This window comes from Lolium perenne, chromosome 3 (genome assembly GCF_019359855.2).
Source record: "Lolium perenne isolate Kyuss_39 chromosome 3, Kyuss_2.0, whole genome shotgun sequence".
NCBI lineage: Eukaryota > Viridiplantae > Streptophyta > Magnoliopsida > Poales > Poaceae > Lolium > Lolium perenne.
In genome coordinates this window covers 207,137,005-207,281,183 of record NC_067246.2, presented here as the reverse complement: position 1 = coordinate 207,281,183, position 144,179 = coordinate 207,137,005, and the positions used below count along the sequence as shown (strand labels likewise).

The window sequence follows — 144,179 nt, the reverse complement described above, 5'->3', positions numbered from 1 at the left end:
ATGCTATATGTTGTGTTTGTTGGGATCCGATGGATAGAGAATACTATGTTATGTTGATTATCAATCTATCTATGTGTTGTTTATGATCTTGCATGCTCTCTGTTATTAGTAGAGGCTCTGGCCAAGTTTTTACTCTTAACTCCAAGAGGGAGTATTTATGCTCGATAGTGGGTTCATGCCTCCATTAAATCTGGGACAGTGACAGAAAGTTCTAAGGTTGTGGATGTGCTGTTGCCACTAGGGATAAAACATTGATGCTATGTCCGAGGATGTAGTTATTGATTACATTACGCACCATACTTAATGCAATTGTCTATTGTTTGCAACTTAATACTGGAAGGGGTTCGGATGATAACCTGAAGGTGGACTTTTTAGGCATAGATGCATGCTGGATAGCGGTCTATGTACTTTGTCGTAATGCCCAATTAAATCTCACAATACTCATCATATCATGTATGTGCATTGTCATGCCCTCTCTATTTGTCAATTGCCCAACTGTAATTTGTTCACCCAACATGCTATTTATCTTATGGGAGAGACACCTCTAGTGAACTGTGGACCCCGGTCCTATTCCTTTACATCGAATACAATCTACTGCAATACTTGTTCTACTGTTCTCTGCAAACAATCATCATCCACACTATACATCTAATCCTTTGTTACAGCAAGCCGGTGAGATTGACAACCTCACTGTTTCGTTGGGGCAAAGTACTTTGGTTGTGTTGTGCAGGTTCCACGTTGGCGCCGGAATCCCTGGTGTTGCGCCACACTACATCTCGCCGCCATCAACCTTCAACGTGCTTCTTTACTCCTACTGGTTCGATAAACCTTGGTTTCTTACTGAGGGAAAACTTGCCGCTGTACGCATCACACCTTCCTCTTGGGGTTCCCAACGGACGCGTGCTGTACGCGTATCAGTGTCGAAATTGTGCGCTTCAAATCCTCGAAAGCTCTATCGGCCTCTTCGTTCCACTGGAATTTCTCCCCTTGCTTGCTTAAAGCATAGAACGGTAACGCTTTCTCTCCCAGCCTGGCGACAAATCTGCTTAAAGCTGCAACTCGCCCAGTTAACTGATGTATTTCCTTTAACTTTGTTGGCTTCCTCATGGTTACGATCGCTTGGATTTTTTCGGGATTTGCCTCAATCCCTCTCGCTGAAACTAGAAAACCAAGAAGTTCTCCTGCAGGGACGCCAAAGGAACACTTCGTCGGGTTCAGCTTGAGGCAGAATTTGTCGAGGTTGTCGAAAGTTTCCTTCAGATCCTCGATTAGCGTCGTCCCCTTCTTTGATGTTATGATGACATCATCGATGTATACTTGTACGTTTTTTTCCAATCTGTGTTGCCAAACACTTTTGCATCATCTTCTGGTATGTTGCTCCCGCGTTTTTCAAACCAAAAGGCATTGTTCTGTAGCAAAACACGCCGTAAGGTGTGATGAACGCTGTTTTGACTTCATCTTCTTCTGTCAATATGATCTGATTATAACCAGAATATGCGTCCAGGAAGGAAAGACGTTCACATCCTGTCGTGGAGTCGATAATTTGATCGATCCTCGGGAGGGGAAAGTGATCCTTTGGACAATGTTTATTGAGACACGTAAAATCGACGCACATGCGAAGGACTTTAGTGTTTTTCTTTGGCACCAACACTAGATTTGCTACCCATGTGGCCTCTGTATGCAGCTCTTTTATAAAACCAGCTTGTCTTAGTCAATCTATTTCTGACAGCATAGCTTTGCGGTTTGGCTCCGAAAAACGCCGCAAAGGTTGTTTGATTGGTCTCGCTAGTGGATCCAAGTTTAGGTGGTGCTCGGCAAGCTCCCTGGGTACTCCTGGCATGTCAGCTGGACACCATGCGAAGATTTTCCAGTTCTCACGAAGGAACTCGACGAGCGCGCTTTCCTACGCGAGGTCCATATCTTTTGCGATGGACGTCGTCTTCTTCGGGTATGTCGGGTGAATCTGCACCTCCTTAGAATTTTTCTCAGTGTTGAAAGTTGATTCTTTGTTTGGCCTTCCTACATCTGGCAGCACATCATAGTCAGTCGTGAGTCTTGACGCCATATATTCTGCTTGCATCCCGAAAGTTTCTGACAGTCGATGAAAATCCTTATCGCACTTATCGGCTAGCGCAAAGCTCCCTTTGACTGTGATTGGTCCCTTAGGCCCAGGCATCCTCCACAGCAAGTACGTGTAATGTGGTACCTCCATAAACCTAGCATATGCTGGTCGTCCCAACAAAGCGTGGTATTGTGATGGGAAATCCACGACTTCGAATTCCAGCCTCTCTATTCTGTAGTTTTCTCGGGTGCCAAACTGAACATCGAGATTAATCTTCCCCAGCGGATAACTTGGCTTCTCTGGTGTAATGCCGTGGAATCGTGTGTCGGTTGGTTTTAGATTTGCTAGGGATATGTTCATCTTCCTTAATGTATCTGCATACATAAGGTTTAAACCGCTGCCGCCGTCTATGAACACTCGAGATACGTCGAATCCTGCAATTACTGCTGGTAAGATGAGTGCTGATTGCCCTGGTCGAGGAACTTGCTGTGGATGATCCGCTATTGTGAAGCCAATATCTTGCCCTGACCAATTAAGATACTCAACCGTTGGTGGAGGCATCTTCTCTGCCATGAACACCTGTCGCTAGATTACTTTCTGAGCTATATTGGATGGCCTGCCTTTCTGAATCATCGAGACCGCTCCATTGGAATTGGGATCAACATAAGGCGGTGGTGCAGGTGCTGCCGCAATTCTGAGCTGGTGTCGATTATCGTCCGTAATTGCGGGAGGGGGTGGTAGGTGAATCTCACTCCTGGGCCCCTGAGGATTTCTGGGTGCTGCCTGAGCATTGGCATGCCCGGCCCACCTTAACATTGCCTGAAAATTTCGGCAATCCTTCTGCAAATGTCCCGATTGTCTTTTCCCATTGTTGTCAAGATAAAAATGCATTTGACACGGCCCGGTCATCATCTCCTCGGGAGACACGAAAGGCCTCTGAAACCTCGACCCGGTGTTTTGTCTGTTGTTTCGAGAGTCATCTCTATTGTCGCCTCGCTGCTCGTTGCTCCTCTGGTAATCATATCTATTGTTTCCTCCGGCGCTTGCTCGGAAGCCAGCCGAAATTTTCCCAGGTGCATCATAACCCGAGTACTGTCGAGGAAATCGTCGCCTATTTTGATAATTTCGGCCGCGGTCCTCCTCTGGTGACCTATGACGTTTGTTGTGAACAGCATCTTCTCCGTCTGCCCATCTGTTTGCTATCTCCATCAATGCTGATACTGTCTTTGGATTGGTTCTCCCCAAATCCTCGATAAAATCTCCTCGCCTGATTCCTGCGACAAACGCATCTATCGCTCTCTCGTCAGATATATTCTCTGCCGAGTTTTTGATGATATTCCACCTCTGGATATATTTTCTCATTGATTCGTCTGGCTTCTGTCGACATGCCCGCAATTCCTCTAGCGATGCGGGTTTTTTTCAGGTGGACCGGAAATTCTTGACGAATATGTCCTCGAAGCTATCCCAGCTGTCGATAGACCCTGGAGGAAGCTTCTTGATCCAAGATCGCGCAGCTCCACTTAGATGCACCTGGATGCTTTGCATAGCTGTTGCTCTGGTCCCTCCAATGAGCTTTACCGTCTCGAGGTAATCAACTAGCCAATCCTCTGGATCTTGCAGGCCGTCGAATTTCTTGAAGTTATCAGGCAATTTAAATCCCGAAGGGACTCGAGTTTTTCGTACTCTCCTTGTGAAGCATGGCAAACCGCACATATCCTCGTCGTTTAGTTCTAGGGAGTGCTGATGTTCCCTTCTGCTTTGCCGTGCTCTGTCCACCCTTGCTTGTGCTGCCGTGTCTCTTGCTCCACTTGTTCCTTCGGGAGTCGCTGATGTTGCTGCCGCAAGTCGTGGACTATTTTGCCTTGCTGTTCCTTCGGGAGGTGTTGATGCAAACGCCGTTCCCATGGCTCCAACTCCTTCCATTGCCATGTTGTACAGTGCCTCCCTTGGATCTCCTGGAGGTGGCCTGGACGCAAGGATAAAGGCTTGTGTCGCCATATACCCAGCTTCTGGTGTCTTGGGGATAATATTCCCTCTTGTGTCTATCGACATAAAAGACATGTCGAGGTTTTGAACCAAGTGCTCTCTTTCTCCTTCGGGTATATGTTGCAACCTTGACCTTGCTCTGTTTCGAGCTTCCCTGTGGCTATCTCCCGAGGTTCCAGATTGTCGACTCAGCTCTGCCCTTCGCCTGCTTGACGCAGAGGCTGCCTCCTTTCTTCTGTTCAGGGAAGCTGTCTGTTTTTCCAATTCCCTCGCAGCCCGTGCGAGCTTATATTGATATGCTTGCAATTCTTCTGGCGTGGCTATTGTAGCCATTGGTTCTGAGCCATCCATAGCTCTTGCGGCTCTGTCCCATGCTGCTTGCGGGAGTTGAACTCTATCACGAGGCTCAGACCCGATATATTTGTTGCCTAGACCTCGTCGTAAATTAGAGGGATCGACATATGGATTTCCCAAATCGTCGAAAGCCTCAGATGTTTCCTCCTGATCGCGGCTTGGCTCTCCGATGGCATAAATCTGATGGTATTTTGTATTCAGATCTGTGCTGGGTTTGGTGACACCATCATAAAGATTGGTGAAGACCTTGCCCACTGTAGTGGATTTGTCGATGAAGTTGAAGCTGTCGACACTGCTCGAGTCATCGCTTATATAGGAGTCCGTAGATGACTCGAAGGACATGTCGCTGAAGATCTTGGCGAGCTTTTCGCTTGCCCTGGTGCTGATGAAGCGTGGCGATGAAGTCTCCTCTTCGCCTGACTCAGTCGACGATGTTGAGTTCGAAAAATCGGAATCGACCGCCGAAAATCCCGACGAGATCGGAACTTCGAGACGATACGTTCCCTCTTTCTCGACGCAAAAGTGGAATCTTCCGAACGTCATCTCCATAGGCTCCTCCAGATATGCATATGCATCCAAACGGGAGGGCGGGTGAGGAACAAAATCGACATGACCAGTTGCGATCTGTTTACCTCGATCCATCGCGTTGCTTGCTGTTGATGAAGTCGACGATCTTGAACGTGCCATCGAGACCAGATCCTTGACGCCTCTAGTTCCCACAGACGGCGCCAATTGACAAGGGATTAACTTGTCAATGCCTACGGGTTGTAGACTAGGGTTTAGTTGGAAGTAGAGGGCAAGTAGATCTCGAAGGTTTCAGCCGAAAAGTACTCGACGATTATGAAAACTAGGGTTTGAGAGACAATGATTCGATGCTTTCTTTGTCCCTCGACTCCCCCTTCTATAGGAGGTGGAGTCGAGGGATTCGTATTGTACAAGTTACAGAGTCAGGAAGGTTTACAACTCATCCCGCAAGATTACAAACATCATCTCTATTACAATTCTAACTTTACTTAATATCAACTTGGACTTCCGAATCTTCATATTCTTCGGGTCGTGGGCCTTCAGTAAACCCAGGGTACTATCTTCGGCAGGCCCATTGGGGATGCCTATGTCACCTGTTTAGTCGGAGCGGATTCCGCTTCGGCTTCCTCTTCACCCTCTAACTCCTTCAGAGCCTTGTTGAATTCCTCCATGTTCATGGTTGAAACATCGTCGGAAGTTGGACTTAGATTGCCCAGGATTGATTCTTCTATATCTCCGTCATCCTCTTGCTGATCCGGGGCTTTGCTGTCTCCGGCAACCTCTTGCTGATCCGGGGCATTGCTGTCTCCGGTAGCTTCAACCTGCATGGGTCCAGCTCCTTCCAGAGGAGGGGCGGTCCCTGCGGTATGTGCGAGGAAGTACACGAAGTGGCACCTTTGCTTCTCTAACACCTGGGAGACCCAGGCGGATCTGCATTGGTCTTCCACCGTAGTTTCCTGCTCAGGGGCGGATTGGGTGGGTTTTGAAATTTCTGGATCTAAGGCGGAGTCTACCTTAGGAAGCTCCTGCAGCTCAGATCGGATCTTCTCGACACCGTCCCGCTCAGCGGCGGCCGCGTCAGCGTTACTTACCAGGGCGTTTCCGTCGGAATCGACGGTCTCGCCGATGAAGACGTGAATGCCGCCAATTGGGACGATGGAGAGCTTGACAGGGTTGGTCCGGGCCGGAATCCAGCACTCGTCCTGTGGGACGATCGGAAAATTCCCGGCGTAAAGAACACGCCCCACAGCGATGGACTCGTCGTAGCTTCCCATGGCGGAACCCTCCCGGTTCCGGCCTCCAGACGTTGCTCGCCCCACGGTGGGCACCAACTGTCGTTGCCTAATCGACGGTACCTCGGAGGAGGGATCCTCACGAGGGGGAGAAGAAGTAGGGGCCATAGGGCGGAGAGTCATTGGGACGGTGGTATGCGATTTACCCAGCTTCGGAACACCTGCTCGATGACATGGCCTACTGCTGCTTGTCTGGAATTATCTGGACGCTTATGCGTTGTTATAATGAGTTGTGGTTGTGCCTCTAGGGCTCTCAGGATCCGGCTTACAAAGGCGCATGGATCTAGGGTTTACAAGGAGAGCCCTAGCCGGAATACAAGTTACCTAACTACGGTACAATATTTTGTCGTGTACGTCAAGGATCCGCCTTCCTCCAAGGTCATACTGGATCCGGATACTTCATGGGCCTTCACGGATCCGGCCTCCTTCATAGGTCGGTTGAGATCCGGCTCCTTGCTCCAGGGCTGGACTTCATCCATCTTGATCTACAGCAACTGGGCCGCCCGATGGGTCACATGCCACATCACCATTCGTGGGCCACCCGGGCTTGCCGGATCAAGGCCATGCCGTTGGTATACCCATAAAGTATACCCACAACAGACGTCGCGCGTCCCCGAAGCCCTGGACGACACCCTCGTTCGGCAGCTCGACCGCCTAGCCGCCGCAACCGTGGCGCTCTTGGCGAGGGGCGCTGCAAGGTGAGGCTCCCCCGATGTGTGGCGCTGGTGCCGTCGCGCGGCTTCCTCCCCGACGGAGCTCCTCATGGTGGCCGACGAGGTGCGGTCGTCGCGGAGCTCGTTTCGGCAGCGGCGAACTCCGGGGGGGATGAAAAAAGGGCTAGCACAGAGGGACAGGGGCCTCCATGCGAGGGAGACGGCGGCAGTGCGTCGGGCAAGCTCTCCCGCCGGTAGCCATGGGAGCCTCCATGGGAAAAAAATCCAGAGAGGGACAGAGGAGAGAGATGATATGCTTTGGCATTGTCTCTCTATCAACTGGGCCATGCGCGGATGTGGAAGGACATAAACGAGCATCCGTATGTGTCCTGGTCTGTCCGTGGCCACGCAAAGTCTCCTCAAATTTGGTCGAGATTTGGGTCATACCGGACCACGCGGGCCGTCTGTTTTGCATTTGGGTCCGCGCTTGGGGCATGTTTTTTATCCAAAAGGACGCACACGGACGTTTCGCGTACCCGCGTTGAAGATGCCCTTAGCGCGCGGGGCCTAGTGCCCGTGTGCGCGAATGGCGGTGAGTAAAGGCGTGGACAGTGGACCCTGAGACCGGAGCAAGTCACGACCAACGTCTAGTATCAGTGAGTGCCCGGTTGTGTCCGCCTATGCTACTACGCCTACGCGCGCGGCCGAGCGCCCGAGCTGTAGGAGTTCGGTCGAGACGTCGAGTGGAGAGGAGCTGGAAAACTCGGGGTGAAATAAAATTCGAAACTCACGAGCTTAATGAGTACTCGAAAACTCGGTTCAACTCGGTTTAAATTCGAACGCTAATGAGTCGAGCTGAGTTTATGTTTTTAGCTTGTTAAGAAAACGAGTTTTTGATCTAGAAAAAAGCAAGTTTAATGAGTTGAGTTGCGAGTACTCGGTAAGCTCGTTAGTATCATTATGTTGCTATGCTAGCGCATATATTAGTCAACACTAAAGGAAAACTAAAAGTAGCAACCAAAAGAAACATGAGCACTTAGGTTACATTTGCCGAAATCTACATGAAGAGGCATAGATGACTAACCATTCTTCTTATATTTTTATACACGATGAATTAGTTACATCGTTCAAATTCTTAATGATTTTATCAAGCTTATTAAGCCAACTCAAGTATTTATCGAATCGAGCCAAACTGAGATTTTGAGCTCGTTATGTTAAAGAGTTAAGTCGACCAAGCTCATTAACTAATGAATATTGGGTACCCATGAATATTTGCAAGTTGAGTCCCGTTCGCCTTCAATCAGTGCTTGGTTAGGGATCACCTATGTGTCGCCTCTAGCGAGTTGCGTACCCACTCGCCCACACGGCTCGAGCTACCCCCGCCAGATGGCTCACGTAGTACCCATCAGCCCATTTTAAAAAGATGCAGTGGTGCGTTGACATGGGAATCTCAAAAGAAAAGCTAGCTGACACGGAAGGACTCACTGTTCATCCATTTTCTTTCTGGTTATAATTCCTCCTGAACAATCAGTTATGTCTTCGTGACCAACAAATTGTAATAGCGAAATTGAACAACGAAAAACTTTTTTTATATGTTATCTTGTTAAAATGGTAATATTTAAACAAGTTCTTGATTTTTAAGAATGTTTACGGGTCTAAAAAAAGGTTCGCGGGTACGAAAAAAGGTTCATTAGTTCAAAAGTTGTTCTCAGATTAAAAATACAGCTATGAAAAAAGGTTCATGGGTACGAAAAAGTAGCGCCGGTCCAAAAATATGTTCACCAGTTCAAAAGTTGTTCCCGGATTAAAAACACAGTTATGCCCAAAAGGTTCGCTGGTACGAAAAAATGGTTCATGGGTACAAAAAAATGGTTCACAGGTCCAAAAAATGTTCATTCAAAAATTGTCGTGCATTCAAAATATCTCCATAGTTCTTCACAGTGATTTAAAAAAGTTTATCGTTCAAAAAATTGTTCAGGAGAAAATTGTTCGCGAGTTTTAAATAGTATTTTAAAAATTGTTTGCTAGTTTAAAAAACTATTCAAAAGGAAATTGTTCGTGAGTTTTAAAAAGTATTTTCAAAACTATTCACGACTTTAAAAGATTGTTCGCCAGGAAATTGTTCGCGAGTTTTAAAAGTATTTTCAAAACTATTCACTAGTTTAAAAAATTGTTCGCGAGGAAATTGTTCGCGAGTTTTAAAAAGTATTTTTAAAATTGTTCATGAGGAAATTGTTCATGATTTCAATGAAAGGTTCAAATTAAAAAAATCACTTGGTAAATATCCTTCAAATTTTAGAAAAATATTTAAGGCTTGTGCTTCCATAGACCCCCAGGCTTACAATGTTGGAGATATGCCCAAGAGGCAATAATAAAGTGGTTATTATATATATTTTTGTTTATAATAAATGTTTGCATACCATGCTATAATTGTACTAACCGAAACATTGATACATGTGTGTTATGTAAACAACAAGGAGTTCCTAGTAAGCCTCTTGTATAACTAGCTTGTTGATTAATAGATGATCATGGTTTCGTGATCATGAACATTGGATGTTATTAATAACAAGGTTATGTCATTGGATAAATGATACAATGGACACATACCCAATTGAGTGTAGCATAAGATCACGTCATTAAGTTCAATTTTCTATTAGCTTCCGATACATAGTTACCTAGTCCTTCGACCATGAGAATATGTAAATCACTTATACCGGAAGGGTACTTTGATTACATCAAACACCACTGCGTAAATGGGTGGTTATAAAGGTGGGATTAAGTATTCGGAAAGTATGAGTTGAGGCATATGGATCAAGAGTGGGATTTGTCCATCCCGATGATGGATAGATATACTCTGGGCCCTCTCGGTGAAATATCGTCTGATTAGCTTGCAAGCATGTGAATATTTCACAAGAGATGATATACCATGGTACGAGTAAACAGTACTTGTCGGTGACGAGGTTGAACAAGGTATGGGGATACCGATGATCAAACCTCGGACAAGTAAAATATCGCGTGACAAAGGGAATCGGTATCGTATGTAAATGGTTCAATCGATCACTAAGTTATCGTTGAATATGTGGGAGCCATTATGGATCTCCAGATCCCGCTATTGGTTATTGTTCGAAGAAGAGTCTCGACCATGTCTACATAGTTCACGAACCGTAGGGTGACACACTTAAAGTTTGATGTCGTTTTAAGTAGATATGGAATATGGAATAGAGTTTGAATTTTGTTCGGAGTCTCTGATGGGATCCAGGACATCACGAGGAGGTCCGGAATGGTCCGGAGAATAAGATTCATATATAGGAAGTCACTTTCCAAGTTTGGAAATGATCCGGTGCATTTATGGAAGGCGCTAGAATGTTCTAGAACTTTCCGGAAGAAATCACCATGGAAGGTGGAGTCCCGGTTGGACTCCACCAACCCTAACTTGCCAACCAAGTGGGAGGGTGGAGTTCTTGGAGGACTCCACCTCCTTGGCCGGCCAAGCAAGGGGGGAAAGGGAGAGTCCCTGTCCCTCTAGGTTTCGTCCATAAGGCAGTTTTTGAATTGTGGTCTTATTCGAAGACTTTGGGCAAACCCTTGGGGTTCCACCTATATAATGAGGAGGAGAGGGAGGGGGCTGCCTCTAGGTTGGCCGCACCACCTAGGGCCCCCTGGCCGGCGCCCTAGTCCCCCTCTCTCCCAAACCCTAGCCTCTCTCCTCCCCCATCTTCTCCCACAGCGCTTAGGCGAAGCCCTGCCGGAGATCTCCACCACCACCGACACCACGCCGTCGTGCTGTCGGGATTTCAAGGAGGATCTACTACATCTGCTGCCCGCTGGAACGGGGAGAAGGACGTCGTCATCAACACCGAACGTGTGACCGAGTACGGAGGTGCTGCCTGATTGTGGCACCGTCAAGATCTTCTACGCGCTTTTGAAAGCGGCAAGTGATCGACTACATCAACAATGAGATCTACTATCGTAGGCTTTGGAAATCTTCGAGGGTTATTCTCATGATCTTCTCGTTGCTACCATCTACTAGATTGGATCTTGGCTTGTTATTCGTTCTTGCGGTAGGAAATTTTTTGTTTTCTATGCTACGAATCCCATCACACAATTACATAAACGTACTGAAGGGGTATCGTGGTCTTCCACCGAAGAGTGCAGTTAGGGTTTGGGTAGCCCGCCGAAACTCATATCCAAACCTATGTATTTCTATAAGGGGTATACTATGTACGTACATATCGGTGTTTGGGACCCACACCTCAGATCTCAATAGGCATTGGCACGTCGCCGATCACCATTGCCATATCCAAACGATCGCAGCTTCGATTAGGGAGGCCATCTCCGGTTGTGCCCAGCTTCGGTGGGTACTTTGCCCTCCCTGCACGCCAATGACCCCTCCCGTCTCTGCCTACCGATCGAAGGGATCCAACATCCCTGTTTCGTACCTAGGGTTTAATCCCTCCATCTCCACCTCTTGATCCAAGGGCAGTTGGCACCGCCATTTTCACGTACCCCCCAATCAAGATCAGCTCCTAGTAGCCGCCGGTTACGGCGGCCATCTCCAATCCCGCCCGGATCCGGTGGATACTTGGTCGTCCCCATACGACAAGGATCTGGCAGCCACTGTTGGAATCCTCCTGCCTCCGCATGGTTATCGAAGGGACTTCATGGCCCCCTTTCAAGCCTAGGGTTTTGATCCCTTCGTCGCCCACACTTGATCCAAGGGCATTCGTGGATGGCCACTGACGCGAGAAGGTGAGCCTGACACTGTCCTTGCCTCTATTATGCCACAACGTTTTTCAGATGTGTTATTGCATGTCTTCTTAGGTGTTTGAATTGGTAGTTCAACTTTTTATCAAGTATTGGGATGTTGTGCTTCATCAGCAATACACAATGAATTCCAAGTTGGGTTTATGTTAAAGCATGAACAGATGGTTGTATACAGTTGTGTTGATTAGGTTAGTTATGTTGCTTTGATTTGTTTGGATAGATGGATGACTCTATGTCTACAGGTATTAGCCGTGACCAAAGCATCTGTGGTCGATTATGAGCTCCTTGGATTGAAGGATGTAGATATGTTGTCCTTAGAATGTGAATTTGGATGTAACTTTTCGCATAGATACATTTTCATATATTGAACTTTTTTTCGAGTTCGTATGCAAAAGATATTCCCGTTTTACCGATACATGACACAATTTTGCAAAAAAAATCAAAATTTCATGTTTGTTAATTTCTCTTGCAACTAGATGACATAACCCATGAACATCTCGAAGGATTTTATTTTTTCAATTTTATTTTTGAATTTCTTTTATTTTTTGGAAAACTAGAAAGGCGATCCACGGGGTGGGTAGAATTTTTGGTACCCCTTAGCAGTGGCGCACCACTGGGAGCATATTTTCATCATTTTAGAAAATTGCCAGATTTACCAGTGGCACACCACTTGCATGGTGCGCCACTGCTATCTCACATAACGGTGGTGCACATTAACCTGAGAAGGGGGTGACATAGGCATCCCCAATGGGCTTGCCGAATAAGGTACACGGGGTTTACTGAAGGCCCATGACTCAAAGATTACGAAGCTCACAAACCCAATAAAGCGTCGATATGGAAGTTGGAGATATATTAGGAATAGAGACTTGTAATTATACGGGGTGAACTTGGAGAGTCTCCCGCTGTTTGTAACTTGTACATCACGAAACACTCAGCTTCGCCTCCTATATAAGGGGGAGTCAAGGGAGAAAGAAAGGATCGATTTCATTGTCAACACAACCCTAGTTTTTAGCAGTCGAGCACCTTTTCGCCTGAAACCTTCGAAATCTACTTGCCCTCTACTTTCCACGAAACTGTAGTCTAAAACTTGTAAGAATTGACAAGTCGATACCTTGTCAATTGGCATCGCCTGTGGGAATTAGAGGCAACAAAGAGCTGATCTCGATGACACATTCAACATCGTTGACATCTTCGGTGGCAAGCAACGCAATGGACGGACGTAAACAGATCAAAACCGGTCTCGTTGATTTTGTTCCTCACCCTCCCGCCCGTGTGGATTCATATGCCTATCTGGAGGAGCCAATGGAGATGACGTTCGGAAGTTTCCACTTCTGTGTCGGAAGAGAAGGATCACATCTCCTAGCGGCACCGATTCGTTTGGGACCGTTAGCGGTTGTTTCTGATTTCTCGGGATCATCATCAACAACCAAGTCAAGCGGTTATGATACTTCATCGGCAAGCTACGTCAAGCCCGCCGCCGGCGGAGGTCTCGCTAATCTGTTCGGTGGGATGTCTTTCGGGTCATTCAAGGACTCCGATTTGGACAACGACTCGGAAAGCGTCGACAGCTTCAACTTCATCGACGGATCCAACTCTATTCGGGAGGTCTTCGCCGATCGTGATGGTGTCACCGACCCCGAAGATGAACATACAATACCAACATACCATCAAGTTTGTGTGATTGGTGAGTCAAGTCGTCAAGAGGATGAAACATCAGAGGCTTTCGATGATTTGGGAAATCCATACATCAATCCCGCTGATCTTACGGGAGGTTTGAGCAGCAAGTATGTCGGGCCCACACCTCGCCAGAGGTTGCAACTTTCGCAAGCAGCTTGGGATAGAGCATCAAGAGCCATGAACGGTACAGATCCAATGACCACCACGGCTACGGTGGAGGAATTGCAAGCATACTGATGTCTACGCACGCTTCTATTCATGTAGATAGTGTTGGGCCTTCAAGAGCAGAGGTTTGTAGAACAGCAGCAAGTTTCCCTTAAGTGAATTACCCAAGGTTTATCGAACTCCAGGAGGTAGAGGTCAAAGATATCCCTCTCAAGCAACCCTGCAATTAAGATACAAGAAGTCTCTTGTGTCCCCAACACACCTAATACACTTGTCAGATGTATAGGTGCACTAGTTCGGTGAAGAGATAGTGAAATACAAATAATATGGATGATTATAAGTAGTAATTGTAATCTGAAATAAAAATGGCAGCAAGCGAACATGTATCAGATCTTGTTGGAAACGGTGTTTCAATGCTTAGAAACAAGGCCTAGGGATCATACTTTCACTAGTGGACACTCTCAACAATGATCACATAATTGAATAAATAAATGCTACTCTCAAACACTCTCTTGTTGGATAACAAACACCATTCATTGTGTAGGGCTGCAAAAGCACACCTCAAGCCAGAGTAAACAAGCTCCACCACGTCATAAAGGAATCACACACGATGCGCACACTGTCACCATCACACCGTGGAGAGTGACTCCGGAATTCATATTAAAGTAACCTCTAGAGTGCATAATAGACAAGAGTAACATCTACATATTCAACTAGATTACAAAGCTCATGATCACATAAAGATCACACCATGGGATAGAGATGAACCACATAGCTACCGGTAGATCCCTCAACCTCGGGGGAGAATGTAACATCCCAAATTTTAAAACAAAGAGAAAATGAATTTCCTTTTTCCCAAAAATGAGAACCAACAAAAACTTTTCTTACATTGGGTGCTATGCATAGTGCTCATACCTAATACTTGTGTTTTGCCATGATTGTTTGTTTATTACTTTGAACACATTTCCAAAACCCTAAACCCTAACCTTCTCAAAACCAAGTGGGTCGATTTTGAGAAACCCAAAATAAAAGAGAAATGACATATGTGGGCATATATCCCTAATATGTAAATCTTGACCCCTACCCTCTCTTACTTTTCTAAATGGTGGTGAACCTTGGTAAACCCCACTAAACCCTAAACATCTTTCCTCTTATCACCAACCTTTGAAAAACAAAATAAAAAGAAATGATCTTAAATAAGAAAAAGGCATATGCAAGCCTATGGATACTTTTTGCAAATGATGAACTTTGCTTTGTCTACCTTGAGTAGATGATTTGAAATACCTCAGCAAACCTGAATTAAGGCTTGCCACTCAAATCTTGGTGAAACCAAAAAGAAAACAAAAATCAAGAAAGCATATGCATAGAGGCATATGTGGCACTTAGCCAAAATATCAAATCTTGACCTAGGCACCCACATTGCCCCAAAATGGTTTGAACCTTTTACCCAACTCAATATAACACCAAATAAACCTCACCCTTGTCAAAGAGAAGCAAAGAAAAAGAAAAGAATAAAAAGTAGAAAATCACAAAACCCTCACATATGGGTTATGCCATTTTTCCAAATCTTTGACCTAGACCAATTTGGCCTTCACCATTAGTTGTATTATGTTACTAAACACTTATTACAACTTTTGGAATCAAAGAAACACAAATCAAATCAAATTCAAACTCAAATTGTGATCACATATGATAATGGTCAAATCTGCCATTTATATTCTGGTCACTACTTTGAGCCCTTGTATTTCAAGTTTTTCAAACTAAACTTTCCCAATTCTTTGCACCTCATCCAAGAGCACATCAAGGTGAACAACTTTGGTAACGACCACCATGTCAAATTCATCTTGGATCAAATTCTATGCTCATGCAAAGTTGGGACTTTTTATCAAATGCAACAATCTCACACATTGCAATTTTTTTGCAATTCTTTTATTTTTAAAATTCCACCACCACTTGTATTTGTCTCTGGTCATTTTCAACTTATCCAAATGCACCATTTTCAAATTTTGGAACCATAGTGCACAAACCAAATTTAGCAAAATTTGCAAATTTCCAAATAGGCATCAATTCAAACACTATTCTAAATAGTGCTCTAACCTACCCTTCACCACCACTTGACCCCTACTTGTTCCCCTGTCCCCTTTCTCCCTACTCTAAGCATAGAAATCCTAAGAGGAGGCCACACCTAGCCATGGACATGGCCATGCCGGCCATGTCACACTTGGCACACTCCCCTCCTCTCCTCACCTCCTCAACCCTGGCCACCATGTCCTGGAGCACCACCTCGCTCCCCTACACCTACCTATGCCCGCCATTGCCAGAGGAGAAGCTCACAGGGCTAGCACGCGTCGCGCCCAGGGCCATGCCGAGGACGTCGTGCACGCGCCCATGGACGTGCGCAGAGCACCTGTCGCCCCGCTGCTCGACGCCACCCCTGGCCCCCCTCTCCACATGCTGGGCTTCGCCGCCGTGACACAAAACCACCAGACACGCCCCCGTGCTCTCGCAAGCGCCGTCACCGTCGACCACCTCGCCGATCTCCCGCAACCTGGCCGCCAGACATCGACGTCGCCCTCGCTCACCAGGCCGTCCCCCACCTAGCTCGCAAGCGCGCTAGCCTCGCATTGCCGCCGCCTACGCAGCCCTGCCGTCGCCTACCCCGATTGCTCGCTGGAGTTGCCGCGCCGCTGTCAACCCCCACGGCACCCTCGCAGCACCTCGAGCATCTATAAATAGAGCCCTCCCCGCGCCTCCTTCTCCACACCAAATCTACTCGCCTCCTTCTCCTCGACCTCCTCGACCCCTGCTCCACCTCGATTAGGCCCTAGATAGCTCCAATTGCTCCGTCGATCGCCGGAACCCGACGCAGAAGTCACCGTCGATTTACGCCTCCCCGAGCGACGCCGCCGGTACCAGTCGACTCCTCGTCCTCGACAACATCGACCTGCACCTCGCCAAACCCTCGCTGGAGTCCCAGCTCGCCGCCGGCCCCCTACCTCCGCCGTGCCCGCGCCTTCCTCGCGTCGACGACGACGCACGGCCGTTCGATTAGCTTCTGATCCTACGACTCCCAGTGACCGATACCGTTTCGGTAAGTTTCAGTCGCTGACGCGCAGGCCCCATTGTCAGTTGGCCGCAACGCTAGCTGGGCCGGCCCACCTCTCTCTTCCCCGTCTCGGCCTGTTAATTTTCCCGCCTAGGCCCATTTTTCAAATTCGGTTAAATCAATTGAGTGTGAATTCAAATACTGATCCTGACTTTGAAATTCAATAGAATCTGTTTGGCTTGGCCAAATTTAACAAACTTTATATTGTTAGAAAGCTATTGAAAAGTTCTAAACAATGTCACTGGTCTCATTGTGAGATCTGTTGTAGAAATAATGTGACAAAAAGAACAAGTCAGGGACTTTTGCATATTCAAATAAATCTTAAAAATCAACCAAAAATGATATTGAGTTGATTTCAACTCTCATATCTCACATTTCACTTACACTAATTGTTTCTGCAAAAATATGGTGTGGTCACTTTGGATGATCATGCCCTAGTTGAAATAAAGGACTATAAGGCTAGTTTAATTAAGTGATATTGTCCAAAACTATTATGCAAATCATATGAAGTGTTTCACTTCATTTAAATCTTGTCCCAAGTACTTTCAAATTAAGTTGGTGTAGGGATTCGTTGCATAGAAAACAAAAATTTTCCTACCGCGAGAACGCAATCCAAGCCAAGATGCAATCTAGAAGACGGGAGCAACGAGGGAATGATCAAGACTAACCCTTGAAGATTTCCAAAGCCTATAAGAGTAGGCTCTTATTGCTGCGGTAGACGATCACTTGCCGCTTGCAAAAGCGCGTAGAAGATCTTGATTACGGTGCCACAATCGGGCAGCACCTCCGTACTCGATCACACGTTCGGTGTTGATGAAGACGACGTCCTTCTCTCCGTTCCAGCGGGCAGCGGAAGTAGTAGCTCCTCCTTGAATCCGGCAGCACGACGGCGTGGTGGCGTTGGCGGTGGAGATCTCCGGCGGAGCTTCGCTAAGCGTGCGGGAGAAGAGGAGGAGAGAGGGGGCGGCTAGGGTTTGGGAGAGGGGGTGGCCGGCCACCTATGGGTGCGGCCAAGCTATGGGCTTGTGGTAGTCAGCCCCCTCTCCTATGCCCCTCATTATATAGGTGGAAGCCCCAAGTGTTGGACTACAAGTCTTCGAATAAGACCCGAACCAAAAACCTTCCATGTGTAGGGAAACCTACCCAAGGTGGGAATCCCACTTGGGGTGGGATTCCCCCCTTCCATGAGGGGGGTTGGCCGGCCACCCTTGGGGAGTCCACCTTGGACTCCTCCCCTTTAGGGTTGGCTGGCCATGCAAGGTGGAGTCCCTCCGGGACTCTACTTTCCATGGTGATTTCTTCCGGACTTTTCTAGAACCTTCTAGAACCTGCCATAAATGCACCGGATCATTTCCAAACTTGGAATATGACTTCCTATATATGAATCTTATTCTCCGGACCATTCCAGAACTCCTCGTGATGTCTGGGATCTCATCCGGGACTCCGAACAAATATTCGAACTCCATTCCATACTCAAGTTCTACCATTTCAACATCAAACCTTAAGTGTGTCACCCTACGGTTCACGAACTATGCGGACATGGTTGAGTACTCACTCCGACCAATAACCAATAGCGGGATCTGGAGATCCATAATGGCTCCCACATATTCAACGATGACTTCAGTGATCGAATGAACCATTCACATACGATACCAATTCCCTTTGTCACGCGATATTTTACTTGTCCGAGGTTTGATCATCGGTATCACTCTATACCTTGTTCAACCTCGTCTCCTGACAAGTACTCTTTACTCGTACCGTGGTATGTGGTCTCTTATGAACTTATTCATATGCTTGCAAGACATTAGATGACATTTCACCGAGAGGGCCCAGAGTATATCTATCCGTCATCGGGATGGACAAATCCCACTGTTGATCCATATGCCTCAACTCATACTTTCCGGATACTTAATCCCACCTTTATAACCACCCATTTACGCAGTGGCATTTGGTGTAATCAAAGTACCTTTCCGGTATAAGTGATTTACATGATCTCATGGTCATAAGGACTAGGTAACTATGTATCGAAAGCTTATAGCAAATAACTCAATGACGTGATCTTATGCTATGCTTAATTGGGTGTGTCCATTACATCATTCATATAATGATATAACCTTGTTATTAATAACATCCAATGTTCATGATTATGAAACTAATCATCCATTAATCAACAAGCTAGTTAAGAGGCATACTAGGGACTCTTTGTTGTCTACATATCACACATGTACTAATGTTTCGGTTAATACAATTATAGCATGATATATAAACATTTATCATAAACATAAAGATATATAATAACCACTTTTATTATTGCCTCTTGGGCATATCTCCTTCAGTCTCCCACTTGCACTAGAGTCAATAATCTAGTTTACATTTGTAAAGATATAACACCTTGGCCTTCTGGTGTTTTATCATGTTTTGCTCACGGGAGAGGTTTTAGTCAACGGATCTGACATGCTCAGAAACGTATGTATTTTGTAATTCATTTGCGTCTCAACGCATCACTCATTTCCAAATGAGTCGGCATTAAATATGTTTGGTCTTCTGGTGGAACCTTAATTCTGCGGTCTTAAATATGTTACTAATATTGTCACACACAATATAGCTTCAAAGTTCTGACTCTGTCGGAACTACACCAAGTTCTCAAAGAACCTCTTGACTTAACATCCTCAGTCATTGTCAAAACAATGACATACTCTGCCTTTCGTTTGTAGAATCCGTCACAATATTTAGAACTCTTCTAAATCTAAGATAGACAACTTCTAGCTCATTGTGCTACCTTTAAAACAACACTAAGTCTAATTTGAGATTGAAATTTTATTTTCATATGTGACAAAACAAATATTGGTGCAACATCTTACAGCGATTTGTTTGTCATTTCCCATACAAAACTATATATATATCCTTAGTTCTTCTAAAGTACTCAAGAATATTCTTACTGTCGTCCAATGATCATCATATGAATCATTCTGGTATATGCTCATAACACTTTATAGCACATGACATCTGATTGTGTACATATTATTCGTGATCTATAATCACTCATGTGTTTTTACTCATTGAGTGTCAGATACACTCAAGTCTTGTTAAAACTTAACATGACAAGAATATTTTCTTAATATTTTTAATATTGAACTATTTCAATATCCATTCTATGTACTTTGACTTGAACATATTATGTGTTTCAATCTATCTTCATAGATCTTGACACAAAATTTGTTTCAGTCTATATCACTTTCATTGAAGTTAATTTTTCAATGAAACCTTTTAATCAAGTATGTAATTACATTATTTATAACCAACTATATGTCTTCTACATAAGTATTATAAATATGTCTCAGCGCTCCCACTTAATTTCTTGCAAATGCAAGCCTCTTCATCATCTCTGATGAAATCAAAAACTCTTTGACTATTTCATCCAGTGAAGATTCAAACTCCGCTATACTTACTTCATCAAATTGAAGTTTGTATACCTATCTAGTATTCCACGGACCAGCAAAACTCTTGGTTGTATCTTGTATACACCTTTTAATACATACTTCTGATAAGCACCTAAACCCTAGTTCATCCCACACCGGCGATCTCAGTGATCTCTGGTGATACACCTCTTCTCTTCCGATCAATCTCTCCGGCGTCTCCTCCTCCACATTTCTATACCCTTTTTCTCCCAACTCCCACGTCGATGGCTGCCCCGGTAGGGCAATGGAAGGTGAAGTACTCCACCGCCAAGGATCTAGATCGAGCTCGACGCAACCTCTACGATGGTAAGGTCACTTTGTTGGCATCTAGGCGTTGGATGGTCCTTGTCAATGCCAAAGGTGACTCTGTGATTGGTAGATATGTACGTGATGAAGATTTTCACATCTGGATCCGTCATTCATTTCCCATCACATGAGGTTTTCATTGGTGAGTGTGTGATCTCACCTAAGGTACGTAACCCCAGCGCAGATCTCCCTCTTGATGATTCAGATAGGGCTGCTTCACATGTTTTGGGCTTAGATCTGGCTTCTGGGCAAAAGTTCAAGGCAGAGGTTAAGAATAAATTTCGATCGACAGTTCATCCTTTAGGGAAATCAAACCACTTCCTCATGGTGGTCTCTTTTGGTCGATCAAAATTCAAACTGGATGTTTTATCAGTTGGTCTTGCTTTGGAATCCTGTTTGGGAGGCTCTCCAGATGATATGCTAGTTGTTCAGTTATCAGACAGGGTTTTTCGTTTCTCAGTGGCATCAAAAGCTGTGGGTTTTCTGGTCAACTCCTTACGAGTTTTCTCTTCTGCTGAATTTAAATGCTTCTTCCATTTATGGGGTAATGGTGGTCCATCTTGGCAAAGAGAGTTCAAATTCTGGCAAAGTGAGTGTCAGCAGGAATGGATTCTGGTTAGTCCAAACAAAAAGAGAACGGATGCTGCGTTGCATGCTCTGTCTAAAAAGCCAACCAATCCATCGATCAAACCTTTGGGCTCAAGGACTCCTGCTCGAAAGAAACTATCTTTTGCAACTTTTCAAGCGTATCCTGCATGTGCTGGCTATGAATTTCCAGCGTCACGTCAACAAGTTCTTGATGCAGTAGAGGCAGGTTATGATTGTCCACAGATCAGGAGGAAAGCGGGGGTTATTTTCTCTCCTGCGATCATACAGACAGATGTCTCCATTCAGTTTGGATCCGCTGAGACTCGGCGAGAAAATGAACTATCCGACGTGTCCCCGATACTAGCTGATTCTGTTTTGGGCCAGGAAATTTCGTCACGAGTTTTTCATTCTGTTACTTCTGAAATTAATGCATTGGTGGATGTTGTGCAACCAGACGAGGATGATCCATTTGGTTTAAATGAATTAATTGATGACATGTCCTACCGTGTCTGGAAGTGTGGCCGATGCCTTTCAATGAGACATTTAACAGCGAATTGCACCAATGATGTCAGGTGTCGTTCTTGTTTCCGATATGGTCATATGAGGAAGGATTGCCTTGGGGAAAAAAACAAAAAGATTTGGGTACCAAAACGGACTTTAATTGTCCAGGATAGTTACGACACTGACGACAACCCTAGCCCTAAAGAGGTGGCCGTTCCAACTTCTGGGCTAGATACCCCTTCCTCTGTTCCTAGCCCGGAGATGCTTCCTTTTCCCTCCGCGCTGCTGCGGCCGTCTGCCATGGCCAACTTCGAGGTTGATCCCACTCCTTGGGTGCCCTTGGGACAGCAGATCATTGACGGAGGACCTACACGTTTGCCTCGCACCTTCTACAACCCATCAGTGCTGCCGTCGCGTCGCAATGACAATGTAATCACTGCAATTCTGATGCCCCCCCTCTGGAGCAGTTAGAGCCGGCGTGGAGAAACCAGGTTCGCCTCTTTATTCAGCAGCACTTGCAGCGTGCAGTGGATGATGTGCAGCCTTGCTTGTTTGGTCTGGGTTTCTTTCGTCTGCGTTCCCCTGCTGCCACTGTAGCTCTGATAGATCATGGCCCGTATGAGCTCAACAACAATGTCTTCGTTAGATTTATCAGGCATGATGATAGAGATAATCATAGGGCAGCTCATGGAGCGAGACAGGGTTGGCTCATGATACTTGCTGTTCCGCTTGATTTCCGTAATGATTATGATATTGCTGGAGCTGTTGCTCCCTTCGCAAAGTTCCATCATTGGCATCAGGATGATGAAGTGTTGGAGCGTACGCTGGTGTATGTCACTTTTACTTCTCCTGCCCTAGTACCTCGAGATATAGTTTTTGGAAATTATGCAAATCTTTGTAATGTGAAGGAGTCATGGACTGCTCCATGCTATATTCTGACGGCTGGGTTTGCTGATATATTCCCTGCTGATGAGGATCAAATGCCGCCAGATGGAAACCCGCATCCGCTTCCAGGGAACATGATCATTAACCATGATAATTTTGTCTTGCCCCAATATCCTGAGCTAGGTTGGGATGATATGCCAATGCATCAACCTCAGGTGCATGAGGATGATTTCTTCCAGCCAGAACAACAGGAGCAACTTGTGGAGCAAGAAGAAGCAGAGGAATTGCAGATTGACAGTTCTATTATAAATGCATCTGCTAACTCTCACTATATGGTTCAGGAAGGTGAGGAAGTGAATCAAAACATTATAATCAACCCTGTCCTCATTCAATGGAATAGTATTGGCACACGTCCAAATTTCTCAGGGTTAGATATAATTGATGCATACCAATCCAAGCTGACAGCAAGGTTTTATGGACCAGTGTTACCACCTCAGATGCAGTGTGAGAAATTTCTTTGTCAGTTTGTACCCAAAATGGCTGCTGCTATGCCTCCCATGAGGTTTTCTACCCTGTCACATTTTCAGTTCATCATGCAAGGTGGCCCCTTTGAGAAGGGTCTCTTATACCCTCAGTCTAGATCAGCCTTGGGTTCAGTATATGATGTTTCTCCTTTTCAGTTGCAGTATAGGCAGGTGACATGTCAGCTTCAGTTTGAAGAGCAAGATAATACTGGTTTTGCTGCTATGCCAGATTTATCTGATAAGAGAAAAAGGGGTGCCAGGAAGAAAGCTGTGCCTTTAGTAGACACTTCAGTTCGGAGGAGCACTCGTAGTTCTGCAAAAAACAATGGGCATAGGCATGTTGTACTGCCTGATCCACGTGGGCAGGCGTCGAAGAAGAGGAAAGTTCAGAGGAAGCTCATACAGGATGAAATCATAGCAGAGAAGGAACAAGAGAAGTCAGAAGAGGGGGATAAAATGGGCACGCAGCAGAAAGAGGATTGCACCATTCCCTCCACACCACTCAAGGTGATGCAGCAGGTGGGCTTGGCATTGGGGATGGATGCAGCTCAGTTGACCAAGGAAAAGCTTATGGCGGCTCCTGACAGTCCCACTACAATCAAGAAGTGATGATGATAGAAGCAACTTACATTATTATGTCATGGGCTACTGTGGGGTCTCTTTTCTTTTTGTTCCTGTCAAACTTGCTGTTACTGTTATTTTTGGACATGTCAGTGCTCTGTTATGCTTTTGCTGTCATTCTCTGTATCAGACTTTTTTTGTTGGCACCATGCCTAGCTGCTGGTGGCTGCTGTTCTACTGCTTTCTATGGTTGTAATGAATAGTAACAGCACAAGAAAATGGTGTGTGTTGGACCTTAATGTTAGAGGTCTTAATTCTGAAGCTAGACAACTTGAAGTCAGACAAAAAATTGAGGAAAGTCAGTGCTCTATCATCTGTCTTCAGGAAACTAAAATGGATTTCTTTGATCATAGAATAGTTAGGAAATTTTGTCCTAAAAGATTTAACAGTTTTGCATACTCACCATCGATTGGGGCCTCTGGTAGACTTATTGTGGTCTGGAATTCAGCTGTGTTTACTGGTGTGCTGCAAGAAATACAGAGATTCTCTATTGTCATTCAATTCACCTCGGCACATAATGCTGATACTTGGACATTAGTTTCGGTTTATGGACCATGCAAGGGTATAGAGAGAGATAATTTCATCGCCTGGTTATATCACTTAACAATTCCTACACATTCTTTATGGCTCCTTCTGGGTGACTTTAATTTTATCAGATCCAGTGAAAATAGGAACAAGCCAGGAGGGGATGTAAATGATATGTTCATTTTTAATGATATTATTGGACATCTGGGGTTGGTGGAACTCCCCTTGAAAGGAAGATTATACACTTGGTCAAACATGCAACAGCAACCATTGCTTGAACAACTTGATTGGTTCTTTACCACATCTGAATGGACTACCAAATTCCCCAATACTCTAGTGCTTCCCATGGCCAAATCTGCCTCTGATCATGTCCCATGTATGGTTACTATTGATATTGTAATTCCAAAGGCAAAGTTATTCAGATTTGAGAGCTATTGGGTGGATAATCCTACATTCCTGAAATGTGTCCAAGATTCCTGGGAGAGACCATCACATAAAACAAATGCTGCTGCTATACTTGCTCATAAGTTCAAGAACTTGAGATATGATCTGAAGAAGTGGCAGACTAGTTTATCCACAATTAAAACTCTGATTGAGAATTGTAATAAGGTGATTCTTTTGCTAGATAATATTGAAGAACAGAGGCCCCTAACCATACCTGAATTTAATTTTAGGAAATTGGTTAAGCTACACTTGGAGAAATTGTTGTCTGCACAGTACAAGTATTGGAAAGATAGATGTTCCATCAGATGGATAAAGGTGGGAGAGGAAAACACAAAAATTTTCCATGCTATGGCCACTCAGAGATATAGAAGAAATGCAATTGCTGGACTAAAATCTGAATCTGGGGAGGTAGTCTCTGATCATGACCATATGGCTGGTATGATCTATAATAAGTACAGGGAGAGAATGGGTGTGTCTAGAGGAATTAATATGACTTTGGACATTGCTGCTTTGCTTACTCCTGTGGAGGGGCTTGAGGTTCTGACTAATCCTTTTGAGAAGGAAGAAATGGATAAAGTTATCAAATATATGCCTGCTGATAAAGCCCCTGGGCCTGATGGTTTCAATGGTTTATTCCTCAAGAGATGTTGGCATATTATTGCAGAAGATTTTTATAAATTAGCCAGAGAGTTTCATGATGGGAAAATTTCTCTTGAGTGTCTCAATTCCTCTTATATCACTTTGGTGCCAAAGAACAATTCCCCTGAAACAGTCAATGATTATAGGCCCATATCTTTGACAAATGTCTGTCTGAAATTTTTGACAAAAATGGCTGCAAATAGGTTTCAGGATCATATTATGAGATGCATTCATAAAAACCAGTATGGTTTCATCAGATCAAGGACAATACAGGATTGCTTGGCTTGGACTTTGGAGTATTTATATCAGTGTCATGTCTCTAGGAATCCCATTATTATATTGAAGCTAGATTTTGAGAAGGCATTTGATTCCTTGGAACATGAAGCTTTGTTCATGATTATGAGGCAAAAAGGCTTTGGTGAGCCATGGATTAGATGGGTTAGAGATTTCTTGTCATCTGGTGTTTCCTCAGTTCTCTTAAATGGGGTTCCAGGAAAGCAGTTCTATTGCAAGAGGGGAGTGAGGCAGGGGGATCCATTGTCCCCTCTTTTATATGTCCTGGGAGGAGATCTATTGCAATCTGCAGTGAATGCCTTGCTTGCTGCTGGGGAGATAAAACTGCCAATTATTACTAATGATCCAGATTTCCCAATTATTCAATATGCAGATGACACTCTTTTGATCATGCAAGCAGATTTGGCACAAGTACTGGCTTTGAAAGATTTACTGAAAAAGTACTCTGAATCCACTGGTTTACATATAAATTATCACAAATCCTCTATGATGGCAATCAATGTGGAGGATAGTGTGCTGCAGCAACTTGCTCAGGGGTTTGGCTGTCAAGTTGGTACTTTGCCTTTCACATATCTTGGGTTGGCTGTGGGTACCACTAAGCCATCTATACAAGAATTATCCCCAATTGTGCACAGACTTGAGAGAAGGCTTACTGCTACATCCTGTTTTCTGTCACAAGGAGCTAGACTGCAGTTGGTGGTCTCAGCTTTTTCCTCTATTCCATTACATATGTTATGCACTATACATATACCACCTGGTATTATAAAGCAGTTGAATAGAATTATTAGACAATGTTTTTGGAGAGACAACCATGAAACACCAAAACAGTCTTTGGCAGCTTGGGACATGATATGCAAACCAAGAATGAAAGGGGGATTGGGTATTATTGATTTTCAGAAAAAGAATGATGCTTTGTTGATCAAGTTTTTGCATAAGTTCTATAACAAAAGGATGGACATTCCTTGGGTTAAATTGATTTGGGACAGCTATTATTCTTTGGATGTGCCACATGCAGCCAAGTTATGTGGGTCTTATTGGTGGAGAGATGTTGCCAAATTAATGGATGATTTTCGTGCTGTTGCCAAGCCTGATGTTCGGAGTGGAGAGACAGTTCTTTTTTGGGCTGATGAATGGGACGTTGGTAATTCAAGAATTCCTTTACAGCAGAGGTTTCCTAGACTATTCTCTTTTGTTAAGGATGCAAAGATTTCGGTCAGGGATATGGTTTTCTTACTGGATCGAACTGAAGAGTTTCACCTGCCTCTATCCAGCCAGGCTTATGATGATTTTTTGATCCTACAAGGCTGGATGGGGGAGATGGATTTGTTGCAGGAAGGGAGCGATGAATGGAAATGTACCTATGGGGACTATAAACCACATAAATATTATCTTTCTCTGTTTGACCATATTCAGGTGCAGTCACAGTATCTCTGGATTTGGAAGAGTAGATGCACAATGAAAATCAAAGTGTTTGCTTGGTTGCTGTTAAGTGATAGATTGAACACCAAGGACATGTTGCAACGCAGGCATTGGCATGTCACAGATAATTATGATTGTGTACTTTGTTCAACTGGGGTTAGAGAGGACAGAGATCATCTCTTTTTTAACTGTAATTTTAGCAGTCGTATATGGAATTATTTGCAAATCAAATGGGGTACAGGTTGCAGTTTGGTTCAGTCTGCGGAGATTGCAAGAAGAAGCTTCAGGCATGTTTTCTTCACTGAAGTGACAGCACTGGCTTGCTGGCATATTTGGAAGAGTCGGAATGCAAAAGTGTTTGATCAAGTACTCCCAAGATTTGCAATCTGGAAGAACAACTTTGTTCATGACATCTCTCTGCTTGCACATAGATTTAAGCCAGAAAGAAAGAAGAAACTTTTAGCTTGGATAGCTTCTCTCCATTAAGCTCCTTGCTTGATGTTGAGTCCTTTGTTTTTTGTTGTTTTTAGTTTTATAGTTTTATTGTTTTGGTTGTACTTCTTTGTTTTTATAATAAAGGTGGGGAGCTGTGGGGCTTTTTTGCCCTACAGTATAAGGTTTCAAAAAAAGTAATGTATTTTGCCATCCTACTAGCATATCTCATAAAAGAAATATGTAGTGATTACTAGAATAATCCACATAGACTATAAGCATTGCTACGGAAGATCTAATCTTATCGTAGTCAACTCTTTGAACTTTGTCGTAAACAATTTTTCGACAAGTCGAGCTTCTTTAAGGATATTCCATCCAAGTCCATCAATTTTATAGATCCATTTACTTTCAAAAAGTATTTATCTATCTTGGATTTCATGGCATATAGCCATTTTAACGGAGTCAGGGCCCATCATAACTTCTTTGTTTGTAGTTGGTTTATCATTGTTCAAAATCAATCCTTTGTCCACAAATCATTTATTTGATCACAAAGTAAACCATACCTACAAGGTTCAATATGTACTTCGATCTTCATGGCTAAAACACTTTGTAGTCATGGGAGCCATGATCGTTGTAGCCGCTTCCGGAACCAATTTCCGATGCTGCGCTACTCTGATCATTATGCTCAGGTTCATAAACCTTATCAAGTTCTATTGTCCTCCCACTCAAATACTTCGCTAGAAAACAATTTCTTGGAAATAAGCAAGTAACATTAACAAACACTTTTGTCTTTTACTTCATAGTGGAAAGAATTCCCAATCAATTCTTTGGGATATCCAACAAAGACATTTATCCGATTTCGGTTGTAAACTTTTTAAACCAAAATTTAAAGAAAGGACTATTAGGGTTTATACACATGCCATAACTCGTATGGTGTCATTTCTACGGATCATGATGATGCTCTTATTTAGTGTAAAAGCGGTAGTCTCTAAAGCATAATCTACAAAAATATAATGGCATCAATATTTTATCTCATCATTAATCCAACAAGGTTTGGATACGTCTTTTGGATACTTCATCATCACTATGATACTCCAAGAAACGTGAGTTGTAGAACAACTTCATAACTCTCTTTAGATGTTCGCTAAAACTCGTAATTCAAATATTTCCACCATGATCCAATCATAGATATTTGACTTTTCTATTACGATGATTTCCACTTCATCCTGAATTTATTTGAATCTATTCAAATGTTTCAAATTTCTTCCTTATCGAATATATCCACATATATATATTCAATTCATTGTTTGAAGTTTTCATGAAGTAGAAGAATCTCCCGCACACAACTATGTCCAGTGAACCACATACATCATCATGTATGTTTTCACTAAGTTAGTTGCCCGTTCAACTCTTGGCCTATGAATGGTATTTAAGTCATTACTTTTTAGAAAAGATTTGCAAGCGCCAAATGATTCAAAAATCAAATGACTCCAAAAATCCATTTGCATGGAGTTCCTTCATGCGTTCCTTTCTAACATGACCTAAATGGCGGTTCCACAAATAAGTGAAATTCAAATCATTTGCCTTATGGCATTTTAGCGTCAGTGTTATGTATGTGTGTTTCACCATTAAGATTTATAATAACTCATCCATCGTACATGGAGTAATGTCATAATTTGAACAACTCATTGTTTTCATTTGACCAGAGCAAAATAACAATTATTAAGTTCTTTATTATAAATTCTAAGGGCTAGATAAAATGCTAACGACGAACATAATAACATTTTATTTTGTTCCAGACGTGCATCCTTATCATATTCCTTGTCAGTCACTTAGGCCATTGTATTCTTGTATTGCGTTGTTTTGTATGACACTTCATACCAACCAATATAGTACTAATACCCAAGAATTTCATAGTGTGACTTAACTAGGAATACAACCATAACATGTATATCATTTATATACACCTGAGCTAGACTTTCTAGTCTTTTCTTTTCTTTCTGCCAAAATATCTTTTGCAGTTTCTCTTTTAGCTTTCCTCATTATTCAGAAAAACACTTCAACATCAATAACTTCTAGGTTTGTTGGTCAAATACCAATAACCTTGAGGTTCTTACTTTGAAGTTGATCATCATATGACAAGTGTTTCAGATTTCACTATTAGTAACTTTGTAATATGATGAACAATTTCACTCATAATTTTATCCATCATATCATGACGACTTTTCGAGACCATGTCTGTACATGCTAGGCTCGTAAAGTTTTAACCTTAGTATTTGCATGTGCAAATCTAACTTGCATCAGTTGTATGCACACGTAGAATCTATCACACCCGATCGTCACGTGATGCTTCGAAACGACGAGTCTTACCAACGGTGCATACTAAGGATTATTACTTCATAGATATGCGAATATCGTTAGTGCCCCAATGGTTGGAGGATTGGGACGCCTTGCGTCTTCAAACTTCGTACATTCCCATAAAACTTATGAGTTTATGTAGTCTCACCAAATTATATTCTATCATCTTGCAATAAGGTCTTAGATATCACATATATCTCATACCTTGATTATTTCTGAAAACTAAATTTTCAGCTCCTTACTTTTCAAACAGATTTGAACTTCAAGTTTCACGGAGACAAGATAACTTTAGGTACTAATTGAAACCATAGCTCTTTGAATCAACAATGTGAGGTTTACTAAAATTTTGCAATAGAACTTAATCATTTCTTGATTCATTAACAATACGACACTAGTCCGTAAAGTTATTTGTCAGATTTAACAGTATTTCTATCTCAATTACAAGACTAACGCATAGTAGTAAATGGATGCCAACTCTACAAATTAATTCAAAATACTACTCAGACTATGTTTATGATAATTAGTTCATGTTTTAATCTAATTACTAATGAACTCCCACTTAATACAACATCCCTCATAGTTGTTAAGTGGTACACGATCCAAATCCACTACACCAAAACCGATCATCACGTGAGATGATGTATCTTCAATGGTGAACATCAACATGTTGATCATATCATCCATATGACTCGTGTTCAACCTTTCGGTTTCCGTTGTCCCGAGGCCATGTCTGTACATGCTAGGCTCGTCAAGCAAACCCAAGTATTCCGCGTGTGCAACATGGCTTACACCCGTTGTATGTTGAGTTTATCACATCCGATCATCACGAGATGCTTCAAAACGTCAAACTATATCAACGATGCACACGAGGGGAGAACACTTTATTATCTTGATATTAAAGTGAGGGATCATCTTATAATGCTACCGTCGCGTTCTAAGCAAAATAAGATGCATAAAGGATTAACATCACATGCAATTCATATGTGATATGATATGGCCCTTTTGTCTTTGCGCCTTTGATCTTCATCTCCAAAGCACGGACATGATCTCCATCATCAACGGGCATGATCTCCATCATCGTCGGCGTAGCGTCAAGGTTCATGGCGCCGTCTTCATGGTTGTTCACCTCATGTAGCAACTATTACAACTACTTTGAAATACTACTCAACATGAAATTTAAAGACAACCATAAGGCTCCTGCCGGTTGCCACAATACAATAATGATCATCTCATACATATTCATCATCACATTATGGCCATATCACATCACCAAACCCTGCAAAAACAAGTTAGACGTCTCTAATTTGGTTTGCATATTTTACGTGGTTTAGGGTTTTCGAGTAAGATCTAATCTACCTACGAACATGAACCACAACGGTGATACTAGTGTTGTCAATAGAAGAGTAAATTGAATCTTCACTATAGTAGGAGAGACAGACACCCGCAAAGCCTCTTATGCAATACAAGTTGCATGTCGAACGAGGAACAAGTCTCATGAACGCGGTCATGTAAAGTTAGTCCGAGCCGCTTCATCCCACTATGCCACAAAGATGCAAAGTACTTAAACTAAATATAACAAGAGCATCAACGCCCACAAAACCATTGTGTTCTACTCATGCAACCATCTATGCATAGACACGGCTCTGATACCACTGTAGGGATTCGTTGCATAGAAAACAAAAAATTTCCTACCGCGAGAACGCAATCCAAGCCAAGATGCAATCTAGAAGACGGGAGCAACGAGGGGATGATCAAGACTAACCCTTGAAGATTTCCAAAGCCTATAAGAGTAGGCTCTTATTTCCGCGGTAGACGATCACTTGCCGCTTGCAAAAGCGCGTAGAAGATCTTGATCACGGTGCCACAATCGGGCAGCACCTCCGTACTCGGTCACACGTTCGGTGTTGATGAAGACGACGTCCTTCTCCCCGTTCCAGCGGTCAGCGGAAGTAGTATCTCCTCCTTGAATCTGGCAGCACGACGACGTGGTGGCGTTGGCAGTGGATATCTCCGGCGGAGCTTCGCTAAGCGTGCGGAAGAAGAGGAGGAGAGAGGGGGCGGCTAGGGTTTGGGAGAGGGGGTGGCCGGCCACCTATGGGTGCGGCCAAGCTATGGGCTTGTGGTAGTCAGCCCCCTCTCCTATGCCCCTCATTATATAGGTGGAAGCCACAAGTGTTGGACTACAAGTCTTCGAATAAGACCCGAACCAAAAACCTTCCATGTGTAGGGAAACCTACCCAAGGTGGGAATCCCACTTGGGGTGGGATTCCCCCCTTCCATGAGGGGGGTTGGCCGGCCACCCTTGGGGAGTCCACCTTGGACTCCTCCCCTTTAGGGTTGGCTGGCCATGCAAGGTGGAGTCCCTCCGGGACTCTACTTTCCATGGTGATTTCTTCCGGACTTTTCTAGAACCTTCTAGAACCTGCCATAAATGCACCGGATCATTTCCAAACTTGGAATATGACTTCCTATATATGAATCTTATTCTCCGGACCATTCCGGAACTCCTCGTGATGTCCGGGATCTCATCCGGGACTCCGAACAAATATTCGAACTCCATTCCATATTCAAGTTCTACCATTTCAACATCAAACCTTAAGTGTGTCACCCTACGGTTCGCGAACTATGCGGACATGGTTGAGTACTCACTCCGACCAATAACCAATAGCGGGATCTGGAGATCCATAATGGCTCCCACATATTCAACGATGACTTCAGTGATCGAATGAACCATTCACATACGATACCAATTCCCTTTGTCACGCGATATTTTACTTGTCCGAGGTTTGATCATCGGTATCACTCTATACCTTGTTCAACCTCGTCTCCTGACAAGTACTCTTTACTCGTACCATGGTATGTGGTCTCTTATGAACTTATTCATATGCTTGCAAGAAATTAGACGATATTTCACCGAGAGGGCCCAGAGTATATCTATCCGTCATCGGGATGGACAAATCCCACTGTTGATCCATATGCCTCAACTCATACTTTCCGGATACTTAATCCCACCTTTATAACCACCCATTTACGCAGTGGCATTTGGTGTAATCAAAGTACCTTTCCGGTATAAGTGATTTACATGATCTCATGGTCATAAGGACTAGGTAACTATGTATCGAAAGCTTATAGCAAATAACTCAATGACGTGATCTTATGCTATGCTTAATTGGGTGTGTCCATTACATCATTCATATAATGATATAACCTTGTTATTAATAACATCCAATGTTCATGATTATGAAACTAATCATCCATTAATCAACAAGCTAGTTAAGAGGCATACTAGGGACTCTTTGTTGTCTACATATCACACATGTACTAATGTTTCGGTTAATACAATTATAGCATGATATATAAACATTTATCATAAACATAAAGATATATAATAACCACTTTTATTATTGCCTCTTGGGCATATCTCCTTCAGTTTGAACCCCTGGTCAAATACTCTCACATGAAATACTTGGTGATTTTTAATCATAATAAGCATTGTTAAATAGTATGAGGTATTCTACCTCATTTAAATCATTTTCTCAAATGATGATGATGAATGGTTGACTTAGGTCAACATGATTTCATGTATGATTGTTTGAGAAGTTAAATCTTAAGAAGATTCAACGAGAGGAAATTATTCCTCAAGAACTAAATGGAAACTATCATTTACATATGTAATGAGAGGAAATCATTTCTCTAACCCTAAGTAAGAAAACCCTAGATTAATTCTTGGTAGCAATGCTAAGTGATGATGCTAGATCATTTGGAGTGAGCCATTCAGGCTAATTAAGGCTACTTAAGTATTGTTTGGTGATTGTATCCTCGTATTCGTGTATAGACGCTAGTACCGGAGAATACCAGGAAGAGGAAGGATTCTACCCAGAAGAAGAAGAGAACTTTGACCACCTCAACAACCAAGGCAAGCTAACACCTTTGCAAGCTCTATGGTTGCAAGCTAATATTCTTGCAAAGTGCAAAGCCCTTTGGGGCAAGGCACCATTAGTCTTACCTTTCTTGCCACAATCCTATCCCAAGTTTTTACCCTACAAGTTTTTACTTGTTTTATTGAAGAGTTAATTTTATAGTTAACTTTAGTCTAAGTTCAAGAAGGTCACTAGAGTAGCAAAGTTAGTCTCAAGCTAGCCAAGCAAGATAGCACCCCTCATGATTAGTGCTAGTGCTAAACACTAAAACTTGACTACTCTAGATGGAAACATGTGACTTGAACTGATTTTGAAACCTTGGAATGATGAGTCATTCCATTGAATGAATTTTGAAGGTGAATATGACTTGGAGAAGATGGTGATTTTTTTGATAAAACTGATATTGGTTTGAATGCGATACCTTTCCAATTTTGAGTACCCCCACAATACCTGATTATGGGTAGGGCTTAACTGGAAATTTATGCATCTTAGTATGGGTTCCCTCTGAACACACATCATAGGGGTTATGCCGAGGCTGCCTCCGTTGTTGAGAAATGATGTGAATTGAGGTGAATTGTACGGCCAAGCCCTGTGCAGTTCCCAGGTTGACAGTTGGTCTTCACTGGGAGGCCAAGCTCATGGGGAGAGGTGCTCATACTAGGGTTTGTAAGTGAAAGGTTATGGTTGATGATCCGCGTACTGTGTTACGATGATTCGGGGTAATCCCGACGGATGAAATCAAATGTTGTGGCACAAGTGTGCAACCTCTGCAGAGTGTAAACCTATTCGAATAGCCGTGTCCACGGTTACGGACGGTTGGAAAGGCCATACAGTTTCCGGTGTCAGATTCTTGAAAATACTTGGTGAAATGAAGGGTGAATGGTGACTTGTTTTTGAATCACAACTTGAGTTGTGGGAATGACCCTAATGTTCCCACTTGAGTCAGTTAGCACTTGAATAAGTCTTTTCTCAAATACTTGTGAACTAAAATTGGCTTTATGCAAAATAAACTAGAGCTGAGCACCCCCTTACTAGAACTGTTAGTACTTACCCTGGTATTAGTTTGCGAGTACTTTAAAGTACTCACGGCTGTGTCCCTTGCTATTCAAATGGCCAGACTATGAAGAGGAGCATAACTATCAAGATGACGGCAACCAAGATGTCTACGACAACTAGGGAATCTTCTGACGTCAGACGTTGGCCTGTGGACTAGAGAGTCCCTTCTATTTACGCTTCCGCTATGAACTTTGTGTCCGTTGATCAATAGATCAAATATTTATGTAATATTGGATCATGCGATCTCTATTTGTAAGACGAATATGGTATGTAATGAATGATGACTTATGATATTCAACTGTTATGTCTCGCAACAACAATATTCCTGGGATTGCGATGTATGACATGACAGGCATCTGGACTTAAAAATCCGGGTGTTGACAAGTTGGTATCAGAGCCATTGTTTGACCTTAGGAGACCCTAGTTAGAATGGACGTCTGCAAAACTTAGTTTCAAAACAAATGAAGTGAATATTTATGAAAACTTATTCTCACTCTTATCCTTGAGATCTTTTTCAAAATGAGAATTTCATGCTCTACTTTTTCCTTTGAGAACTACATAAAAATTTACACACTTGACCACTTCTTTAACTTACTCATCCTCATTGTTCATAGATGGAGTACAAATGGGAGTTCTATCAGCTTGGTCACGGAGGAGACCTGATGTTCGAAAAGGATTTGAAGCAACTAGTGGAATATCTAGGACGCTCGTATCCCGAGTTCTTCGGAACACCCCTCAACAATCACTCCGGAGAACCACCTCGGTGGGAAGTTTCTGCAGATCTACGAAGAAAGCTTGGAGCCCCGGTATGGGAAAACATATGGTTTTCGGTAACGGGAAACACTTGGAAGGAAGGACTAGTCAGAGCTATGCAAGAAGCAATTGCCCGTCTGTGTGGACAAAATGAGAACAAGATCAAGAACACTCGCTTCATCTACTACCCAAGACATGACCCCATGGGAAGACCGATGACCATGCCCCGCACACGGAGATGAACCACTATGTAGCACACCTCGACTTCATGCTGTACAAGACCCGCAAGGAGTTGGACAACGCCCTCGCCTCTCGCCAAGCACATTACCTGTGAGGACAAAGGATCCACCCTGAAGAGTAGTATCACTCCAGCACTCGAGTAGGTGTGAGTTGTATCAGGACCCCATTGTATCGTAGAGCGAATGAACGGTTCTTCAAACCAACGGTGTGTTAGAATTGTAATGTGTGATGTTCGGTATGAATGAAAAAGTGTTGCTGGTTTTTACCCCCCTCAACACTACTCAAGTTTTCAAGTTTTGAACTTTTTTTTGAACTTTGAATCAAACAAACCTTAGAAATTTCCCTCTTATCTTATCATCTACTCCGATCTTCAGATGGCCCCACCAACCCGCAGCGCCAACCAAGATGCCATGATGCAGATGCTAGAGATGATGATGGCCGACAGAGAAGCCGAGAGAGCTGAACGCCAAGCCAACATCGCTGCACTGCAGCAGATCGCTCAGAACAACAACGGCCATGGAAACCACGACCACCCTGGGTCAAAACTGAAGAACTTTCAAAACACCAACCCACCTATTTTCAGCAAGACCGAAGAGCCTCTCGATGCCGATGACTGGCTCCAGACAAGGGAGAACAACCTCGAAGTTGCGGGAGTTGAAGCCACAGAGAAAGTACTGTCTGCCACCCACTACTTGTCAGGACCTGCACGAGCCTGGTGGACAAGCGCCCGCGCCATGAATGCGGGACAGATGATGACCTGGGAAGACTTCAAGCTGAAGTTTAGCAAATACCATGTGCCCCAAGGACTGATCAAGAAGATGAGGGATGAGTTCCGCGAACTCAAGCAGGGCAGAATGTTCGTGGTAGAATACCGCGATAGATTCCTCACTCTGTCAAGGTACGCCCCAGACGAAACCGACACCAAAGAGAAGCGGAAGGAAAGATTTCTGAACGGACTCCACGACGAGATGCAGACTGTACTGGTCAACATTCCCTTTGCTGACCTAGAAACCCTGGTGGACTCCGCCATCCAGATGGAAGGGAAGCTTCACCAAGCCAACGAGAATCGCAAACGCCGAATGATGAACCAGCATGGTTCCAACAATACCCAGAAGTACCGCAACAACTCATCTGGAGGATTTACTCCAAGATACAACAAGCCCACTGCCCAGACTTATCGCCCAAACTACGCCAATAACCATGGAGGACCCCCGAAGCCCGGAGGCAACAACAACAACAATCACACCAGCAACAACAACCCCAACAACAACAACAACGAGAACAACAACAACAACAACAACACTGGCCCTAGGACTGGAAGCAACGCCATCCCCATCGCCACCAAGGACAAGGCAACCATCACTTGTTATGAGTGTGGAGTGGTTGGGCATTACTCCAATGAGTGCCCCAAAAGATTAGCCAAGATTTCCGCCAACACCGCTGCACCTGCTCAGAACCAGCGCCGCTTTGCCGCAAGAAGGAACCAGAACAACAACAACGGCCGCCTTTACAACATGACTGCAACAGAAGCACAAGAAGCACCTTAGGCCATGCCAAATATGTTTCCCTGTTAAATCATATCGCTCAATCTCTCTTAGGAACCTAACTTTTCTTAAAATCTCGGGACGATATTTGTTTAAGGGGGAAGGGTTTGTAACATCCCAAATTTTAAAACAAAGAGAAAATGAATTTTCTTTTTCCCAAAAATGAGAACCAACAAAAACTTTTCTTACATTCGGTGCTATGCATAGTGCTCATACCTAATACTTGTGTTTTGCCATGATTGTTTGTTTATTACTTTGAACACATTTCCAAAACCCTAAACCCTAACCTTCTCAAAACCAAGTGGGTCAATTTTGAGAAACCCAAAATAAAAGAGAAAGGACATATGTGGGCATATATCCCTAATATGTAAATCTTGACCCCTACCCTCTCTTACTTTTATAAATGGTGGTGAACCTTGGTAAACCCCACTAAACCCTAAACCTCTTTCCTCTTATCACCAACCTTTGAAAAACAAAATAAAAAGAAATGATCTTAAATAAGAAAAAGGCATATGCAAGCCTATGGCTACTTTTTGCAAATGATCAACTTTGCTTTGTCTACCTTGAGTAGATGATTTGAAATACCTCAAAAAACCTGAATTAAGGCTTGCCACTCAAATCTTGGTGAAATCCAAAAAGAAAACAAAAATCAAGAAAGCATATGCATAGAGGCATATGTGGCACTTAGCCAAAATATCAAATCTTGACCTAGGCACCCACATTGCCCCAAAATGGTTTGAACCTTTTACCCAACTCAATATAACACCAAATAAACCTCACCCTTGTCAAAGAGAAGCAAAGAAAAAGAAAAGAATAAAAAGTAGAAAATCACAAAACCCTCACATATGGGTTATGCCATTTTTCCAAATCTTTGACCTAGACCAATTTGGCCTTCACCATTAGTTGTATTATGTTACTAAACACTTATTACAACTTTTGGAATCAAAGAAACACAAATCAAATCAAATTCAAACTCAAATTGTGATCACATATGGTAATGGTCAAATCTGCCATTTATATTCTCGTCACTACTTTGAGCCCTTGTATTTCAAGTTTTTCAAACTAAACTTTCCCAATTCTTTGCACCTCATCCAAGAGCACATCAAGGTGAACAACTTTGGTAAAGACCACCATGTCAAATTCATCTTGGATCAAATTCTATGCTCATGCAAAGTTGGGACTTTTTATCAAATGCAACAATCTCACACATTGCAATTTTTTTGCAATTCTTTTATTTTTAAAATTCCACCACCACTTGTATTTGTCTCTGGTCATTTGCAACTTATCCAAATGCACCATTTTCAAATTTTGGAACCATAGTGCACAAACCAAATTTAGCAAAATTTGCAAATTTCCAAATAGGCATCAATTCAAACACTATTCTAAATAGTGCTCTAACCTACCCTTGACCACCACTTGACCCCTACTTGTTCCCCTGTCCCCTTTCTCCCTACTCTAAGCATAGAAACCCTAAGAGGAGGCCACACCTAGCCATGGACATGGCCATGCCGGCCATGTCACACTTGGCACACTCCACTCCTCTCCTCGCCTCCTCAACCCTGGCCACCATGTCCTGGAGCACCACCTCGCTCCCCTACACCCACATGTGCCCGCTATTGCCGGAGGAGAAGCTCACAGGGCTGGAACGCGTCGCGCCCAGGCCCATGCCGAGGATGTCGTGCACGCGCCATGGACGCGCGCAGAGCACCTGTCACCCCGCTGCTCGACGCCACCCCTGGCCCCCCTCTCCACCTGCTGGGCTTCGCCGCCGTGACACAAAACCACCAGACACGCCCCCGTGCTCTCGCAAGCGCCGTCGCCGTCGACCACCTCGCCGATCTCCCGCAACCTGGCCACCAGACATTGACGTCGCCCTCGCTCACCAGGCCGTCCCCCACCTAGCTAGCAAGCGCGCTAGCCTCGCATTGCCACCGCCTACGCAGCCCTGCCGTCGCCTACCCCGATTGCTCGCCGGAGTTGCCGCGCCGCTGTCAACCCCCACGGCACCCTCGCAGCACCTCGAGCATCTATAAATAGAGCCCTCCCCGCGCCTCCTTCTCCACACCAAATCTGCTCGCCTCCTTCTCCTCGACCTCCTCGACCCCTGCTCCACCTCGATTAGGCCCTAGATAGCTCCAATTGCTCCGTCAATCGCCGGAACCCGAGGCAGAAATCGTCGTCGATTTACGCCTCCCCGAGCGACGCCGCCGGTACCAGTCAACTCCTCGTCCTAGACAACGTCGACCTGCACCTCGCCAACCCCTCGCCGGAGTCCCAGCTCGCCACCGACCCCCTACCTCCGCCGTGCCCGCGCCTCCCTCGTGTCGACGACGACGACGACGCACGGCCGTTCGATTAGCTTCTGATCCTACGACTCCCAGTGACCGATACCGTTTCGGTAAGTTTCAATCGCTGACGTGCGGGCCCCATTGTCAGTTGGCCGCAACGCTAGCTGGGCCGGCCCACCTCTCTCTTCCCCGTCTCGGCCTGTTAATTTTCCCGCCTAGGCCCATTTTTCAAATTCGGTTAAATCAATTGAGTGTGAATTCAAATACTGATCCTGACTTTGAAATTCAATAGAATCTGTTTGGCTTGGCCAAATTTAACAAACTTTATATTGTTACAAAGCTATTGAAAAGTTCTAAACAATGTTACTGGTCTCATTGTGAGATCTATTTTAGAAATAATGTGACAAAAAGAACAAGTCAGGGACTTTTCCACATTCAAATAAATCTTAAAAATCAACCAAAAATGATATTGAGTTGATTTCAACTCTCATATCTCACATTTCACTTACACTAATTGTTTCTGCAAAAATATGGTGTGGTCACTTTGGATGATCATGCCCTAATTGAAATAAAGGACTATAAGGCTAGTTTAATTAAGTGATATTGTCCAAAACTATTATGCAAATCATATGAAGTGTTTCACTTCATTTAAATCTTGCCCCAAGTACTTTCATATGAAGTTTGAACCCCTGGTCAAATACTCTCACATGAAATACTTGGTGATTTTAAATCATAATAAGCATTGTTAAATAGTATGAGGTATTCTACCTCATTTAAATCATTTTCTCAAATGATGATGATGAATGGTTGACTTAGGTCAATATGATTTCATGTATGATTGTTTGAGAAGTTAAATCTTAAGAAGATTCAATGAGAGGAAATTATTCCTCAAGAACTAAATGGAAACTATCATTTACATATGTAATGAGAGGAAATTATTTCTCTAACCCTAAGTAAGAAAACCCTAGATTAATTCTTGGTAGCAATGCTAAGTGATGATGCTAGATCATTTGGAGTGAGCCATTCAGGCTAATTAAGGCTACTTAAGTATTGTTTGGTGATTGTATACTCGTATTCATGTATAGACGCTAGTACCTGAGAATACCAGGAAGAGGAACGATTCTACCCAGAAGAAGAAGAGAACTTTGACCACCTCAACAACCAAGGCAAGCTAACACCTTTGCAAGCTCTATGGTTGCAAGCTAATATTCTTGCAAAGTGCAAAGCCCTTTGGGGCAAGGCACCATTAGTCTTACCTTTCTTGCCACAATCCTATCCCAAGATTTACCCTACAAGTTTTTACTTGTTTTATTGAAGAGTTACTTTTATAGTTAACTTTAGTCTAAGTTCAAGAAGGTCACTAGAGTAGCAAAGTTAGTCTCAAGCTAGCCAAGCAAGATAGCACCCCTCATGATTAGTGCTAGTGCTAAACACTAAAACTTGACTACTCTAGATGGGAACATGTGACTTGAACTGATTTTGAAACCTTGGAATGATGAGTCATTACATTGAATGAATTTTGAAGGTGAATATGACTTGGAGAAGATGGTGATTTTTTTGATAAAACTGATATTGGTTTGAATGCGATACCTTTCCAATTTTGAGTACCCCCACAATACCTGATTATGGGTAGGGCTTAACTGGAAATTTATGCATCTTAGTATGGGTTCCCTCTGAACACACATCATAGGGGTTATGCCGAGGCTGCCTCCGTTGTTGAGAAATGATGTGAATTGAGGTGAATTGTACGGCCAAGCCCTGTGCAGTTCCTGTGTTGACGATTGGTCTTCACTGGGAGGCCAAGCTCATGGGGAGAGGTGCTCATACTAGGGTTTGTAAGTGAAAGGTTATGGTTGATGATCCGCGTACTGTGTTACGATGATTCGGGGTAATCCCGACGGATGAAATCAAATGTTGTGGCACAAGTGTGCAACCTCTGCAGAGTGTAAACCTATTCGAATAGCCGTGTCCACGGTTACGGACGGTTGGAAAGGCCATATAGTTTCCGGTGTCAGATTCTTGAAAATACTTGGTGAAATGAAGGGTGAATGGTGACTTGTTTTTGAATCACAACTTGAGTTGTGGGAATGACCCTAATGTTCCCACTTGAGTCAGTTAGCACTTGAATAAGTCTTTTCTCAAATACTTGTGAACTAAATATGGCTTTATGCAAAATAAACTAGAGCTGAGCACCCCCTTACTAGAACTGTTAGTACTTACCCTGGTATTAGTTTGCGAGTACTTTAAAGTACTCACGGCTGTGTCCCCGGCTATTCAAATGGCCAGACTATGAAGAGGAGCAGAACTATCAAGATGATGGCAACCAAGATGTCTACGACAACTAGGGAATCTTCTGACGTCAGACGTTGGCCTGTGGACTAGAGAGTCCCTTCTATTTACGCTTCCGCTATGAACTTTGTGTCCGTTGATCAATAGATCAACTATTTATGTAATATTGGATCATGTGATCTCTATTTGTAAGACGACTATGGTATGTAATGAATGATGACTTATGATATTCAACTGTTATGTCTCGCAACAACAATATTCCTGGGATTGCGATGTATGACATGACAGGCATCTGGACTTAAAAATCCGGGTGTTGACAGGGAACTACTCCCTCCTCATCATGGGAGTCAGCAGCGGCGATGAAGATGGCGGTGGTGTCGATGGAGATGACTCCGGGGGCAATTCCCCATCCCGGCGGCGTGCCGGAATAGAGATTCTGTCCCCTGAAACTTGTCGTCGATGGTGGTGGCGCTGCGGAACCCTTGGTGGAATATGACTGTCTTCTTTAGGTTTTTCGCATCTGGGGCAATATATAGGCGAAGGGGCAGCGTCGGTGGAGTCCCGAGGGGCCCACCCCACCTGGCGGCGCGACAGAAGGTGGGGCCGCGCCACCCTATGAGGTGGCCAGCTCGTGGCCCCCCTTCGTCTCTCCTTCGGACTCCGCGAAGCTTCTGGAAAAATAGGGACGTGGCCCTTTGTTTCACGCAATTCCGAGAATATTCGTAGAAGTAATTTTCTGGAACCAAAAACAGCAGAAAACAGGAACTGGCACTTCGGCATCTTGTTAATAGGTTAGTCCCGGAAAATGCATAAAAATGATATAAAGTGTATATAAAACATGTAGCAATTGGTATAATATAAGCATGGAACATCAGAAATTATAGATACGTTGGAGACGTATCAAGCATCCCCAAGCTTAGTTCCTACTCGCCCTCGAGTAGGTAAACGATAAAAATAATAATTTCTGAAGTGACATGCTACCAACATAATCTTGATCAATACTATTGTAAAGCATATGAGATGAATGAAGTGACTCAAAGCAATGGTCTATAGTTTGCTAACAAATAGATAATGACTAAACAACTGAATCATATAGCAAAAACTTTTCATGAATAGTACTTTCAAGACAAGCATCAAAAAGTCTTGCATAAGAGTTAACTCATAAAGAAATAGATTCTTAATAAAAGGTTTTGAAGCAACACAAAGGAAGATTTAACTTTCAGCAATTGCTTTCAACTTTTAACATGTATATCTCATGGATAATTGTCAACACAAAGTAATATGATGAGTGCAATAAGCAAGCACATAAGAAATGATGCACACAAAGTTGACACAAGTGTTTGCTTCTAAGATAGAAAGAAGTAGGTAAACTGACTCAACATAAAGTAAAAGAAAGGCCCTTCGCAGAGGGAAGCAGGGATTAAATCATGTGCTAGAGCTTTTCAAGTTTTGAAATCATATAGAGAGCATAAAAATAAAGTTTTGAGAGGTGTTTATTGTTGTCAACGAATGGTAGTGGGCACTCTAACCCTCTTGTCAAACAGACTTTCAAAGGGCGGCTCCCATGAAGGACGTTATCTCTACCAGCAAGGTAGATCATCCCTCTTCTCTTTTGTTTACACATGTATTTTAGTTTTATTTATAGATGACACTCCCCCAACCTTTTGCTTTCACAAGCCATGGCTAACCGAATCCTCGGGTGTCTTCCAACATTTCACATACCATGAAGGAGTGTCTATTGCAAAATTAAGTTGCTTACTGATAAATCAGGGCAAAACATGTGAAGAGAATTATTAATGAAAGTTAATTAATTGGGGCTGGGCACCCCGTTGCCAGCTCTTTTTGCAAAATTATTGGATAAGCGGATGTATATGCCACTAGTCCATTGGTGAAATTCTACCCAACAAGATTGAAAGATAAAACACCACATACGTCCTCATAAGCTATAAAACATTGACACAAATAAGGAGTAATAAAGTTTTGAATTGTTTAAAGGTAGCACATGAAGTATTTACTTGGAATGGCAGAAAAATACCACATAGTAGGTAGTTATGTTGGACACAAATGGCATAGGTTTTGGCTCAAGGTTTTGGATGCACGAGAAGCATTCCCTCTCGGTACAAGGCTTTGGCTAGCAACGTTGTTTGAAGCAAACACAAGTATAAACCTGTATAGCAAAACTTACATAAGAACATATTGCAAGCATTATAAGACTCTACACTGTCTTCCTTGTTACTCAAACACTTTTACCAGAAAATATCTAGACCTTAGAGAGACCAATCATGCAAACCAAATTTCAGCCAGCTCTGCGGTAGTTCTCCACTAATAGGCTTAAACTACATGGTGCAAAAGCTTAAACATGATATACTTGAGAGCTCAAAACAATTGCCAAGCATCAATTTATTCAAGACAATATACCAACTACCACATGAAGCATTTTCTGTTTCCAACCAAATAGCAATAAGTGCTGCGGCTTTCAGCTTTTTCCATGAACATTAAAAGTAAAACGAAGAACACCAGTAAGGAAAAAGCGGAGCATGTCTCTCTCCCACACAAGCATGTTAGGATCCGATTTATTCAGATAATGAAAATAACAAAACAAAAATAAAAGCACACAGACGCTCCAAGTAAAGCACATAAGATGTGACGGAATAAAAATATAGTTTCACTAGAGGTGACCTAATAAGTTGTCGATGAAGAAGGGGATGCCTTGTGCATCCCCAAGCTTAGATGCTTGAGTCTTCTCGAAATATGCAGGGATGAACCACGTGGGCATCCCCAAGCTTAGACTTTTCACTATTCTTGATCATATTATATCATCCTCCTCTCTTGATCCTTGAAAACTTCCTTCACACCAAACTCAAAGCAATCTCATTAGAGGGTTAGTGCATAATCAAAAATTCACATGTTCAGCAAGGACACAATCATTCCCAATACTTATGGACATTACCCAAGGTTACTGAAATTTAATGGAGCAAAGAAATCCAGTCAAACACAGTAAAGAGGCGATGCAAAATAAAAGGCAGAATCTGTCAAAAACTAAACAATCTGTAAAGAAGAATTTTTTCGAGACACTTAACATGCTCAGATGGAAAAGCTCCAGTTGAATGAAAGTTGCGTACATATCCTAGTATTACTCATGAATTTTTTTCAAGATTTTTAGATTTTTCTACAGAGAGAAAAAGGCAAAACCGTGACAGCTAAAAATCTGTTTCTCCGCGGAAATCCAAATCTAGTATCAACTTTCCATCAAAGACTTTACTTGGCACAACAATGCAAGAAAATAAAGATACAAAGGTATTGATACAGAAGTAACAAGCACCTTGACTCAAAACAAAAAGAAAAGCAAAAATAACAGAAAATAAAAACGATGAGTTGTCTCCCATAAGCGCTTTTCTTTAACACCTTTTAGCTAGGCATAGTGATTTTTATGATGTTCACATAAAGATGAGAGTTAAAAAGAGAGCATCAAGAAGCATATATAAAACATGTTTAAATATAACACTCTTCCTATGCATAGGAGCCTTGTAAGAAAACAAGTCAATGAAGAACAAAGTGAGTAGCATAGGAAGACAAAACAAGTGTAACTTCAAAAATTTCAACACAAGGAGAGGAGACTTAATATTATTGTGATATATGAAATCGTGTCTCCCTCTCTCATAAGGACCAGTAGGTCTTAAAGTACCCAGCAAATAAAATCAAATCAAGAGAAATCTCAAAACATTCATCATAAAGAGAAGAAATTTAGTAACATGAAGATTTCTATACCCATACTTTCCTCTCTCAAAATAATTTTCAGTGGCATCATGAATAAACTCAACAATATAGCTATCACATAAAACATTCTTATCATGATCCACATGCATAAAAGTATCATTACTCTCCACATAAGCATAATCAATTTTATTAGTAATAGTGGGAGTAAAACTATCACAACCATCATTGTAATCATCATAAATTGCAGGCATGGTATAATCATAATAAACTTTATCCTCCATGGTAGGTGGCACCAAAATACCACTATCATTATAATCATCATAAATGGGAGGCAAAGTATCATCAAAGAAAATTTTCTCCTCAAAACTTGGGGGACTAAAAATATCACAACCATCTTCCCCAAGCTTAGACTTTTCCATAGCATTAAAAATAATAGTGTTCAAAGAATTCATGCTAAAAACATTGCTACAACTATTTTGCAAACAAAGTTCCATGGGTTTTTTAATTCTCTCTTCAAACACATCATGTCCTAATTCAATATAAATTTCATAAAGATCTCTATTTTTTTTTGTTGTTTTCCATTAAGCCTAACTAGTGAAATAAAAACAAGAAACAAAAAGATATAATTGCAGAATCTAAAGGAAATAGCATCGAGCACTCATAAACCGGCAACAGTGCTAGGAAATAGCTTAGTAGTCGGAGGATGTGAATACCTTTTACCTTGCCTCCCCGGCAACGACGCCAGAAAATAGCTTGATGTCTACGCACGCTTCTATTCCTGTAGACAGTGTTGGGCCTCCAAGAGCAGAGGTTTGTAGAACAGAAGCAAGTTTCCCTTAAGTGAATCACCCAAGCTTTATCGAACTCAGGGAGGTAGAGGTCAATGATATCCCTCTCAAGCAACCCTGCAATTAAGATACAAGAAGTCTCTTGTGTCCCCAACACACCTAATACACTTGTCAGATGTATATGTGCACTAGTTCGGCGAAGAGATAGTGAATTACAAGTAATATGGATGATTATAAGTAGTAACTGCAATCTGAAATAAAAATGGCAGCAAGCGAACATGTAGCAGAACTTGTTGGAAACGGTATTTCAATGCTTAGAAACAAGGCCTAGGGATCATACTTTCACTAGTGGACACTCTCAAGAATGATCACATAATTGAATAAATAAATGCTACTCTCAAACACTCTCTTGTTGGATAACAAACACCATTCATTGTGTAGGGCTGCCAAAGCACACCTCAAGCCGGAGTAAACAAGCTCCACAACGTCATAAAGGAATCACACACGATGCGCACACTGTCACCATCACACCGTGGAGAGTGACTCCGGAGTTCATATTAAAGTAACCTCTAGAGTGCATAATAGACAAGAGTAACATCTACATATTCAACTAGATTACAAAGCTCATGATCACATAAAGATCACACCATGGGAGAGAGAGATGAACCACATAGCTACCGGTAGAGCCCTTAGCCTCGGGGGAGAACTACTCCCTCCTCATCATGGGAGTCAGCAGCGGCGATGAAGATGGCGGTGGTGTCGATGGAGATGACTCCGGGGGCAATTCCCTGTCCCGGCGGCGTGCCGGAACAGAGATTCTGTCCCCCGAAACTTGTCGTCGATGGCGGCGGCGCTACGGAATCCTTGGTGGAATATGACTGGCTTCTTTAGGGTTTTCGCATTTGGGGCAATATATAGGAGAAGGTGCAGCGTCGGTGGAGTCCCGAGGGGCCCACCCCACCTGGCGGCACGGTAGAAGGTGGGGCCGCGCCACCCTATGAGGTGGCCAGCTCGTGGCCCCCTTTGTCTCTCCTTCGGACTCCGTGAAGCTTCTGGAAAAATAGGGATGTGGCCTTTTGTTTCGTGCAATTCCGAGAATATCCGCATAAGTAATTTCCTGGAACCAAAAACAGCAGAAAACAGAACTGGCACTTCGGCATCTTGTTAATAGGTTAATCCCGGAAAATGCATAAAATGATATAAAGTGTATATAAAACATGTAGCAATTGGTATAATATAAGCATGGAACATCAGAAATTATAGATACGTTGGAGACGTATCACATACCAATATAGACTCGCGCATGCTAGCCAAGAGCTAGAAAAGGAGAGGGTGATACTCCAGCAAAGAAGAACTACAGCTTCCGCGTCAAGCAGGCGAAGAGCTGAGCAGAGTCAACAATCAGGAACTTCGGGAGATAACCATAGAGCAGCTCGTGATAGAGGAAGATCTCGGTTGCAACATATACCTGAGGGAGAGAGGGAGCATCTGATCCAAAACCTCGACATGTCTTTTATGTCGATAGATACAAGAGGAAACATTATACCCAAAAACTGGAAGCTGGATACATGGCGACTCAGGCTTACATACTGACATCCAGGCCACCTACTGGAGATCCAAGAGAGGCGTTGTACAACATGGCTATGGCAGGAGTTGGAGCCGTGGGAACAGCATTCGCAAGTACAAGCGCACCACCCGAAGGTGATCCAAGGCAAAATAGTCCTCGACTCGTTGTGGTAGTGCAAGATCCTGCAAGGACAGGTGATGCAAGAGATACTATGACGCAAGCACGAGTCGATAGAGCACGCCAAGAAAGGAGAGAACGTCGGCATTCACCAGACGTAGATGAGGAAGATATGTGTGGGCTCCCTTGCTTTACTCGACGAGTTCGTAAAACTTGGGTCCCGTCTTGGTTTAAACTACCTGACAACTACAAAAAATTCAATGGTTTGCAAGATTCTGAGGACTGGTTAGTCGACTATCTGGAGACAGTGAAGTTGACGGGTGGAACCAAAGCAACTGCCATGCAGAGCATCCAGGTCCACCTAAGCGGAGCCGCAAGATCATGGATAAAAAAGCTACCAGCTGGATCCATCGACAGCTGGGAAACTTTCGAGGACATGTTTGTGAAAAACTTTCTCCACATGGAAATAGCGAACCGCTGGGCAGATGGAGAAGATGCTATTCAAAACAAATGGCACAGGTCACCTGACGATGACCGCAACAGAAACAATCAAAATAGACGATGTTTTTCTCGACAGTTTTTAGACTACGATGGCCATGGCCAAGTAGCGGCTGATTTCCGAGGAAATAGTGGAGGAAATAATCGAGATGATTAACACATGAGTAACGAGCATCACGACTTTAGAGACGCTCCCGGTTCTAACAGGAAAAATAGTGGACCAAGGTTCCAAAGGTCCTATGTATCACCCGAGGATCTTTTGAACGGATCATGCCAGAGGCACTTCTTTCTCGATAATACTGGGAAAAGACAGTCGGGTCACCTGCAAAAGGACTGTCGAGCTTTCCTAGCATTGCATAGATACGCAGGGCATACCAATGCACAAGCAGCAAGCAGGAACCCCCAAGGGCCAAGGACTGAGATTCACCTTCCACCTCCACCCGCAATTACCGACGAAAATCGACATCAGTTGCAGTTGGCGGCAGCTCCAACCAACGGTCCTTATATTGACACAACTAGAGCAGTTTCAATGATTCAGAAGGGTAGACCTTCGAATAGGACTCAAAAGGTGATTTCGCGACAAGTTTACATGGCAGAGAAGATGCCTCCACCAACAATTGAGTACCTGAATTGGTCGGCACAGGACATCGGTTTCACCCTAGCGGACCACCCGCATCAAGTTCCACGACCAGGGCAGTCAGCTCTGATCCTGCCAGCGGTGATTGCAGCATTCGACGTTTCACGTGTGTTCATAGATGGAGGGAGCAGCTTAAACCTTATGTATACAGATACATTGAGGAAGATGAACATATCCTTGGCGAATTTAACACCAACTGACACGCGCTTCCACAGCATCACGCCCGAGAAGCCAAGTTATCCATTGGGAAAGATCAATCTCGACGTTCAGTTTGGAACCCAAGAGAATTACAGAAGAGAGAAGCTGGAGTTCGAAGTCGTGGATTTTCCGTCGCAGTATCATGCTCTACTAGGACGACCTTCTTATGCCAAATTTATGGCGGTACCACATTACACATACTTGTTGTGGAGGCTCCCTGGACCCAAGGGCCCAATCACAGTAAAAGGGAGTTTTGCTCTGGCAGATAAGTGCGACAAGGATTTCCATCGGTTGTCAGAAACTTTCGGGATGCAGGCAGAATACATGGCGTCAAGGTTAACAACTGATTATGATGTGTTGCCTGGCGAAGGGAGGCCGCTGAAGGAGCAAACCTTCGACACCTCCAAGAATTCAAAGGAAGTACAGATTCACCCGACGGATCCTAAGAAGACGACAACTATCGCAACAAACATGGATAGCGCATAGGAAAGCGTGCTCGTTGAGTTCCTCCGTGAGCGCTGGGAAATTTTCGCATGGTGTCCAGCTGACATGCCAGGAGTGCCCAGGGAACTTGCCGAGCACCCTCTTAATCTGTATCCAAGAGCTAGGCCAATTCAACAACCTTTGCAGCATTTTTCGGAACCAATCCGCAAAGCTATGCTCTCATAAATTAATCGACATCGAGAAGCAAACTTCATCAGGGAGTTGCACACAGAGGCCACATGGGTCGCTAACCCAGTTCTGGTCCCGAAGAAAAACACGTATGTCCTTCCCATGTGCGTCGACTTCACGTGTCTCAATAAACATTGTCCAAAGGATCACTTTCCCATCCCAAGGATCGATCAAATTATCGACTCCACAACGGGATGCGGACGTCTTTCCTTCCTGGACGCGTATTCTGGTTACAACCAGATCCGCCTAAAAGAAGAAGAAGAGGTTAAAACATCTTTCATAACCCCCTATGGTGTGTTCTGCCACAGGACAATGCCCTTCGGGTTAAAAAACGCGGGAGATACCTATCAGAGGATGTTGCAAAAGTGTCTCGCCACGCAGATTGGCAAGAACGTACAAGTGTACATTGACGATGTCGTCATTACAACAAAACAGGGGTTATCTTTGATCGATGATCTTAAGGAAACCTTCGACAACCTCGCCAAGTTTCGCCTCAAGCTAAACCCGACGAAGTGTTCCTTCGGCGTTCCTGCGGGAGAGCTCCTCGGATACTTGGTGTCATCCAGAGGAATTGAGGCAAACCCCGAGAAAATACAAGCCATCGTGACAATGAGAAAGCCGATGAAACTTAAGGAGATACAACAGCTGACATGACGTGTCGACACTTTAAGCAGATTTGTCGCCAGGCTAGGAGAAAAAGCGTTACCCTTTTACACGCTCATCAAGCAAGGAGAAAAGTTCGAGTGGAACGAAGAAGCAGACAGGGCTTTCGAGCACCTCAAGCGCACAATCTCGACACCCCCAATACTGGTGGCTCCAAAGGAAAGAGAACCTCTCCTGCTGTATATAGCGGCCACACCTCAGGTGGTCAGCACAGTTCTTGTGTAGAAAGGGAAGAAGAAGGGAAAATTCATGGAGTTCAGAGGCCGGTATACTTCATCAGTGAAGTTTTATCGCCTTCAAAATAGCATTACCCGCATTATCAGAAGTTGGCATATGGAGTGTTTAGGACTGCAAGAAAATTGCGACACTATTTTTCGGCACATCAGATAATAGTGGTCAATGAGGCGCCTCTATCAAACATCTTAAACAATCCAGAAGCTACATGCCGTGTCTCCCTTTGTGGAATAGAGATTTCCCCTCGGGCCATCACATATGAAAAACGAAAAGCAATAAACTCGCAAATCCTGCCAGATTTCGTCGCAGAGTGGATGGATCTGCAAAACACGGGACCCCCTATTTTGTCGAGTACTTGGACCATGAACTTCGATGGGTCCAAGAGAGTAGAAGGAGCTAGAGCAGGCGTGATATTAGTGTCACCCCAAGGAGACAAGATGAAATATGTATTGCGGATGACGTTCCCCAATGCATCCAATAATGAGGCAGAATATGAAGCACTCATACATGGGATGAAGATGGTGAAGGCGTGTGGAGCAACTCGACTGAAAATCTTTGGCGACTCCCAATTGGTGGCTCAACAGGTGATGAACTAGTGCGATGCAGTCAATGACAACATGATAGCATACAAGGAGGTATACAATGAACTTGAGAAACTCTTTGATGTATGCGAAGTGAACCATATCAGCAGACTCAGCAACGATGAAGCCGATGTTTTGGCAAATATCGGGTCACAATGTTTAGCAATACCACCTAGCGTATTTTGGGAGTAGATACATGAGAGATCAACTAAGGCGAAGAAAACACCGAAGCAGCCGAAGAAGAAAGAGAAGCCTGAGAAAGACTCGGGAGCTCCAGGAGTCCTAGAAGCAAACAGATCGGAAGATGAAGAGGAACCACACGAGGTTATGATGGTACAAGTTCCTTGGATGAAAGTTTACGTAGAATATATCCTAAGGAAAGAAATACCCTAAGATCCGGTAGAAGCAAGACGAGTTATCCAACGATCTAAAGCTTTCACCATGGTTAAGGGAGAGATGTACAAGCGAAGTATATCAGGAGTATTGCAAAGGTGCATTACACCCGATGAATGAAGAGTCATACTAAAAGATGTACACGGGGTAATATGTGGCCACGACGCAAGCAGCCGAGCGATAGCATCTAAAGTCTTCAGGGCAGGTTTTTATTGTCTAACTACAGTAGAAGATGCAAAACACATAGTCCGCACCTGCGATGCGTGCCAAAGGTTTGCGGCAAAACCTCATTCTCTGGCAGCAGAGTTGATGCCAATACCATTAGCGTGGCCTTTCGCACAATGGGTTCTTGACATGGTGGGGAAATTACATAAGGCGTGGCCAGGAGGATACGTATATATGCTTGTGGCCATCGACAAGTTCACTAAATGGATTAAAGAAGTACCAGTAACTTCGGCAGATGCAGCATCGGTGGTGACCTTCATCAAGGGCATAGTCTTTTGATTTGGTGTCCCTCACAACATTGTTACGGACAACGGCATCAATTTTACCTTCAAGGAATTCAAGGCATACTGTGCAGAAGTAGGCATCAAACCACACTTCGCATCGGTGGCGCACCCGCAAACCAATGGCGAAGTCTAAAAAGCAAACGACATCATCTGCAACGGTATCAAGAAATAGCTGTTAACACCCCATTGAAGAAAGCTCGGCATACTTGGCCAGATGAGTTGCCTAGCGTGCTATGGAGCATACGAATAACACTCAATACAGCTGTCGGGGGGAAGACCCCGGATAGGGCAATGGACGCGGAGCGGCCGGCTGACCACTGGCCGGCTCGCGGCAAAGGCCGGCTGAGGAGCAGCCGGCTGGCGCCGTGGCCGGCTGGTCCGGAAGCCGGTTGGCTCTAGGTCCTAGTCGGCCTGGCTGCGGCCACCAATGCTGTAGCTGGGCCGGCTTCTACAAGCCATATCCGACTGGGGTTTGTACCTCAGACCGACTCGAGGCTGGCGAGTCTTGCACTGGAAGGAACCGGGTTGGTGATCCGGGTTCCCAAAGTCCACGCTGACTCCATCTTCCGTAAAGCGCGGGGCACTGTGGAGCAATAGTGCCACGCGCCGGACAGGTCGTCAGGGCTTACGACGATCCGTACTGGCTACAGTGGCTGACGGCGACAGGGACACCTCCTCCATACCGCTGACCGTGGCAGCCGGATGGGACAGGCCACGACGCTCAACCACTCCTGACGTCACCGCCTCGGGAAGGAGCGGAAGCCGGAGCCGTCCAAGCCGGCCAGTAAACTATAGGGTCTTATATGTAAAAGTGCCGGTGCCTATATAAGCCGCACTACCCCCTCTAGTGCAGGGACGATCGATCATTTATTGCTTTCACCTACCTACGGAGCTGCCCTGTGAGAGAGACCATCGTCTCCCTTAGCCTCTCAGGGCCAGCCGGATACAGCTCTAGGAGCACCACTGTACTGTGTGGTCATCATATACACTCTAGCAGGAGTAGAGGTTTTACCTCCACCGGAGGGCCTCGAACCTGGGTACGTCGTCGTGTCGCTCGTGCCCATACCCGCTTCCGGATACCGCCGTGAGATCCCTCAGGAACCACTTCGATTAGCCACCCTATGGCATATGCCGTGACGATACCACGACATTTGGCGCCCACCGTGGGGCCTTCAGCATCCTCGGCCGGTGTTTTCATCCGGACGGGCCTCACCATCACCACCGGCGAGCGAGTCGCTTCAGGCTTGATCTGGAGATTCGGCTCCCTCAACTGCGTCAGCGACAACGCTGGCTGCTTCGCTGACCGACCCTTCCCGGCCGGCGGCAGCGTCATCTCCTTCGGCGGCTTCGACGTCTACGTCGCCACCGTCGCACCGCCGCGCTACCCGCGGCAGGTGCTGCGCTGCGCTAGCCCTCCTCCGCGAGCCGGCAGCAGCGCTCCCGCCAGCCCTTCCGTCGTGCAAGTCATGATGGCTGGCGAGGAGCTCCCCGAGAAGAACCCGCGCACCCGCGGCCCCGGCTTGGAGCGCAACATCGACCCCAACGCCTCCGGCTCGGGCCCGAAAGCGCCACCGCCACCGTCCCGGCTGGATGCAGTCCGGGCAAAACTGAGCACCCCGCTCACGCCTGGCGGAGATCCCACCGCCATCGAGGCGGACTTGGAGGCGCACCGCCAGCTCCTCCTCAAGCAAACCGAAGAACTGGCTGCTGCTAAGCGCCAGATGGAGATCACCCAGCGCGAGTACAACCGCGCCCACGGCCTCACTCCAGGCGGCGACGAGCCAAGCCGAGCCGGCCATGTCCGCCGCAGGGGCCGCGACCTTGGCGCTGAGATCGCCCGCGACGGCGCTCCTTCGCCGGCTCCGTCCATGGAGCTCCCCGTCTACAACACCCCCGACAAGAACATGCGCGCGGCAGAAGCCGCCGCAGAAGAGCTGAACCGCCTCGAAGGCGAAGAGTTACGCCGCCAGACCAGGCGGGTGACTGAGCTGCTCAACGCAGCCAACAGGCAGATCGCCGACCCCAGGTATGTCAATGCCCCCAGAGCTTCTCATGCTCGTGGAGCTGCAGGCAACGACAGGGAAGGCGCCAGGGACACGGCCGAGTCCGCCTCCCCAGGACCAAGCCGGCGCCATGACTCCCGGGCCACGCACAGCTCGGGCCGGCCAAGCCACCAGCCGAGCGGCAGCGGCCGCAGTCGGCCCCCTCCAAGCCGGAATCAGGAGCAAGACTCCGGGCCCCGCCGTCATCACCGGCCGGCTCCGGAAGCAAGCGGCGCGCGCCAGCCGGCACACTCCCGGCTGGGCCCGCGCATCGAGCCCGCCGACGCCCGAGATCGCCTCGACCGGCTGGTCGAATCCCGCATTGCGGAAGAAGAAGCCCCAGCCGGCCCAAAGTGCTTCGGGCCCCGCATCGCCAACGAGCCCACGCTCGAAGGCTTCACGCTCCCCCGCGACACCCCCAAGTACGACGGCACCGCTAAGCCGGAGGACTGGCTGCAGGACTACTCCACCGCAGTCGGCATCGCCAAAGGCAACAAGCGCTGGGCCGTGCGCTACTCCCCCCTGATGCTGGTCGGCTCCGCCCGCACATGGCTCAACAACCTGCCAGCCGGCAGCATAAACGGCTGGCTCGACTTCGAAGCGGCCTTCATCAGCAACTTCACCGGCACCTATCGCCGGCCGGGTCGCCCCCAGCAGCTTGAGATGTGCAAGCAGGGCCCCGACGAGACGGATCGCGCGTACCTGACGCGTTGGTGCGAGATGCGCAACTCCTGCGAGGGCGTGCACGAGATCCAGGCCATCAGCTTCTTCATGGGAGGCTCTCGGCCCAACACCATGTTGTGGCACAAGTTGCGCCGCAGTGACCCCAAGTCAATGGCCGCCTTGATGGCCATTGCCGACAAGTACGCGCTGGCTGAGGAAGCCGGCAAGGCGCCGGCTGACATTCCGCCGGCTCCCACCAGAAGAGACAACCACAAGCCGGCCGAGGGCGCCTCGCACGGCAGCCGACGGGACAACTACCGCGGCAAGCGTCACAGCAACCAGCCGGACCGCCGGTACGGCTCCGCCCACGTAGCCGCCGTGGCAGACAACGCGGCAGGCGGCAGCCGACGCCAGAAGCAAACAGACCGGCAGTGGAAGCCGAAGTACACCTTCGAGCAGATGCTCGACTCGCCATGCAAGTACCACAGCGGCAAGAACCCCTCCAACCACCTCACCCGCGACTGCCACTTCATGAAGCGGCTGACAAGCGGTGAGCCTCTCCCGCCTCCCCCCCCGCCCCCACCAGCCGGCGGGCCGGGTGGCCAAGCCGGCGCAGAGAACGCCAACCTCGAGCACCACGAGGCTAACCAAGTGCACCATGGCGGCCGGTACCTGGCTGAAGACGCCACCTACATCATCTTCACCTCCGAGCCAGAGGACAGGACGAGCCAAGAGCGCCGTTCCCTCGAGGTCAACGCGGTCATACCGCCGGTCCCCCAGTACCTAAACTGGTCAGAGCAGGCCATCACTTTTGATCGCCGCGACACGCCGGCTATCCTGCCGAAGCCGGGCAGCTACGCCATGGTCCTCGACCCCACCATCGGCACAACCCGGCGCAGCGTGCGTTTTTCGCGCGTCCTCATCGACGGCGGCAGCAGCATCAACATCCTCTACCGCGACACCGCCCGCAAGCTGGGCATCCAGGAGGCCGAGTTGCGCCCCACCCCCACCGTCTTCCACGGCATCGTGCCAGGCCATTGCTGCCAGCCGATCGGCCGGATCACGCTGGAGGTGATGTTCGGGAAGCCGGATCACTTCCGCACCGAGAGAATCGAGTTCGAGGTGGTGGACCTCGTGAGTCCCTACCACGCGCTCCTGGGCAGGCCGGCCCTGACCAAGTTCATGGCGGTGCCCCACTATGGGTACCTGAAGATGAAGCTGCCTGGCCCCAAGGGGGTCATCACCGTAGCCGGCGACTATCGCCGCTCCATGGACTGCGCCACGCAGAGCTCCAAGATGGCCCAGACGCTGGTCATCGCCACCGAGAAGCAGCTCATCCACGACGCCGTTGCCCTCGCCAAAGCCGCGCAGACAGACATGCCGGCTGCGGGCAACCCGGCTGGGACGACTCACTTCCAGCCGGCCGACCACACGAAGAAGATCCTGCTGGACCCGGCGCAGCCGGACAAGTTCGTCACCATCGGTGCCGGATTGAACAAGAAATAGGAAAGCGAGCTCACCAGCTTCCTCCGTGAGAATCGGGACATCTTCGCATGGACTCCAAGAGACATGCCGGGTGTGCCGAGGGAGTTGGCTGAGCACCACCTCCACGTCCGGCCTGAAGCCAAGCCGGTGAAGCAGCCTCTCAGGCGCTTCGCCGAAGAACGAAGAAAGGCCATCGGTGAAGAAATCGCCCGGCTCCTAGCTGCCGGCTTCATCATGGAAGTGCTGCACCCGGACTGGTTGGCGAACCCGGTCCTGGTGTTGAAGAAGAACGGCTCCTGGCGCATGTGTATCGACTACACCAGCCTGAACAAGGCGTGCCCGAAGGACCCCTTCCCCCTGCCGCGCATAGATCAAGTCATAGACTCGACTGCCGGCTGTGAACTGTTGTCTTTCCTAGATGCCTATTCAGGCTACCACCAGATTCCTTTGAATCCGGCTGATCAAATAAAGACTTCGTTCATTACCCCGTACGGGGCTTACTGCTACACGACTATGCCATTCGGCTTGAAAAATGCAGGCGCCACCTACCAAAGGTGCATGCAAAAGTGTTTGCAGGATCAAATCGGCAGAAATGTTCACGCATATGTGGATGATGTCGTTGTAAAAACCAAGGAGATGCCTACCCTCCTTGATGACCTGAGAGAAACCTTCACCAACCTGAGAAGATTCCGGATGAAGCTCAACCCGGCCAAGTGTACATTCGGCGTGCCGTCTGGCCAGCTCCTTGGCTACCTCGTCTCTCAGCGAGGGATCGAAGCCAACCCGGACAAGATCAGTGCCCTGGAGAAGATGGAACTGCCGCAGTGCCTCAAGGACGTCCAGAAGTTTGCTGGCTGCCTGGCTTCCTTGAGCCGCTTCGTCAGCCGGCTGGGGGAGAAGGCACTGCCCCTGTATCAACTAATGAAGAAGGCGGACAAGTTCGTCTGGACACCGCAGGCGGAGGAGGCCTTCCGTGACTTAAAGCGCGTGCTCTCAACCGCGCCAATCCTTGCAACGCCGGCTTCAATGGAGCCGATGCTGTTGTACATCGCAGCCACCAACCGAGTGGTTAGCGTTGTCCTGGTGGTGGAGCGCAAAGAAGCCGAAAACAGGGAGAAGCTGGTCCAGCGCCCAGTCTATTACCTCAGCGAAGTGCTCTCCCAGTCGAAGCAAAACTATCCCCACTACCAGAAGGTCACCTACGGCGTCTACATGGCAGCCAAGAAGCTCAAGCACTACTTTCAAGAACATCCCATCAGGGTGGTCGCCACAGCGCCTTTGGCGGAAATCATCGGCAGCAAGGATGCCAACGGCCGGGTCGCCAAGTGGGCCCTGGAGCTAGCCGCCCACACCATCCTCTACGAGCCACGCACAGCCATCAAGTCGCAGATCCTCGCGGACTTCTTCGTCGACTGGGCTGAGATGCGGTACACGCCGCTGTGCCGGATTCCACACATTGGAAGATGCACTTCGACGGCTCGAAGATGCGCAACGGCTTGGGAGCCGGCATCGTCATCACCTCTCCCAAGGGAGACCGGCTGGACTACGTCCTGCAGATCCACTTCGCCGCATCCAACAATGTGGCGGAGTATGAAGCGCTCATTCATGGGCTGAAGCTGGCCAAGGAGATAGGCGTGCGTCGCATACTCTGCTTCGGCGACTCCGACTTGGTTATACAGCAAGCATCTGGCGACTGGGACGCGAAGGACGCCAACATGGCCTCATACCGCTTCCATGTCCAGCAGCTATCCGGCTTCTTCGACGGCTGCGAATTCCACCATGTGCCACGAGCAAACAACGAGGCGGCTGATGCCTTGTCCAAGATTGGCTCAACCCGGCAAGCCATTCCGCCGGGTGTCGCCTTGGCGGTTCTCAAGAAGCCGTCCATCATACCGTCACCGGACTCGGATTCAATATTCGTGCCGGCTGACCCGGGGGCTGCTCAGCCGAACCCGGGGCTTCATCGCCCAAGTCGGGGGCTAACAAGCCAAACCCGCCAGGCTAGCATGCCGAACCGGGGACTTCTCAGTCCAACCCGGGGCTTCATCGCCAAACTCGGGGGCTAGCAAGCCGAACCCGCCGGCTGGCAAGCCGAACCGGCGACCATGCGGTCGAATCCGGAAGCTCCCACGCAGAGGCCCTGTTGGTCAGCGTATTCGAGATAAGATGCGTACCTTCATGGGCACAAGAATTCCTCTCCTACCTCACCGACGGTGTCTTTGCCCGATGATAGAGTCCGGGCCGAGCAGATTGAGAGAAGGGCCAAGGCCTATACCATCATCAACCACCAGCTGTACAAACGCAGCGTAAGTGGGGTGTTCCAGCGGTGCGTCGAGCCGGCTGAAGGGATTGAACTCCTACGGGAAATCCATCAAGGAGAGTGCGGACATCACGCCTCATCCAGAGCCATAGTGGCCAAAGCCTTCCGCACGGTTTTTCTTGGCCGAAGCGCTCGAGAGACGCAGAAGATTTGGTGAAGAAGTGCAACGGCTGTCAGCGCTTCGCAAAGCAAAGACACCAGCCGGCTTCCGCCTTGAAAACCATCCCCATCACGTGGCCATTTGCCGTATGGGGCTTGGATATGGTGGGCCCATTCAGAACAGCGCGAGGCGGCATGACACATCTCTTAGTGATGATTGACAAATTCACCAAGTGGATCGAAGCCAAGCCAATCAAGAAACTGGACGGGTCCACAGCCGTCACATTCCTCAAGGAAATCATCGTGAGGTTCGGCTACCCCCACACCATCATCACCGACAACGGCACCAACTTCTCCCAAGGCATCTTCTCTCGCTATTGCGGGGAAATGGGGATCCGGATGGCCCTATCTTCTGTGGCACACCCAGAGTCCAACGGACAAGTGGAAAAGGCTAACGGCTTAGTCCTAGCCGGCATCCGGCCCCGGCTGGTGGAGCCGCTCGAGCGAGCAACCGGCTGCTGGATTGAAGAACTGCCCAATGTGCTGTGGAGCCTGCGCACAACGACAAACCGCTCAGTCGGCTTCACACCATTTTTCCTCGTATACGGGGCCGAAGCCGTCTTGCCGACTGATATCGAGCATGACGCGCCAAGGATCAAGCTCTACACAGAAGCCGAAGCCAAAGAAGCTCGCGAAGACGGAGTCGACCTGGTCGAAGAGGCCCGGCTGCTGGCTGAGTCTAGATCCACTATCTACCAGCAAAGCCTCCGACGCTATCACAGCCGGAGGGTCCAGCCCTTAGCATTCCGAGAAGGAGACCTAGTGCTCCGGCTGATCCAGAGGACAGCCGGACAGCATAAACTGTCATCCCCATGGGAGGGTCCCTTCATCGTGAGCAAGGCAGTAGGCAATGATTCCTACTATCTCATAGATGCCCAAGAGGCTAAGAAAAACAAGCCGGACAAGGCTGACGAGGAGACTAAGCGTCCCTGGAATGTCAGGTTACTCCGCCCATTTTACACATAAGAGCAGGAATGTATGTATCCCTTGTATCCCTTTTGTGAGTTATGAAAAAGCTTGCGCCAAGAGCGCCGTTTCCGACAAGTTTTTCGCGTACCTTACCTCGTTTCGCCAATTGGCTTGAACCCTCTCACGCGGTCGGCTCAGTAACGTGATCCGGTTTCCGACAGCCGGCTTCCGATCCAGCTACAGACCGCAACCCGGCTGTCCGGCTGGCGGGAGTAAGGCCTAGGGAGCCGGCACGCGAAAAACGACTAAGAGAAAGAGTAAAAGCGAGTTGACTTGCAACTTTTCATAAAGTGACGGATTGCCGAATTCAGCTCGTTCGACTGAAATACTGTCGGCCTCACCCAGCGGCCCGCTCTTGATCCGGCGACGGATCGCAAGTCGGACGTACGACCGGCAAGGGCACAGCCAAAGAGTGGGGCGGATGGGAAAAAGCGAACGAGTCGAAAGAAAGCAAATCGGCACACAAATGATTAACAAACACATTAAAGTGTGGCATAATTAAAAGGCGATAATATTGTCTTACATCTGCACCCGACATCCCGGGGATTTAATAAATTGTCTTGCAAAAGAACAACTGAAAAGCAGGAAATCTAAGCCGGAGGGGCATCAGTGGAGCCGGCGGCCGGGTCGTCCTCAGGCACGTCTTCCGCCTCCTCATCGTCCATGTATTCTCCGTCGGACAGAGGAGGGTTCGGGTCCGCGACGAAGACCGTCTTGTCGACGAAGTCGGCGATGGTGCTGGCTCGGGCAAGGCGGGCGGCCTTCAAGTCGGCTGGGAGCTTGTTCTCCACGTCGGCTCGCCGGAACTCAAGTTGCCCCAGATCCACCTCGTTGTACCAGGAGAGGACGAAGGACAGCGCCATATCGGCACCGGCGCGCGTGGCCGACTCCTTCCAGTCGAGGAAGCGGTCCGGCGCCTGCTCCATCGAGGAGATGAGGCCAGAAATATCTTGTGGCGCCGCCTCCCCAGGCCACAGCAGGGACACCAGCTCTTCAGCCGCCTTCCGCAGCTCCCAGCCGAGCTGGGTGACGGGCTCGATGCGGGCAGCCATGGACGCCAGGTGGTCCTCCATGGAGAAGTACTCCGAGCTGCCCTCGCCGGTCTCCTGCCTCCTGGAGTCGCGCGCGGCGCCAACGGCTGCCAAAGCTGCGTCTTGCGTCTCCGGAAAGGCCGCTGCAAGAAGAAGAAGCAAGTCAGAAGCCGAAATAAGCTGAAAAATGCAAATTTTCGAAGTCCTAAGTCAAAAGGAAAAGCCTGGCGGCAGCCGGCAAGAACCGACTGTCACCAGCCCGAAGATGAAGATAGCGAAGAAATCAGAAGTTTCTGCTGCCGGCTGCCAGCGAAACCGGCAGTCGACAGCCGAAAGCCGGCAAAGGGAAGGAACATAAAGATACACTCACCCGCCAAGCCGCGATCAAGCGCGCTAAAGCCTTCAGTCCAGCGTTTGGCGGTAGCCGTCAGCTCTGTGGACTTGGCGGTGACCTCCTCCTGCAGCGCAAGCCGCTGCTTCTCCACCTCCGTCAGCCGCCGGCTCAGATCATCCACCTTCTCCTTCTCCGCCGCCCTGAGGGCATTAAGCTCGGTGAGATGGTTCTTCTCCAGCAGGCGGAGCCGCGTCAGCTCCTGCTCAGCCAGCTTGAGCTTGCCGGCGGAGGATCGGCCCGCCTCCTCGCTCTCGGCGCACTGGGCGCGAGCGGCTCGGAGATCCGACTCCAGCTGCGGGACCTTGGCGGCTTCAGCTGCGAGGCGGCCAGAGAGAAATGTCAGCCAACCAAGATTAAAAAGAAAATGAGACATCAAGTCGAAAGTAGCGTGGAGCTCACCCTTGACGACCTCCAGCTCACGAGCCAAGGCGGCCCGCTCGATCTTGGCCCGGTGGTAGCTGGTCACCACCTGGTTGTACAAGAAGGTGCGCCGCTCCTCAACCGTCTGAAAGGATCAGTTGTTTAGACGAAACCTGGACTGGCTTCCGGCAGCCGGCCCACATCTCGGAGGGCTACCAGGACAAGAAAATCGCAAAAGAAAAGAAAACACACCTTCTCAGCATCCTCCAGCGTCGCCAGCTGGGCTAGGGTCTCGGCGGCCTTGGTCTTGAGGCTGGCGCGATAGCCGGAGAAAAGCATCTTCATGGGCGCCGTGCCAGGCTGCCCCTCCCGGCTGAGTACCTCGCAGGAGTTCGCCTTGTGCCATGCCTTCTCCATAGTTCCCGCCGAGCCGAAGCTGGAGTCGGAGGCGGACGGCACAGCCACCAGCCGGGCACCCTTGGCCACATGAAGGCCCTCGGACGGGCCCGCTGCGCCCTCCGTCCTCACCAGCGCGCGCGAGTCGGCGTCCTCCATGCGCGCCGGCTCGTCCCTCGCCGGCCCCTGCCTGGCCGGCTCGTCCCTTGCCGGCTCCTGCCTGGTCGGCTCGTCCCTCGTCGGCTGCGGCGGCGGCGTCGCTCCGGGCGCGTCGGATGGCCCGGCCGGCCCTGTTGTCTCCGGCGCACAGGCGCCCTCCGACTCTCGTCCAACTCCACCACGGGGGCCTGCTGCCGGCTCCGGCCGCGGCGCGGCGCGGCCCTGCCAGCGCCGGCCCTAGGAGCAGCCCCGCCGGCTCCGGCCCGGCTGAAGGCGGCATGCCCGCCCGGCCCCGGCGGCTGGGTCCTGAAGAGGCGTCCGGCGCGGGAACATGTCGTCCGGCGTCGGCTGCCGCGTTGGCTCGACCGCGTGCCGCGATCTGGCGCGGAGGCCAGCGGCACGGCGAAGGAAGAAGCCCCTGTCGCAGGCGGCGGCGGCGTAGGTGCGCGCGAGGAAGGCTGCGGCGTCTGCTCCCTCCTCTGGCGCGGAAGCGGCGACGCAACGCGCGGAGCCTGCCGGGAGCCGCCGCCCTGGGCAAACTTGATAGGGGCCCTAGCCGGATAAACAGAAAGATAATAAGCATAAAAGTAAGGAAAGAAAAGGAATCAAACAAGAAAAAGAGAAAGAGAACTCACCCGGCTTGCTCCGGGACCTTCTTCGGCTGCTGCCGGCGCTGTTTCTTCGCCTTCGCCTCCAAGGCGGCGGTGGAGCCGGCTCTCTTCGTGCCCTTGAGCGCCGAAGTCGCCGTGGTGCTTGGCGGCCTCGTGCGCAGAGGCACGGCGGGGATTGGCCCTGTGCCGGACGTCGCCGGCTCCTCCTCCTCCTGGTGCTCTGGTGAGGGGGGCGGATTGTGCTCCCCCTGGCCGCCTAGATCAGGCGCCTGCGGCAGGTCGTCGTCGCCGGCATGGTCGCCGGCTTGGTCAGCCGGATCGACGAGATCCGGCGTCCACCTCTTCGTCGCCAGGTCGCCGTCCTCGGCGTTCTGGCGCTCAAAAACCTAGAAAGACAGAAAAAACATGAGCATATGACAAGCCGGAAGTCGGCAGACGAAAAAGGAAGTCGGCCTCGCAGCCGCAAGCCGGAAAATGGCAGAGACACGAAGCTTACCCGCGCCGGTGGATGGTTCCTATCGCAGGGCTCCAGCCCGTAGCTCCAATCCTCCGCCAGGTTCGCCTTGGTGATGTGGTTCACCCGGCTAGCCACCTGGGCCTTGGTGAGCGGCGCCTTAGACGTCCGGTTCGGATCGAACCGGCCGGACATGTGCCCGATCTTGTGGGTGCGCATCTGTAGCGGCAGCACCCGGCGCTCGGCGATGGTGCAGAGAAGATCTTCGGCAGTCAGCCCGCCAGCGGTGGCTGTCGCCAGGAGATCCCAGAGCAGGTTCACCTCGGCGTTCTGGTCCGTCGAGCGGGCGTTGTGGCTCCAGTTGATCCGGCCGACTGGAGGAGCCGGATTGAACTCCGGCAGGTTGATCCGGTCGACGAGCTCCCCCTCGTTGCGCACGTAGAAGAATGACATTTGCCAGTTCTTCACCGAGTCGACGGTGGGGATCTTGGGGAAGGGCGTACCAGGCCGGGTGTAGATCGAGGCGGCGCCGCAGGCTCGCAGGCGGCCGTCGTTGGTCTGCGCCTTCAGGAAGAAGAGCCGGCTCCAGAAGTCAATGTCGGGCCACAAGCCGGCGTAGGCCTCCATGAACGCTACGAAGCAGCTCAGGAGGACGCACGCGTTGGCCGGCAGGTGGTGCGGCTGAAGGCCGAAGTGGTCGAGGAATTGCCGGAAGAACGGCGAAGCCGGCAGACCCAGCCCGCGGTCGAGGTGCGCGCCGAAGACGACGCGCTCGCCGTTCCTCGGCTCGGGCTCCTTCTCCTCGCCGGGCACCCGTGTGATGACCGACTGCGGGATCCGCCGGAGGCGCACCAGGCGTTCGATGTCATCCTCGCGCATGTAGGAGCCCCTCCACGATCCGCTCGGAGACGCCATTGACGAGGACGAGGAAGAAGACGACCAGGAAAGGCTGAACGGCGAGGAGGAACCTTGCGACCGCGGTGGCGACAGCGGCGGCTGAGGACGCTCCGTCGAGACGCGCGGCCCCGTGGCGCCGGACTGGCGGAATGGCGGCGGCGGATCGGTGGGGATTCGCCCGCCGGAGTTCGCCAGCGGAGATGTTCGCCGGAGCAGTAGCGAGCTCGAGCGCGCAGAGAGCAATGGAAGCAGGAGCGCGAGGAGGAAGAAATGGCAAGTGGCCGCCTCGAGGCGCTCCCCCGCGGCATTTATAGCCACCCGACGCGGGCGGTTGGCCTCCAAGTGGCGGTCGTGGGCCGTAACCCCCCGGATTTACTGCGCCGTAACTGCGCATAACTTCTCCCACGTCCACAACGGTTATCGGAAACGGCCACACCACGTCGCCCACTACCGCACCGGATCCGGAGGAACATTGATGTGACCAGACGAACCGACCGCCAGGCCAGGCGTCAGACCAGTCAAGTCGGGCGCAGGGCCCGAGGCGGCGGAGACTCCGGCGCGCCGCAAGCCGGAGCCAGACCAAAAGTTCCACTCAAGCCAAAATTCATCAGCAAGGCGGAGGTGCCATCAGACCTTGCGAGAAAGCAAAAACTATACAAGTGTAAAAAGCGGCCGGCTAGAAGCAGCCGGCAGGAACGAGCCGGATGAGGGCGCAGCCGGCTGAATGGAAATTCTCAGTCGGCCCCTCCAGGTGCCGTCGAATATATCGGAGAAGCCAGGGAAACCTGCCTAGGTCCTTCTAAACGCAGGACCTTGCCAGCTTCGGGGGCTAATGTCGGGGGGAAGACCCCGGATAGGGCAATGGACGCGGAGCGGCCGGCTGACCACTGGCCGGCTCACGGCAAAGGCCGGCTGAGGAGCAGCCGGCTGGCGCCGTGGCCGGCTGGTCCGGAAGCCGGTTGGCGCTAGGTCCTAGTCGGCCTTGCTGCGGCCACCACTGCTGTAGCTGGGCCGGCTTCTACAAGCCATATCCGATCGGGGTTTGTACCTCAGACCGACTCGAGGCTGGCGAGTCTTGCACTGGAAGGAACCGGGTTGGTGATCCGGGTTCCCAAAGTCCACGCTGACTCCATCTTCCGTAAAGCGCGGGGCACTGTGGAGCAATAGTGCCACGCGCCGGACAGGTCGTCAGGGCTTACGACGATCCGTACTGGCTACAGTGGCTGATGGCGACAGGGACACCTCCTCCATACCGCTGACCGTGGCAGCCGGATGGGACAGGCCACGACGCTCAACCACTCCTGACGTCACCGCCTCGGGAAGGAGCGGAAGCCGGAGCCGGCCAAGCCGGCCAGTAAACTATAGGGTCTTATATGTAAAAGTGCCGGTGCCTATATAAGCCGCACTACCCCCTCTAGTGCAGGGACGATCGATCATTTATTGCTTTCACCTACCTACGGAGCTGCCCTGTGAGAGAGACCATCGTCTCCCTTAGCCTCTCAGGGCCAGCCGGATACAGCTCTAGGAGCACCACTGTACTGTGTGGTCATCATATACACTCTAGCAGGAGTAGAGGTTTTACCTCCACCGGAGGGCCTCGAACCTGGGTACGTCGTCGTGTCGCTCGTGCCCATACCCGCTTCCGGATACCGCCGTGAGATCCCTCAGGAACCACTTCGATTAGCCACCCTATGGCATATGCCGTGACGATACCACGACAACAGCAACACAAGAAACTCCGTTCTTCTTGGTCCATGGAGCTGAGGCGGTGCTCCCGATAGAAATAGAACACAACTCTCCGAGTGTGGTGGGGTATGATGAAGAGACTTCGAGAAAGGCACTGGAGGACGATGTTGATGCACTCAAAGAAGCCAGAGATGAGGTGTTCTCAAGAGTCACCAAGTATCAGCAGGACCTAAAAAATTATCATAGTCGATGTTTGTGACCGAAGTCCTTTCAAGTTGGTGACCTAGTTCTTTGGCTTACGCAGGACAGCCATGAGAAATTCGAGTCACCATGGGTAGGACCATACATTGTCACCGAGGTAATCGCAGGAGGAGCATACAGATTGAAGGACAAGAAGACAGGGGTCGCATAACCAAATCCCTGGAGCGTGGCACAACTTCGGCGTTTTTACGCGTAGAAGTCAAAATAGAGTTACATATGTAAGCATACAATGTACTAAAAAGCTCGCGAGTTTTTAGACGCACTCTTTTCCTTTCAGGGCACCGAGTGGGGTTGAAAGGTTTTTAATGAGGCGGGCTCGTGATGCTGCAATATAGTAAAAAATATTAGTGATAAATATCTTTTTCTTCGTCAGGCTCGGGGGCTTAAACCCGTAAAGATCAACAAATATATACTTGGCTATCGCAAAATACAATTTAAAATTATTTGCCTTGGTTCACATACCTCGCGAATAAGTAAACGTACATATGGCTACCGAAAATACTCGGGGGCCAGAGAAAAACACAAAACAAACTAACTTGCCTTGACTATACATAAGTCTCGCAAATAGTGTTTGCCTTGGATCTCACAAAATACAGTTCAAAATTATTTGCCTTGGTTCATATACCTCGCGAATAATAAACATACATACACCCGCCGAAACATCGGGGGCTAGAGGAAAAGAACAAACAAACAAATTTGCTTTGGATATACATGGTTCTCGCAATATACAAGATTTCTCCTTTATTTCAGATAAAAACTCGACAGTAGGAAGAAAAAGACAGGGCTCAAATTAGGTCATCTATGTTTATTCTTTCATCCTCCGCAGAAGCACCCATGGTGTCAGCATAATGGTACTCCTTGAAGAAAGCAGCGTCCATCCGAAGAAGATCATCAATCATTTTCGCTACGGGTGTCACCACGTCATTGATCTTGTTGACGCTCCTTCTCCTTTTTCTCAGTTGGGCCTGGTAGAGGTCAACAACGTTGGACATATCCAACTTTGGGTAGCAGATTTTCAACATGATCAAAGAAAATCTAGCACCAGCCATTAATTGGGCCTTCACAAATCCATGGATTCGATGAACACTCTTGAATTTGTCCATCAAATCAGGAAGAGTTTTAGGAAACATGGCATTGTAAACCATGGCCAGTGTCTTCGTGCGGAATTCAAGATACTCCCGAACCTGAGCCGTGCGGTCTTGAAATTGTACAATTCGTCGGGTACGGTCTGGACAAGACCAAAAGCTAGCATTGTTCTGCAGAGCAAGTTGAATAAGAACTTCGGATCTTGCATCAACACGTTGATCTTCGGCAGCAGCGTCGAAAAAAGAGCCTATACCACGTTAAATGGAACAATGAGGTATGAAAAAAGGCACATACGGATAGTAAAAGGAGTAATGAAGCGCAACATACCCACCATATCTAGACTTGCATCAGTCATTAGCTCAAGCATGTAATTTTCTCGGGCGGCGGCTTGCAAAGCTTTGGCAACTGCAGTTTCTTTTAGTTCTAGAGCTTTGCGAGCTTGGCGAAGAGCGATTTCTTCACGTTCAAAGGATTTGCGGGATTGGTCCTTGCTAGTGATGGCTTGTTTTTTCATGGCTTGAAGTTGTTGTCGAAGTTCAGCTAGTTCTTGTTGAGTTGAGTCAGCACATGAAGAATCGTCCAATAAAACGTCGGTAGGAGTCCGTTGAGTGCGAGACATGGCAGGAGAGGCAGAGGATGGTCCACCACCCTCAGAATAGTTATCGAATACGAACTGGAAGAAGGAAAAATCGACATCTATCAGTCAACAGGAATTACCCCTTTTTCATTGATAGTTCAGATATTTACAACATTGGGATCCATTACAAATGCTGATTTCTAGGATCGTCGCAAATCCTAAGGATAGCGACAACTACAAAAAGAAAAAATAAAATACAAAAGGATAGGATGGTCTACTTGACCTCCGGTTCAGCAGTGTGCTGGCAGATGTAGAAGGTTTGTGCCCCAGGAAGGTGAGGATCTTCTTCGAGTGAGGCTTTGCAGCCTTCACCGGAGTTTTCCATTTGTCCTTGTTCATTCCTTTGGGGTCGCCAACTTTCGCCCAGTCGATGTTCTGGCGGCTGTTGGCAACCAGGGCAATAGTTCCTTCGACACCAACCTTCAAATTCTCCTGTCGATAAGCCAAAGCAAGGTCTTCTTGAGGAAGGAAGCGTCTGGCAAGCTCGGAGAAAGTTTGTGGTTGCGTCTGCTTGGGGATAAAATGGGGGAAGAGGTGCATGAACACAGCCTGCGCATCGGAAATATTGGTGCGCGCCAGATCCCCGTGCAGCTCGAGGATTGAGAGGGTGTTGAGAAGACGATCCTCCGCAGCTTCATGCAAGTTGAAATCTTCACCCATCTTCCCTGCTGGAGCAAAGCAGAAGTTCATCAATATTCAGAAAAAGCAAAGGAAAGATATAAACAAAGGCGGGCGAAGGAAGATACTTACTAACAAACCGTCGGTTCTGAGTCTCCAAACGAGCTGTGATGGCATTTTCGCACGCTATCTGTTGAGAGACCTTATCACTTAGAGCATTTTCAGCTCTGTGGAGCCTCTGGCGAAGATCTTCAACAGTGGCGGCTTCCCGTTTAGCTTTCTCGCGAGCCTTTTCGCTCTGCTCAAGCTTAGCAGCGAGCTCTTCAGTGCGTTTCTCGGCTCGGTCGAGGTTTTCTAAAAAGTTCCAAATGTCAAAATTTGTCATCAAAAACAAAAGGAAGTTTGCCGAAGAAAGTGGGCTATACAGAGCAGAGGGTCTTACATCTCATATCTTCGGCTGCATCACGGAACCCAATAAATTGGGTCCCAAGCTGGATGAGATGCTTCATCACAGGCTACAAAGAGCATCAGAAAAAAATTAGGAGGGAGAAAACTCGACAGAGGATCAAAGATAAACTGGCAAAGCAAAATAGTAAATCAAGAAGGAAAGAGAACTTACTCCATCCGTCCTCAAATAAGTGGACATCTAGCCTCTAAACTTTGTCCACAAAAGAGTGTACTCCTATCTTCCCAATGCAATTTAATTGCTTCTCTCTCATCGCACAGAAATCAAACCCAATAATATTGAGCACATATTCTTCTTGCTTTTTTACATGCAATTAGCTTATTGGAGGTGAAAGAATTAAAGAGGAGATATGCATGATCCCAATGTACTTTTCACTCCACCTCATAATTTATCTTGAAAACTCCGCAGGTACACTTATTTGTGGCTGGAGGGAGTACATTGTTCAAATGCGGAAGTCGGGGAACCCCCCGCAACAATTGCATGACTATCGCCAGCCCCGATCCTTGCTCTCTTTGGTGAAGGGGCTCGGGGGCTGGCTGTAGGAGGCGAGGTTTCCATGTCTTGTTGAGGGGGAGGCGAGGATTCCTCGGCAGCACGGCGATCTTTAGAGAGAACCAAGGTTTGGGAGGTACTCGTAAGAGCCGCACCAGGAACCTCGGTTTCTTCTTTCTCTTCTTCTTCGTCGCCACTATCAACAAGTAATGTTAGTGAAGAAGCTTACGAGCTAACGGAGCCTGCATCATCATAAGGGTTAAAGGCACCCTCTTCTTCGGGTGACGTTTCTTCGACAGCAGGCTCCGTGGGCTTCGAGGAGCCAGAATCTTCGACTTCATCCCTTTTCTGCATGCTCTTTGGAGACACAACGGAAGGAGGAGAGTGACCTGATTCAGAAGGCCCCGATTCAGATTTTTTGGAGGAAGTCGCGGATTTGTGAGATCCTGCGACTTCACTCTCAGGACGAGAAGGGCCTTGCGAGTCGTCAGTGACAACAGCTCACTCATCCACTTCACCTTCGGGAAGGGGAGGAAGACAAGATAGAATTTGGTGGTTCTGCAAGAAGGAAAAGAAAGGTCAAGGTCAAGGTAAAACATACAAAATAAGTGAGAAGCAGTCGACAAATAAAAGTACAACTCAAAGGAAAAATTACTTACTTCAGGAAGGGCGTGGTTGCCGCTATACGGCTCCATGCGGCAAGAGGTTGGAACTTCATTTTTCTTGCTTAGCGAGGAGAAACGTCGAATGAGCTTCTCCAAGTCCTTCACAGAAAGGTCCTTGGATAGGCGGTCAACATTTTTCTCGCCAGCATACATCCAAAGTGGATTTTTGCGAGCCTGCAGAGGCTGCACCCTGATCATAAGGAAGTAGGCAGTAATCTGGACACCCGACAGTTCTTCACCGTGGGTGTTCTGCAGCTCGTGAATGCGCTTCATTAGAACATCTGTAGCTGTTTTTTCTTCGGCAGTAGCTTCAGCGTCCCAGGAATGGCGCCAGAGGATTTTTGCGGCACCATCAAAAGGAGCAATGTTGTACTCTTGAGAGTTGTTGTACTCCTCCTGGATGTACAACCACCTCCTACGCCACCCTTGGACGGAGTCGGGGAATTTGACGTCGAAGTAATCAACTTCGGAACGGACGCAGATGACAACGCCGCCCACATTATAGGCGACACTGCAAGAGCTGTTGCGCGGGAGATAATAAATGTGTTTCCACAGGCCCCAATGAGGATGGGTCCCGAGGAAACAGTCACACAAGGTGATGAAAATCGAGATATGGAGGATGGAGTTAGGGGTCAACTGATGTAGCCGAATTCCATAGATAAAAAGAAGTCCCCGAAGGAACTCGTGAATGGGGGTGGATATGCCGCGAATGAGGTGGTCGATGAACGTTACCCGGTATCCAATCCGAGGCGTCGGGAAACTTTCGTCGCCAGGAAAGATCAGCGTGTCCTTCTTCTTCAGCAGCCCGAGCTTCTTGAGGGTCCTTTGATCTTGGTTTGAGATCTTGGATCTCTCCCATCCAGAGATCTCCATCTCCACCGCCGGTCTGTTGGTCCCTGGAGCGATGTGCTTGGTGAGCTTTGTGTGCGGTGGCATTAAGGCAGGTGCTGGGGAAGAATAGAGATGAGCGGAAGCGTGAGGAGCTTAGGGACAACAATGGCGATTTTGGAGAGAGAAGGAAAAGGTGAGCGGCGCAGCAAGGGGGAGAAGGAGGACGAAGGAGGAAATTTATAGCAAAGTAATCGATCCGTCGCACCGTTGGATGAAATGGAAATGAATTTGACGCCCTACACGTGTTGGTAGGGGTATAATCGTCTTTTCACTGCAAAGTTACTAAACAGGTGTTACAGGGCCCGTGCCAGAAATTACGGGGGACATGTGTCCCCCACTTGCGCAACGTGTCAAAGGCACAAGATTTTGGGCCCACAGATCAGAGAAGTGACAGGATTCACGCCTTTCCAACGAGAAGGTCGTGGCTATCGTCAACATTGACGTCGCCACGAGGAATTGGCGACTGGTTTTCTTTCAAAATAGAGACAGGAAAATGTCGATGATCCAAATAAAAGAAATTCATGAGCTTTTGATCAAATACAAGTATTTGTCCAAATGCTCTGGGGCTACTCTTATCAGAAGTTTTATTTTTTACTTTTGATAAGAGGATAATGTGAACAAGTATATAGGGTTGTTCCAAGAAGACAAAATTTAAGCCTACATCCAAATATAAATACTCGATTGTAGCCTCGGGGGCTACTCCCATCGGGAGCGCTGGTCGCGCACCCGATAAAAATGAAAAAGTTGCGAAGCTGACCATATAGAGACAAGACAGCAAAAAGGTGAACCTACAATCAAGTACAAGCACTTGGTTGTAGCCTCGAGGGCTACTCCTATCGGGAACGCTGGTCGCGTACCCGATGAAATATAAGGAGTCATATTGAGCATATTCGAGTTAAAACATAACTCTTCGTATACTCCCATCGGGAAGTTAAGATAACAAGTCATCATATGACTCGAGTAAATATGCCATTCCAACAGCCGAAAAAGGCACTCGACAATATATTCTCAGAGTGTGTCCGTCGCGAATAAATCTCTGAATGTCGTAACATTTTACGAAGGAAAGACCCAGGGATCCGTCCTGTGTGGCGTGGTATCGCACATGAATGCGCTATGATAATTTTTTCGTATCAACAGATGCGAAGAAAAATCCTAACGGACGCGTTAGGTACCCGATAAAATATGACTGGAATTCGGATCATGGTAAGATCTTAAACAACACATGTCGAATTACACCAGTATACCGGGGTCAAGTCCAGGGACTTGACCTTGAAGTAGGTTCTTACAGGATTGCCACAAGAGCAATTAACTGGTACCTGATCCGTTTACCATTATCCCTGTACAATATATAAACTATTTTGTGAAGATTTTCTAGTAACTCGAAGAAATAATGTGTTAATTGTAATGATGGAGATTTCACTCGATTCTACGATTTAAGCAAAATCTCGGGGGTTACTGGCATAGGCATCCCCAATGGACCCGCCGAAGAAGGTACCCGGGGTTTACTGAAGGCCCATGACTCGAAGATTACGAAGGCCACAAGCCCAATAAAGCGTCGATATGGAAGTTGGAGATATATCAGGAATAGAGACTTGTAATTATAGGGACGAACTTGGAGAGTTTCCTGCTGTTTGTAACTTGTACATCACGAAACCCTCGGCTCCGCCTCCTATATAAGGGGGAGTCGAGGGAGAAAGAAATGATCGATTTCATTGTCAACACAACCCTAGTTTTTAGTAGTCGAGCATCTTTTCGGTTGAAACCTTCGAGATCTACTTTCCCTCTTTCCACGAAACCCTAGTCTACAACTTGTAGGCATTGACAAGTCGATACCTTGTCAGGGGGTGTACCAAGCAAAAAGTTAGTAGTGGCGCACTATTGGTCAGGTGCGCTAGTGCTAACATGCCTACCAGTGGAGCACCACTTTTTGGTCGCCACTTCTATATAGCAGGTGCGCCACTACCAGCAATCTTACGGCTAGGTCTTTTTCTAGTAGTGTTCGTAGCTGCAACTCGATTGGCTCGGTGTCATCGACGAACCGGGCAAACTTTTCCGGAAGCCACCTGATGGCGAGTGACATGGGATCCTCGTCGATGCGGAGGATGAACTCGAAGGAGCTCAGCTCGTGTGAAGATGGCGACCGCGGCCTCGACTACCTCGCCGGCTAGCTGGACCAGCCATGGATTCCCTCGCGGGTTGTGTGTGTGTGTGAGGGGGGGGGGTACAATGGAGGTTGTGGCGGTTAGGGTTTGTGTGGAGGAGATGATGAGGCAGCCGAGCGCGCGCCCCTCTTTATATACGCCGAAGGCAGTCGAGGGGCACAGTATGCGTGCCATCGCCATAACTTTGTTGGCAGAGGTGAGCGGCGACCACTCGACATGCGAGGCATTATCATTAACGTGACACAGACTACCGAAGCAATCCCTCGTTGCCAGCACTGACGTGTGTGAGAAGACCCATCGACACATGTCGCTGCCAAACGAACCCGTGGGAGAATCGAGCGGACACTCGGCAAGATCGTGCAGCGTCCGCCTCCACAGACAGCCTGATCACTATGTGTCACGCAGTGTATTTTTTGACCGAGCACGATGGGAAAACAGTCGCCCCGTTGAAGATGGCTAAGACTGGAACGTGCCTAGGGATGGCACCCGCAGGGTATGGGTACGGGTAGAGCCATCCCATACCTGTACCCGTCGCCTTCAGTCTTACCCATCACTCCTATCCATACCCGTTAACGGGTACAAAAATTTCCCATAGTCGTCACCCGATAGGGTAAATTAGTACCCACAGGTAAAAATACCCACACTTACAACACATGAGAATGATAAAAAAAAATGACACGATATGAAGCAATCCAAAATAGGGATCTAATCCACACTAACCTACCAATGATTGTGAGACCAGAAAGGGTGAGGTTCAGCCTAGCAACATGAAGAGATGATTAGGAAAAAATTAAGTAGTTTAGAATATTACGATGACCATTTGTTAAATTTGGATGGGTAAATGGGTATGTGGGTATGAGTTCTATAATCCCATACCCGTACCCGTTCTACCCTATAGGTTGCCCTATAAAATACGATATTTTCCCATTTACCAACCTGTGGATAATATTTTATCCCATACGTATATTCTTGCTGGGTTTTTACCCGGCAGGTCCGCGGTCATGTGAACCCATTGTCCCTAGCCCAGGAATAATTAGAAATTGAGAAATAATAAAATACCCCGTTTAGAACAGGAACAACCCAGTGCGTTGCCACCGGCGCCGCCGTCTGCCGGTCGCCGCTGCACCTCCCCGCAGATCGCTGCACCCCAGCCGCTCCCTGCTCTTCCACCAGCGCCGCCAGCGAGCTGCTCCGTTTGCCCGGCCGGCGATTTAGGCCTGGACAATTTGAACCGGACGATACGAACCAGAGGAACCAAATCGCTCGCTCGTTTCGCTCCCTTGGCGGCGACGTGCAGAGGCGGCGGAGGTGACCACATCCCGTCGAGCGCCCGGCAGATCTTCCCTCCTCGCGGTTTCTCCTCCGCGCCGCCGTCCGTCTGACCGTTCCGCAAGGCCGCTTCAGCGGGGATGCAGAGGCAGGGAGATTTCAAGCTTCCCCCATTCTTCAACTACCCGCCCTACTTCACGTAATCCCTCTCTGCCCCCACGCCGTTCTTATCTTCTAACTCTGCACCAAAGAAGGAGAAGCCTGTATTTTCTTACAGCGGTAGTACCAAATGGCAGCTTCAACACATGCTTGCATGTTTTCCGGTTCTTCAGTGTGTATAGGAGTAGGGGTATTGGATGGTTGCTAGGCAATTGTTACGTTCTTATTAAACAGTGCTTGGTGGAATCTTGGGCAGAAACTTCTGCTCAAGTACTATGTTGGTAATGAAATTGCTTTTTGGGCGAGTCATTATTTTTGGCGCTGATCTTAGTTTGGAAAAAAGTATACAGTTAAGTAATTCGTGATTCTTCTTTAGTATCATGCCCTTTTGCAAGAATTAAACTTGTTATTCGTATTTCGGGTGTATCATATAATCACATGATTACATTCTTCACTTACAAAATATCACTAACCACCGTGCGTTCTGCATTTTGCAGTCTATAAAAGAATTATATACTTTATTGACAACCTACCTCAGAATAAAACAAGGAATAATTCCTTCATATTTTAGAGAAGGTCTGAATATGTATGCAGGATTTGTGCATCAGGATCTTTAATAAAGTTGTCTTTGTAAGCTTAAGCACTTGTTTCTTCAAAATCTGCCTTTGGTCAAAACTCACACGTATCTCTTATGAAATCTCTACTTCATAGCATCCCCAAAATTGTAACGCGGTACTTAGTTCAGAGTGTCTAAGCCTCTCTCTTTTGATATGTGGTGCATTTTTCTGGCATGTTCCAACAGTATGTTTGTAGCAGTTGAAGCATTTTCTTTGCTTTACTAGTACTTAAATTTGCTTGAGTTACTACGTATGTGAACTTTTGGCTATATTATCTTAGATCCAGCTGTGAAAAACCTTTGTTAACACTTATTTTGACCCTATATTATAATATTGTATATACGGACTGATAATAATAGAATGAATTTGCTTGCATGCAGTTTGCAGCCTGTGAGGGAAACACGTGAAAAGCAAGTGCAGCTATGGAAAGATCTGATACTTGATTACTGTAAAAGTCATAAGATGTATATAATCTCCTTGGAAGAAGATTTTCCGTTGTTCTCCAATCCAAATATTGAGAGTAAGTTGTATTCATCTGAACCTTGTTTTTTTTACCATGAAACCATAGGGGAGTCCCCTAGGGTATAATTTTCTATTAAATTAGATTAGAAAAATACATTAGTGAGAGGATTACAAGGGCTGTACAATGACGGAAAGAAGAGGGAGAACAGCAGAAGTTAATCTAAAGACATCTAGAAATTCTCAATCCATTCTGCAAGACTTTCTTTGTATTTAGGTTTCACCCTTATAGGAAATCAGAACTAAGTCTTTCTTGGACACCACCCACCAAGCTTGAAACGAGGGCCTTATCTTCTCAAAGATCAAGCCATCACGCTGCTTCGAAATACCTCATAGCACAAGTGGCAATTTCAAAAAATTGGACCTTGGAAGCTCCTTTTCGCTTGCTCAAACATATCATCCGATCCATGTGTGGAGTTCCATTGGATACCTAGCTTCTGCCAACATTTCACAACAAAATCACAATTGAAAAAAAGACGGTCCCAGGTTTCTCTATGTGCAGGCGGGCACATGCCCCAATTAATTCTAGAATCCAAAGTCCAATGCCTGCGCTCCATCATATCACGTGTGTTGAGTCTATCCACTAGGAAGAGCCACATTAATACCTTTTGTTTATGCAAACATCTAACTTTTCCAAAGTTTTTTATAAATTGGGGAGACAGTCAGGCCTTCAAAGAGAAACTTATTATACGCCGGGGGAGACCATCAACTAGAGAAAAAATTTAGTTCCACATTTTTAGTTTAGATAGAGTTTGAGTGGTTTATAAGGTAACCTTTCCTACTCACACCAAGTGAGTGGGAAGAGTAGAAGTTCATGTGCACTTCTCCACACCTCACACACGCTATATGAGTAGACGAGAGATAGAACCGATATAGAGTTCTCGTCTCCCTTCTAGGTTCCTTTTGCTGCACCACCCTCTAGACTACCCACACTTCATCAAAGCCTTTTCTCCTCAAGATTTGCAAGATAGCAGCATGTTCAACAAGGTCAGACGTCTTTTCAAAATCTAGCTTCAAGACGATGTTACCATTTGGAGCAGATTTGCAGTGATGAAGATACTCGAAAGACCACGCTAGACAGTCTTGAATGGTACGACCTTTAAGAAAGCCGTATTGGTTTCATGCACTACCTGAAGAATTTTCTTATGAAGTCTGTCCGTGAGCATTTTGGTGAGAAGCTTTAAGCATGAATTCAACAGAGAAATAGGACGTATGGTAATTTGGTGTCTCTGGCGAAGCCTTCTTCGGTATCAATGCAATAATCAAATCATTTATACTTTGAAGAGTTACATATCCTTCCTGAAAATCTTTACAGAGTTTGTAACAATCAGTTTTGATTATATTCCAGCAATTCTTTAGGAATTGGCCGTTAAAGCCATCCGGAGCCGGGACCTGATCAATCTCATCTGAAGTGTAGTTAACTGAAAGCTTGTGCAGGTCCTGGACCCTTTGAATAGTTTCAAGAACCTCTTCTGGCATAACGTAGCTGTAGTAACTCCCAGCCGATCTCTAAAAGCTGTCCAGAAAACTGCTGCTTTCTCTTGATATCTGTTACCTCAGTGCCATCTGACAAGGTCAAGCTCGCAATGTTATTCTGCCGTCGAACTATAGCCATTGAGTGAAAAAAGAGGTGTTTCCGTCCCCCAAGCTTTGCCCATCTAATCGTGCAATGACTTCCCTGAGCAAGTCTTTGCAAGTTAGCAGATGGCAAATCCTGTTTTAAAATATGTTTCTAAAATTCCATTCAGTGAGTGTAACTGCCTTTGCTCTTCGTAGTCATCAAGCATGAGTATCACTGCATTACAATTTGCAATCAGAACATCCCATTCCAACATTTTAAGGCCTTCCTCAACAACTTGAGCTTAGCAGAGATTTTCTTATCCCATGACAAGGGCTAGCCCAAATATTAGCTACTAGTACTTAATAAAACCCAGGTTGGCGGATCCAATAATTTTCAAAACGAAAATGGCAGCTTTAGGGATTTTTGAAACAATCTTAACAACACAGGGCAGGTGATGAGATACAGGTCTCGCGAGAGGGTAAACTTGGGTGTTAGGGAAAGTAAGAGTCCATTCTGTGGTCGTGAAGTACCAATCTAGCTGCTCTAAAAGTGGAATAGACTGCATGTTGTTCCAGCCTTCCAGGTATAGGCTCGACCCTTCATTTAGCTCTACTAAACCAAAATGGCTAATGAATTCGTTAAAGGTGAACATGTCATTGAAATTGGCACCATCTCTATTTCGATTCTCAGCTGATAGATAGAAGTTGAAGCCACCGAGTAAGAGCCAGTGAGCGTTCACATGTATAACAAGATTAGAGAAACACATGGAACCATACTGTCTGAACCTTGTTTTGACTATCACTCTTCTGCAATTCAGCAAAACATGTCTTCTTAGCTTATCGTTGTACTGTCTGGTATGTTGAAAATTATAGAATACAGTGATCTGGTATGATGGTACTGTGTTTGAAATGCCTTCCATGGAGGCTTGTGAGCATGACGTACTATTTATACATGAAAATTTATTTACTCCACTAGTTTACTATGTATTTGGATATTTCCTTTGGCGCTGCGCTGAGCATACATGCTTTATATTATTCAGGGTCTCTAAGCTATGAAGCAAAGGAAGTGTTCCTTGCAGCTCTTGTTAGTGAAGGTTTATTCTGCAGAACATTGAATCTTTCAATTATTGATTCAAGCTCCATTTAGTTTTGTGTTGTGCATCTACTTAATCCAAGTTCAAACTGCAGGGCGTGCTGAATGGATTGACAAAAGTCACAAGAAGTGTCTCATTCTTTGGCTGCGGATTCAAGATTGGGCCAACTACATATTAGACTTTGTAAGACTTATATGTTACTTGGCATGTTTCCTCCACAGCTATCAGTTTACCAACGAATAGTGGCAGTGACTTAATCATGCCATATTATTTTTCTTCATGTTGTGCTTGTAGGTGAGGGAAAATGGGTTGGAAGTAACAACAATTGAAGATATACGATCTGGAATTGAAACACATGGAACCGGTAAGTATACGAAACTTCAATGCGGTGAGATTAGATTTACCATGTCCAATTTCGGTGACACTAGATGTATTTTCTTGCTTCAGAGCAATTTGCGGTCAAAACAACACATTTTTTCGATAAAGGGAGTATTTATTTTCATGTTTACCCAAATTGTATGTGCCTTTGCATTATAGCCACCACAAGCTTCACGAGGAGACAGTCTTTTTTTTGTTTCTTGTTTCCGTAATTGGTTAGTTTTGATAATAATCTATTGGAATCATGCAGTTAGAGTATTCCTTTTAGTCCAGCTGTTCTATAAAGCCCATGATCATCTTCGATATCTACTTTCAGTAAACCAACAATGCCCCAAAAGTCCTGTTCCTTACTTCTATAGTGCCACGACACAATCTCCTCTTCATGACTATGCCCTCCAGAGTTTAGGCAGTGGTATAAATCGGTGGCCGTCAGTAATACATAGCCATGTCTGGTATATCATAGTAAAAGCTGTACTGTGGCTAGTTTGGTTCGGATCATTTTATCCTGTGGCATCTGTTGCAGAACTTGCGGGGATCGATCGTGGTGTCCTCATGCGAGCTTTGAAGCTGCTAGAACAAAAGGGAAAGGCAACTATCTTCAAGGGCACTTCAGCGGACGATGAAGGCGTCAAATTTTCGGCTTAAAAAACATTGTGCAACCCCAACGAACAGATGATTAATCTTGATCGGTGTCCTTGAACTCTATGCGTCCCTTTTTACCTGAGTATTTGTCGGCATATTTCTCAGTATATTAGGGCTGTTTGAAATGGATGGTTCAAAAATAGCTACAATGGTTTCATTTGTGGAAAAAAGGAATAAACTCCTGGAAATTCATTATAGTTTCTTGCAGATTGTGGTTTGATTCTTGTGACTAGCACATAAACACCTCTGTTGAACCGTTTCTCCCTTCACATGTAACACGAGAAGCAAGCTGTTGCTAGCATAGTAATTAGCACAGGGTAGTTAGCTTTCTTGTGTTGTGCTCTATCACTATCAGGTTTCAGGCAATCAGCCAGTCAGACAAGAGCTGGCTTCCACTCATGTCTACTTGGCTTGCAGCAATTCAACAATTGGATTCTCTCAAACGTTCACTGACATGTAGGCCATAAGGAATCAGTCAGTCGGCAGGGGCTCCCACCAGAATCTGTAGATTCTTTGTTTCTTCGATTATGAGGAGGAAACGCGGCAGCCTTTCCGTCCGTTTCGGTCCACCTCACTTGCCAGATATACATGCACATATCTCCATATCTCTCGCCATCCATTAATTTATTGTTGTTCCATTCAGAGAAGAAAATAAGGAAGAATATATTTCCGTTTCATGAGCAGCCAGCCACTGATAAGAGAGGGTATCGGTGTAGTGGATGGGGGCATTTGATTTTGATACTATCTGCTTTCACTGCCTTTGCCCATCGACCATGGCACCAATAAAGTAAGCAGGTCCCAGGGAACGATGATTCGATGAAGACGAATAAATAAAACCAGCACGCTAACCCGCAGCAAGCAAGCTGCAACTAGCATCAAGATAGACAGCAAAGGGGAGAGGCTCATTTACATATATAGCCCTGCTCCTACCCTTTTCCCTGGTTCCATTATTGGTTCTTGTGAAGGGCGGAGAAACAGAAGCAGAGAGCAAAGAGGACATCAGTCCTTCAACCAGCGAGGTTTGTTCTGTTTCGATTCCTCTCCTGATTGTTTATAACAGCAGGTTTGATGATCTCTTTGTTCTGGTTCTTGGAAAAACAGGAGGACAAGCAAGTGTATGCATGATGGCGTCTAAGAGGATACAGAAGGAGCTCAAGGACCTGCAGAAGGATCCCCCTACCTCATGCAGCGCAGGTCTTGTTCCTCTCTTGATTGCTCCTTTTGGCGTGTGAATTTGGGGGTTCTTGGACATGCACTTGCTTGTGTAAGAGTTTGATTTTGTGCACATGCTTCTGCATGATCTGTTGTGCACATGCTTGCGTCTTCACATAGGACTGTACCCTTGGAAAAATGCTCTGCTTAGCAGTTATTTGGAGTAACGCTGTATGCTCTGCTTCCCCAGAAAAGGGAAAGGAGAGCAGGTGCGATGTATGTTTGGAGTTCATGATGAAGTCTAGGCATGAACTTGGACTTGGATCCTCGGTAGTATGAAGATGAACTGGCACATCAGCACAGTCTGTCGAACGCGTAAATGATGCAGTCGTGCAATCAGTAATGACTAATGAATGCCACAGTGCTTGACGCATAAGGTTTACCCTGAGGCAGTCTAACAAACAACAATTGTCTATTCATTCTGGATAGCGTAAGTCTTCGGAACACAGAAATCCCTGGCTGGATGTGGGGGATTTGGTGGGGTTTAGTTCCAAGCCAGCCTTAACATAAACAGTACGCATCACCAGATATTGTTTCATGGTTAGCGGAAAGGTAGAGGTTGCGAGAGTATTCTTCTCACGTGTGGCTGTCTCGCGACAGCGTAGATTCTGCGGTTTCGACGCATCTGTCGACCGTGTTGTAACTCGGCCGCTTGGCCTTCTCTTCTATGAAACCGACACGTCTTTCCATGACGTATCCTGGTAAAAGATATCGTTCAATGCAATTCGTATTCCAAAATTGTTAGAAGTAATTGAATACATAAAGATGGATCTCTAACTACGCTTCAGTTATATGAGTTTCATAGAAACAGATATTCTGTACCACTTAAGGCATCATTTAACAGTATGATGCAGAATAATGAAATTGAGCTTTCCTTGCAAAATAGCTAACTATTGATCTTGTGTTTTGTTATTGATGTTCCATGGCAAATGCTTTCATAGCTATATTCACTTTCAAATATTATTGATGTGCATTTTATTACTGTGTCAATCAAGGTGCTAACTGCATTTTACTAGCAAATATCAAACTAAACATTATGTGAAAACTTGGGTTTCTTTCAGACAAAATTTGAGTTCAGAAATGCACCATGCACATTACTGTAACTAGTCCTCAACCAGTTCCTAAAATTGTTTTGTTTCTGTGGTTTACCAAAAAAAAAAGTATCTGCATAAATCTGTACGTCTTACATTACTATATTTATTTCAGATATAAACGTAAAATGTGTTATGCCGAATTATTTGCATATATGTACTATGCAGAATTTTCATAGATATATCACCAATTATTTTCTCATAGTTGACTGAGCCATGATTTTATTGGATGGTGTGTCAATATGAATCTATAGAGATTGGACATGGACAAAAACTACAACTCCTGCTGCTTTATCCATATTCATCATGGTATCACGCTGGCAAAGAGTTATAAAATAATATAAATAATAATTGATCTTGAACTTTGTAGTAGTTAAAAGGCAAATCAAAGTATTATGGACCAGTCTTGAAATATTATTGACCAATGTGATCTGTTGGTAACATTTTTTTATGGCACACATATTTTGGATGGATCCAAGATCGAAGTGTATAAATTTATATTGTTATACGGACATTGTAGTAAAAGCTGAAATAATTACAGAATTATAAAAAAGCAAATATAATGATTATTTTCGTTTGACCAGTCTAAATCATATATTAAGTTGTACTTACAAAAGTCTTAATGTACACTTACTAATACTTCGTCTATTTCGGAACAAGGTAGTATGTTGGAAATTATGTTTTCCTTTTTTATTATAGATTTGTATGAGAATTTCAGACTATTAGTTAACACATAGATCATGACCTTCACTGTAAGAGACGTATGCATGAAGGGACCAAATAAACTGGAACTATGTAAAATCTTATCTAACATGACATATACATGGAGAAAAAAAGGAATCAACAGTTTCAACACAGAATATTCTACTTGCAATGTGTATCTTTTTATGAAATGTAACGCATACATAAACTGTCATATGAAATCCAAGTGATACATAATCTAGATGTATGGTTTGGGAATTTCTTGCTAATAAGTTCACATATCAGGTGGGGGTTTCCACCGATTCAACAATTCATTAATTAAGTGAAGATAAGGTGACATAAGACGATCGTTTGCCCGAGCAAGGCATTTAGGATTGCTGATTAGTGTTCAAACTTGACCTTATTTTTTCGTTGAGTGTCTCATTTTCCCTTTTTAGTCCATTCGATTGACCTTGTTCGAGTTTCATTTCTTGTTAAAGATTTAAAGGCTAAAGCTAGACCACGTGTCTATCAGATACGATGGTTATAACGCAAATGATTGTACTCCCTCCGGTTCATATTAATTGACTCTAATATGAATGTATCTAGACACATTTTAATTCTAGATACATCCATATTGAAGTCAATTAATATGAATCGGAGGGAGTACTTCAAATTTATTTCACATGGTATACATGTATTGATGATGATATGATACTATTTAACAGGTCCTGTGGGTGAAGATATGTTCCATTGGCAGGCAACAATAATGGGTCCATCTGACAGCCCATATGCTGGTGGAGTTTTCCTAGTTACTATCCACTTCCCTCCTGATTATCCTTTCAAACCACCAAAGGTACTTGGCAATCACCTAATGGTTGATTGGTTCTCTGCATTTCCTTTGTTCCATTTATTATTTTAAATTTGTATCCCATATGCCTCAGGACATTCCATAGTGCACATCTAAGAATGGAACTCTGGCAGATGTGGTTCATATGATTGTATTTGTTCGTCTTGGATAACATGTGATCTCATCTAGTTCGGTTTGGTTCATCTTTTTGGTTTTCTTTTTTTATCTGTTTGAAAACCTTAAATGGGTTCCAAATGTGCGATAGGTATAGCAGTTCATGCTAATAACTAGTCTGCGGTAGCTTAACCGTCAGGTGTCATGCCAGTAAGCACACTTGCTGAAGACTTAGAACCTTTCACGTGAACTAGTTTGGGATTTGTAAATTTATGTATTTTACTAGTTAAGGTGGAGGTTGTGTGGGTGTTTTGGTAAGCAATGGTTTCAGTTAGATTGTTACATCCAGTTAGAAAATTGCCCATATAATTCTTCAAACGTGAACACTTGGTGCGGTGTCTGCAATGCTGCTTCAGTTGTGTCTGCAGTTCTTGTATGTCCACATCAATCACCTGAGATCATCATCTGCTTACTTTGATGGAACACATAACTAATTAAATTTTCTTAGAAGCTCTACAATCTATGGTTATCTTAGGCAAGGTTGAAAGTTTCAGTCTGAAAAGTTCATTTTCCATACTGAATATCCATAGTATCACAAAAAAGAACACATTGCGCAGTATGTGACCTCTCTCTTTGACCTGCAAATTTGCAGGTAGCGTTTCGTACCAAGGTGTTCCATCCAAACGTCAACAGCAACGGGAGCATTTGCCTGGACATCTTGAAGGACCAATGGAGCCCTGCTCTGACTATCTCCAAGGTCTGCTATTCAGACTTAATAAACCCTGTTTCTTCTCCGGCTGCTTTGGACCTCGACGGCAAGGGCTGATCGAACTCATCATATGCACTCTGTCTGCTTTCAGGTGTTGCTGTCCATCTGCTCCCTGCTGTGTGACCCGAACCCCGACGACCCTCTGGTTCCCGAGATCGCCCACATGTACAAGACGGACCGGCACAAGTACGAGAGCACCGCCAGGACCTGGACGCAGAGGTACGCCATGTGATGTGAGACGGGCGGGCGGATCGCCGGAGCCGATCTTGTAAACATTCTCTGTCTATGTGCGTATGTGTTGTATGGATGATCAAACAGGCTCTGCACTTCTGCAGTTGCTCAATTGCTGTTACTTGGAACGAACATCGAACCGGTGTTAGATAATTTGGATTCAGACAATGTTGTCACCTAGTCTACCAGCATGTCAGTGTTTGCAATGCAATGGTTCGCTAAACCCTTGTTTAACTATGGTGTCACATAAACATTTTGCTTATGATATCGTGCCAAGAACCTTCTATATATTATGAAAGGCCTTAGGAACCTTGAGTTGCTTAGCTGTTGCGTGTTTTGGAAGGGACCGTTTGTTTAGTACCGCGCATCCGTACCGTACTAGTCTGATGATCCACGAGGGTTCTCACCTCATCTGGCGTTTAAGGGTGTGTTCGGTTTGGGGATGGGGTGGAACGGAATGGAACCGTTCCGCACCCAGAGCCCGTTCCTGCGTTCGGTTGCAAACTGGAATGGAATGGAGTGGTTCCTCCAAATGGAATATTCCCTCTAGATCCGGAATGAAGTGGTTCCTCCGATTCGGCCGGACGAGGTGGAACGGGTGACTGTCACACGCTGATTAATTAAGTTTAGCAATAATTAACCAAGTTTAGCAATAATTAATCAAGTTTAGCACTACTTAATCAAGTTTAGCAAATAATTAATCGAGCTTAGAATAATTAGTCGGGTGATTATCTCACCCATTCCATTCCATTCTCATCCCATTCCAAAACCGAACACAAGGATGGAACCATTCCGTGACAATTTTTTTGTCCAAACCGAACAGGGATGGAACGGTTCCGTGCCAGTGGAATGGAATGGTTCCATTCCATTCCACCCCATCCCTAAACCGAACACACCCTAAAAGAATCAATTCAATTAGATGATCCACGGGGGTTTTCAGCTCACCTGGCGTTTAAAAGAATCAATTCGATTAGACTGTACAGTAGTATAGTACTAGTAGGGAGCACAGTTCGAATTTCAAAGTTTTGTTCGGTTCAAGATATTAACAGGTGAAGTCATCAGGAGTTGGGCTGTAAATCGGGTGGGGCGAGATGCTTGCCGTCTTTTGTGCAGGCAACGCAGTATCACCGTGCATGAGTTTTTTCTTTCAGGTGACAAAAATATGAGAGGACTCGTATGCTCTCTTTATTTGCAATACAGTTTGAACATATTTAAAAATATTAAAATATTCGCAAGAAAAATGTTGCACGTACATCTCCACATCCTAGGTGCTTACGTAGTCATTTCGAGGAAAAAACGAACTTTCAGGTGGCATGTGCAAAGAAGACAAAATTCAATACAGTACTAAAATGCTGTTGCGAGGCTTTTTTTTTTGTTTTGTTTTTTTACAGGACCACAAAAATGATATTTTCCTTACCAAACTTAAAGCGAGCACACAGAATTCGGAGATATACGGACCAAAAACTCCAATTTCTAACATGTGTAAGTTCGTTTTTTTAAAGGGTGCACATGAACCTGTTGCGGTCAGAAACCCACCGGCGAGCAACGACGGGCAACACAGGAGAGCCGGGAGCAACTTAGGGCTGCGGCTGGCCCTGGTCCCTCCGAGCGACGGCCCGCAAAGACTCCGGCACGCACGTCCGATGCTGGTGCAAGGGCGTGCCACCTGACCTATACCTGGTCAGGAAGGTGATGGAGATGCCTCGCTTAGTTTTCTGCATGGCATACACGTAAATATTAAATACGAGCCTCGATCGGCTCTCAGGTTGTCCTGTGAATCGGCTCAAAGAGCAGATCCACACATGATTCGCACGAGGTGTACGAATATATGGTGGTCTTGCTTGATCAAAATAAAGCTAAAACGATCTACGACGATTTAGGGTTTTCACCGCATAATCAGAACGTCCTACTCGTGATTGAGCCTCGCGGCCGCGCACGGTGATCGTAAGCCGATCCTAGACAGGGCCTAAAAACCAACACGAGGTTGATCCCCGGAACATCCTGTTTAGGGCTAACAAACTACACCCTACGCGCCGCTGGATCCTTCAACCCTTTGTAAGGCCTAACTATGCAGATATTAAACTAATCCTTGAAGAACAAGGAGCAACCATAACGGATCGGATCTACTAAATAATGATCAAGCGGGGTGCCGCCCCTACGCCTAAGATAGGCGTAAGGGCGGCTAGATGTCTAAGGGTTGCACGACGATAGCATATGATACGAAGAACAATGCTAACCCTAACACATCTAAGATAACTACGTTGCTCGCCATCAAAAAGGCTTCAGTACGAGCAACGCATGAACAACGAATAAACTTGTACTGCCTAGATCGCAAGATGCGATCTAGGCAGCATGATGCTTACCCGGAAGAAACCCTCGAGACAAGGGAGTTGGTGATGCGCCTAGATTGGTTTGTGGTGAACGTGATTGTTGTTTATTTCATAAACCCTAGATACATATTTATAGTCCGTAGACTTTCTAACATGGGAATAATCCCAACCGTGCACGAGCCAAATTCTAACTAACCGACACGTATCCTACTATATTACAGATACAAGGGCAAACTAGCCCAAACTTTGCATATAAGGCCGATTCACGTATATTCTTCCATGTATATTCTTCAAGCCCATCTTGATCGCGGCCCACCTCTGACTCGGTCAAATTCTGGTGATAACACATGCCCCCCTGGTTTTGGAATTGATAATTCCAAAATCACTCTGCTTTTTCTTCGTCGGGTCATGTCGTGGCAGAACAGAACCGTCGCAGTATTCTTCATCATGATGCCTTGCCTTCTCAACTTCTCTGCAAAATTTGATAGCTTTAGCATCACTTCCTCGTAAACTGCAATGGCATTAACTCTCCACTAGGCTTCCCCTTTATTTAACTGTGCCGATTGATTAGCCTTTTCATCCCCTTCCTCTGTTCTAGCTATCGGCACCGAAAAGCCCTCTTTCCCTGTAGCAATGTCTTCCTCTTCCTCCGTCTCCTCCGGCCTCTCCCTCCAGTCCTTCTCCTCGAGCGAGCAGGAGTGGAACTTTGATCATGTGCCAGACGGCCCACCCGAAGCACTCGTCGGGTCAGATGGTGACCTACCTCTGACCGATGGGAAAGACGACCTCAAGTTCCTCATCGAAGGGGAGCTGAAGAGCGAAAGCGAAGACGACCTCCATCCCTGGGTGAAACCCACCTCCTCCGACGGGAAGGAGGAAGAAGAAGAAGAAGAGGAAGAAGAGGAAAAGGAGGAGGATGATTCCTCCTCCTCCGCTGGGCATCCGCCAGCAAAGCGATTCCGCGCTTGGGCGGACAACGAGGACGATGATGATGACGAGGAGGAAGAGGAAAAAGAGGAGGATGAATCCTCCTCCTCCGCCGGATATCCGCCGGCAAAGCGCTTCCGCGCTTGGGCGGACAGCGAGGATGATGATGATGACAATGAAGAAGAAGCTCCGGCCGAGGGCTGGGGCAGCAGCGACGAGGAACTCCCTGGAAGCAGCGCCGACGGCAGCTACAACGGTGACGATGAGGACAGCGACGACCCCTAGAACAGGGGCAAATTAGTGTAGGACTAGTAGTAGCAGTGCACTAGGCATCAGATCCCCCTTTTGAGAGCCATCAGCTCTTTCCTGTAAAGCCGCTCCTTTGAATCAATAAGAATTGTTCTTCCAATTTAACTTTCAATTAATCCAATTTCAAGCCTTCCGCTCGCCACACCAAGACCGATAGCAACGTATCGGATTTTTTTTTTAGACGCCCATGAAGCCAGACTCAGATACCGATTAGACCGTCAGTCAAGCACCTCTCAAATTCAGACTGTGATTTGATATCTGACCATAATATTTCGCAATCCTACAGCCGATGGCTGTTCATCGGCTGTTTTGAGAATCCAGTCTCCTTCATTTTTCTTGCAGCAACAGGACGGTCCAAACCACAGCAGATGACGATGGCTTCCCTTTCGGGCTCCTCTCCGTAGCTCTAGCGATGCTGTCGCAACGACTCACCGCTTTCGGAGAAGGTTATGGTGCAGGGTCAGCCGATGCAACTCCAATCGGCTCCCCAAAACAGAGTGTCTACCAAATCAGCTGCCCCCCGAGCCTCAGTCAAAGTGAGAACAGTGGCGAGGATACACAGTTCAGTCCAAGGGCCCTGAACTCAGGCAAATTGAGACAGCCACCATGCAGAGGTCCTAATCATGCCCACGAACGTAGCTGTGAAAGTAGCCAACTTAGCCAGGCCGACGGTAGACGCATCAGAGCCGATCACCCTTCTTCTTTTGAAAGCCGATATTGCAGATGAAGTACCAACGGCTTAAAGAGCAAAGGGCTGCCTTGTGCCAAAACTGACGTTTGTGCCAGTACTGCTGAACTGGCGCAAAGGGTTGGAAGTCCTCGAAGAGAAGGTTCAGGTACCAAAATTGGCTCGTTGTTTACTCCCTCGAGGAAGCAGAAGGCATCACAGCTGAACTGAAAACCGACCTAGTCGAAATCCGTGTCTTGAACACGCAGCCGGTAGATCTTGTGTAATTGTACTAGAGTCGATGGCTGTGCATCGGCTGTATACTATGTAAAAAAAATTTTACTGGCCGATTTTCTATCGGCCCCCAATATTTCACCGCACATGTATCGCACATGTTCATCTGATAGGTACCCCCCGAGCCGAATCTGCTGGGTGACTGTAGATATCGGCTCTGTAGTTAGCCAAGGCACTGTATTTGTACGTCGGCTCTGTTAGGACTAATGTTGACTCTCATCAGCCGACGTAAAACCGCTGCCCAGTAGGTCGATGTTGAACACAAGCAGAACATGTGGTGAGGATAATTTTGGCCGATTGCTGGAATCGGCCTCCATATTGATCGAAGCGCTCAATGAAGATTTTGCAATGTCCCTCCATAATCTTTGGGGCCGATCCCAAGGATCGGCCTCGCCACGTTTGTCCATGGGTTGGTTCTTGCTACACGGTCAGGCCGGTGGATAGGACCAGCCTAACCCCGTTCTTCGTCACGTCGATGCGCTCGCAGTCGTCCAAATTGATACCTGAGAGTGGCTCTTGGCCTGTTGTTTCCCAAGCGTTCATGCCAGCCGTTGAAATCTCGGCTGAGTCATCGGCCTGGACGACCTCTACCTCATCTCCATCCCACTGTATTACGCATTGGTGCATCGTGGAGGGAATGCAACAGTTGGCGTGGATCCAATCTCTTCCTAGCAGAACAGCATAGGTGCTCTTGCTATCGACGATGAAGAACGTCGTAGGGATGGTTTTCCTTCCTACGGTCAGATCCACGTTCAGAACACCTTGTGCGTCAGACGCTTGGCCGTTGAAATCGCTCAATGTCACGTTGGTCCTGATCAGATCCGAGCTAGAGCGTCCCAACCGACGTAGCATAGAGTATGGCATAATGTTGACTGCCGCTCCGGTGTCCACCAGCATCTTGTTGACAGGCCTCCCATCGATATAACCTCGCAAGTACAGGGCCTTCAGATATCTGTAGCTTCTTTCTCATGGCTTCTCAAAGATAACCGGCCGTGGGCCGCAGTCAAGTTGTGCTACAGGTGCCTCGTCTAATCCTGGAGCGCTAAACTCCGTCGGAAGGATAAACACCATGTTTGTGCCAGCTGATGTCTCATCATCGGCTTTCTTTTGCTTGGGGCGCCACTCCATTTTTTGTGGTCGACCCTCTTCATCCAGGGTTCGTTGAATTTTCGCGGCCAGGTCGGGCCGCGCCTTCCTTAGCGTGTGCAGGTACAACCTTTCGGCTTCCTCCAAGCCACGCAGTCGCTGAACCCTACGCTTTTGGGAACGGCTGAGTCCATCAGGGCACCACCTTGGCCGGTGGTACCTGTCTCCTTCTTCTTCATCATCGTCTTCCAAATCCTCGAGATCTTCCACCCGAGGGGACTCAGCGTGCTTGTTCCGAGATGGGAGAGACCCTAGACATTTGAACACGGACACGTTAGCTGCATCCTTCCTCTTCTGTCTACATTCTGGGCAGTTGCCGATTGTAGGCAATCGGCTCATTCCTGAATCCCAGCAATGTCTGAAGAAGGGGCAGTCCCAGTGCCTATCCTCGTCGTCTTGCTCCCTCGATTTTTCCTTGGCACGGCGCTCGTACTCCTTCTCTTCGCGATCATGCCGACGATGTCTCCTGGCGTCCCTAGCCAGACGGTCTCTATCATCATCGTCGCTGGATCGTCGGCGTTGGCTATATTGACTCACATACTTGTTGAGGAGGTGATCAGAGAGAGGTCGCTGATATCTTACGTTCCTCACTTCTCCCTCTGTGATGTAGCGCTTGCCATCGTGCCGGAGCCGATCGCGTGGAACGGCTTCCTCTGTGTCCTTGCTACGAGAGCAGCTGCCCTCGTCTCCGTCCTTACCAGAGTGGTGTCCAAGTCCTACCATGTTGATGTTGAACGAGAAACTTGACTGGCACCCTCCGGGGTAAGTGCACTCCACCATGTTTACGGCGGGGAAGGGGTGGGTGTCGACCTTCATGGCGTACTGGTTAAAAATCAAACGTCCTTGTTCTATCGCCATTTGGATCTGCTGACGCCACACCCTGCAGTCGTTGGTGGCATGGGAGAACGAGTTATGCCATTTGCAGTATGGCTTTCCGTTCAGCTCCTGTACCGTGGGGATTTTGAGGCCTTCGGGTAACTTCAACTGCTTCTCCTTGAGTAGGAGGTCGAAGATTTGCTCAGTTTTAGTCACGTCAAAATCGAACCCTACGGGCGGACACGGTGGCTTAACCCATTTGCGAGGACACGGGGTTGCCCCCGAGTCCATTCATCCACCGCTACTTCTTGATCTCCCGCAGAGCCTTCGTCTTCATCCGCCTCAACCAGGACTACCGCACGCTTGAATTTGTCCTGGTACAAGTCCCGGTGGCGCTTGTTCATATAACGACAGTTTACGAACCATGTGCGCCGATGAAGGGTAGTCTGCTTGGGAGGCCATATCCTTGATTGGTGATGCAAGGCCCACCACTGCCAACTCGGCGCTTCCTTTTCGGTCACACGAGCCGAATAACATCGGTTCCTAAGATTTACGAAGCGCTGGACATATTCCCGCCACGGTTTCTCCACGCTTCTGACGTATTTGTGCTAGATCGGCAAGGCCAGACTCGGAAGCCTCTGAGTGATACTGCATGTGGAACTGTTCTTCCAACTGCTTCCAAGTCCGGATCGAGTCCGGTGGCAACGAAGTGTACCACCCGAAAGCCGATCCCGTGAGGGACTGTGCGAAGAACCTCACGCGTAGTGGATCCGATGCTGAGACCGTTCCTAGTTGTGCCAAATATCGGCTCACATGCTCGATGGAGCTGGAACCATCTGATCCATTAAATTTGGAGAAATCGGGGAGCCGATATTTGGGTGGTAGCGGGATCAACTCGTACTCGTTGGGGTACGGCTTGGAATAGCCGATTGTCCTCCTTTTCGGCACCATGTCGAACTGGTCTCTCAGTATAGCACTGATTTGATCCGCGGTGCTGGCTGCAGGAGTCGAACTCTGAAGATTCGCCGGGGTGGCATACTTAGCCAGCCATGCTTGCTTTTCCAGCTCTGAGCCAACTGCAGGAGCTGAGCTCTGGAGGTTTGTCGGAGTGGCATACTTAGCTAGCCACATCTGCTTCTCAAGATCCGTTCCCGAAGTTCCTCCCCGTCGTTCCGCAAGTCCCTGCCGTGGCGGCCTGGTTTGTGAGCGCCTGGGGCCATCGCAGCCTCTGGGCACGTATGTGCACGTGTACCCGTGAGGGATCTCCTTAGGCGCCTCGTGCAAGAACTGGTAGTCACTAGGATCACCACCGATCTTGTAGACGACGAATGCCGGTGAATTCGGCACTTCTGGTGCTGCCAACGCGAATGGCAGCGGTGGACGGGACTGGAGTGGCATCTCTCCTTGGTACGTCCCGAGAGCTGGTCCCGACGGAGAGTACCGGTGCCTCATGATTTCCTGGATCACCCGAAGAGCAACACGCTCCAAAGTGTTCACCGAGGTTCTCGAGTGGCGGTGTAGCGAATGAGCCACCATGAAGTTAATCTCCGACGCGGGGACCTGGTGCGTTCTTCGGACGGGCCGACAGTCCACTCCATCGAGCGCGCCTTCAGTGAGAACCCTTTCCACCGATGCCATGTGAGCGGGTTACGTGAAAGGAGCCGATGAGGTCGGCTTCGAGGATCGCTTTGACCTCGTCATACTTCTTCTTGAGCTCCTCGGTCAGATCCTCGTACGTGACTGGGGTGCCGTCCGCCATCTCAGATGTAGATGGCGATGTGGTTGATGTAGAAGATGGTCCCACCGAGCGTGCCAGAATGTGTTGCGGTCAGAAACCCACCGGCGAGCAACGACGGGCAACACAGGAGAGCCGGGAGCAACTTAGGGCTGCGGCTGGCCCTGGTCCCTCCGAGCGACGGCCCGCAAAGACTCCGGCACGAACGTCCGATGCAGGTGCAAGGGCGTGCCACCTGACCTATACCTGGTCAGGAAGGTGATGGAGATGCCTCGCTTAGTTTCCTGCATGGCATACACGTAAACATTAAATACGAGCCTCGATCGGCTCTCAGGTTGTCCTGTGAATCGGCTCAAAGAGCCGATCCACCCATGATTCGCACGAGGTGTACGAATATATGGTGGTCCTGCTTGATCAAAATAAAGCTAAAACGATCTACGACGATTTAGGGTTTTCACCGCATAATCGGAACGTCCTACTCGTGATTGAGCATCGCGGCCGCGCACGGTGATCGTAAGCCGATCCTAGACAGGGCCTAAAAACCAACACGAGGTTGATCCCCGGAACATCCTGTTTAGGGCTAGCAAACTACACCCTACGCGCCGCTGGATCCTTCAACCCTTTGTAAGGCCTAACTATGCAGATATTAAACTAATCCTTGAAGAACAAGGAGCAACCATAACGGATCGGATCTACTAAATAATGATCAAGCGGGGTGCCGCCCCTACGCCTAAGATAGGCGTAAGGGCGGCTAGATGTCTAAGGGTTGCACGACGATAGCATATGATACGAAGAACAATGCTAACCCTAACACATCTAAGATAACTACGTTGCTCGCCATCAAAAAGGCTTCAAAGATTTGAGCAACGCATGAACAACGAATAAACTTGTGCTTGCCTAGATCGCAAGATGCGATCTAGGCAGCATGATGCTTACCCGGAAGAAACCCTCGAGACAAGGGAGTTGGCGATGCGCCTAGATTGGTTTGTGGTGAACGTGATTGTTGTTTATTTCATAAACCCTAGATACATATTTATAGTCCGTAGACTTTCTAACGTGGGAATAATCCCAACCGTGCACGAGCCAAATTCTAACTAACCGACACGTATCCTACTATATTACAGATACAAGGGCAAACTAGCCCAAACTTTGCATATAAGGCCGATTCACGTATATTCTTCCATGTATATTCTTCAAGCCCATCTTGATCGCGGCCCACCTCTGACTCGGTCAAATTCTGGTGATAACACATGCCCCCTGGTTTTGGAATTGATAATTCCAAAATCACTCTGTTTTTTCTTCGTCGGGTCATGTCGTGGCAGAACAGAACCGTCGCAGTATTCTTCATCATGATGCCTTGCCTTCTCAACTTCTCTGCAAAAATTGATAGCTTTAGCATCACTTCCTCGGAAACTGCAATGGCATTAACTCTCCACTAGGCTTCCCCTTTATTTAACTGTGCCGATTGATTAGCCTTTTCATCCCCTTCCTCTGTTCTAGCTATCGGCACCGAAAAGCCCTCTTTCCCTGTAGCAATGTCTTCCTCTTCCTCCATCTCCTCCGGCCTCTCCCTCCAGTCCTTCTCCTCGAGCGAGCAGGAGTGGAACTTTGATCATGTGCCAGACGGCCCACCCGAAGCACTCGTCGGGTCAGATGGTGACCTACCTCTGACCGATGGGGAAGACGACCTCAAGTTCCTCATCGAAGGGGAGCTGAAGAGCGAAAGCGAAGACGACCTCCATCCCTGGGTGAAACCCACCTCCTCCGACGGGAAGGAGGAAGAAGAAGAAGTAGAGGAAGAAGAGGAAAAGGAGGAGGATGATTCCGTATTATATTTCTAAATCAAGTGCATGAATTTATCTAGATTCCTAGGTGTGTACGTTAAAATATATCTAAAAATACACAAATCTACGGCAGTTAATTTGGGACGGAGGAGGAAGTACTACTTCCACAGTGAAACTTGGTGGCGAGAACCCAGGACCGAACAATATTTTGCCGTTTTTTTTTTGATAAATAGCGCTTCATTACTCAAAATATTCAAGCATTACACCCAGCCTCTGCATAATTAAGATGCACATAGCCTCTGCATAACTAAATTGCCGTATTTGGCAAGTTTTCTTTCCACTCCCTTTGTGACGAAAGTTTGACGTGAACAATTTTGTACTACTGGTACTACAGTGTCCGTGTGCTTTCTCCAGTCGCGCAGATGCGAACGCAAACATGTTTTGGCCATCACACAAACACAGTGAAAGTGGATGGTCACATTGATCTGGCCCGATCGAGCCAGCGAACCCTACTCAACTTTTGGCGCCGGACTTTGAGAAGGCAGGGAGAGCGAGAGGTGCAGGTCGCGGCAGCCTTGTGCCTGGGCAATAATGCCGGCGGCACAGGGGCTGTTGGTTGTTGCGGCGTCCCAAAAATGAGCCCCCGGCCCCGTAATGATGCGCCGCTCACGTGCCGCCTCTGCAGCTTTCGCACCACCGTCGCTGCCTCTGTGGCGGAGCGGTGGACGTGGTATCCGGCGACCGGCGGGGATCGTGCCTCTACTTTCTTGTATTTTCCGGGCATGCGTGGCCGGTGCTGCTTTGGGATAGCAGCAGCGGCGTGCGTCTCTGGAGCATGTATGGAGATGGAGCGGCTATCCCGGCGCCGATCGCGCCGCCCGAGAACGGCCAAGGTGCAGCAGACGCACGGTGGAACTGGAAGCAGCACCACCCCGTGAAACCATGGCCATGCACGCCAGGACGCACCGCAAGGCTCCAACCCGATGCGCCTCTCTTTTTCCCCACCCCACAGCGCGTGATGGTCTCGTGTCCCGAGCGCCAGCAGCGGCATTTGGGCGATGGGTCGAGACGGCCGGCCATAAACTGCTACCGGCCATGTATTCCGGTTTGACATGGCACGGTTTCCCATGCCTTGTCTGTGGAGTATCTGCATGCTATCTCTTCCGTGTCGCTGCGCTGCGGCGAGCACGCTGGGCCAATGCCCGCCTCTCTGTCGCCGAGCTTCTTTTCCAAGGTGCAGTCCATACCGCCCATTCATGGCCCGGACCAAGATAACGGAAAGTGCTCATCACGGAATGACAGACACTAGTACGCGTCAAAAAGCTGCAGGTTGTCCACGTCAGGTCTAAGCATCTGAGGGCATTCAACGGCATGATGTAACGGACGAAAAATGACCGTTTTCGTCCACGCGGTCGATAAATAGGTTTGTACCCTAGCCCAACGGTTCGACGTAAAATGTTTGGTCTGTCCGCATGACGCAAACACGTTCTAAATTTGGTCCGCTGCGTGAACGCAACGTGTGACCTCGTACTCGTAAGTGGCCTGGCACGTTCGGAACATCGAAAAACGCCTTCGTTTTCGCGCTGGCGCGGGCCAAGGCCGAACCCAATCCAGGGGGTGCTGTGGAAGAGCAACCATCGAAATGGCAACCATCGGAATGGCAATTCCCAAGCACAAAAACCACCACAAAAGATCAACCACCGCCCTCTTCGATTTGTACGCCACCTTCTCAGCTTCCTAACGCGGCTCAATAAAAGTCGTACACCTGCTTGATCGGATCTTCCACCGGCCATCACCATTCATCTATGCGATTACCATCCCAGCCATGAGCAACCTTTTTTTGCCATCGGACTCTGACAGCAAGGGAAAGTCGTCGGGACGGCGACGTTGGTGAAAAAGAGTTGGCACGCCGACTAGCTCAAGCTCCCCACCGAGCAACGCCAGGAGAAGGCGCACGAGCTCGTCGTATGCGGACGCGCTGTTGGAAAACCCAAGAGGAAGGTGTGATGAGCACAACAACAAGTTTCCCGTCAGTACGAAACCAAGGTTTAATGGACCAGTAGGAGAAAGGTGTGACTTCTGAAGGTGTTGCTGGCTGACTAGTGGCAGGGCGCACTACTGGCGTCAGCAACAACGTGGAACCTGCACATAACACAACCCAAGTACTTTGCCCCAACTTACAGTGAGGTTGTCAATCTCACCGATTTGCTTAACACAAAGGATTAGACGTATCAAATGGAAGGTGATGTTTGCAGAAAGTAAACAGAACAGGATTGCAGTTAAATTTATCAGTAAAGAAAATAGGACCGGGGTCCACAGTTCACTAGAGGTGTCTCTCCATAAGAAATAGCATGTTGGGTGAAGAAATTACAGCTGGGCAATTGACATAATATCGACCATACATGACAAGATGATTACTATTATATTTGGTATTGGGCATTATAACATAATACATAGACCGTAATCTAACTACGTCTATGACTAATAATCCACCTTCGGGTTAGCGTCCGCACCCCTTCCAGTATAAAGTTGCAAGCAACACTCCCAGGAAACTAGAGGCATGAACTTACTATCGAGCATAAATATCCCCTCTTCGAGTCACAAGTGTCCACTTGGCTAGAGTTTCTACTAGCAACGGAGAGCATGCAAGATCAAAAATAACATATCACATGAATATATAATCAATCTCAACATAGTATTCAATATTCATCGGATCCCAGCAAACCAAACATATAGGATTACATAAAGATGATCTTGATCATGTAGGGCAGCTCACAAGATCGATATATGAAACACAACATGGAGAAGACAACCATCTAGCTACTGCTATGGATCCATAGTTCAGGGATGAACTACTCATGCATCACTTCGGAGGTGGGCATGGCGACGTAGATGCCTCCGGTGATGATTCCCCCTCCGGCAGGGTGCCGGGAAGAGCTTCAGAACCCCCAGAGATGGGTTATGCGATGGCGGCCGCGGCGGAACTTTTCTTGGATGGATGCTCGGGTCTCCAGGGTTTTTCTGAGAAGATGTATAAATAGGCGGAGGATTTAGGTCGGTGGGGAGCCTGGTGGGCCCAGACCACCCCTAGGTGCGGGCCAGGTCCAGGCCGCGCCTAGGGTAGGTCTAGCCGACCTGCTGCGCCTCTTCGTCCCCCCTCTGGGCTTCGTCTTTTTTTCGGTAAAATATTGACTTTGGCTTTTGTTTCGTCCAATTCCGAGAATATTTCCTGTATAACTTTTCTGAAATACAAAAATAGCAGAAAACATGGAACTGACACTGTGGCATCTTGTTAATAGGTTAGTGCTGTCGTCGTGGTGAACAGACAGATGCCATAGGATGGCTTAAGTTGGGGCCGAATGGACGCTAGAGGATTCGGGGGAGGGTTTTGGTTATATGGGATGGATTGCCGGATGCTATCTAGATGAACTTGGCCTTGGCCAGAGGTAGAAGAAGAAGAACACAAGGGCAGATTCACCTCTAGATCTCTCTATTTCTTGATCATACAAGGTTACAGGTTTTCGTACATGAGGTTCGACGTGCCCGCGATGGGGTCTGCCCCCTCTCCTTATATAGGGGAGAGGGTGGCTTATAGGGAAAGAAACCCTAGGAAACCCTAATGGCATCTTTGACTAGACAAACTACTTTACAAAGCCTCTTTGGCTACCGGTGACGCCAATATGTCTTTAATCAGGAGGAGTGACATCCTCCGGTACCTTTTACGTCATCATCTGCTTTTGCCTCAGAGCTTCGACTAAAGCTGAAGTGCTTCGCTCATCTTTGTCCCCTAGCTCCTTAGAGAATCTTTGACCAGTCTTGCCGACGTGCTACAGTGTAGCCTGTACCGGTAATCCGGTACCTTCTTAGCTCATTCCGGTATACCCCTCTGGGGATACCGGTATAGATTTACTTAGCCAAAAGCTTAGCTTCACAGCCTGGAATAATCTTTAAACCGGTATCTTGATAGCTCAAACCATCCGGTTTGGCATGCCTTTGGCATACCGGGGGTCATCCCCCCAACATTAGTCCCCGAAGCTGGTATAGTCCGGTGGATCCTATCCAACAGATCATGCCAGGTTCACATCACTCAAGGTACCGGTTTAACCCTTCTGGCACGCGGTTCAAGTTTTCCGGCATCTTTGTCATTAAACTCTCCTCGGCGAAGCCGAGAACTTCTCGGACACAGTGCCTGTCAGTGACAAGCGCACTGTTCTTGACACAACAGTGTCAGGGGTCACTTCCCTTCGACTTCTACGCTACCATTTATGGCACCACACTGGATCCTCGTGTCCGTTGCGGATCCGTGTGGCCTCCCTGTGGCCTTCTGTCTCCTGCGCGTGTATCCTTGCGCCACGTGGCGGCCCACGAGGTGAACGGTCGCGGCCCAGCGGTTGCCGGCCCACGTCCTCCTCTCCCTATATAGGGGCGAAGTGGTTCCTTCTCCTCTTCTTCTTCGCATTCACAACTTCTCACGCGCTCCGAGCCTTTGCCCCCTTGCGCTCTCGCCGTCGTTGCTCACCGCCAGCGCGTCACCCACCGGTGAACTTCACAGCAACTCCGCTGAGATTCTCCGCTGCGCCTCCGCTGTTGCTGCATCGGGCGCCTCTCGGCAACCTCCGTTCTCCTTCGTCGTTCGTCTTCCTCGTCTGCAAGTTCGCCTCCTGTCCGGCGGCCGTTGTCCTCAACGCCCTCCGCCGCCTCAGGTTAGCTTCGACGCTTTTATACTCTCCTCTTTTTTACTCCTAGTTCTTGGGCCGGTAGGGGATTTACTTTTCCCCTTTCTTTTGGTTTTTCTCTTACTCGTAGATCTTCGCGCGAGGCTAGATCTTGGGAAAACTGTTTGTGGGTAGGTTTGGGTACTTTTAGACTTGAATGTCTACCGAAGAATATCTGTCCGAACCAGCCGCCAGCAGCCTTCACAGCGAGACCCCCTCCGTATCTTTTGGGGAACAAATCTCAGCCGACCAGACCTCCGACGGACTCGAGGCTGAACTCGCCCGGATGGAAGCTTCCTCAACCGCTCCGGAAGCCGGTACCGGAAGGGGCCAGGAGGCCAGCAGCTCCGGCCAAGGTTCCGGAGTGGACTTGGCTACGATCACCCGCGGAGCCTGGAAGGGCTCAGACGTGACGCAACCGAATATCGATTGGCTGTACCGCTCCCGGAGGATACCGGCACAGGTGTCTTGCCGGATTCCACGCGACGAGGTGGAACCCGCGCCTAAACCCGGAGAGTTCGTAGTTTTCCTCGCTCACTTCGAGCGCGGCTTCGGCCTTCCGGCCTCCGATTTCTTTCGCCAATTTCTTGACTTTTACCAACTCCAACCTCATCACCTTCCTGGCAATGCCATTTTTTATCTTTCTTGCTTTGTGTCTTTCATGGAGGCTTACATAGGTCTCCTCCCTACTTGCGAAGCTTTCGCTCGCTTCTTCTGCCTTCGGATCAACTCGGTCCAAGGCAAAAACATTCCCAAACCCAAACCTCCGGTCCAATGCGGATCTTGCATTGTGGGCGCCCGCCAGGGGAGCCCTTTCTTCAAATTCTCCGGTCTGGAGTCATGCCGGGCATGGCAAGAGACCTTCTTTTATGTGAGGAACAAGGGCGCCGCAGATTTTATCAATCTGCTAGCCTACCATCCGGGAACACCATCGAAGGCCAACTGGAGCTACAATCCGGGGAATGGCCATATCGAAACCAACCGGATTGTTCGCTTCATGGAGCAGCTCATGAAGGACACGGACATCTGTTCCGACGATATCATCCGCGCGTTCATCTCCCGCCGGGTGCTCCCCCTCCAGCGTCGGGTTCACAAGATGAGCCAGATGTGCGGCCCCCGCGATCCCACTAAGATCACCAGCTGCACACTAAGCAAAGAGGACGTGGTCCTCAAGGCTAGGAAAATTTGCCAAACCGACATGCCGATGGATTGGGAGTGGGGCTTCCTTCCCCTCAGCTCCACCAACCCTCCAACTGCCGAAGTAAGAGCTTATGCAATCCGGATTGTTTTTCCGGTAGCCTTTTGATGTGTAGCTAACTATCCTTTTTTCTCTTTTACAGGCCTGCGAACGCTTCCCTCGCATTGCTGCGGAGGCACGAGGCCCTTGCCGCAAGCGTGACTTGGACGAGGTGGACCCGGATCCTTACGTGGCCTGGACCAAACTCAAGATGGGCCGGACCCATACTTCGCGCCCCGGTAACTTTTCAACCAACGACTCCGGTTCTGACGACGAGGTCACTGTTCTTGAGATACTTTGTTCTTTCGCTTCCTCATATATTGTCTTTCTGTAGATGCTCCCTCAGCCAGCGCCAACCCACAGGTTGTGGAGCGCGCTGTTCCGCTACAGGCCGTGGTTGGCCAGGAGTTCCTGGACAATCTCACCTCTCGGGGCCAAAAGAACAAGGCACCGGCGCCCGAAGCCGGTTCGAGCCATGCTCCTCCCGCCAAGCGCCCCAAGAAGGGCACCGTGAAGCATTACCGGAAGCGAGAGATGCCGGTTGCTTCCGGGTAAGCTTCTGTTTCTTCTTTCCTTTTGTTATGTGAACCTCTTTTTTCAGATTACTTTTTCCAACTCTTTCTTTTTCTCTGTTCAGGCCTGCGCTCAAGCTTACCAAGAGCGCCACCGGCATGAGGCCGGAAAGCTCTGAGGATGCCGCCCGGGTCTCACGTCCTCCTCAGGCAAGCCCGGTACCATCTGGTGCCGGCAAAACTCCTGCCTCCCCTTTGGGGGGCAACACAAATGCGGGGCGTGCGGCCCCTGAACCTACTGATCACCGCACGGAGGAGGATTTATCTTCCCCTCAAGAAGCCAGAGATACCGGCGCCAGCAACATCGGCGCGGATACTGAAGATGCCGGGAGGGCGGAACCTCTGGTTCCTCCCGTCCCCAAGAAGAAGAAGAAGAAGAAAGCAACTGCCTCCTCCCCCTCCAAGACCATGCCGGAGCCTTCCGCTCCGACAAACTCTCCCCCGGCAAAGAAAGCACCGGAAGCTTCCGCGCCGTCGAAGGACTCGCCAACACCTCCACCGGCTGCTCCTACCGCTAAGCCAGCCACCGCCAAGCCAACACCTCCGGAGGGCGCCAAGCTCACTCCGCAGGAACTTGCGGCGGTGGTCACCGCTGCAACTGCTCCCTCCTCCGGCTCGCGGTCTCTCGTACTGCATGCCGGCCGCGCCGCCCTTGTGGCCGGTGAGACGGCCTCAGGTCAGCTGTGCCGGATCACCGAGCTTAACCGCGGAGGAGCGGACCTGGACCACCTGCTTGACTACGCTGAAAAGTGGAATCAGGAAGAATTGTCCCCAGCGACGCTCGGCCTCGGGAAGGATAAGCTGCCGGTGGTTGAACCTGCAGGCCCTCGGAGCATCGGGCAGCACTTTGGCCGGCTTAGGCGCGCTGTCAAAGAGTTTGACACCGCGTGGCACGATGCCAACAACAACGTGGTGGTAAGTTGGACAAAACTTCAAAGTTCTTTAGATTTACGCCGGTTTTAAAACTTCCAACTTAATGTATATATTCTCCCAGTCCCCGAGTTTCGGGTTGAAAACGCAGTTCTTAGCGCGAAACTTTCTTAGAAACACAAAAAACCGGCATAGCCAGTCCCCGAGTTTCGGGTTGAGAACATAGCTCTTAGCGCGAAACTCCTTTCGATACCAGCATCTTCTTACCAAATTTTTTTACTTGAACAAAGCACGCTGGACACCCGGAAGCGTCTCTTCGAGGAGCTTCTGTGGGAGCATCGGTACCTCGCTGAGGCCCACAGCAAGTGCCAAGGTTAGTTTCCGCGCCTCCGGCTTCTTTTTACCGGTTGCCTTTCCCTTTCATTACTTATAAATTCTTTGCACACCAGCTCTTCCGGAAGCCTCCTTCGAGGACCTCCGTGCTCAGCTCTCCGCGCTCAAAGGTATGGATTTCTTTTCCGGTTGTCTTGCCTCTCTTTTTCTACCGGTTATTTTTCTGTTAACATTTTTTTTTGGATTCCAGCTGAAAAGGAGCAGCTTGTCTTGGAGCACCGCAAAGCTCTGGACGCTCAGGAGACTATCTCCTCTAAGCTAAAAGAGCAGCTCACGCAGGCTGAACTCCGGCATTCGCGGGAGCTGAAGGAGGCCCAGGCTGCATCTGAGGCCAAGTTGGACGAATCTCTGAAGGAGTTCACCAACTCCAGCGCTGTGCTGCGGGCGGAGCTGGAGGAAGAGACCGTGGCGCGGAAAGCAGCGCAAAACAGGATCGCCACCCTGACCACAGATCAGGCTGAGTATGACCGGTTGGTCATGCAAGCCGATGCGCTGGCCCTCAGTAAGTCTTTTTTCCTTTCCCTCTTTTGCTTATAAGCTTATACCTTGCGGCAACATGTCCTTATTTTTTTCTTCTTTCTTTTCTTATAGGGCTCTTCCCGGAATCACAGCCGCATGCGCACAAGAAGGTAATGGAGCGCATGGCTGAGCAAGCCATGAGCAACCCGGCTGCGCCCTGGGACGCTTATGACCACTTGGTCGCGCTTGCCGCCCGGATCCAGCACATGCGAGCTGTGGACCGGCACCTGGTCGATCTGCCTGATGTGACAATACAGATCTTCAAGGTGCTGTGGCCTGAGGAGGAGGTGCCGGCCAACCTGACGCTCACCTCCGAACGCCTGAAGGACGCTGGCCGGAGGATCCGCGAGTGGAAGTGCTCAGCGGCCCGTGCCGGAGCAGACGCAGCGCTACGCGTTGCCTATTCTTGGTACGAAGACCTGGACTTGGATGCCCTCCATAGCCTTCGCGGCGACGCGCCCACGGACATGGATCCTGTCCTAACCGCAAAGCGGAAGGACCGCGCCTACCGGATCGCGGAATGCGCCTACATCCGCACCTTCATCCCTCCTCCTCCCGACGTCAAGGATGCACTTACCGACGACGAGGAAGAAGAGGTTGATGATGAAGAAGATGAAGAAGCTGGAGGAGGCGAAGCCCCTCCGGAAGCTCCTGAGGCCGGCCTGCAGCCCCCTGTCGCCTAGATACTCATTCTATGCCTGTTATGTCTGTTGACTGAAAACAATGTTCGTTAAATTCTACCCCGGCATGCCGGGGTCTTTTATGTAAGATAAAACCTCGCATTTCTTTTGGTTGTGCTACAACTTATCATGCCGGTACCTTATACCGGTAATTTATTAAGTTAAATTTGTATGTTATCTTAGCACTTTGCCTTTGTTGTTTGCTTTTATCTTGCACTGTGAAGATTCCGGAATTGTTTCCGCATCCAATCTGATGCACACTTGGTTCTTTTGCTCTGGCTCTGCCTACCTCTCTGGGTGTTTTGGCGTATGGGTCTCAAAGTTCTTTTGCCAAGCAAGCACTTTCTTGAACTTAGAAATAACTCGAAATTTTTCACAAAAAACCGGTATAACCGGGGTTAGTTAAACTTTTTCCGGATTGTTTGTTCCCACTCCCTCTTTTCGTGTTTCACGTGCTTAGTTACTTCTGGTTTATCTTGCTTTCCATGAAGCCGGGTTGCGGACAGCAGCAAAGTCGAAGACTCCGGTAGGTTTAGCACGTTACTAAACCGGAAAGAAAAAAAACGTTCAACAAGCAACCGGTAAACTGAAAAAAATAAACACATTACATGCAATTTCGGTAGAGGCAGTCCCCGAGATTCATTCGAGGTGCCGGCATCTTTTATTCATAGCAAATAATGTACAAAAAGGAACTTCTTACACCACATCTTCAGGAGTAGAAGGGACGCAACAAAGCTATGTTCCACGGACGCTTGGTCTCATCTCCGGATCTGTCCGCCTTTCCTTCCTTCCATTCCTGTGCATCGATCAAGTAGTAGGCATCATTGTGCAGAGCCTTGCTCACAATGAATGGTCCTTCCCACGGAGATGAAAGTTTGTGGCGCCCCTCAGTGCGCTGCACTAGGCGTAACACCAAATCTCCTTCCCGGAACACCCTCGGGTTAACCTTCCGGCTATGAGCCTATGATAGTGCCTGAGGTTCTGCTGGTAAATGGTTGTTCTTGCCAAAGCCAGCTCTCTTGCTTCTTCTAGCAAGTCCACATCGTTTTCTCGGGCCTCTTTTACCTCTTCTTTGGTGTAGAGCTGAACCCTTGGTGAATCATGGATGATGTCAGTTGGTATCACGGCCTCCGCCCCATAAACCATGAAGAATGGAGTGTATCCGGTAGACCGGTTCGGAGTCGTTCTTATGCTCCACAACACTGATGGTAGCTCATCGAGCCAGCATCCCGGTGTCTTTCCGAGTGGTTCAATGAGCCTTGGTTTTATGCCGGAAAGCACCAGCACATTTGTTCTTTCCGCTTGGCCATTGCCTTGCGGGTGTGCCACTGAGCACAAATCCAACCGAATGTTGTTATCCTCACAGAATCGCTTGAATTCTCCTTGGGAAAAGTTTGAGCCATTGTCAGTAATGATGCTATTCGGGTATCCATACCGCAAGATAACATCCTTCAGGAATTTCACCGCCGTATGTCCATCACACTTTGCGATAGGTTTTACTTCAAGCCACTTGGTGAACTTATCCACCATTACTAGGATGTGAGTCATGCTCCCCCTTGCAGTTTTGAATGGGCCAACCATGTCAAGGCACCAGACAGCAAATGGCCAAGTTAACGGTATGGTTTTTAGACCGGACGCTGGGGTATGGTTTTGCTTGGCGTACCTCTGGCACCTGTTGCATTTCCGTACCAAATCCTCAGCATTTTCCAGAGCAGTGGGCCAGTAGAACCCATGCCGGAACACTTTTGCCACTAGCGCCCTGGATGAGGCATGGTGCCCGCATTCTCCTTGGTGAATCTCCACAAGCATTTCTTTTCCCTCTTCCGGTTCCACACATCTTTGGAGGACACCAGTAACACTTCTTTTGTACACCTCACCATTGATGATGGTGTATGCTTTGGACCTCCGCTGGATCCTTCTCGATTCATTTTCGTCAACCGGCAGGGTGCCGTTGATCAGGAATTCCTTAATAGGTTTAACCCAAGTTGGTGCTTCTCGAACCAGAAACACTGGTACGTCTATCTCCATGTTATCCACTAGCATGGCTTCTTCCGGTATGGACACCGCAGTCCCCGGGTTTACCGGAACAGTCCCCGGGTTTACCGGAACAGTCCCCGGGTTTCCTTCGTCAATATCCATTGGCACCACATGCGATTCCGGTACGAAAATTGATTCTGATTCCGGACTTGGTTTGCTCGATGGTACCCTTAAGTGAGCCAAGGCTATTCCGGGAGGAATTTCCTGCCTAGACGAGCCCAGCTTGGACAAAGCATCCGCGGCTTCATTTTCCGCTCGTGGCACATGGTGAAACTCACACCCTTCGAAGAAGCCGGCAATCTTTTGCACGTGAAACCGGTATGATGCCATGTTGGCATCTTTTGCGTCCCAATCTCCGGAACATTGTTGCACCACAAGATCTGAATCACCGTAGCAAATGATCTGGTGTCAACCGATTTCTTTTGCGACCTTAAGTCCATGGATCAAAGCCTCTTACTCAGGGACATTGTTCGATGCCCTGAAATGTACTTGCAGAACATACCGGAGATCTTCTCCTTTAGGTGAGGTGAGTACCACACCGGCACCCAGACCCTCTTTGAGTTTGGATCCATCAAAGTGCATCTTCCAGTACTCTATTTTCTGTTCCGGCGGCTTGTATTGCATTTCCGCCCAATCGACCAGGAAATCGTCCAAAGCCTGTGACTTTACGACATCTCTTCTTTCGTATACCGGCACGTAAGGTGACAGCTGAATTGCCCATTTTGCAATCCTGCCACTAGCATCTTTGTTGCACATGATGTCTGAAATGGGTGCCTCACTTACCACCTTCATGGGGTGCTCCTCAAAGTAATGCTTAAGCTTCGTGGTGGCCATGAACACGCCATAGGTCATTTTCTGGAAGTGAGGGTAGTTTTGTTTTGAGAGGGAGAGCACCTCGCTCAGGTAATATACCGGCCTCTGCACGGTTTTTCCTTCCTCTTCTCTTTCCACTGCAACCACAACACTCACGACCCGGTTGATTGCCGCTATGTACAACAACATGGGTTCCCTTTCCAAAGGCGAAGCCAACACCGGTGCAGTGGCTAGCATTGTTTTTAGCTCTTTAAACGTTGCGTCTGCCTGAGGGGTCCAGACGAAGGTATCGGATTTTTTCATCAAAGCATAGAGTGGCAGAGCTTTTTCCCCCAACCTGCTTATGAACCGGCTTAGCGATGCCAAGCTTCCGGTAAACTTTTGCACATCCTTGAGATCTTGCGGTATAGTCATTCTTTCGATTGCCCGGATTTTTACCGGATTTTCCTCGATGCCCCGGCTTGATACAAGAAAACCAAGCAATTTGCCGGCAGGGACACCGAAGGTGCATTTTTCCAGATTGAGTTTCATCCGGAACCTTCTTAAGTTATCAAATGTTTGCCTGAGATCATCAATCAAGGTTTCTTTTACCTTAGTTTTTATCACGACATCGTCCACATAGACTTGCACATTTTTTCTGATTTGATCAAACAAGCATTTTTGCATACAGCGCTGGTACGTTGCACCAGCGTTGCGCAAACCGAAAGGCATAGTGACATAGCAATAAGCCCCGTGCGGGGTAATGAACGCAGTTTTTATTTGATCTTCCTTTTTCAGGGGAATCTGGTGGAAACCGGAATAAGCATCCAGGAAAGATAACAGCTCACAGCCTGCAGTAGAATCAACACTTGATCGATCCGGGGTAAAGGGAAAGGATCTTTCGGGCAAGCTTTGTTCAGGTTGGTGTAGTCGATGCACATGCGCCACACCTTTGGAGCTTTGGGTTCCTCTTCTTTTTTCTTCTCGACCAGCACCGGATTGGCTAGCCACTCAGTATGCAGTACCTCCACGATGAAACCGGCAACCAGTAACTTTGTTACTTCCTCTCCAATGATTTTTCTCCTGTCTTCAGCGAATCAACGTAAGGGTTGTCTTACCGGCTTTGCATCCTTCCGGACATTCAGAGAGTGCTCAGCCAACTCCCTCGGAACACCTACCAAGTCATTAGTAGACCAGGCAAAGATATTCCGATTCTCATGGAGGAAGTTGACGAGCGCGCTTTCCTATGCCTCACTCAGGCCAGCAACGATACGAACGGTACGGTCAGGGTATGCCGGATCCAGCACAATGTCCTTTGTTTCCTTGGTTGGCTTGAATGCCGGTGTTCCCAAGCTGCCACTCATTGCCGCTAAGTTCAACTGTGAGGACTGAGCTAGCGCAACTGCAGTTTGCATCCTTCTTTTTTCCTCTACGATCACCAGCGATTCTGCCAGGTTTGATCCAGCGGAAGCGGTTTCCAATGAGACTTTGTAGTTTCCCACCACAGTTAAGGGTCCACGAGGTGCCGGCATCTTCATCTTGAGATACGCCATATGAGTTGTGGCCATGAACGCTGCCAATGCAGGTCTCCCTAGCAGTGCATGGTAGGGACTGTCTAGGTCCACGACCTCGAACAAAATGTTTTCGACCCGACAATTGTCACGCCCTCCGAATGACACATCCACCCGGATTTTTCCCATAGGCGAGCAGGACAGGCCCGAAACAATTCCGTGGAACATTGTGTGAGTTGGCTGTAGCATGTTTTCTGTTATCCCCAGCGTATGCATTGTGTGCCGGTACATAATATTTATGCTACTTCCATTGTCTATCAGCACTTTGCTGAACTTGACTCGAGTTGTTGGCCCATGCATGATTGCGTCCACGACAAGAGCGTAGCCACCTGGGTTTGGCATAATCTTAGGGTGATCCTTGAATGACCAAGTGATTTCCTGATCTGACCACATCATGTATTTTGGAACTGCCGGCATCACCGCGTTCACTTCCATGGAACGACGATGCACACTTTGCTTGTCTGTTGGCTCAGTAACGAACACAACACAGCACATGTCCGGATCCTAGTAAACATTCCGGCCCAAAGGTACCGGCGGTGGCGGTTGGCCATTGCCATCTCCCACCTGATGGACTTGCTGGTGCTGCTGCCGGTTTGGCTGAGGCTGTACCGGTAGAGCGTTTGCTCCGGTAAGCGGTGGTGGCGGTGGTAGTTGTTGCCGCAAGAGGTCTTGCGGTGGTGGTAGTATCGTAGTACAGCCTTGTGCTTGCGCATCTTTTACCGCACCTTTCAACATCAAGTACTTAGTCCAGGAACAATCTTTTGTCAAATGGTTTGTCGGCTTCGCCGGATTTGGAGTGTGCCACCGGCATGGCTGTTCGATTGCTGATTCCATGGTGTATCTTGCATTTTCTTGCCAATTCTTTTTCTCTGCCCACGGCTTCTTTTCAACCCATTGTTTTTTAGGACCCGCCCATGGCTGCGATCCGGTTTTTTGCCTCTGGCTTCCGCTGGCGCCGGAATTATCCTGCACCGCGGCTACTTGTTGCGGACCGTACCGCCAATCTGGGAAATCTTCCCTTCTTTTGTTGTGCCGGTTATCCCGGTATTGATCTTGGCGTGGTTGGCTTGTTTGCGCCGGATCAGCTTGTACTGCCGGTTGCATTGGGTCTCCCAATGTGTATCTGCCATACGTATCATCTCTGCCAGTGTTACCGGCATGTTTCGCTGCAGCTTTTGCCACAACGGTGAACCTCTCCGGCACCCATTGCAAAACCACGCAATGGCCTGTGCCTCGATCACTCCTTCACAGGAATTCCTTGTGGAGTTCCACCGGGTCAGGTAATCCCGGTCTGTTTCATTGGGGCGCTGCACGCACAAAGCGAGCTGTTGTGGCCTGTTTGGCCTTCGGTAGGTACTGCTGAAGTTACTTACGAACACTTCCTCAAAGTCCAACCATCCATTTATACTTCCTGCCGGCAAGTTGTTAAGCCGGTCCTACCAGGAAAGATGGTACAATCCTCACGGCCCAGCGCCGGTTTCCTCCACCTGTTACGGTTCCTCCGCCGCCAGCGACGTATACCGCGGTCACGTAATCCGCGAGCCAGTCTTCCGGCTTAGTGGTGCCATCGTATGTTTTTGTGTCATGGGGCAACTGGAAGTTGCGAACCGGCGGTTCCTCTTTCATGATCCTTGGGCCAAAGCACTTTGGGCCAGGAGGACCTTTTGCCTCGATCATTTCAGATAAATACACCCGGTCCAGCCGGTGCCTCGCATCCCGTTCTTGTAGGCGTCTTTCTCCTACGCGTTCCCCCAGTGGGTTCCGGTAGGCTGTAATTCTTTCAGTTCCTGAATCAGCTTCGTCGTAGCATTCTGGTACCGCGGCCCTTGCCTGCCGGTATCTTGGTGGAGGCATTTCCTCTTCAACGTACGCTGCCCTTGCAGCTCGATAATTTTGCCCGGTTTCATATCTACCGGCATAATCATTTCCGGCATAGCCATTTCCGGCATAGCCACGACCTGCCCCTTGGCTTTTTCTTCCAGCCTCGTGTCGCCCGGCTTGTTGCTTTCCGGCAAGTACCGGATCGTACACAGTCAATTGCTGCGCATTCACTTCTTTTTCTTTTCTTCTGTCCGGATGGGGGGACGATGCCTGCCCATGGGACTTGCTTCCGGCATTCTTTGTCGAACGCACAGATTTTGACGCCGCAGCTTTGTTTGCTCTAGCAAGCTCAGCATTCTGCTCCTGAATCATGTCAAGCAACTCTCTAACACGATCTTGTTGTTTTGCTAAAGCATCTCCGGTAAGCGAGTCGCACAGCTCTACTGCAGCCCTAGTAGCTTTTATGGTTTTATCCGGGCTACTATACTTAGGTTTCTCTACGATGCTTAGAGATTCAGAGGTACTTTTGCCGGCAAGAACTTCCTTTCGCAGATCCTGATCTAGATTGCGAGCCTTAAGCCGATTTTCCGGCACTCTAGCAGCCTGAGCGCTAACAGAAGCAAAGCCATGAGCAGCGTTATACTCACGTAGGGTTAGGTTCAGCTCGCGCTGCGCCCGGATGCTGTCCGCGCCCCCGGAGAGCAGCTTCTTGCGCGTTGCCTCCAGCTCCGCCTGAGCCGCTACCGGGTCGATGTTCTGCGCGATGGGCGTCACCAGCACGTTCATCGCCGCTTGGAGAGGAGTCTCCGGTGGCGCTGCAGATGCACCCGCAACCCCTTGGTCACGCTCGGTCGGTGGTTTGGCCGTGCGCGTGGACTTCGCCTTTCCAGCGCCTTCCGCCGCGACCTCCTTGCCGGCTTCAGCCGCGCCAACCACCAGCACCTCAATGCTACCGGCGGCGTGGCCATCGCGAACTACAGATCTTGGCAGGTCCGGCGCCACCAGCACCGGCGAGAGGCACTGGCGCGCAGGGACGGTGCCGAGGTAGACGCAGTGGCTGCCGAACTCGATGATGCGGCCGTTCTTGGGGAATTTACCGCCGTTGGAGAAACAGTCAGCATTGTCGTTGATGAAGTCCAGCGAGCCGAGGCGGTAGACGAGGCCACTCACCACACGCTCGCTGGAGATGTTGAGGATGCCCGCCCGAATATGAACTCCAGCAAGCGCCGCTGCTTGCCCCACGGTGGGCGCCAACTGTCGTCGTGGTGAACAGACAGATGCCATAGGATGGCTTAAGTTGGGGCCGAATGGACGCTAGAGGATTCGGGGGAGGGTTTTGGTTATATGGGATGGATTCCCGGATGCTATCTAGATGAACTTGGCCTTGCCCAGAGGTAGAAGAAGAAGAAGAACACAAGGGCAGATTCACCTCTAGATCTCTCTATTTCTTGATCATACAAGGTTACAGATTTTCGTACATGAGGTTCGACGTGCCCGCAATGGGGTCTGCCCCCTCTCCTTATATAGGGGAGAGTGTGGCTTACAGGGGAAGAAACCCTAGGAAACCCTAATGGCATCTTTGACTAGACAAACTACTTTACAAAGCCTCTTTGGCTACCGGTGACGCCGGTATGTCTTTAATCAGGAGGATTGACATCCTCCGGTACCTTTTACGTCATCATCTGCTTTTGCCTCAAAGCTTCGACTAAAGCTGAAGTGCTTCGCTCATCTTTGTCTCCTAGCTCCTTAGAGAATCTTTGACCAGTCTTGCCGACGTGCTACAGTGTAGCCTGTACCGGTAATCCGGTACCTTCTTAGCTCATTCCGGTATACCCCTTTGGGGATACCGGTATAGATTTACTTAGCCAAAAGCTTAGCTTCACAGCCCGGAATAATCTTTAAACCAGTATCTTGATAGCTTAAACCATCCGGTTTGGCATGCCTTTGGCATACCGGGGGTCATCCCCCCAACAAGTGCCGAAAATCATGTAAAAGTGCAACGAAGTGTAAACAAAACATGTATGAATTGGTGTAAAATAAGTATGAAACATCAAAAATTATAGATACGTTTGAGACGTATCACACAACGCCATTGTTGACAACGGTCAAGAGGAGGAAGGGGATGTCGTTGCCGAGGGCCAAGAGGAGGATGAAGAGGCCATATGGGAATGGCTGCAGGTGGAGGAAGCAGCTGAGGAGGCGACGACGGCGAAGAAGAAAGCGCATAAAAAGGCAAAAGTCCGCTGTCCTCGTAGCAGGGTGAACCAAAACCGCGATCTAAATGGTCTGATTCTATCATTGGGCCACGGTCCAGGCAGCCAGACCAACGTTTCTAGCGAGACAATCCATTCTGCATTAAAAAAATAAAAGCACAACACAACTTCAAATTTTGCTATATGTTTCACGTTTGAATGAAATACAACTGAATTTAAAATACAAATAACCCTACTCGCCGTCCGCCGGACGCGACGGCCCAGCTTGCCGCCGTTGTTCGCCCGAGGCATACTCTCCCATCTGTACCGGTAACGGGCGGTCGACAGTGAGACCTGGGCAGAGGCGGCTCACCAGATCATCGCTAACCGCAACCTGATCGTGAACTCGACGTTCATGGCGAGATACTCATCTTCACGGCAGGTTTCCTCGGCTCGGGTCTGAGCGTTTAGCCTAAGGATCCTTTGTCGCTCATCCTCCCTGAGGAGCGGCCCAACCTCCTCGGTAGGCAACCACTTGCGGGAGACTGCCGTGACGCGTTGACGAGTTGCTGGTCATCCTTCTCTAGTGTGCTAGCCGGAAAGACTCTAGAATCGCCGCATACTGTGATCGGCCACTAGATCGTCCTCCTCGTCGGCCGCTTTTTGTTCCGCATCGATCTCAGACTGCGCGTCCTGGAGGACAGACTCCGCTATGTCGGCCTCGCTGAGGCCTGCGTTGAAAATGTCTGACGGGCTCCACCTTCGCTCCAGCTCTAGCTTCAGAGGCGGAGGCAAAGGTGCACGCGTCGTGCGGTCATTGCGGCCCAACATAGAGTACGTGGTGGTCTTTGATGGGTTCGTAGCATAGAAAACAAAAAATCTATCGCAACAACGAACAGAACCAAGATCCAATCTAGCAAAAGTCAAGATCTAATCTACTAGATTGGACAAACGAGATAGAAGAGAACATTACCCTTGAAGATCCAAAGTAGTAACAAGATCGGATCTCATGGATGACGTAGTCATACACTTTCCAAACTCAAGTTCGCGGTGAAGTTCTTCCGGCACTGCAAGCAGGCAGCACATCCATACTCGGTCACATGTACGATGTCGATGAAGACGTCCTCTCTCCATTCCAGCGGGCAACGAATGTAGTAGATCCTCCTCAAAATCGCAGCAGCATGACGCCATGGTGGTGGTGGAGGAGAATTCATGCAGGGCTTCGCCAAGCCTGTGTAGGAGAAGGAGGGAGAGAGGTTGTCGGCTAGGGTTTTGAGTCGGGTGGCCGTCCTGCCCCCTCACCTCTATTTATAGAGGGAGGGTGCGGAAAAGGCTACCCCCTTTTGCCCCACCTCTAGGGCCGAAGCATGTAGGGAAGGGGAGAGAAATCGTCCCCTTCCAAGTTTGCTCCCTAAATCGTGGGATTCATCTTATCTCTCTAGATTTGATCATATCCCTTTAGGGGATGGCCGGCTGAGACTTTTGAGGGCTTGCTGGGCCTGGCCTAAGAGACCAGGCTGCATCCACTTGGCCTATGTAGCCCCTTCCGGTTGTGGGCCCAGGTGTGGCCCTCTGAAAACCTTCTAGAAACATTCGTTCAAGCACTGAAATTTTTCTAGAACCCCGGAAAGTAACTTCCCTTATATGAATCTTATTCTCTAGACTATTCCTAACCTCCTCTTGAGGTCCTGGATCCAATCCAAGACTCCAAACAACATTCAGTCTCCATCTCATATTCAATATCTACTTAAATAACATCGAACCTTAAGTGTGTCACCCTATGGTTCGTGAACGATGCAGACATGATCGAGATACCTCTCCGATCAATAACCAATAGCGGAACCTTGAGATCCATAATGGCTCCTACACATTCAACGATGATCTCGTGATCGAAAGAACCATAAGCATTCTTTACCGATTTGCTTTGTCGCACAGTACTTTACTTATGTGAGATTCGATCATCAGTGTCTCTATACCTAATTCAATATAAGTACTCTTTACTTGTTCTGTGATACAACATCCCTTGTGATCTAGTCACATGCTTGCAAGTAATTGGATGCCATGTCACCGAGAGGGCCCAGAGTATATTTCTCCGTCATTTGGATGGACAAATCCTATTATTGATCCATGAGCTTCAACTCTCACTTTCAGAATACCTAATGCCACATTTATAACCACCCAATTATGAAGTGGTGTTTGATGTTATCAAAGTATTCCTCTAGTGTTAGTGATTAACACGATCTCATTGTCGAAGGATTGAGTTACTATGCACTTGAGAGCTACATCAAAATGAACTTAATGACTTGATCTTATTGCTATGTTTACTATGGGTGTGTGTTCATCATATCATTGTTCTAAAGATATGATCTTGTTACTAATAACATCCAATGCTTATCACCAGGAAATTGTGATAATCAATTAATCAACAAGCTAGTTAAACAAGAGGCTTAGTAGGGACACCGGCTTGTTTACAAAACACACATGTATTAATTTTTCAAGTTGATACAATTATAGAATGGGATGTAAACATTTATCATAAACACAAAGATATATTAATAACTAGTTTATTATTGTCTCTCGGGCATATCTCCAACAGTCTTGGGGTGAGGCATCCTAGCTACACGGCAATGATGCGGTGGGGGGAGGAGTTTGGTAATGACCACGGCGCGGATGCCACGTTTAATAAGGCCAACACATTGGATGTTAGTGTGGAGCACGAACTATCGGCATTGATGCAGGAGCCAGCGCATGCGGGGCGGCCAGCGCATGTGGCGGTGGCAGTGGTCACTTCGATGGCCATGGATACCGCCGACGGTCAGCCTTATGCCGTCGGGTCGCTTCCAAGTGGGAACACGAGAATGACATGCGCGTTGTCCGCGCAGACGCATCAGTTCCCCAAATTTGGTGGGCCGATGGGTCGTGTCCGATGGGTCGGTCTATTTGGGTCGCTTTGCTGGAGCATGCGTGGCCGGTCCACCTGTCACTGGTAGAAAAAAGGGCTTCGGTCGCGGTTCGCAACTGCCATTGGTCGCGGTTGCACAACCGCGACCAATTAAGCGCGACTAAAGGCCCCCCCCTTTAGTCGCGGTTCCTTACGAACCGCGACTAAAGGCCCGTCCATGTGGGCGACAGGCGAGCGCCAGGGCGGAGGACCTTTAGTCGCGGTTCTGCTGGCCAACCGCGACTAAAGGCCTCCGCAGGGTTTAGGGTTTAGCCCCCCTCCCCCTAAATCTGGTTTCTTTTTAATTTGTATTGTTTTATTTCTTTTGGGTTTTAATTTTGAAGGAGTTTCACATATTCTACGGTACTACATACATGCATATGAATGTACAATTTCAAACAAATTTGAAATTAGAACCAAAAAGAATTCAAGAGGAATATACAATATATATTCAATATCGAATGACCATATACAATTTTGAACAAGTTTCCATACATAATTTAGGGCATATGAAGTTCTACGTCCTCTACATAGTGTTCTCCTCTAGGATCGATGACTTCCCTCGCGAACCATCCAGCTAGTTCCTCTTGAAGTGGTCGGAAGCGAGCTTCTGGACTAAGCGTCTTCCGGAGGTTATTCCTCTTGATGTTGTTCTCAGACGGCTGCCGCTCAGTGGTGTATCTCCGGATCCTCTCACAAACATAGTATCCACATAGATTGGTCCCCGGTGGCTGAATATCCCCAGTCGCAGACACTGCCTTTTTAAATTGTAGCTCTTTTTTGAATTCACCGACCTTTTGATCTACGAACCGTCTCCAAACCCTACGAGGCAAAGAAAATTAAATGAACAAGAGAGTTATTAATTAGTTACTTGATATTAGGAAATGATGAACGAAATAGGCCGATCGATATAGAGCGCAAATGAATGAAAATAATTACTTTTGCATCATTTTTCTCATGTCGGCCCAAAGCGCCGGATCCATATTCAGAGAGTCGTGGACGAGAACTATGGAGGTGTGAAATTGAATTACCATCAGAATCCAGTGGAACCTGCGGACACGATACATGCACAGTCATGCATAACTCATCGATTAGCCACATACCATGCATGGAGTAAACAAAAGAGAATGTGCTCAAGACAGAAACACTCACCCAAAATGGTAAGGAAATAGAATATCACTTTTGAGTTCCTGTTTTCTAAGAAACCGCCACAGGTCATCCTCCACGTCGGCGGGGTGGTGTTCTAACACATATGAATTAACGATTTGTGGGTCAATGAACCCAACATCATGGATGCTCCTTATTCGCATTTCCCGCTTCTTCATTCTGCATAATAGCGTACACAACAAGATAGTAAGGACAATATATATATATATATATATATATAGTGCAGGCAATGAACGAGATGGGGTAGAAATTAATAAATCACTTACAGAACGTAACAACTGATGATAGATTTGTCGAGCTCGCGTAGATTGAACAGCTGGAACAATACACTCCGATGAATTGTTATATAGTAATGTTTGAAGTGATGCTCATATCTAACTTCCGCATAAATATAGTCTTTGGCGTTTTTAAGTTTTATGTAACCCTTGTACCAATTTAGCAGACCTTTCATTTGTCGAGGTAGATCCTCTTCCTGCGCAGGCTCGACGAGAGGGCCATTCTCCACATATGTAAATACTACGTCCTTCATTGGCGCCTCATCAAGGCCTAACAGTGCACGAAGAGTGATACCTAAGTTGGCCGCTTGTTCTCTGGCACTCGTTACAGTCAATCCCTGTGCTGCCGCAGCTGCTATGATATCGGGGGCATCCGGACCGGCGACTTTCACTATGAGCGGGGCGATCGATTGTTTACTTTGTTTCCCGAGCTGGGCAACTTGTTTCCCCCCTTTTTTACTTTCTAATTCTTTCTCGGCCTCCTCCTGCTTCTCCGCCAACTCTTGGTTCCTCTTGAACGCGAGTGCTTGCCTACGAAGTTCACGTGCATAGTCGTCAGGCAGATTCTTTGTGGCTTGGGACGGTGTGTTCAAAAATGACTTAGCCCAGCTCTTTTCCTTCTCAGAAAATACTTGCTTGGGCTCGGGCTCTCTTTTCTTCTTGCAGTCCGCCTTCCATTTCTCATAATCAGCAGTCGCGTGTGCGTCGACTTCCTCGGCACTACGTTCCCAAGGCCTTGTGGGGAGAGGCTTCAGTGATGGCTATGGTATCTTTGTGGTTGTAGGTACATAAGGGTCCGGGTTAATAACCCAGGACTGCTTCTGCTTCTTCGCCGGAGGTGGATTGGGGGGCGGCGTCTGATCACCCGCCGGACGAGGACTGGGGGGCGGCATCTGCTTACCCGCCGGAGGTGAATTGGGGGGCGGCGTCGGCTGACGTGAAGGAGGTGTAGGTGAACCACCACCACCGCCGCCGCCGCCACTGCCACCACCACCGGAGGGGGGTGGACTTGTTTGCCTTGGCGCCTCGCCTGGAAACTTGATAAACTTCTTTTTCCATAGAATGAACTGGCGCTTGACACCTCCAAGTCTTCTCTCCCCTTTGGGTGTAGCAATGTCAATCTCCAGTTCCTCAAACCCTGGGACTATTTCCTCCACCGTGACACGAGCATAGCCATCTGGAATGGGGTTGTTGTGGTGGAGTGCTCCAGCCTCACATGGTAAAGCACTGCTGATGGCTACCTTCGTGGACATGTTCCCAATTGGATAATGCAGATGACATTCTTTCATCTCATTTACATCGTCCACGGGGTAGCGAGGAGGCTCCGGTGCAGTAATTTCGACCGCTATTGCATTATCAGTAGCCGGCGGGTTCTCCGTGGAAGCCACGCTGCGTCTCATCCACGGCTGGCTTCCGAGATCCGCTGGATGATCTTCATGCGCCCCAGCTGCCGATCTTTCTTGTACTAGTATACTCACGGTTTTCTTCATCGTATCGAATTCCGATACCAACCGCGCCATAACATCTGCATCCCGATCCATCTTTCTCTTACGGCTTCTGTAACCGTACGGGTCATCTTTCTGGGAGAACCCTATTTTCCACGGAATGTTCCCCATGCCTCGTACACGTCCTCCGTGTTCAGGTTTCCCGAGGGCTTTTGTCAGCGCGTCGTTCTCTCTATTGAACTTGATCTTCCCCAGTTGAGCATCCCTCATTGCGTCAATAAGGGCTTGGGTGGGTTTAAACGTTTTGTCACGGTGAACACACTCCCCTGTCTCCGGGTCTAGCGTTCCCCCATGCCCGTACCACCAGCTTTTGGCCCTTGGGTCCCATCCCTCCGTACCTGGATGGATTCCTCGCGTCCTCAGCTCGTTCTCCATCTTCTCCCACCTAGGCTCCCAAAAGCGGTACCCTCCTGGCCCCATAATATGATTGTACTCCTTCTTAGCTGCATTTTCCTTATTTTTTTCGATATTTCAATGAACTGCTCCGATTTCTTCTGCTTCACAAAGTCTGGCCAATCATGTTTCAGTTTCTCATATTGTCCTGTGAAATTCGGAGTCTTGTTCTGGTTGACATAGTCACGGGCTAGATTTTGCTTGAATTTCCGGAATGTTTCGGCCATCTTATGAAGAGCGAACTCTTTGACTAGCCTCCTCCTCTTCTTGTTTTCCTCAATCTTGGTACCCTCCTCATCGAACTTGTGGTATTCCGGAGGTAGGATGAAATGTTCCAGAAGCTTTTTCAAGCAATCTTTTTTTGTTCTCTTGTCGACAAAAGTGAAACCAAGACGTGCCTTCTTTGGCTCATTCCACTCCTGGAGGGTGATCGAGACGTTCTCTCTAACAACGGCTCCGCATTGGTTGATAAACTTGGTGGCGTGCTTGCGGGGCTCCAGCGGCCTGCCGGTTGCACAGTCGACAACCTCGATGGTATATGTTTCTCCTTGTTTCAGCGTCTTGGTTGCGCCACGCTTTGACGACGTACTCGATTGTTTCGACGATCCGGCCGAGGGCTAAAATAAGAAAGAGAGTCGCGCGCGTTAGTACACACATATTTATTCAAATCAGTAAGTTTGTATCACCAGAGGCTCAACGTATATATATACCTCGGCGCCGGAGCTGGTTCCTACTTGCAATTGAAGATCGTCGTTTATCGACGTTTCTTCCCCATCATCTTACTGACGGCCTTCATCTTGACCGTCAAGATTCAGATAAGAAGAAATATCCTCGAGGTCTTCTTCATCTTGTTCGGTCGGCACATAAATAATATCGCCTTTTATGATGCCAAATATATGGTCTTCAGCTTCTTGATCATAGTTGTCCATAATCGGGTCAGCTCTATCGTCCGCCATATGTCAGTCCTGAAAACATGTAATAAAAACTAATTAATTAAGTGAAGAAGGGGGACGGTGGCGGTGGTGAAAGGGGGGCAGTGGCGGTGGCGAAAGGGGGGCGGTGGCGATGGCGGTGGCGAAAGGGGGACAGTGGCGGTGGGTGATCGGCGCAACCTCAATGATCAGACGACACACCTATCTATCTAATTACCCTAAAGGATATGCATTCGAGTAACTTAATTAAAACGGAGGCTGAGGTATTATATGTTAAGAAAATATAACATTCGATCCAAAGTAACATTCCAATATTATTATTTTTACTTAATAACATTTCAAAGTATTATATGTTAAGAAAATAACATTCCAATATTATTATTTTTACTTAATAACATTCCAAAGTATTATATGTTAAGAAAATAACATTCCAATATTATTATTTTTACTTAATAACATTCCAAAGTATTAATATGTTAAGAAAATAACATTCCAAAGTATAATTTTTTTGTTAAGTTAATTAATTAAAGTTTGTGTGAAGTTAATTACAAAGTTTTAAGTTTTTTTGTTATAAGTTACAAAGTTTTAAGTTTTTTGTTATAAGTTACAAAGTTTTAAGTTTTTTTGTTAAGTATAGTTAAAATTAAAAATAACAAACAAAACATAAAAAAAATTTAAGTTTTTTCGGCCGGCGGCCCTCTCGATTCTTCCTCTCCCCCTCTCTCTGCGCTGCTGCATCTGTGCGGCGGCGTAGCGCTGCGGCGGCGTGCGTGCGGCGCGCGCGTGTGGGCGGCGCGCGTTTGGCGAGCGCGCGGTCGTCGTCGTCGTCGTTTTCGGCGCGCGGTCGTCGACATGGCCGGGAGGTACGGGGCCGGAGCGCGCGGCGGCGGGAGCCGGCGGGAGGCGGGAGACGACGCACGGCGAGGCGCGCGCGGCGAGAAACGGCGAGGCGACGCGGCGAGAGGCGGCGCGGCGGCGTCTTCCCGGCGGCGTTGGGCGCAACGAGCTTCGGCGAGAGGCGTCGTCGTCTTCGGCGGAGCGCGGCAGAGACAGTCGATCGGCGCGGGGAGATGAAGTGTGAACCGCCACGCGCCGCGTGAGTTTAAATAGGGTAGGGCCTTTGGTCGCGGTTGGGGTCACCAACCGCGACTAAATGGGTACCTTTAGTCGCGGTTGGTGACCCCAACCGCGACCAAAGGGTATTTTCGCTGGGTTTTTCGTTTCCCGCGGAAAAATACCCTTTAGTCGCGGTTGGTGACCCCAACCGCAACCAAAGGCTATTTTTCAAATTAGTTTTCATTTCAAAATCTGAAAAATACATATAATATATCAATAAATTCAGAAAATTAAAACTAATTCATTTAAAAATCTTAAAAATACAAATAATATATCAAAAAATTCAGAAAAATAAAACTAATTCATTTCTAAATGTTAAAAATACAAATAATATATGAAAAAATTCAGGAAAATAAAACTAATTCATTTAAAAATCTTAAAAATACAAGTAATATATCAAAAAATTCAGAAAAATAAAACTAATTCATTTAAAAATCTTAAAAATACAAATAATATATCAAAAAATTCAGAAAATAAAAATAATTCATTTCTAAATGTTAAAAATATAAATAATATATCAAACAATTCAGGAAAATAAAACTAATTCATTTATAAATGTTAAAAATACAAATAATATATCAAAAAATTCAGGAAAATAAAACTAATTCATTTCTAAATGTTAAAAATACAAATAATATATCAAAAAATTCAGGAAAATAAAACTAATTCATTTCAAAATGTTAAAAATACAAATGATATATCAAAAATTCAGTTCTTGCCGCCTCTGTCTTCCCGCCGGCTTACACGTGTCATGCCCCGCGTGCGCTATATAGAGCGACGAGTGCGGGCGCAACCACACGTCGCCACCGCCTCCGCTCATTCATCTCCGGGATGCCTCCACGTCGTCGAGGGGCATCCGGTTTCCGTGGCGTTCGAGTGCGTCCGAGCGGTAGGTTCACCGCCGAGATACGCGCCGGTGGCTTCCGCCTCACCCTCGGCACGTACAACACGCTGGAGCTGGCGGCGCGCGCTTACGACGCGGTGGCGTGGCGCTTTCGGCGGCCAGGGCGCGACATGAACTTCCCGGATGTTGAATCGCTAGAGGAGGCGGAGTTCCTCGCGCCACCGCCGTGCCTCGTCGACGACGAGGACCGTCGCCGGCACCGCCAGTTGCAGCGCAAGATCACCATCGCCGAGCGTGACGAGTAGTTGATGCGCCAGTGGAGGGCGCAGTTCCCCAACGATGTCGACAACACCAATGCGTTCTTTGCTAACCTTAGGGAACAACGCAGGTCCAACAGGCGCCACCGTCGGGCCGTCGCCGCCTTCGAGCTCGAGAACCCGAATACAACTTGGACCGAAAACGACCCTCGGTGGGATGACATTTGGACGGAGACAACCTCCGACGACGAGTAGAGACTAGACTAGTAACTTATCTATTTTATTGTAATTTCAATAAAGTCGTTGTCGGTTCTATTAGTTTAAATTTAGTTTATAAAGTCGTTGTCGGTTGTTTTTGTTCAATAAAGTGGTTGACATGAAATTTATTATGATTGAACTAAAATTAAGATACATGGCCAGATTCGAAGGAGGCGGCTCTGTCTTTCCGGCGCCGGCCCCCTCTTCCCGCCTCTGTCTTTCCGTCGGCCCCTCTTCCCGCCTCTGTCTTTCAGCCGGCCCCTCTTCCCGCCTCTGTCTTTCCGCCGACCCCCTCTTCCCGCCTCTGTCTTTCCGTCGCCCCCTCTTCCCGCCTCTGTCTTTCAGCCGACCCCCTCTTCCCGTCTCTGTCTTTCCGCCGACCCCCTCTTCCCACCTCTTTCTTCCCGCCACGTTCTTCCCGCCTCCTGTCTTCCCGCTCCCATTTTTCCCGCCACTTTCTTCCCGCCTCCTGTCTTCCCGCCTCTTTCTTCCCGCCACTTTCTTCCCGCCTCCTGTCTTCCCGCTCCCATTTTTCCCGCCATTTCTCACTACATATATGTAGCCCGGCTTGGCCAGCATTATCACATCTCTACAATCTCTCATCACTCTCTCATGGCTTCCACCGCACCCACTCTATCCTACCAGCAGGTGGAGGAGCTTTGCGCCTCGAACTACCCTTGCCCACCGGGCTACCGCGTCCCCGCCGGCTGGAGCCTAAGCGCCGGCGGTGTGCCGGTCCCTCCCCTCCCTCAGGGTACTGCGCGCCGGGCGGCAATCACGAACCACTACTACCTCGACCTCACGCCGGAGTAGCGGATGAATCCCCGCTGGCATCCCGATAACCAGCATACTTGGGACGCCTTCTTCATCAATCGGCGTGAGAGGGTGCTCGCCAGGTGACAAGGTATTAACTTGTCAATGCCTACGGATTGTAGACTAGGGTTTAGTTGGATGTAGAGGGCAAGTAGATCTCGAAGGTTTCAGCCGAAAAGTACTCGACGAATATGAAAACTAGGTTTTGAGAAACAATGATTCGATCCTTTCTGCGTCCCTCGACTCCCCCTTATATAGGAGGTGGAGCCGAGGGATTCGTATTGTACAAGTTACAGAATCCGGAAAGGTTTCTAACTCCTCCCGCAAGATTACAAATAATGCTTCCTATTACAACTCTAGCTTTCCTTAACAATATCTTGGGCTTCCGAATCTTCTTATTCTTCGGGTAGTGGGCCTTCAGTAAACCCTGGGTACCATCATCGGCAGGCCCATTGGGGATGCCTATGTCAGTAGCCCCCGAGATTTTGCTTGAATCGCAGAGTCAGGGAAAATCTCCAATGTTTATTTTTACTCGACAATTCAAAACCTTTCTATATTTCTTCACATAAATTTCTATATTGTGCAGGGATAATGGTAGTTGGGGCTAGTTCATCTGACGGATCAGGTACTAGTTAACTGCTCTAGTGGCAATCCGCAAAAACCTACTTCAAAATCACGTCCCTGGACATGATCTCGGGATACTGGTGTAAACTTCGACAGGTGCCGCTTAAGGTCTTACCATTATGTCGAGTCCCAGTTATATTTATCGGGTACCTAACGCGTCCGTTAGGATTTTTCTTCGTATCTGTTGATACGGATAAAAGTAGCAAACCGACGTCAGAGACGGTGCCACGCCTCACAGAACGGATCTGGGGTCTTACCTTCGCAAAGTTTTGCGGCATGCAGAAATTGATCGCAACTTTAGCGTTCTGAGAATATATTGTCGAGTGCTTATTCGGCTGTTGGAATGGCACATTTTATTGAGTCAAAGATGACTTATATTGTTCTCCCGATGGGAGTATATGCAGAGTTATTTATAACTCGAAATATACTCTTTTGTCCTTCTATCTTTCTTCTTTTCATTCTTTCTTTCTCGTTCTCTTTTTTTTTTTAAATTTCATCGGGCACGCGAACAGCGTTCCCGATGGGAGTAGCCCCCGAGGCTACAGCCAAGGACTTGTCCTTGGTTGTAGGCTCCACGCCTTATGCCGCTATATTTTCTTTCTCTCCCGAAGTTTTATAATTTCTCGGGTGCGCGAACAGCGCTCCCGATGGGAGTAGTCCCCGAGGCTATGAACAAATATTTGTATTTGATCATAGGCTCATGCCATTTCTATTTTGTCTTTCTTGATCTTTTCATTTTTCCAAAGTAGCCCCCGAGCATTTGATCAAAAACTTGTATTTGATCAAAGGCTCTCCGATATTTTTTCATGTCGCCTTTTTATGCCGGTGTCGAGTCGAATTTTTCTCTCTGACAAGGTGACGTTATTGCTGACGATAGCCACGATTGCGAATCCGAAAATGGCGAGAAGTTTTCTCCCACTGCCTTGCGGGCCCAAATTATCCATTATCTTGACACATCGTGTAGGTGGGGGACACACGTCCTCCGCTTTTCCTGGCGCACGTACCGTAACTTCTCCAGTGTTAAAATATTTTTTTACCCTTGTTTCCACGTGGTTATCATCTGTCACACATTTTTTCCATCCAACGGTCCGCCGCTTCGCCGCACCTCTATATATAAGATCTCCTTCTTCTTCCTCGAGCACTTCCGCTCGCGCCGCTCTCCTGCTCCTCTTTGCAAAACCTTCTCCTGCGCCCCACAACTTCCTAAGCTCATCCTCTCCAAGCTGCATTCCTGCGCCATTGTTGATGCCACCGCGTCAGTTGATCAAGCGCAGCACGCCTGAATCGTCAATGGCTGCCGTAGATCTGGGAAGCGCGGAGTGGGAAAGGTCCAAAATTTCCTCTCAGGACATCAATCTCTTGAAGAAGCTAGGGATTAGCAAGAAGCCCAAAGCGTTGTGCTTCCCTAGTGAAGAAAGCTACCCAACCCCTCCAATGGGGTATCGGGTAAGTTTCATCGACCATCTCATCCGCGGTCTTTCCGCCCCCATTCATCCTTTTCTCCGTGGATTGCTTTTTGTTTATGGTCTTCAACTTCACCACCTCACGCCCAACTCAATCCTCCATATCTCCATTTTCATCACCCTCTGTGAGGCCTCCCTTGGCGTCCAGCCTAACTGGGCGCTATGGAAGCGCATTTTCTTTTGTCGCCGCAATGGTTCTCCCAATGTCGCCTATAATATAGGCAGCGTTGTTATTTCTGTTCACCCCACAGTCGATTACTTCGACGTCAAACTCCCTGACTCAGTTCAAGGGTGGCGCAAGAAGTGGTTGTACATCCAGGAGGAGAACCATGGATGCGCTGAGGACAACATCCCTCCTTTCGATGGTGCCGAGAAAATCCTTCGCCGCCGCTCCTGGGATGCAGAGGCTACCGAGGAAGAAAAAACATCGACAGAGGCCTTGATGTCTCGCATCCATGAGTTGCAAAATACTCGCGGCAAAGAATTGTCAGGCATCCAAATCACAGCGTATTTTCTTAAAACCAGAGTGCAGCCTCTTCAGGCTCGTAAAAACCCTCTCTGGAAGTATGCTGGCGACGAGGACGCAGATCGGTTGTCAGTGGATTTGGAGGTCAAGGATTTAGAAAAGCTTGTCCGAAAAATCTCCTCTCTCAGCAAAAAAGATTCTGTCCCTTCTTCTTGTCGTGTAAAACCGTACAGCGCCACCAATGCGCTTCCCAAGGTAAACTTTGTCGATTGATTTGTTATTGCCTTGCTATCTTTTTTATAACTCCTTTTTTGACATCTTCCCCTGTTTTTATATAGAACCATCCAAATCTTGTCTCGCTTCCTCCCCTTCCTGAGGGTGGAGAAGTCGAGGAAAGGGCCGTTGTCACCGACGACAACCAAGATGCCCCCTCTTTTGTGAATGAACCCGCAGATTCTCGAAAATCTGTGGGATCTGTTGAAAAGGAGGCTGCCTCTGAAGGCACTGCATCGGCACAATCTCCTCCTCCTGCTGTTTCTCCAAAGAACAAAAGGAAAAGGAATGATGTCGAAGATTCTGGCACCTCCAAAACCGAAGAAGCTGTTCCTCCACATCAGAAGGCAGCTTATGATCCATACCTTGAGGCCCTCATCAGTTCGTAAGTCACCTCTTTCTCTTTTTTTTTGTACTCGAAGATTTTTGTCTATCTTGCTTTTTATGCTGCCAACATTTAATCGCAGTGATGATGAGGAAGAAGTACCAGCTTTTGATGTGGCTGCTCAAACGAGTACGTCACATACTCTAGTTGTTTCGGAGACGCCAGTTGAAGGAGAGGAATCCTCGCCTCCTCAACAAAATGTCGGCGCTTCTACTCCTCCTTCAAGCCCCCTTGTCCCTTCACCGAAAAGGGCAAGGGTTGAAACAATCCCGGAGCCTACTCTCCAATTGAGTAACTCCTCTAACCCTCTCTTGGATGATGTAAGTTCTTAATTTTCTTGTCACTATCTATATTTCCTCTGTTTGCTTCTTTATGCCATCATATTTTTCCCATACCGACATTTTCTTTCTTTGTCCTTCTTTGACAGCCTATGATCAAAGAGCTTATTCGTATCGGTGCCCAATTCATTGGGTATCGTGAGTATGCGAGTAAGACTGAAGGTAATGCCTTGCTGCTTCTTTGTGCCCTTGCCTTCTTACTCCTTTGTTGTCGATGTTTTTAACTAAATTTAACTTTTTTGGCAGAAAAACTGGCGGAGGTCAACAAACGTGCCAATACACTTGCTCAAAAATTAGAGCAAAGTGAAGAGGCTCGGAAGAAGGCCGAATCAGATGCTATCCAAGCTAGAGCGGAGGCTGACAAGGCCAAGGCCGATGCTGCTGGTGTCGAAGATCTTAGGAAGAGACTTCACGATGCCGAGACTTCGCTGAGCGAGCATATAGCCGCACAATCTGCTCGCAAGGAAGCGATCATTAAGCGCGTAAGGTCGCAAAACTGTCGCTTTGTCAGTAAGTATCTGAACCACTTCACATCCTTTGGACTTTCTTTCCTTCACTTGTTTGTTGATCAATAAGTTTTGATCTTGACAGGTAAAACATCTCAAGAATTTGAACTTGAAGATCCCGACAATGATCCTCTTCTTGACGCCATTTCATTCCTTGAGTTTCATGGAACAGAAGCACGCGAGGGCATTGATCAAGCTAAAACAGCGCTGTCGCGACTCTTCCCCTATTTCTTCCCGAAAAAAGAGGAACCCGCAACTTTCCTTGCTCTTGCCAAGTGCTTTAATCCGCCTGAAGATCTTGGGCTGAAGATGCGCCAGGAAAATATGAAGGTCGCTGTTGAAAGCACTGTTGCCTTGGTTGCTGATAGCCAACAAACTATCGATTGGGCGAAAGTAGGTGACACAGAACAGATAGAGCAGACAAAATGGCGATCGTTGATCAAGGCGGCAAAGCCCAACACGAAGAAAATCTTGTCCTATCTTGGGATCAAGCCATCTTCAACTCCTAGCTCATCAAAGCCGGAGGTCTAGTTGAATGCCCCTTCTTTTTATTTTTCCTGTTTCTTTAGCTATTGTCGCCATATTAGCTTTGGCGACAATTACCTTAGTACTTTTGAAGAACTCCTTCTGTAATATCCATGTAAATTTCTTGAAGGTCAATGGAATTATGTCTTGTGCAATCCTTTGATATTGGAATTTTCTTTTCCAGTTGATATTTGATAACTACTCTGCCGATCCTCATTTTGCCGATACTTCTCCTGCTTCCTCCTTCTCGAAGAAAACACTAGTCAATGATAACTTTGTCGACGGTTCTTCAGGATAACATCTGTCGCAAGATTTGCAAGAATTGCGCCAACAACTCCAATCCATGAAAAAACAAACTCTTGCAATGATGGAACAATCTCGACAAGGATCCGAGAGAAAAAAATTGCCCTTCAACAAGCAAAAGAAGCCATTGCTGCAAAGGATACTGCTGTTGCTGAGGCTACCGAAGCTTCCTCTCGAGAAAATTATAGGCTTCAGCTAATGACTGACGCCAGCCTGGACATGACAGGTATGTTTCTTGTTCATAACCATGCTGAATGTTATATTTGCTATTTTCCCTTCCTTATCAATTTATTTGCTGTACCAGGCTCATTTTTGGATACTGCTGCCGAAGATCAACGTGTTGAAGCTCGAGCCAATGTTCTGCTCAGACTGGCTGCACAGCATGGTTCTAACTTTTGGGTTACTCCTGAGCGTACCCGCCAAATTGTCAGATTCCAAGATCGTGCAGCTCAGGTCCATGACTTCCTTGACTTCTGTACGAAGACTTTATTTTTAGTTTATGGAACCATGTTCCCTCGCAACAAGATGCCAGAAACTCTTCCTGCATTAATGGAAAAATTTCGAGATGCTCCTCGAATCCATGGCTTTGTGCGGGCTCAACTCTCTGCTGGCGCAAGATTTGCTATGATGATGATAAAGATTTGCTATCCAAAATTGCCCATGGATCAAATTGTTCCCACGTGCTTGGCTAAAATTTCGAAGAAAAAGAGAAACATGGGCAAGATTGATGATCTGGTGACTCCTGTAGCCGAAGATATGATGGACGAACTTCTTCGGATGGACGCTGAGTTCTTTGTGAAGGGTAGCTATGCCGAGCATAGTACCCGTCCTTCCAATGAACGAATAACCATAGACCATGTGCTAGGTATCCGTTCAGGGTTTTTTCCTTTTTCTTGCTGTAGTTTCACCATTGATACGTCTTTGTAAACATGATCTATATTGTAAAGCTGTCAACTCTATAAGTATGTATTGTTTCTATTTTTGATCGTCTAGCCCCCGAGCCTTTGGCTGGAGCTTATGCTATTTTGTTATTCCGAAGATTTTTCTCTTATTGCGAGAAGGTATATATATTTCGCTATCAATGGGCACGAGCCCCCGAATGTCTTGGTGGTGACGTTCTATATTTTTGTTGCGAGGTTTTGAGACCAAAACGATAACATTTTGACGAGTAGACTATATTTACAGTTGTTAACTTCCGATGTTCTATTTGGCGAGGTATTTTTGTACCAAGGCGAAATATTTCGGTAAGTCTAGTTTATCTATATTGTATATATTTTGTAACTTGAAGACTTTGAACTCCCGAGCGTGTCGAAGAATAAGAAGTATATCTCCACTATCTTTATTATATTGCAGCACCGCGAGCCCGCCTCATTAAAAACCTTTCCGGCCCCACTCGGTGCCCCGAAAAGGAAAAGAGTGCGTCTGAAAACTCGCGGGCGTTTCAGTACATTGTACTTTTACAGAGGAGGACTATATTTCGACTCTAAGCGTAGAACCGCCTGAGCTGTGCCACGTTCCAGGGGTTTTTCTCGGGAACCCCTGTCTTCTTGTCTTTTATCCTGTATGCTCCTCCTTCGATTACTTCCGTAATGATGTAGGGGCCAAGCCATGGCGACTCGAGCTTTTCAGTACGCTCTTGGTTGAGTCGCAAAACTAAGTCTCCAACTTGAAAAGATCTTGGTCGCAAACGTCGACTGTAGTAGTTTTTCAGGTCCTGCTGATATTTGGTTACCCTTGATAATACTTCGTCTCGAGCTTCGTCGAGTGCGTCGACGTCGTCTTCCAATGCTTTCCTGGAAACTTCTTCATTATACTCTGTGACTCTGGGGGAGTCGTGCTCTATTTCTATCGGCAGTACTGCCTCTGCTCCATGGACAAGGAAAAACGGGGTCTCCTGTGTTGCTGTATTTGGTGTTGTTCGGATGCTCCATAACACACTTGGTAATTCTTCTGGCCAGGTATGTCGAGCTTTTTCCAGTGGTCCTAACAAGTGTTTCTTGATGCCATTGCAGATGATGCCATTGGCTTTCTCGACTTGACCATTGGTTTGAGGATGTGCAAATGACGCGAAGTGCAATTTGATGCCTACCTCTGCACAGTACGCCTTGAACTCCTTTGACGTAAAGTTGCTGCCATTGTCTGTGACGATGCTGTGAGGTACTCCAAATCGAAAAACGATGCCCTTCACGAACTTTATTACTGATGCTGCATCTGGTGAATTTATCGGCTTTACTTCTATCCACTTGGTGAATTTATCAACAGCAACCAACATGTACTCGTATCCTCGGCTTCACTTGCTGATGCTGCATCTGGTGAATTTATCGGCTTTACTTCTATCCACTTGTGTAATTTTCCCACCATATCGAGACCCCATTGAGCAAAAGGCCAAGATAAGGGTATTGGCATTAATTCTGCTGCCGGAGAGTGAGGTTTTGCGGCAAATCTCTGACATGCGTCACAAGTTCGTACTATCTCCTTCGCGTCCTCAATTGCTGTCAACCAGTAGAATCCTGCTCGAAAAACTTTGGCTGCAATAGCTCGACTGCTCGCGTGGTGGCCACATACTTCTTCGTGTACATCCTTCAGAATTATCCTTCCTTCTTCGGGTGTGACGCACCGTTGTAACACACCCGAGATACTGCGTTTGTACAATTCTCCTTTGACCACCGTGAAAGCTTTGGATCGCCTAATAACTCGCCTTGCTTCAACTGGATCATCGGGTATTGTCTTTCTTAGGATGTATGATATGTACGCTTGCATCCATGGGATTTGTACCATCAGTACTAGATCCTGTTCCTCGTCTTCTTCTTCCAATGCTTCTTTCACAGCCCCCGAGGGTTTCTCGCTCTTTTCTTTCTTTGTTGGTTTCTTCGGCTTCGTGGACCTCTCTGTTATTTCTTCCCAGAACACACCTGGGGGAATTGCGAGGCACTGCGACCTGATGTTTGCAAGAACATCGGCTTCATCATTGCTCAGCCTACTGATATGGTTTACTTCGCATCCGTCAAACAGCTTCTCCAGCTCATTATACATCTCTTTGTACGCAACCATGCTATCATTGACCGCATCACATTGGTTCATGACTTGCTGAGCTACCAATTGTGAGTCGCCAAATATTTTTAGTCGAGTTGCGCCACAGGCTTTCGCCATCTTCATCCCATGTATAAGGGCTTCATATTCTGCCTCATTATTAGATGCGTTTGGGAACGTCATCCGCAGGACGTATTTCAATTTGTCGCCTTCAGGTGATATGAGTATTACCCCTGCTCCAGCTCCTTCTAACCTTTTGGACCCGTCGAAGTTGATAGTCCAGGTTCTCGATAAATCCGGAGGTCCTGTGTTTTGCAACTCCATCCACTCTGCGATGAAGTCTGGTAGAATTTGTGACTTTATTGCCTTTCTTTTTTCATACGTGATGTCCCAAGGAGAAAGTTCTATTCCCCAAAGGGAGACACGGCCTGTAGCTTCTGGATTATTGAGTATGTTGGATAAAGGCGCCTCATTGACCACTATTATCGGATGCGCCGAAAAATAGTGACGCAATTTTCTTGCGGTTGTGAATACTCCATATGCTAGCTTTTGGTACTGCGGGTACCTCTGTTTTGAAGGCGATAATACTTCGCTGATGAAATATACTGGCCTCTGCACTCCACGGAGTTTTCCTTCTTCTTCTCTTTCGACAACTAGTGCCGTGCTGGCCACCTGAGGTATAGCCGCAATATATAACAGGAGCGGTTCTTTCTCTTTTGGCGCCACTAGAATTGGTGGTGTCGAAATTTTCAGTTTGAGGTCCTCGAAGGCCCTATCTGCCTCTTCATTCCACTGGAACTTCTCTCCTTGTTTGATTAGGGCGTAGAATGGTAGCGCCTTTTCTCCCAGCCTGGCGATGAATCTGCTTAAAGCTGCGACTCGCCCAGTTAATTGCTGTATTTCCTTCAACTTTGTTGGCTTCCTCATTGTTACGATAGCTTGGATTTTTTCGGGATTTGCTTCAATCCCTCTTGCTGAAACTAGGAACCCGAGAAGTTCTCCTGCAGGGACGCCGAAAGAACATTTCGTCGGATTCAACTTGAGACAAAATTTGTCGAGGTTGTCGAAAGCTTCTTTCAAGTCCTCGATTAGTGTTGCTCCCTTTTTTGATGTGATGACGACGTCATCGATGTACACTTGTACATTTTTCCCAATCTGTGTTGCTAGGCACTTCTGCATCATCCGTTGATATGTTGCTCCCACGTTTTTCAACCCGAAGGGCATTGTTTTGTAACAAAATACGCCGTACGGTGTGATGAACGCTGTTTTAGCTTCGTCGTCTTCTTTTAATCTGATCTGATTGTAACCAGAATATGCGTTCAAGAAGGAAAGACGTTCACATCCTGCCGTGGAGTCGATAATCTGATCGATCCTTGGGAGGGGAAAGTGATCCTTTGGACAATGTTTATTGAGGCACGTAAAGTCGACACACATGCGAAGGACTTTCGTGTTTTTCTTCGGCACCATCACTGGGTTAGCTACCCAAGTGGCCTCAGTAGATATCTCTTTGATGAAACTAGCTTCTCTAAGTCGATCAATTTCTGACAGCATGGCTTTGCGGTTTGGTTCCGAAAAACACCGCAAAGGTTGCTTGATTGGTCTCGCAATAGGATCCAAGTTTAGGTGGTGCTCGGCAAGTTCCCTGGGTACTCCTGGCATGTCAGCTGGACACCATGCGAAGATTTTCCAGTGCTCACGGAGGAACTCGACGAGCGCGCTTTCCTATGCGAGGTCCATGTTTGTTGCGATGGACGTCGTTTTCTTCGGATCTGTTGGGTGAATCTGCACTTCCTTAGAATCTTTTGCTGTATTGAAAGTTGATTCCTTGTTGGGCCTCCCTACGTCTGGCAGTACATCATAATCAGTCATGAGCCTTGACGCTGCGTACTCTGCCTGCATCCCGAAAGTTTCTGATAGTCGATGAAAATCTTTGTCGCATTTATCGGCTAGCGCGAAGCTTCCTTTGACTGTGATTGGTCCCTTAGGTCCAGGTAACCTCCAAAGCAAGTACGTGTAATGTGGTACCGCCATAAACCTGGCATATGCTGGTCGCCCCCACAAAGCGTGATACTGCGACGGGAAATCCACAACTTCGAATTCCAACCTTTCTATCCTGTAGTTTTCTCGGGTCCCAAACTGAACGTCGAGATTGATCTTCCCCAGTGGGTAACTTGGCTTCTCTGGTGTGATGCCATGGAAACGTGTGTCGGTTGGTTTCAAATTTGCGAGGGAAATATTCATTTTCCTTAGCGTATCTGCGTACATAAGGTTTAAACTGCTGCCGCCATCTATGAATACCCGAGATACATCGAATCCCGCGATTACTGCTGGTAAGATCAGTGCGGACTGCCCTGGTCGAGGAACTTGCTGTGGGTGATCTGCTATTGTGAAGCCAATATCTTGCCCTGACCAGTTAAGGTACTCGACTGTTGGTGGTGGCATCTTCTCTGCCATAAACACCCGTCGCGAGATTACTTTCTGAACTCTATTGGATGGCCTTCCTTTCTGAATCATCGAGACCGCTCCGTTAGAGTTAGGATCGACGTAGGGCGGTGGAGCAGGTGCTGCCGCTATTCTGAGCTGATGTCGATTTTCGTCTGTAACCGCGGGAGGAGGTGGCAAGTGAATCTCACTCCTAGGTCCTTGAGGATTTCTGTGAGCTGCCTGAGCATTTGCATGTCCTGCCCATCTTAACATTACCTGGAAATTTCGGCAATCCTTTTGCAAGTGTCCTGACTGTCTTTTTCCATTGCTATCGAGAAAAAAATGCATCTGACACGGCCCGTTCATCATCTCTTCGGGAGACACAAAAGGTCTCTGGAACCTTGGCCCGCTATTTTGCTTGTTATCTCTATTATCGCCTTGATGTGCATTACTTCTCTGGTAGTCATCCCTACTGTTTCCTCCATTGTTTCCCCGAAAGCCAGCCGATATTTGGCCAGGTGCATCGTAACTTGAAAATTGACGGGGGAATCGACGTCTATTTTGAAAATTTCGACTGCGATCTTCCTCTGGGGACCTATGTCATTTGTTATGTACCGCATCTTCGCCATCTGCCCATCTGTTTGCTATCTCCATTAAAGCTGATACTGTTCTTGGGTTTGTCCTCCCCAAGTCCTCCACGAAATCTCCTCGTCGAACTCCTGCAACAAATGCATCTATCGCTCTTTCGTCAGATATATTTTCTGCCGAGTTTTTGATGATGTTCCACCTTTGGATGTACTTCCTCATTGACTCATCATGCTTTTGTCGACATGACCTCAACTCCTCTAGTGTCGCAGGTTTCTTGCAGGTTGACCGGAAATTCTTGATAAACACATCTTCGAAACTTTCCCAGCTGTCGATGGAACCTGGGGGAAGCTTTTTTATCCATGATCTGGCGGCTCCGCTCAGATGTATCTGGATGCTCTGCATGGCTGTCGCTCTGGTCCCACCTATCAATTTTACTGTCTCGAGGTAATCCACAAGCCAATCCTTGGGGTCTTGCAGGCCATCGAATTTTTTGAAACTATCGAGTAGCTTGAATCCTGATGGAACTCGAGTTTTTCGGACCCGTCGTGTGAAACATGGAAGTCCACACATGTCCTCTTCAGCAAGTTTTGGTGAATGCCGACGTTCCCTTCTTTCTAGTCGCGCTCTATCGACTCTGGCCTGAGTTGCTGTGTCCCTGGCTCCACTTGCTCTTGGTGGATCTTGTACTGCTGTGGTAGGTCTCGGACTATTTTGCCTTGCAGTTCCTTCGGGAGGTGTAGCTGTGAACGCTGCTCCCATGGCTCCACATCCTGCCATGGCCATGTTGACAACGCTTCTCTTGGATCTCCGGGAGGTGGCCTGGATGCTAAGATGAAAGCTTGTGTCGCCATGTATCCTGCTTCCGGTGTTTTTGGGATAATATTCCCCCTCGTGTCGATTGACATGAAGGACATGTCGAGATTTTGGATTAGAGTCTCTCTTTCAGCTTCCGGTATATTTTGCAACCGAGATCTTGCTCTCCTCCGAGCTTCTCTGTGACTATCTCCCGAAGTTTCTGAGTGTCGACTTAATTCTGCTCGTCGCCTACTTGATGCGGAAGCTGCCTCCCTTCTTCTGTTCAAAGCAGCTGTCTATTTTTCCAACTCTCTTCCAGCTCGGGCGAGTCTATATTGATAAGCTTGCAGTTCTTCAACTGTAGCAGTTGTCTCCATTGGTTCAGAGCCATCCAAAGCTTTCGCAGCTCTATCCCAGGCTGCTTGTGGAAGTTGAACTCTGGCATGTGGTGTGGGCCCGACATATTTAGTGCCCAAACCTCTCTTTAGATCTGAGGGATCGACATAGGGGTTTCCCAAATCGTCGAAAGCCTCTGATGTTTCCTCTTGATCGCGACTTGCTTCTCCAATGGCATAAACTTGGTGATATTTTGGAGTTTTCGCTTTGCTTGGTTCGGTGACACCATCATAGAGATTGGTGAAGACCTTCCCAATAGAGATGGATTTGTCGATGAAGTCGAAGCTATCGGTGTCGCTCGAATCATCGCTTATATAGGAGTCCGCCGATGACTCGAAGGACATGTCGCTGAAGATTTTGGCGAGTTTTTCACTTGCCCTATTGCCGATGAAACGTGGCGACGAAATCTCCTTGTCGCTTGACTCGACGGATGATACTGAGTTTGAGAAATCAGTACCAACCGCCGATAATCCCGACGAGATTGGAACTTCGAGACGATACGATCCTTCTTTTTCGACGTGGAAGTGGAACTTTCCAAACGTCATCTTCATGGGCTCCTCCAGATACGCATATGCATCCAAACGGGAGGGCGGGTGAGGAATAAAATCAACGAGACCAGTTTCGATCTGTTTACCTCTGTCCATGATGTTGCTTGCTACAGATGAAGTCGACGATCTTGAACGTGCCATCGAGATCAGCTCCTTGTCGCCTCTAGATCCCACAGACGGCGCCAATTGACAAGGTATTAACTTGTCAATGCCTACGGATTGTAGACTAGGGTTTAGTTGGATGTAGAGGGCAAGTAGATCTCGAAGGTTTCAGCCGAAAAGTACTCGACGAATATGAAAACTAGGTTTTGAGAAACAATGATTCGATCCTTTCTGCGTCCCTCGACTCCCCCTTATATAGGAGGTGGAGCCGAGGGATTCGTATTGTACAAGTTACAGAATCCGGAAAGGTTTCTAACTCCTCCCGCAAGATTACAAATAATGCTTCCTATTACAACTCTAGCTTTCCTTAACAATATCTTGGGCTTCCGAATCTTCTTATTCTTCGGGTAGTGGGCCTTCAGTAAACCCTGGGTACCATCATCGGCAGGCCCATTGGGGATGCCTATGTCACCAGGTATGAGGAGGACGGTCTGCCTCCTGGGAACTTCCACGAGGCCGGCCGTCGGCTATGGTGGTACGGCCGGACTCTGCAGAGCGTCATAGACTACATCACGGCCGGCGATATCCCCCGACTGCGCTGGCCTCAGTTCAAGCCACGAGCACCGGCCGACGACAGCGACGACAGCAGCGACGACGACGGCGGCAACTTAGAAGGCGACGACTACCAGTACAACGGTGGCGACTATGAAGACTACGAGTATGCATATTATACGCCTAGGCAGGAGTATGACTAAATCACTCCAAATTTCATGTATCATCAGTGCTATCTCGAATCAATCGAATCATTCGAAAATGGACACCAGAACACATCACGAATAATATAATTCACATGATCCATTCAACAAAGTTTGGTACAATAAATTATTACACATCATTTCTTCCCTTGTGTCCCTGCTTGCTTACGATTGGGCCGTATCCATGGAGCATCCTCATCATTTAACTTAATGCTTGGGTCGGTGTTCACTTTGAAGGGAGGAATTTCACCAAACATATTATAATCTTCTGACATGTCTGTCTTGTCCTCCACTCCCACGATGTTTCTTTTCCCTGAAAGAACAATGTGGCGCTTTGGATCATCGCATGATGTACAGATCGTTTTCTTATCTTTCCGTTTCCTCGGTTTGCTACTCATGTCCTTGACATAGAAAACCTGAGCGACATCTTTCGCTAGGACGAATGGTTCATCAAGGTAACCAAGATTGTTGAAATCCACCATTGTCATTCCGTATTGCTGGTCCACCTTTACCCCACCTCCTGTTAGCTTGAACCATTTGCACCGGAACAAAGGGACCTTAAAGGAGGGTCCATAGTCAAGTTCCCATATCTCCTCTATGTAACCATAATATGTGACCTTTTGCCCATTCTCGGTTGCTGCATCAAAGTGGACACCACTGTTTTGGTTGGTGCTCTTTTTATCTTGGGCAATCGTGTAAAATGTATTCTCATTTATATCGTACCCTTGGAAAGTCGTTATAGTCGAAGATGGTGTCTTGGCCAACATGTACAGCTGATCTACAACCTTATTGTCATGCATTAAATGTTTTCTCAACCAACTGCCGAAAGTCTCCATGTGGGCCTTCCTAATCCAGGATTCAGGCTTCCCCGGGTTGTCCGAGCGTAAAATATTCTTGTGTTTTTCAAAGTACGGAGCCACCAAGCTGGAATTGGTCAGAACTGTGTGGTGTGCTTCAGTCAGAGAATGGCCGTCCATACATATCGTTGATTTCCTTCCGATCGTGTCTTTTCCACTTAGTCTCCCCTCGTGCCGCGATCGAGGAAGACCAATCGGCTTAAGGTCAGGAACAAAGTCAACACAAAACTCAATTACCTCCTCATTTCCATAGCCCTTGGCGATGCTTCCTTCTGGCCTAGCACGGTTACGAACATATTTCTTTAATACTCCCATGAACCTCTCGAAGGGGAACATATTGTGTAGAAATACAGGACCGAGAATGGAAATCTCTTCGACTAGGTGAACCAGGAGGTGCGTCATAATATTGAAGAAGGATGGCGGGAACACCAACTCGAAACTGACAAGACATTGGACCACATCGTTCTGTAACCGTGATAGAACTTCTGGATTGATTACCTTCTGAGAGATTGCATTGAGGAATGCACATAGCTTTACAATGGGTACTCGAACATTTTCCGGCAGGAGCCCCCTCAAAGCAATCGGAAGCAATTGCGTCATAATCACGTGGCAGTCGTGAGACTTCAGGTTTTGGAACTTTTTCTCCGCCATGTTTATTATTCCCTTTATATTGGACGAGAATCCAGACGGGACCTTCATACTGCTCAGGCATTCAAAAAAGATGACCTTTTCTTCTTTGGTCTGAGCGTAGCTGGCACGACCTTGAAACCATTCCGGATGCCGGTTATCAGGGTCTTTCAAACGTTGCTGGTCCTGCCGTGCTTCCTTTGTATCATTTGTCTTCCCATACACGCCCAAGAAGCTTAGGAGGTTCACGCAAATATTCTTCGTAACATGCATCACGTCGATTGCAGAGCGGACATCTAGGACTTTCCAATATTCTAGCTCCCAGAATATAGATTTCTTCTTCCACATGGGTGCGTGCCCGTCAGCTCCCTTCGGAATTGATTGTCCGCCAGGACCCTTTCCAAAGATGACTTTCAAATCCTTGACCATATCAAATACCTCAGCACCAGTGCGTTCCGCAGGCTTCGGCCGGTGATCTGCCTTGCCGTTGTAATGCTTGCCTCTCTTTCTTACTGGATGAATTTTCGGAAGAAATCGACGATGCCCAAGGTACACGTTCTTCTTACAATTTGGCAAATGTACACTGCCAGTCTCATGTAAGCAGTGCGTGCATGCATTGTATCCCTTATTTGATAGTCTCGAAAGGTTACTAAGAGCAGGCCAATCGTTGATGGTTACGAAAAGTAATGCTCGTAGGTCAAATTCCTCTTCTTTGTGCTCATCCCACACACGGACACCAGGTCTGCCCCACAACTGTAAAAGTTCATCAACTAATGGCCTTAGGTACACATCGATGTCGTTGCCGGGTTGCTTCGGACCTTGGATGAGCACTGGCATCATAATGAACTTCCGCTTCATGCACAACCAAGGAGGAAGGTTGTAGATGCATAGAGTCACGGGCCAGGTGCTATGGCTGGAGCTCTGCTCGCCAAAAGGATTCATGCCATCTGTACTTAGACCAAATCTTATGTTCCTTGCGTCAGCTGCAAAATCTTTAAACTCTCTGTCGATCTTTCTCCATTGCGTTCCATCTGCGGGGTGTCTCAACTCCCCGTCCGACTTACGGTCCTCTTTGTGCCATCGCAACAACTTGGCATGCTCTTTGTTCCTGAACAGACATTTCAACCGTGTTATTATAGGAGCATACCACATCACCTTGGCGGGAACCTTCTTCCTGGGTTTCTCGCCCTCAACATCGTCACCAGGGTCATCGCCTCTGATCTTATAACGCAATGCAGTGCATACCGGGCATTCATTCCAATTCTCGTATTAACCGCGGTAGAGGATGCAGTCGTTGATGCATGCATGTATCTTCAGAACCTCTAAACCTAGAGGGCAGACAACCTTCTTTGCTTCGTACGTACTGGAGGGCAACTCGTTATTCTTTGGAAACATATTCTTCAACATTTTCAGCAAGTTTTCAAATCCCGAGTCAGCTACACCTTCCTGTGCCTTCCATCTCAGCAAATCCAGTGTGCAGCCCAGCTTTTTCAGACCATTATCGCATCCTGGGTACAGCGACTTTTTGTGATCCTCTAACATGCGATCCAAATTCTCCCTCTCCTTTTCAGTTACGCAGCGTCTCCGTGCATCAGCAATGGTCCGACCAAGATCATCAGCGGGCTCATCACGTGCCTCTTCTTGATCACCTTCCCCTTCACCTTCCCCACCTTCAGCATCCTCCATGAAAGTATCACCGAAATGATCAAGATAGTTGTCATCGATGATATCATCCTCTTCTTCATCCTCTTCCATTATAACCCCTCTTTCTCCATGCTTGGTCCAACAATTATAGCTTGGCATGAAACCATGCCGAATCGAGTGCGAGTGAACTTCCCTTGAGGAAGAGTAACCCTTCTGATTCTTACAGCCAACACATGGACAGATAACAAAACCCCCCTGCTTGTTCGCATTAGCCACTACGAGGAAATCTTTCAAACCCGTAGTGAATTCGCCGGAGAGTCGGTTAGCGTACATCCATTGCCGATTCATCTGCATTATTATAATATAAAATATATAATTAACCATCATGCATTTGTTAAACTAAATAGAAATTAAACAATGAACTACACACATGCATATTTTATCAATGACACATATGAAAGGTTCAAGTTGCTAACCGCGACCGAGGAGGAAAAGATAAATGAGGAAGCTCGATCAAGTGTGGCTCCGACACTTCATATCATGTTGGTTTCATGCTCTTGGGGCATTTCATCAAACACCTTGTGTGCATAAGTGATGTCTACGGGTGCTTCTATTCTTGTAGACAGTGTTGGGCCTCCAAGAGCAGAGGTTTGTAGAACAGCAGCAAGTTTCCCTTAAGTGGATCACCCAAGGTTTATCGAACTCAGGGAGGAAGAGGTCAAAGATATCCCTCTCAAGCAACCCTGCAACCACAAAGCAAGAAGTCTCTTGTGTCCCCAACACACCTAATAGGTGCACTAGTTCGGTGAAGAGATAGTGAAATACAGGTGGTATGAATAAATGCGAGCAGTAGCAACGGCGCCAAAAAAGTGCTTGTCAAGCGTGCGATTGATGGTAGTAATATTGCAGAAGTAAAGATGCAAGAAAAAAGAAACAAGCAGCGATAGCAGTATTTAGGAACAAGGCCTAGGGATCATACTTTCACTAGTGGACACTCTCAACATTGATCACATAACAGAATAAATAGATAGATGCTAGACTCTACACCCTCTTGTTGGATGATGAACACCACTAACTGTGTAGGATTACACGAACCCTCAATGCCGGAGTTAACAAGCTCCACAATATTCAATGTTCATATTTAAATAACCTTAGAGTGCATGATAGATCAACATAACCAAACCAAGTACTAACATAGCATGCACACTGTCACCTTCACACTACGAAAGGAGGAATAGATCACATCAATACTATCATAGCAATAGTTAACTTCATAATCTACAAGAGATCACAATCATAGCCTACGCCAAGTACTACACGATGCACACACTGTCACCATTACACCGTGCAGGAGAAATAAACTACTTTAATAACATCACTAGAGTAGCACACAGATAAATTGTGATACAAAACACATTGCAATCATAAAGAGATATAAATAAGCACTTCACTATGCCATTCATAACAGTGAATAAGTATTCTGTGAAATATAGCCTAAGAGACCCACACGGTGCACACACTGTCACCTTTACACACGTGGGACAAGGAGTCTCCGGAGATCACATAAGTAAAATCCACTTGACTAGCATAATGACATCTAGATTACAAGCATCATCATATGAATCTCAATCATGTAAGGCAGCTCATGAGATTATTGTATTGAAGTACATAGGAGAGAGATGAACCACATAGCTACCGGTACAGCCCCGAGCCTCGATGGAGAACTACTCCCTCCTCATGGGAGACAGCAGAGGTGATGAAGATGGCGGTGGTGTTGATGGAGAAGCCTTCCGGGGGCACTTCCCCGTCCCGGCGGCGTGCCGGAACAGAGACTCCTGTCCCCCAGATCTTGGCTTCGCGATGGCGGCGGCTCTGGAAGGTTTTCTTTGGTTTCGTCGAACGTGGTAGGGTTTTCGCGACGGAGACTTTAAGTATGCGGAAGGGCAAGGTCGGTGGAGTCCTGGTGGGGCCACACACTAGGCCGGCGCGGCCAGGGCTTGGGCCGTGCCGCCCTACTGTGTCCCCACCTCGTGGCCCCACTTCGTTTCCCCTTCGGACTTCTGGAAGCTTCGTGGAAAAATAGGACCCTGGGCGTTGATTTCGTCCGATTCCGAGAATATTTCCTTACTAGGATTTCTGAAACCAAAAACAGCAGAATACAGCAACTGGCCCTTCGGCATCTCGTCAATAGGTTAGTTCCGGAAAACGCATAATAATGACATAAAGTATGCATAAAACATGTAGATATCATCAATAATGTGGCATGGAACATAAGAAATTATCGATACGTCGGCGACGTATCAATAAGAGGAGCCAAAAGCAAACCAACACCCCCTTGTGAAGTTTGTGAAGAGAAGTGGCACCAAATGGCTAAGTGTTGTGGGCTGGACGGTATATATAGAGGAGGGGCTTTAGTCGCGGTTGTCCTGGCCAACCGCGACTAAAGGCCTTTGGGCCAGGCCTGAGGACATTTAGTCGCGGTTGGCCTGGCCAACCGCGACTAAAGCCCCTCCCGTCCACCAGCTGGCCACCGAGCGCGCTGGGCCCTGGCCTTTGATCGCGGTTCGCCTCCCGAACCGCGACTAAAGAGCCCATTGGTCGCGGTTCCTATAATTTCGCGACTAATGGGGCTGGACGGAAGCCCTTTTTTCTACCAGTGTGTCAGCTGGAGATGCCCTCACGTCCATGCATATGAGAGCAAGTAGAATATAATGATATATGCATGCTATAATGTATAAATGATATTTCTGGTAAGTCGGAGGATGGAGAATAGAAGAAAAGAGAAGGGACCCATTGGATAAGAGCATCACAACACCTTCAGTGGCCCGATGCAAACAAAATAAAAATGTTTGTTTGAGTCTGGTCAGTCAGAATTGGGTATAGCCATAGCCTAGAGGTCAGGCTAGTGAAGACAGTCTGTAATCCTACAACAAAGAAAACGAAAACGTTAACCAAAAGGTAAAAGGCTTGCAGGAAAGATGTGGAGTAGGCATTTGCTGTGCGGCGAGCTTAGTGAGCTATTGTTCGTCACCATGATAGAACATGGTATGCTCAGACCATGCATGGGGTGATGACTGCTTGTGTGATCACGCACAACATGATCGTTGAGCAAGAACGTGATGATAGCCCCCATGATCAAGGATAGCAATTTTAGGGTGACTTGGTTGAGCCGCAAGGGAACAATGTCTGAGGAGTTTCTTCATATGAGCACTGAGCTCCATCATAGCCACATATATGCTCGTCTCCAAGCGAATATTATTGAGCCTCAGTGGGACATTTGGTAGGACATGAGCAGAACGAGGAGTCATCCCATGTAATTTTATTTATTTAATTATGATGTACTAAGGAATATTACATGTGGACTTTATCGTCTATTTGTTTATTTGGATGTAATGAGGAACTTAACATTATTTTTGTTATTACTTTGTGTACCTATATGTTATTTCGGTTGAAAACATGTTGAGATTAATCTATAACAGATAGACCGTAACAAAAATGCGTCGGGCCGCTGAGACTACCCAACCCAAATGAATACCGAAAAACCATTTTCGTTTCCGCGCCCGACCTAAACAGACACTTTTTTTGTTTCTTAAATGGATCGGGAAGCAGCTAGAGATGCCCTCACACCCTGTGCCCCGTGGCTGCGTCCAATAACAGTGCCTGCAGGCTGCAGTTGATGTGGCGATTTTGGGTGCGGTGGCCCACAACAGATCCCCAAGACCTTGACACCCAAATATTTAAAAAACAATGCAAATAACCTGGCTGATTTCTTTGGCAGTTTAGGATTTATTAAGAAGTTTGAACAAAAAATTTAAAAATAAAACCATTCTAATAGCCGTGGTAGCGGTCAAACGCGGAGAAGTCCATTTCGGAGGCGCTGATCCCACTAGGAGGACAAGCTGCTAGACTCCTCCGTGGCGGAGCCTTCGCCGCCCTAGACTTCCTTCGATGGAGGGGGGTTGTCGCCGTCGAGCTTGATGATGCTACGAGAGTCCAGAATGCTCCACCAATTTGTAGTATCATCGTTCATTGTTGGGGCGAGGTTGGCAAACTCAGGGATCGCCTTGCTAAGCCTCGGAACTCCTCTGGGTCGTCCTAGGCGGGCAACGCTGCCTGCATGTGGTGGTGCAGGCGCCACTTGTTCTTGCGGCCCACGATGAGATGTGTGCAGAGGATGGGAGGGGGTGATGATGTGCCACATCGCTTTAAATGGGGAAGTTTTGGGACCAAGAAATGCTTTCATACATCATGAATGTGTACCATGATCATTGAGAACGAGCGTGTCCAAAATTTGGACGACTACATCTACGACTTGATGGACCAATAGGTGCAGCCGCACCGAAGGCAAGACCGCATCACCTGCTTCGGTGAGTTCTACGATGAGATTCCTGATTTTGATATCCATGATGATCTTCATAAGGATCTTCTCGAGGACTGGTGGTCATAGTTTGGCCAACAAAGGCGCTATCTTCATGTTGGATGTGATGGACTTTGAATGTTTGTGAGATGATCTGCGTGAAACTTGATCATAAAATATTTGTGTAATAATGATGAACTGTTTGTGTGATGTAATATTAAGCACTATTTAGATTTTTTGTGTTTTAGAATTATTTAGATGTGAGTTTCATGATATTTTCACACATACTATTGCAATTGTGAATATATGGCACAAGGTGTGGTGCCATATTCTACATCATTTGAAATAGCGCAAGTGCCACATTTTACATCATCTGAAATTGTTGCCCAAAATTTGATGTTTTAAAAAGTTGTAAAACCAAAAAGTGGTACCCTAACTTGCTTTCTTAGTGCCATATTTTGCATCATGTGTTGGAGATGTTCTTAGTGGCATTGCCATACGGCACATGCTAAGAGAAATAATACCAACAGAACTTGACTTTTTTTGCAACAAAAACAAAAACCTCCGTCTTGCAGACATTCTATAGTTTGTATACAAAATGGAAATATCAGAGCCCAATACCACGAAGAACCAGTCCGTACTAGTGACATCTGTTTTGATGGGCGGCCCTAGCTGGCGCTCGCGCGCCAGGATTAAATCGAGCGATCGGTTTCGGACAACCCAATTTGGGAATAAAACCATAAAAACGCGTTTCCCTTTCGTGGTAATTGTGGACCACAGAGGTTACGTGCCTTAATTGATTTGCCTTCCGCTCATGGCAATTCCCTTTCCGCTCGTGGCAATTCTCTTTCGTGGCAATTCCCTTTCCGCTCGTGACACAAGTTGGGTTGTCGTACGTTAATTTGCTTGCTGCACGTGGGCAATTCCCTTTAC

General features: G+C 47.4%; 4 protein-coding genes across 4 annotated transcripts; 3 read left to right on the top strand and 1 right to left on the bottom strand.

The window, feature by feature from the left end:
- Nucleotides 1-24,337: 24,337 nt before the first annotated feature.
- LOC139838088 (uncharacterized) lies at nucleotides 24,338-26,817 on the top strand. Its single transcript, XM_071827440.1, has 3 exons — nucleotides 24,338-25,064; nucleotides 26,385-26,510; nucleotides 26,783-26,817. Exons 1-3 carry the CDS (start codon nucleotides 24,338-24,340, stop codon nucleotides 26,815-26,817), a joined length of 888 nt encoding a protein of 295 aa, XP_071683541.1.
- Nucleotides 26,818-60,224: 33,407 nt separating this feature from the next.
- On the bottom strand, nucleotides 60,225-61,678 carry LOC127339779 (uncharacterized). The gene is made up of 2 exons (XM_051365594.2): nucleotides 61,282-61,678; nucleotides 60,225-61,054 (listed from the first exon to the last, which is right to left on the bottom strand). The coding sequence occupies exons 1-2, from the start codon at nucleotides 61,676-61,678 to the stop codon at nucleotides 60,471-60,473; spliced, it is 981 nt and encodes a 326-aa protein (XP_051221554.2). The 3' UTR covers nucleotides 60,225-60,470.
- Nucleotides 61,679-74,194: 12,516 nt separating this feature from the next.
- On the top strand, nucleotides 74,195-79,591 carry LOC127343178 (vacuolar protein sorting-associated protein 25). Its single transcript, XM_051369295.1, has 6 exons — nucleotides 74,195-74,614; nucleotides 75,572-75,711; nucleotides 78,311-78,364; nucleotides 78,459-78,547; nucleotides 78,659-78,728; nucleotides 79,266-79,591. The coding sequence occupies exons 1-6, from the start codon at nucleotides 74,556-74,558 to the stop codon at nucleotides 79,385-79,387; spliced, it is 534 nt and encodes a 177-aa protein (XP_051225255.1). The 5' UTR covers nucleotides 74,195-74,555; the 3' UTR covers nucleotides 79,388-79,591.
- A 524-nt stretch (nucleotides 79,592-80,115) lies between these two features.
- Nucleotides 80,116-84,566, top strand: LOC127343179 (ubiquitin-conjugating enzyme E2 5A). The gene is made up of 5 exons (XM_051369296.2): nucleotides 80,116-80,403; nucleotides 80,486-80,578; nucleotides 83,097-83,224; nucleotides 83,985-84,089; nucleotides 84,193-84,566. The coding sequence occupies exons 2-5, from the start codon at nucleotides 80,506-80,508 to the stop codon at nucleotides 84,331-84,333; spliced, it is 447 nt and encodes a 148-aa protein (XP_051225256.1). The 5' UTR covers nucleotides 80,116-80,403; nucleotides 80,486-80,505; the 3' UTR covers nucleotides 84,334-84,566.
- Nucleotides 84,567-144,179: the final 59,613 nt, after the last annotated feature.

What these genes read in the sequence shown, in the direction of transcription:
- LOC139838088 (XM_071827440.1), top strand. Translation starts at nt 24,338, where the DNA reads ATGGCCAAATCTGCCTCTGATCATGTCCCATGTATGGTTACTATTGAT. An exon ending in TGGGCCTGATGGTTTCAATG is followed by an intron (nt 25,065 to 26,384) that starts GTTTATTCCTCA and finishes TGCCACATGCAG; the next exon opens with CCAAGTTATGTGGGTCTTAT. An exon ending in GGCTGATGAATGGGACGTTG is followed by an intron (nt 26,511 to 26,782) that starts GTAATTCAAGAA and finishes GACCATATTCAG; the next exon opens with GTGCAGTCACAGTATCTCTG.
- LOC127339779 (XM_051365594.2), bottom strand. Translation starts at nt 61,678, where the DNA reads ATGTCTCATTTTCTTTTTAATCTTGGTTGGCTGACATTTCTCTCTGGC. An exon ending in GCTTGATCGCGGCTTGGCGG is followed by an intron (nt 61,055 to 61,281) that starts GTGAGTGTATCT and finishes TTCTTCTTGCAG; the next exon opens with CGGCCTTTCCGGAGACGCAA.
- LOC127343178 (XM_051369295.1), top strand. Translation starts at nt 74,556, where the DNA reads ATGCAGAGGCAGGGAGATTTCAAGCTTCCCCCATTCTTCAACTACCCG. An exon ending in AACTACCCGCCCTACTTCAC is followed by an intron (nt 74,615 to 75,571) that starts GTAATCCCTCTC and finishes GCTTGCATGCAG; the next exon opens with TTTGCAGCCTGTGAGGGAAA. An exon ending in TGCAGCTCTTGTTAGTGAAG is followed by an intron (nt 78,365 to 78,458) that starts GTTTATTCTGCA and finishes TTCAAACTGCAG; the next exon opens with GGCGTGCTGAATGGATTGAC.
- LOC127343179 (XM_051369296.2), top strand. Translation starts at nt 80,506, where the DNA reads ATGATGGCGTCTAAGAGGATACAGAAGGAGCTCAAGGACCTGCAGAAG. An exon ending in ATCCTTTCAAACCACCAAAG is followed by an intron (nt 83,225 to 83,984) that starts GTACTTGGCAAT and finishes GCAAATTTGCAG; the next exon opens with GTAGCGTTTCGTACCAAGGT. An exon ending in CTGCTCTGACTATCTCCAAG is followed by an intron (nt 84,090 to 84,192) that starts GTCTGCTATTCA and finishes GTCTGCTTTCAG; the next exon opens with GTGTTGCTGTCCATCTGCTC.